At 41.6% G+C, this 144,179-nt stretch overlaps 1 protein-coding gene and 2 pseudogenes across 10 annotated transcripts; 2 read left to right on the forward strand and 1 right to left on the reverse strand.

Annotated features, from left to right (window-relative positions):
* Nucleotides 1-1,083: 1,083 nt before the first annotated feature.
* On the reverse strand, nucleotides 1,084-93,453 carry Mga (MAX dimerization protein MGA). 10 transcript variants are annotated; one of them, XM_060371620.1, is made up of 24 exons: nucleotides 93,320-93,453; nucleotides 61,371-62,498; nucleotides 47,976-48,918; nucleotides 45,747-45,825; nucleotides 45,550-45,645; nucleotides 44,352-44,483; nucleotides 43,990-44,094; nucleotides 41,919-42,577; nucleotides 39,738-40,080; nucleotides 34,266-34,492; nucleotides 33,361-33,543; nucleotides 32,769-32,838; nucleotides 30,737-31,254; nucleotides 27,861-28,155; nucleotides 25,610-26,212; nucleotides 18,019-18,309; nucleotides 16,373-17,844; nucleotides 13,456-13,583; nucleotides 11,541-11,592; nucleotides 9,246-9,452; nucleotides 7,815-7,926; nucleotides 7,337-7,570; nucleotides 6,194-6,370; nucleotides 1,084-4,568 (listed from the first exon to the last, which is right to left on the reverse strand). In XM_060371620.1, the coding sequence occupies exons 2-24, from the start codon at nucleotides 62,429-62,431 to the stop codon at nucleotides 3,295-3,297; spliced, it is 9,261 nt and encodes a 3,086-aa protein (XP_060227603.1). In that variant the 5' UTR covers nucleotides 62,432-62,498; nucleotides 93,320-93,453; the 3' UTR covers nucleotides 1,084-3,294. The 10 variants fall into 10 exon arrangements, with proteins under 10 accessions (XP_060227603.1, XP_060227602.1, XP_060227601.1 ...); XM_060371619.1 differs by lacking the exon at nucleotides 93,320-93,453 and adding an exon at nucleotides 93,022-93,096; XM_060371618.1 differs by lacking the exon at nucleotides 93,320-93,453 and adding an exon at nucleotides 68,285-68,401.
* LOC110554767 (large ribosomal subunit protein eL22-like) lies at nucleotides 68,080-73,860 on the forward strand (annotated as a pseudogene).
* LOC110554763 (small ribosomal subunit protein eS27-like) lies at nucleotides 74,550-74,803 on the forward strand (annotated as a pseudogene).
* Nucleotides 93,454-144,179: the final 50,726 nt, after the last annotated feature.

A 144,179-nucleotide genomic window follows, 5' to 3' on the forward strand; every position in this document is an offset into this window, starting at 1 on the left:
GAGAAACTCTGTATTGGTATGTGTTCGGGGCAGTGGGAGGGAGGAGGGATGTCAGGATGGCTCAGTGAATTAAAGTGTTTCTTGGGAATGCTAGACATGAGTTCAATTACTGCTTGGAGCGAAGTGACTCCACAAAGTTGTTTTTGATTTCCACATGCACACCATGGCACACACGCCCAATACACACAGAAAAATTTCAAAAACACCTACTGACCCTAACCAATAGATTGTTTATGTCCTGTTGTTCTTCAAAGTAACAGATAAGCTGCCTTGCACACCGTGGTACTATGAAACCATTTTCACTATAGAATAGCAAATATTTGTCACCAAGGTCTTCCCAAATGGCACACTGATAGCTTGAAGGACAAGAAGCTTCTCTAAAAGGTCACTTCAACAGCACCGTTTCTCAAAAAAATCTGAGGGTATTACGAATTCTCAATCAGGCACAAACATCCCAACACCAAGTTCTGTTTTAATTAGTTTAACTGGTTTATTTCAGGTTCACATGTCTTGCCTTTCAACTGCCAAACTTCTGTTATTTCTAAAAAAATAATCACTTTCAAAAGCAGAAATGAAAGATATATATTTAATATATAAAAGAAAATGCTAAATCTGACATAATTATATTCTTAAAAACATTCCATTTATTTACAGGTATATAAAAAGGCGAGTTATTGGTCTACTGAGATCATGCTTCTTAGTTAGGGTGGGAGCTTTTTTCCAGGTTCCTCCAATGTTTTCACTTAACTTCACCTTTCATAATCATACACGTAATTTTCATAGATCAACAGTTTCTCCTAATGTAAGGTTAAAGGGTAGAAGTTTGGGGAGATTTTGGATTTCTGTCAAGACTACAAAATTGTTCTGAAGACTAAGCCCTCCTCAAATTAGCCCTGATGGCTCCTAAATCTGTCTTAAGAACAATGTATCTTGGGAGTTTGTAATGACATCTGCAGCTTTCCCTGAACACCTAGAACCAAACCTCATTTCTATCTTTGTACATCTTTCATAAACACAGCCGAGTATCTTCAAATTAAGAATAAACCCTGACCTGTTTTGCGTATGTTTTTTTTTCAAGAAAGAAAGAAAGAAAGAAAGAAAGAAAGAAAGAAAGAAAGAAAGAAAGAATTCAGAAGCTAAAATGGTCCTTCTTTTCCTGAGGATTTTTCACTCCTTTGTCTGTTTCTTGTCTGACTCTCAAAAGCTAGAAGGGCCTTGGGAAGCCAGAAGGAAACACGGCAAAGAAACAGGCAATAAAACCACCGGAAACTGCTATACCCGGGCTAAAGAACTAGTGTCTCCAAGGACAGCTGTTAGCAAGGGCGACAGGTGCTGCACTCCTTGGCTAAGGCATTGGATAAAGTCAGTTGGGTAGAGGGCAGAAAGGACAAAGGAGAAGCTGAGGAATAATGTCTTTACTACATCAGGCTTTTGTAGTAAACAGGGAAGGCGAAGTGCTGATGACCTGTCCAGGAAGACAAGCAGCACAAAACCAAGAATTTACTACCACTGTACTTTGCAGTGGAAGTTTTTTCATTATTTCACCGTGATGATGATCAGAGTTAATCTAAAAAGGGAACCAAACAAGGAAATAATAATTCGCTGGCTAGATTCATTCCAAAGTTGGTCTCACAACCTAGGTCTGAAGGTACACTGAATGGGACTTGGGATAAAGAAGGCAGGGATGTAAAAGAAATAGAATTACCCAGGCACAGCCCAGGCACCGGAAGCACTTGTGTTAAAGTGTTTTACAACACAAGCAAATCCTGTCATTGAAGACAGAACAGATTACATTCCAAAATATAATTATTTAAGAAAGGCAAAATGCAGCAGCTAAATCTCAGTCTATACATTTTCAGAACAGTGATTCTTGCCCCAGGAGTTTCCAAATGCACCATGATTATTTACAAACTAGATAGGAAACATTTCTATACTCAATACAAATCTCTTCTAGGTTGAAAACTTTATCCTTTGAGAAATCTATGAAAACAACTATACAAAAATATAAATATCTTCATCTTTACAGGTTGTCAGTCCTTCATATCCTGACAGTTAATGAGTGAAAAAGCTCTATAGATCATTGATGCCATGGTAGCAGATAAAAAATATATTTTGTGACTCAAATACTGCCTTAATTCCCTGGTAAAGAATGCCTACTGTGACTCGCCTTTTCTTGATATCCTGTGCAGGTAACTGTGAACAAAACCTTCAAGCACCCAGAGGCTGGTTTCATTTGGGATATCCAGCCCCACATATTTTATTTTGGCTATGGTCTCTGGTCAGGGGAGAAACTGCTTTTCATTTTAGCTGTTTCTTGAGTGACATGATTTGGGAAAGGGTAGGGCTACCTCTATGTCTACCTCTAAAAAAACAAAAACAAAAACAAAACAAATAGAGGGTAGAAATCCCTGGCATTATAATCTTTTCAGTACCCAAAAAGACAGTAAGGGAGAACTCTCTCTTTTTTAGCCTCTCAAAATAAGGACATTAATAGTAAAAGTTAAAGTATATTCCCACTTTACCAGAAAACTTAAATTTATGACTGAAAGGCTAAGGAAACAGCTATTCAGGATATGAAAGAACAGTCTGCCGACTGACAAAAAAGCCTCCACTTTGGTATTCCATAGTATCCATCCTATCTACCATAACATTCTTCCCTCCTTTGCCCTCCCACCCCAATTAGGTGTGTGTGTGTGTGTGTGTGTGTGTGTGTGTGTGTGTGTGTGTGTGTGTGTGTGGTGGTACATGTGGTGTGCCCTTTATAGCCCAGGACAGACACAAACTTGCAACCCTCTTGCTGTAGTCATTCTAAGTGCTGGAATTACAAGTGTGCACTACCATGTCCAGCTCTATGATGTCCTACTGTTGAAATAACAACTGAAAATTCTTTCTAGGTCCCTTGACACAACTGTATCACAATTCTTAGATTTTAGAGCTAACAACTATCGCCTACAGTTTAGTCCATAGTAATCCCAAGTCTCAAGCATTTTCTCAGGGAAAAAAAAATATAGTATCAGATGGAACCAGAGTCTTGTTATGAATTCCTTGGGCAAGAGGGATCACACCTTCTCAGAGAAGATGAGGGGACCCAGCACCACAAGTGAGGTAACACATTTTGAACATGATCAAAATTTCAAACACCAGGACCAGCACCCTACCCCCTTTCTCTATTAATATCCACACATAATCAAAATCTAGGATTATAGTTCCATAAGACAAACAGATGCCTACAGAGAAAGGAGGTGAAAGTCAACTTTCCCTCATAGCCTGGCTTTTGCATGAGGATGAACAAGTTCATTTCCCTGAAAAGTTTGATGGAACCCCAGAGTTGCCCAATTTAGCCACAACGGGTGCCAATGTAGGCATCACCTTGCTCTCCCGGCCTTCCTGATCACTCCCTGTTAAGTTCATTTTGTGTCCAACTGACCCAACTTTGGCAGCTATAGGTGCCAAGGAAGGCATCACCTTGAGACTCTGACCATCGCTATCACTAGGGGGATTAGCTACTTTTAAACCTAAAGGGGCCAACTTTGGCATAGGCCTCCACAAAGTATCTGTGTTGCTGTTCTCTGGGCTGGTCTTCATGTGTAAGATGGGAGGTGAAGATACATTTTCAGTCCGTGCACGGAGTCCAGAAGTACTGTGCCCTCCATCACCAGATTTCCTATGGGAAACAAGAGAATCCTTTATCTCAGAGTCAATAACAATCTTAAGGACATCTGGCTCAGAGGCTGTGTCCCCAAGTTGTTTTTCATTCTCAGAAAAGTCATCATCTTCCAAATGCAAGAGGAGGGGGCTGATTGATTCATTCTCCTCTTGGACATCAGGCAACTCTTTCACACCTGTTCCCAAGTGTCCAACTTGGAAAGCTGATCTGTTCCCAGGAGCAAGTTTACTGATAAAAGCTTGCTGAGAATTCCCTGGGAATTCTGTATCCATAGAGCCAGGCATTTCAGCCAGGCCAGAGTCATCATTTAGTTGCTGATTAAGAAAGGCGATTTCATTGAGCAGTGAAGTCAGTGTCTCGTCAGTGTCATCCTCATCTTCCATGTTAGTCATCAGCTCGCTGGGATCAAGGGCTGCTTCCTCAATAGCTGAGGCTACTTTTCTTAGTTCCATCTCTATGCTTGAGTCCTTGAGATCCTTCATTTTTAATTTATGAAACGGAGATTCCTTTGACTTCAGTCTCTCTCCTCTCAATTCACATTCTTTCCACTTATACCGACGCCCTCTCATATCCCTAGAAATCTTTTTAGGTATAAACTCCTGTGCTGCCTTCATACTGGACATGTCAACTACATGTGGAAACCCAGAATCTTTATTTGCCAAAAATACTTGTGTTGTACCCAGTGCTATTCTGCCATCTCTATGGTTTCCTCTGGAAGAGATTCGATCTGCATCTTTCAAGGAGCTACAATCATTTCCAACAATGTCTCTCAGGTGGTCAAGTGACTTGCCATCAGGAACTTCATGAGCATATTTGCTACCACCCATATCTCCCAAATCTTCCTCTGCAGCCAGTGATGTCACATTAACAATTCGTGGCATCATAAATAAGTCATCATTCTCTGAAAATTAAAAATTAAAGAGAATTCATTAGATTTACAGTAATGACAATCTTTTTCTTTCTCTCTCTCTCTCCTTCCCCAGTCATTCTACCTATCTTAGTCCACTTTTGTCAGAATGATGGCAATAGTCAGTAAAATCTAGCCAAGACACTTAGACATTTTGTTATTAGTTAATAATAGTTTCACTTGCTTTTATTATTTTTTGAAACATCTCCACAAGACAATTATTTTCTTTTCTGGATTGGAAGGGCAGTGGTAGAGATCAAACCTTGCCTATACCAGGCAAGTATTCCATCACTAAGACAGTCCCAGCACAAGGTCTAGACAGAATGTGGATTTTCCTATGAAGTCCAGGGCTGGCTTCAAACTCACAAAAATCTTGCCTTACTTTTCCTGAGTGGGATTATGGTACAGGCCACCAACAAAAAAGTCCAGCTTACCAAGATAATTCTTGTCCTGAGGCAGAAATAAATTTTGATTTTGTTCACCCAATTACCTGCTAGTTAGAAGGGAAAACAGAACTCTAGGATCAGCACAGTGAGGAAAAAAAAGAGAGGGGAGGTTGCTCCAGAGTGAAGGATGTGGGGAGAGCACTCCAGAGTGGACTTGGCAGCAGAAGCAGAAGCAGAAACAAGAACCGTTGCTGCAATGGCTACAATTTTAAAACTGGTGAGAAGACCCTTCCCACTGTAACAGATACCTGGATGCACAGAACCCAAACCACCAATATAATACTTTAGACTGTCCTGTAACAAGGAGTGGTGCTCACAACAATGCACTGGACTGGTAACATGGGAGTACAGCCCTTCAGAGTGTAACACAGCAATGAATGGTCCACACCGAGAACTTAAACAGTGACCCTTCTACATCATTTCACTTTGACATTCTTTTAATTCTTCCCCTGCTTAGAAATTCCACTAGAGTTCAAAAATCAGTTTCTAATCTCAGGTAAACCACAAATAAAGCTAGGAGGGCCATTTCCTAACAAAGCAAATGCCAACAGAACAGCTCTGAATCACTACAGATCAGATTTTTTTTTAAAGTATGGAATTCTTTTTATTTTTATTAATTACAGTTTATTCACTTCGTAGCTCTGTCCCTCCACCCTTCCCAATCCCACCTTCTCTCCCTCTTCTCCACCTTTGTCCCTCCCCCACCTTTGTCCTCCCCTTCTCACTGATCCTAGTCTATCAGGTCTCATCAGGACTGGCTGTATTGCCTTCCTCTGTGCCCTGGTAAGGCTGCTCCCCCTCAGAGGGAGGTGATCAAAGAGCAGGCCAATCAGTTCCTGTCAGAGACAGTCCCTGTTCCCATTACTATGAAATCCATTTGGACACTGAACTGCCATGGCCTACATCTGTGCAGGGGTTCTAGGTTATCTCCACGAATGGTCCTTAGTTGGAGTATCAGTCTCAGAAATCCCCCGTGCCCAGATTTTTTGGTTCAGTTGTTCTCCTTATGGAGCTCCTGTCCTCTCCAGGTCTTACTATCTCCCCCTTCTTTCATAAGATTCCCTGCACTCTGCCTAAAGTTTAGCTATAAGTCTTAGCATTACAGATCAGATTTAAATGCTTGCTCCATCACTGGACCCTTCTTTACTAACCATGGAAGATAACACCACATACCTGACTGAGCCATAGTACTGCTTGTAACTTGAGGCTTTAGATCAGCTTCTAAGAGAGCAGGAGAAACAGCTACCACTGGTCCTGAGAATAAGGGGCCTTTTAGGGTAAGCAACTGCCCCTGTGGAGTCATCACTAGGTTGGCAGAAGAGTGTGGAGTGTTAGAAGGTGAGGCATTTTCTACAAAGAAAATGAAAAATTAGTAAAACCAATGTCCAATTAATGTTAGTGTACTCCAAAGAGAGGCAGCCCTAAGCCTGACTTGAAAGGTATAATGTAAGTTTAGATGAAGGCATACACAAGTCTATTCATAGGCTTCCTGTCCCATATACTTATAACAAAGTCCTTCAAGTTTCTAGGCCGTAGTTTCTTTCCATTTATAAATTCAGGTAAATGGTCTTTCAATTCTTTTCTTAAAATTCTGTTCTATTACTTTGTAATGTTAAAACTAATTCTTATTTTAGAATTCATCTGGATTGATATAAGTTAGATTTTTCTGATCCATACATTGAGCTGTCTGAAAAATAAAAAAGAACGCATCGTTCTCTAAGATACAAGCCAAGTAACATTAAATCAGTGTAGCTACTTCAGAAATCAAGGTAAGAAAGAACTTCAGTTTACTTTGTTCCTTAATAAAGACAATGAATAATGTCTTTGGACTAGTTCAAAGAAATTAAAACTATTTCTTTTTAAAAGAAACAACAGTCTCACTGTGTTACCTAGGCTGACCTCAATTCTGAGCCTTAAGCAATCTGCCTGTGTTAGCTTCCCAAGTAGCTGAGACTATAGACACATACCTCCATGCCCAACTTAATTTTTAAAAGATCTTAGAAGTTCCAATTTATTTCTCAATCCATAATAAATTCACAAAAATCAAGAGTTCACATAGGCATTTATGTACTTATTTAAAACATGTAACTGTAGACTGCAATCAGAAATAGGTCTTACACATTAGAATACTAAGCTCTTAGGCGTTATTTGTATGTGTAATGCCAAAAATCAAAAGTTAGAACTTAAGTTCTCTGTTTTTTCTTAAAACTCACCCCAATTTATTTAGTGAGAACTCCAGCCAAGGGAAAACGTTCTGTCCACTAAAATAAACTGATGTTTATTTACATTAATAAAAGCAAAGGATGTCCCTCCTACCTGTAGCCTGGTCTCTTTTCCTGGAAAGGATCAAAGGTTTCCCCCTCCTGTTATTTATGAACATCTGTCCAAGATCTACAGATGACGTAGAAGATCCTTCCAACTGTTTGCTAATTCTGGGAGACACACCAAACTCATCTGATCCCATCTTCTTTTTCCTTTTTTGTGCCTCTAGTGCTTGTTGTTTTGCATAAATATACTCTAGCTTCTTCAGGACCACTTCTTCTGTCTTCCCTACAGGTCGATAGGGAATAAAGTATCACTTTCTGTATGACCCTACACAATAGTTAGCTGAAATCTAGTTGATTTAACTATATTCCCTGAAATCATGAAAGGAAAGAGTGATTACAATGCATTAGATATGACCCACTCAGTCAAGTTAACTCTGCTATAAACCAATGCCAATTCTTAACTTAAATAGACTCTCAAAGACCCAGTGAACATTTCTCCTTGCTAAAGCTGTATTTCCATAGCTCACCTGAAAGAGACGATACCTTCCGTATTAAAATATTTCGTTTTCGACTCAGGAGATTTTTCTGTCCTATCAGTTTATCTGCCTGATCTGTCAGTCCTTGAATTTCACTGAATGCCTGGAAGAAAAATAGTAATGGCAATGAACCACTTATTCTAAAAAAGTACAGGGAGCCCACGCAATTTCTTTAATGAAAATATTTTAAGCTAGCATTTAGAGAACATTATGAAACTACTACTACTGGTGTTTCAGGAATGGATTAATAGACTGATTCTGGCACTGGGAACAGAACCTTAAGGCACTGTGCATGCTAGGCAAGTGTTCTATGTCTGAGCTGTATCCCCAAGCCAACTGTATTTAACTTTTCTAGCTTTTATTTTTAGGGGATGTACAAAATGATTACTCCTAAAGATAATCATTGAGTTATCATCAATCATCATCCTACTACTGCAAGGAAATAAAAAAAATATTCATGTTGTGCTTAAGTTTTAATCAAATTAAAAAATGTTTATAAAATCTGTTTCATTTCAATACAGGGATATGAACCCTTGTGTATACATCCCCGATTTCTACTTCAAAGTAATGAAATGATATTAACTTAGACGGTCTATATGTAAAGTTGAAAGTTGTGCTAATTTGAGTATTTCATTTTCTTTTTAAATGACTGTCAACTATTCAGAAGTGTGTTAAAAGTTATGGATGTAATTGGTTGGTGATAAAGTGTTTGCCTCACATGCACGAAACCCTGTGTTCAATCACTACTGGGAAAAAAGTGTGCTAAATTTTTTCAAGATACATTTATTCATGCATTTTACATAATATGTATATGAGTGCTGTCTTCATGCATATCAGAAGAGGAAATCAGATTTCATTACAGATGATTTTGAGCCATCATGTGGGTGCTGAGAATTGAACTCAGGACCTCTGAAAGAGCAACCAGTGCTCTTAACCCCTGAACCATCTCTCCAGCCCACTAAATTATTCTATGCTCTGCATTTCTGCACTGTGATAAACTTTCTAATATAAAGATATATATATATATAAAAATATGTATTTTTTTTATCTATTATATAAATATACACAGACTTAGTGTAAGTTTCTGGCTTGTACCATTCCTCAGCACTGTCTGTCTTTCTCTTTTTGATGCAATCTCTCCACTGGCCTGGAGCTCACCAAGCAGGCTAAGCTGACTGGCCAGTGAGCTCCCAGCATCGAGGTACTTCCACCTACCCAAAACCGGAATTAAAATCATGCGCCTTTCAAGCACCGACATCCCAGGTTACGAGCTACCATGATCAACCACTAACTTCACTCAAAATGTTAAGTATAAGGAACTGTTTCCATCTCCCTCATGTGACAATAGATTTCCTTTCTCACAATATATGTATGATTCTCTTAATTGAACTTACGTTTGTATGTGATTTACACAATACTTACCCGAGTAAGAATGAGACTTTTAGAAACTTTGGAAGAATGAAGTAATCCCAATGTAATCTTCAATTTCTCAAAGAGATCCCTCATTTCACCACGTCGCCGCCGCTCATTGGCAGTATGTGTCCGACGGTAATATGCAAAGGCTTCTGTTTCTTTCTGTGGTTTATCACTCCAGCAATCATCTTTCAATTTTGGAGATATTAGTGGAGCCTGTCCAAAAAGAATGTTTCCTCAGCATCTTTCTCCATCCCAAATGATACTGTTCTATCTCAGATACACTTTGTCTACATTGTTATTATGGCCTCTTAAGTGCTCATCTTCGCTATCTTTCTTCCAAAATGTCATTTCAATAACACCAACAGTGGGGAGGAGCATGTGTGGAGAAAGGAGGGAAGGAAGGGGTTGGGAGGGGAGGAGGGAACTAGAGGGGGGGATACAAAGTAAATAAAGTGTAATTAATTAAAAAAATTTAAAAAACAACACCAACAGTATGAATTTTAAAATTAATATTATTTTCCATATTATTTCCCAGCTCAAGTTTTGGTGATTCTCAAATGAGGAGGAAGCATCTGGAGCTAGAGGAAGGAAAGATCTGGATAAGCTTATTTAATTTGTCATCATTAAAATTAGTTTTTAGGACATAAAAAAATATATATCCCTTTTTTCTTTTTTTTTCTTTAAAGGTCTTAATTTTACTTTTAATTTTTATTCTTTATATACATTCTCTTTCAACTGCAGTTTCCCTTACCGCCACTCCTCTACTCGCCCCCCACATCCCTTCTCCCTTAGATTCACTCCTCCTTGTATGTCTCTGTGTCTCCAGCATTGGAGACTTGTAGACAGGCAGATTTGGGGGCTTATAGGTCATCGGACAGCCTTGCTTCAACAGGGAATTCCAGGTTCAGTGCGAGACCCTATTTCAAAACATAGCAGATATCCCACCTGCGGCCTTGACATCTGCCAAGCACACCCCCCACACACACACAAAATTTTAATATGGGTAAGACAATTTGGGAAAGTATCAACTGCCACTTTCTTCTAAATAAACTTTCTCTACAACCCTTTCTTAAAAAAGAAAAAAGAGGAGCAGTAGTGGGGAGGGCGAGCACACGATACACTGAACATGTGAAAGAAGAAAAATTTCAGGAGTTTTTTTCTTGACTTTCAGCAGATCCTAAAGTCTTATTTGTCTTATTTATTCTACTTTAATTTTAAATTTGTTCATTCATTTATTTATCCACTTCTTTGTTGGTTTCAAACCCTGTTTCAAGACAGGGTTTCTCTGTGGAACGCTGGCTATTCTGGAACTCATCTGTAAAGCATGCTGGCCTCAAGCTCTGAAATCCGCCTGCCTCTGCCTCCCCAGTCTAGGATTAAAGGCATGCTCCAACCACCACCTATCTTAAATATTTTTTAAAGTTTTATTTTTTAATTATGCCCACATGTGTGTTTTTGTGGGGGTTTATACACCTGAGTGCAGGTGCCAACAGAGGTCAGAATCATCAGACCGCCATGGAGCTCAAGTTACAAATGGTTGCTGGGAACCAAACTTCAGTCTTCCAGAAGAATAGTATATGCTCGTAACTGCTGAGCCAAGTCTCCAGCCCTAAACTGTATTTCTCAAAAAGAAGTTGCTGACATATATTGAGTTATAAACACGTCAACCTTATGAACTGGAAATATGCCCGTAACCTCTAACCTCTAGCAAGGTGCTCTCTTACCTTGTCTGTGGCTCTTTTGATTCTTAAGTAATAACGTAAGAATGTTTATTTACTTGTTTGCTGTAGCCAGCGCTCTAAATCTTCTACGGCTCCTACAATGTGAATATGCTACATCTTTTCGCTTTGCTTTATAGAATAATTGTCAACATCTATAGTCTTCCTTCTTGCACAATTCTAAAAATCTGAGTAAGCTGACTGGTGGTGGTGCACTCCTTTAATCCCAGCCCTTAGGAGCCAGAGGCAGGCAAATCTCAGAGTTTGAGGCCAGCCTAGTCTACAGACTGTTACACAAAGAAGCCTGTCATGAACAACCACCCCCAAAGATACTTAAATCTGCCATATTTTATCCTGTTTTCATAAACTATATCATTTTAACTCCATCAAATTTCCTCATCTTCTGAGAAGAATAGAATTAGGAAAGAAAAAAAAGTATATTTGTAAAGAGGAGGCCATTTAATTTTAATGAATTTAAAATAGTCCTGGAAAAAAAAAAGGTAATAAATCTTAGGTTTCAAGCATAAAAGAAATGTTACCAATTTTATTAAATGATTACATTAAAGAAATACTTTCTGAATACCTTTCGGCTCTTTTCAGAAGCTTTTTCATCTGCAGAGATATGGCTATGACACCTAGATAAAGAAAGGAGTTTTAATGTTTTACTGAAATTCAATAATATTAGATCTATTTCACACCTGTTATGAAACTATACCATCCAAACTTCCTAAATTATAACCAGTTTCCTTTCTACAAGGTATAACAAATGGCCAAAATTTATTCACCAGTACTCTTTAGTGTCCAAATAGTTACTAAAATTACAAATTTCTTTCTCATTCATTCATTCATTCATACATACATACATACATAGGCAGGGCTTCATTGTGAAGCCCTGGCTGTTCTGAACTTGTTATATAGCTCAACCTAGCCTCAAACTCAGAGATCAGTCTCCTCCTTCTGCTTTTAAATTTGATTTCTGTTCTTTTATAGTCTGTGCTCTTTGTATATTGTGGTTATTCTTGGCTCTTTATTAGTATCTACTTAGTAAATTCTTAAGTGTCTCTCAATATAATTTTCTTCAAGCTTTGCACAGCTTGTTAACTACATTACATGAGAAATACATACATGGTTGCACATTTCAAAAGTATTACTATGCAGCCCTGGCTGGCCTGGAACTAGGAATGACCTTCTTGCCTTAGCCTTTCCAGTCCTGGGATTACAGTTTACAGTTGTGAGCCACCAAGGCAGCCCCAAACTACTTTTAGATATAAGAACTTTGAAGCACATCAAAATTCACCTCCGGGGGAGATACAAGGTAAATAAAGTGTAATTAATAAAAATTAAAATAAAAAATATTTTTAAAAAAGACAAAAGACTAAAATAAACCAAAAAAAATCACTTCATGAATTACAAAGCCAGAATGTATATGCACTGTCAAATGATTTTTTTAAGCATTTATAGCCTACACAAGGCATAATATACTATTTCCAGAAAGCTTTAATTCTTACTGTTGAAAATGGTTATTTTTTAAAGAAAAGAAAATACTTCTTTTTTAAACTACATTTTTGTTTGTTGCTGTTTAATTTACAGATTGTTGGATTTAATTTACAGAATGTTCCTATCCACCTGTCCACAATACTACTGAACTTAGTAAATCTAACTAAGTTTTAAGGAATTTAAACTCTCTCACATTAATTAATAGGCAACTGAAAGAGCCTGCACACAGGTCTGGTGTGAACAATCACACAGGAGACGGTCTCAAAAGAAACAACATGAAAGTTGCATCTTCCTTCCTGTCTCTCTAGCATGCCAATTCCCATTCTTCCAGAGCTTCCTAATACAGGGGTGAAATGACACACCACCGAAGAACATGCCTGTGCCTATCAGTGGAATAGGTACAAAGAATTTCATACCTGAGTATCATCTATTCAGCTACTACGAGAACTAAATTCATCATTTTAATGAAACAGAAAGGAACTAACTTTTGTTGAGTAACCAACTCTTATTAGCTATTATGGACAATGTGTACACTACTTTACCCTATACTCTAAATGGGGATTCAAAATATTGGTTCAAAAAATTATAAACCTGTCCAAGGTTAAGTATCTATAAACTATCAAAACTAGCATTTCATTTTTCTTATTAGAGAGCATCTCACTATATAGCTCTGGTTGGCCTAGAACTTGCTATATAGACCAGTCTGGCCTCAAACTCGCTTTTGCCATACCAAAACTAGCATCTTAACAGGTGTTACCAGTCTCTAAAAGCATATTACTCATATTTATATACTACTTGTTAGCAAAGGCCAAAGCAAGTAAATTCTTTCCTTATTTCAGTCTAGCCTCACCTAGAATACATAGGAGAAAAGAAAAACAGAAAACAAACCAACAGACCCTAAAAAAATAACTGGAGTGAGTCTATAGCCCGGAGTTTTTAGACAGTGTTTGGTCTGGTTTCTATTTCCGAACAACAACTCAAAGGCAGTTACTATGACTTACGGCTGTTTGAAGGATTGGGTGTGAGGTGGTGTGTTCTTCTTATAGGGAATGTTAATTTCTTCTGAGAGCTCTTCTATAGTCTCAACATCCACCTGCTCATCATCCTCAATATAGTCTACATAGTTATTCTGAAATACATTATTAGGACAGTAAATAACGCATACCTAAACTTTTCAAATGCATGCTCCCTTAATTAAATCAACTAGTTCCAAATAATGATCTATCATGAGAACTAATAATGCTAAGCTTGCTAATCACAAAAAGAAATTAACAGAAAGAGAACGCAACTACAGTTAATATCAGTTAGTCACAGATGTATATTAAACAGGTACCATTAACCTTAGGCTTGGCAGAGGTTCTAGAAGGCTCTATGTTGATGCTTTGATTTTACTTCTAGGAGACAGCATTCAAGTATGATGCCTTAAGGCTTTAAAAAAAAAATCTTAAGATCATACATATTGAGGCCCTGGGTTTAATACCTACCAACTCCTCATCCCCCAAAACCCCTAAAAAAATTCTGTTTTAACGGGACTTCCTAATATCTGATCAAATGCCCATAAATCAATACATATTAATCTAAGGCAGACATGGAAATGGGAGACAACTCCAAAAAGTAGCAGCGTTTTAAGAATTTCAGTTTTCCAAAGTAATCCCAGGTGCAGTTCCTTAAAATACAAAAACAGAGGCAGCACGAAGCACTTGTCCCAGAAAACCCACTGACTACTTTCACAAAGTTATTTGCATGCAGGTATTTCCAAGTCCATTTTGAAACCATGTTCATTATGCCAGGAACTAAAACAATGTTTTATATATATATATTTTTTTTTCAATGTACTTAGAAAGGGAATTAAAAATGAGGCATAATTAAAACTCCCATGTTTATAATTTTGGAAAAATCACTCCCAAATTAAAGGTTTCGTAAGGCCAACAGACACTTAAATACAAACTATCATTTATGGTGCCCACTTTAACTTAAACATAATTTAAGCAATATATGTTAAATTTAGACAAGGTATATTATAATTATCCCTAAGAAACAAAAATGAATAGAACCTAAAATGACTAATATAGGTTTGATTTATAATTCTTGAAAGGAAGGGTGTATGCCTACTTCACAGATTTATGACACGTCATGTATTCCAGCAAAGCCTCAAACCTGCAATCCTCCTGCCTTACCTCCTCACTGATAAGATTATAGGCCTGCACCCCACACCCACCCATTTCAGGATTTTTAACTGTAGGCTTTGTAGATAGCATCCAATAATCTCAACAGAACACAAAGTAGTCACAGATTTCCTCATGTAATTCAAAAACAAGCCTAGTAATAAATAAAGATCATTTTGGCATAGGACATGCATGTAAGTATGATAAAAGAGTTTATATTTTAGAGATTATTCACATGCTTTACATATTTTTAGAAGTCAATGTAAATTTTTCTGTCAGATTACTAGTACATCCAAGCAAGAGCCCCATCCAAGCAAGATTAAGGCATTCCATAGCCTCTGCAAAGTCAGTTTCACTGGTAGCTATAGTTCTTACTAGTTTTAAAGTTGAACTCTTTCGTTTGTTGATGTAAAGTTTACTCAGACTAACTACAAGAGACTATAAAAATGCAGTAAGATGTGTAGTAAAACCTTACAAACTCCATCTTCTTGGATTTACGTCTTTGAAAAGAACTAGCCTACGGAGAAAGTATAAGGCAAACACCTATATAAATAACCCATTGTTAGAGCTGTATCCTTATTTATAAGTCAAACTGGTTTGACTTATTTATTGCAGTATAGGTATAATACAAGATTAGAATGTTGTAGAGTGTTTTTCTGAGGCAACTGTTTTTGGGGCAGGGTCTCAATGTTGACCAGGCCAGCCTCAAATTCAAGAGATCTGACCATCTCTGGCTCAGAGATACAGGGATTACAGCTGTGCACCACCATGCTGAGCTATTTTAAACTACTCTTTTTGTTGTAATTGATAAAGCATGTAGGTATTAATAAGAAAAAAGCAGTAGACAAAGGAGCTAAATATATCTCAAGGAAGAGATTCTGAAATATAACTGATACAAAGGTTTCTATTATTTGTTTCTGAAGAGAGTTGGACAATTTAATTTCTGGGATCCCTGAAGCAGCTAGCTACGATCTAATGTTTTATATCTGACCCTCTGACTAGTGGTCACAAAAACACAGCCCACCACCTATTTTGTGGTTTTACTAGAATACAACCACATTTGTTCACGCACATTTCTGTGGTTGCTTCCATACTACCACAGGAATGGAGTCATTTAGCCTGTAAAGTGTAAAATGTTTACCATCTGGCCCCTTTATGTAGAAAAAAATGTTATCTAATTTTTGCCCTACATCATGCCTGACCCTCAGTTACTTAATTCACTTAATACACTCATAGACTCATAAAGGGGACCTATAAAAAGTTCAAGCAAATTAAAATATAAAAGATCATATTGTAAAGGACAATGATCAAAGTCTAGAATATGTAAGTTATAGCTATAACATCCTTAATACTAAAGTATTTGGTAGTACTCTGTAGTTTTTATCCAAGAAAATATTCCCTCTAAATGCAGGCAAACTCCTTCTCCTCCATTTTTAAAGTCACCCTTTCATTGTTTCTTATCTGTGTCAGGTAAGTGTCAATAACATCACAAACAATGTGACAGGACCTACTAGTATCAAATGATTGTAGGGCATTCAAGGTATCCCTATGTAGCATCTATACTCCAAAAATTCAAGCTACCTTTAAACAGTAATAAGCAAAACACAGAGTGTTGCCTTAAAACACTGGTCATTTAATAACAATCTAAACCTAGTTACCCAGATGAATATAAAGTATTAGTGATACTCTAGAAAACTACTATCTCTAATCATTTAAATCCATGAGGTTTCAGTCACAACAAAAATGGGCTCACCACCTTTTCTACATCAACCTCCTCACTCTGGTAGCCAGAAACAACATCCACAATCTCATCAATAGAATCATCGGTTTTCTCATTCTCATCTTCCTCATCCTCCTCTTCCAAATCCAAAACAGTGAAGTCAGCACTGCTTCTCCCTCCCTTTGTCTCTTGCTTTGGTTTTATCTGTTCTCTTGGGAGCAGTGAATGGCCCTGAAAATGTCTGCTCCCTCTTCTTCCTTTTGCAGCTCTCCTAGGAATAATAGAGAAGGCTGCCGAACTAGAAATGCCACTCCAACAACTATCCTCGGTTTTTAAAACGCCATCACTCTCAATAGTTCCACTTTTTGAAAGTAAGATGTCCTGTTCAGAATTTTCTTGACATGGCTTCCTTTCTGTAAAGAACTGCATGTTTGCCTCCTTCTTATATTCCTGTGTAATTCCAATGTACTTCTTAGTTAAAGGGCCCTTCAGATGTTTTCTCCATCTCTCAGTACAACTGTCCTTCCCCAGAGGGTCTCCATATTCCTTCTTGGCCTCTGCCTGTGAGTTAGACTGTTGTTCCTTAAGTTGGCTCCCTGCTATTTCAAATTTACTTTCTTCCTTAGAGATGACTAGAAATTCATCTGGGTCCTCTGGATTGTCTGATCCCTGCTCCTGTTCCATCTTCACCTCAGCACATTTTTGAGGCCGTACTTTACTAACACTGTGGGCTGTCATAATATTGACCTTTTCAGAAACAGCCCTAACTTCTAGAACAGTCTGTTTTTCCTTTGGACTGTTCTGACTCCCATTCCCAGATCCTTCATCACCATCTTTGTCTTCATCTGTGTGTGACCCAGTGCTACAGGAGTGTTCGTAAGTTCTAGCATCTTCTGCAAGGGTTTCTTCATCGAAAAGATCACCCCCATCATCCAATGAATCATTCAAGGTATCTTCTGAGGCAAGAATTCCTGAGTTTTGTTTGATTATATTCACCTCAGAGTCTACAGCTTCTTCTTTTGATGGTAGAGCTTTCTTAGTTTCTTCCTCTCTTTTGATAAAGTTTGTTTCACCTTTTTGGTCTGCATTCTGAGATTCCTTTTTTATCTGAAGGGAAGCAACATGTTGAAGAATAGAGTTAGGAACAGGCTTTTGCCCTGGGAGCTGCAACAAGGCAAAGCTACCTGACTGCAGAGGAATGAGACTAGCGGTGCCAACAGGCTGCCCTCCAGTGCTGGGTGTGATTTTGCTTTCAGAGCTTGTTTTACTTGCAAGGTTTTGAGTTTCAGGAGGAGAAATTCTCAGAGTCAGTGTACCAGCCTGAGAGACAAAACTAGATCCAGAGGAAAGCAATGAAGGTGCCTGAGTAACAACATTTACTGTCGGAGAAGACCCAACAGCCTGAATTACAGGACTCATGACAGAGAAGGTGGAGGATGAAGTAGATGATGATGGAGTCTCAGAAGGTTTGGAAGGAGCTGGTAGTCGGATTCCCACCACAGATCCTAGTAAGAAAAAAAAAAAAAAAGAACTTAAATCATATCATCAAGTCTTTCAAGGTATGTTTCCCAGTTTAGGAGACTGAGAAAGAAACATTTTGGTATACCAAAGACATGATACGGTCAAATGAGTCAACAACAAAACTCACTATAAAGTTAGAAAGACTTCTAACTTTATACCTGGGTTCCGAAACACCACCGGCTGTAAGCTGGGCTGGGTATTAGAGCCTCGAATTTGATGTAAAGGTAGGAGTTGGACAATCTGCCCATTGGGATGTCTAAATAGGTTCATTCCACTTGGACTCCTAACAGGCTGCAAGACCATCCGCTGCCCCTGAAGCTGTGGGTTTGAGATGGGTCTGAGCGTAGGAGAACCCTGCTGTACAGGAATCAACAACAATCGAGGTCCAGTGCGTTTCACGGTGTTAGGAGAGATCTGTGAAGTAGTCACTGGGATTTGAGAAGCATTTTCTAAAAAACAAAAAAAAAATGAGAAGCTACTATCAGAATTTATCTTTAAAATTACATGGGTAAAAATAATACAACATAAGAGATAAAAATGCTGTTAAGTAATGTCTAACTTGAATTACTGAGTTAATAAAATTCTGTCTATCTATAGTATACTATGTATAGCTAAGAATAATTTATAATTCATTTTGTTTTTATTTTTTGAAACAGGGTCTCTCTATGTAGCCCTGATTGTCCCGGAACTCACCATGGAGAAAACAGGTTGGCCTCAAGCTCAAAAGGAAATGGTGGCTTTCAATGCCAGAATATGGAAGGTAGAGGCAGGGGGATCTGAGTTTAGAGGTCAGCCTGGTCTATGTAATGAGTTCTAGTCCAGTCAGAGCTATATAGAGAAACCCTGTTTCAACAAACAACTCCTATATGTTTGTGTTTAGAAATCACAGAACAACTTTTGGGATGCAGTTCTCTCCTTCCACTATGTGAGTCCTAGGAACAGAACTCAGGTCATCAGGCTTGAAGGCAAGTGCCGTTACCTACGAAGTTATCTTGCCTGCCAAAGAATAATTTATAACAATAACCTGAGTTATTGTCCAAAATTGTAGAGCTTTACATTCAGAAGTTTAAAAGAAAAAGCATCAATTCTCAAGAAGTCTATTTCAGAACATGCTTCTATCTAGTGAAAATCAGAGGCAGACTTCTAAGGCTGGGTTCACACTAAAGTACAAGAGATTACGATCTAATTCTCTTCTTTCCAATTAGTTTTATGATTTTGTTTCACAGCTTATACTTCAGAAAGATGGTGTGAAGGATTAAAGAGTAAATATGATGAATTGTATGCTGGGGTGCTTGGTTTTTAAATTTAACAAATAAGAGAAGTTTCACTTGAGGCTGGAAAGATGTTTCTGTTGTAAAAGGGACTGGCCATTCTTCCAGAGAACCCAGGTCCAATTCTTAGTGCCTTGTAACTGTGTGTAACTCTAGTTCCAGGGAATGATGCCTTCTTCTGGCCTCTGTATGCTAAATTTTTAAAATTAAAATAAAAGTTGGGGGCTGGAGAAATGGCTCAGCGGTTAAGAGCACCAGCTGCTTTTTTAAACAACCTGGGTTCAAAGCACCTACAAAGTAGCTCACAACTATCTGTAATTCCAGTTGCAGGGCATCTGACACCCTCACACAGACATACATGCAGGCATAACACTAATGTACATAAAATAAAAATAAATTAAAAAATAAAAATTACAATGAGAAGTTGAAGCAAAGCAAGCAAGCAAACAAAACTCCTTCTACTTCAATGATATGGAAATAAAGCCTGGTTAGAAAGAAGCAAAAAATAAAAAATAAAAAATAAAATCATTTGAAGCCTGGAGATGGTTGGGAGGCAGAGGACAAAAGAATCTCTGTGAGTTTGAGGCCAACCTGGTCTACAGAACAAGTTCCAAGACAGCCAGAACCACAAAGAACCCTGTCTCAAAAGAGAAAAACAACAAAAAAGACATTTCAAATCATTAAAAGTAATAAATGACAGTCACTGTTTAGAAGAGCTATTTGGAAACACAAGACAAGAAAAGATAGTATTTTTAGGGTTCTAGGGTAAAGAAATGGATATAGTGCTAAACCGTGAGCACCAACAAAATTGATCAAATATTAGTTCAAATTAGCACATTTATCTGATATTGGTAATAAAATACCTTAAGTTTGCCCTTTTATTACCTGTGAAATTAAATACTATGTAATTTTAATACTATTTAATGCAATTTGAACAAATACATGCATCTGAGGGATGGAGAGATGGCTCAGAAATTGCAGCTTTTGTGGAAGACAGGAGTTCACTTCTTGGCAGCCATGTTGGGAAGCTTTAAAACTGCCTGTAACTACAATTCCAGAGAATTTAAAATTTCTCCTACCATCCAAGGATAAAGAATAAAGGTAGAATACACACACACACACACACACACACACACACACACACACACACACACACTTTTTAAAAACATATGCGTAGAGGCTAAAGAGATGGCTCATGTTAAAAGCACAGGCTCTTCTTAGGGAACCCAGGTTCAATTCTCAGAACCCACATGGTAGCTCACAACTATCTATATCTCCAGTCCCAGAGAATCTGATGTTCTTTTCTGGCCTCCATGGGCACTGTACCTATGTGGTGAGCACGCACACACACACAGGCAAAACACCCATACACATAAAATAATTTAAGAAAAATGCACGTGGTTGGACATGGTAACACACATCTTTAACTCTAGCATTTGGAAGGCAGAAGCAGACAAATTTCTTTATGAGTTCAAGGCCAGCCAGAGCTACACAGTAAGACCCTGTCTACAAGGGAAAAAGGGGTGGGGGGCTTCTGATATGATTTAAGAAATACATTAACTTTTCAAACTGATAGTTCAAAGCCTAATTTACTCCATTCAGACAAAGAAACCTTTATTATCAACTCTGAATATGTGCTCACTCACTTAAATGTGCCAAGGAAGAGGGAAGAAAACTGGGAGGAAACAAATGAAGTCAGCCACAAAGTGTCCATGTTGAGATTCCCTCTATGAGCTGAGAACAAACCCATGGTACTTCCTTAGAACTAGCAGTTCTCTAGGTTAGTTCGCTTCATAAAAATTTATGTTAGGTAGTATGTGGATATAAAATTATGTTCCATTTATGAAAAAAATTCCCATTTCATTAATCTTTTGATTACATAAAGAAAAAAGGACCTCCCCCTTTTTTTCTTTTTTCTACAGTATTAAAATTTGAACCTAGAGCTTCATACATGCTGGGGAAATGATGCACTGCTGAGTAGTATGTGACTTTTTTTCTTTTTTTGTGTGAAGCAAGGCTAGTATGTGCTTCAATATCTAGCACTAAGTTACCAGTTTGTGTTAGTTTTGGTGTATGTTTTGAAACAGTTTCATGTAGTATACACAGACTGGCCTCAAACTTACTACATAGTCAAGGGTGAGTTTCCGCTTCTGAATCTCCTGTTTCCCATGTGCTGGGATTACAAGGCATGAGCCTTCATACCTGGTTTTATATGGTGCTGAGGACTCAACCCAGGGCTCCCTGAATCCTAGGAAGTCAAGTACTCTACCAACTGAGCCACATCCCTAGCAAAAAAAGTTATTTGTGTATGTGAGACAGACAGATTCTGTATCTGCAGGGAACCTGCACAGACCATAAGAGGCACTGAAACTCCTGGAGCTCAAGCTATACAATTGTGAGCTGCCTGATGTAGGTACTGTGATTTATACTCTGGTCCTCTACAAGAACAAGCATTTTTATTTTTAACTTTTCAGCTTTATGAGTGTTTTGCCTGCATGTATGTATGTGCACTCCTTTGCATGCCTGATACCCTCAGAGGATAGAAGAGAGTGTTGGATCCCCTGAAACTGGAGTTACAGATGATTGTGAGCTACCATGTGAGTGCTGGGAATCAAAACGGGAGCATCTGCAAGAGCAACAGGAGTTTTTAACTGCAAAGCCATCTTTGCAGCCCCTTCTACAGTATTTTCTAACTTTAGCAACAAAAACAGAACTATAAGCTCAGATCATAAACTAGGTAGCTAACAGGGTTCACCTCTGCTTTCACAAGTAATGTTGGCATCTAATTATTGTTTCTTCTTTTAAAAATACATTTTGAAAAGTAGCTATATGACTGCAAAGTTGGCTCCGCATTAAGACCACTTACTCCCCTTGCAGAGGACCTGGGTTCAATCTCAGCACTTACATGTCGACTTGTATCATCTGTAACTCCAGTCCCAAAGGATCTGAAGCCTTTTTTGATCTTCTCTGGCACCAGGCTCATACATACGTATGTACGTACATACATACATACATACATACATACATATGTGCATGCATACATACGTACACACATTCACACATACGTGCAGGCAAAACACTGATAATTATTCTTAAAATTTAAGTGGATAAAAATAGCAATATTAAGTAGGTAAATGACAGTGAGAGTAATATGGATTATTATGAAGAACCGAAGTCTGTAAAACAACCTAACTAAAACAAACTAGAGTTTTGTGACAAAATTGAAAGTGTAGAGGTTAGCAGAGGGTAGAGCTCAGTGATAGAAAGTTTACTTCTATGTGGAGCTGTATTCAATCCCAAGTACTGCAAAATAAACTGTGCAGTACGGTTGGAATTTACAGCTTGGAAGTCATTTCCTGTTAAGATGTGACAGAGAGATGAGATGGATAAATGGATCAGCAGTTAAAGTTCTTCCTAAACAAACAAGAAGAATGGAGCATGAATCCCCAGGATACATATAAATGCCGCTGGGAGAGGCAGCCTTTCTCTGAGCAAGCTGGCTAGTACTACTAGCCAGTGAACTCGGTTTCACTGAGAAACCTGCCTCAGTGAATACAGTGGAAAAGAGAAACATATACATATAAACATATGCATATGAAAAATGGGGAAAGAGGGCAAGAGAGCTGAGTCATCAGTTAAGAGCACTGGCTGCTCTTCTAGAAGACGCAGGCTCAATACCCAGCACTCACAACATAGTTTTCAACCATTTTTAACTCCAGTCCCAGGGGATCTGATGCTCTTTCCTGACATGCAGACAAAACATTCATACACATAAAATAATAAAAAAAATTAAATATAGAAATATTTTAAGTGGAATAAAAAAGAAGAAAAATAAAATTATAGAAATGAACCTTGAGATTCAAAAGAAAATCAAAAAGCTTCACCTACAATGACCTCACCTCCAAAATTATACAGTATTTTAAACTTAATGTGTTTCACATACATACAGAAGCAGAAAACAAATTTTATACTACAATTCATTTTCCTTTCAACAGACCTTTCACTTACAAACTAACTTCCTATAACTTAAAAGTCTAAGAGGGACTTGGATCATGTCACCAAATGTAAAAATATTTAATAGGAAATATATCAGTAACTACAACAGAACTGAACTATTTGTTTCCCCTTTTATCTTTTCCCCACCTTGGTTCGTTAGCAGTACTTGTGTGTTTATGGTGTGTATGGGCTTGTATACAGAGGTCAGAGGATGCCAGCAACTGGACTCAGGCTGCCAGGAGTGGACAGTAAGTGCTTTGCCCCCTGAGCTATTCCCTTAGCCTCCCCACATTAACTCTTCAGGAGAACTAAAAGAGTCATTTATTTACTTACTTTAGAATCACAGTTTTAGATAGTTGCATTTAAATATAAAAAATTAGGAGCTGGAGAAACAGCTCTGCACTTGTTGCTCTTGCAGAAGACATGGATTCAGAGGATCCCATGCCCCCTTTTGGCTTCTGTGGGCACTGCTGTATGTGGTCCACAGACATACATAGATAAATAAAATATATACATAAAATAAAAATATTAAAAATCACCAAAATAAATGTTATCTTAAATTCATTTAACCTAATCCAACTTCAGTTTGGAGCTGGTAAGATGGCTCAGTGGTCAAGAGAACTGGCTTCCCTTCCAGAGGACACAGGTTCAATTCTCAGCACCTACAAGGTTTAAGCAGTTGTTTGTACTCTAGTTCTCAGGCTCTGATACCTTCTTCTGGCCCCTGTGGATACTGCAGACACATGGTGTACTTGCTTACATAAAGGCAAACACTCATAGGAAATGGATTTTTTTTTTCTAATTTTTGTTTTATTAAGACAGGGTTTCTCTGTGTAGCCCTCGCCACCACGGAACTCACTGTAGACAAGGCTGGCCTCAAACTCAGAGATCCACCTGCCTCTACCTCCTGAGTGTTACGATTAAAGGCGTGCGCCACCACTGTCAGACTAAAATAATTTTTTAAAAAAATTTTTTTTAAAAGTTAATGAATACGCAGAAATGTTTGTCCTCATCCCTTATTAAGTTACATCTGTGTCAGTTCATCTTGACAGGATTTAGAAACACCTGGGATTAACAGCTTCTAAGCATATCTGTGAAAAAGTACCTAGAGAGCTTTAATCAAGGAGAAAAAACACATTTCATGGGTTCGGGTCCCAGACAGATGAAAAGCAAAAGAGCCAGGCACACAGTGACACACTGACTCTTGCTCACACTCTTTGTCGTTCCTTGACCATGATGGACTGGAGCCTAAAACTATGAGCCCAAATACACCTTTCTATTACTTAATTTTTTTGGTCAGGTTATTTTTGTCAACTAAGTATAATAATGAGAACCTAGAATGAAGATGAGACATTGTTTTAGGGAAGGAAGGAAGGCAGACAGGCCTGCCTGTGAGCAATGCATGTATGTATGTGGTCCACAAACATATAAGCAGGTAAAACACACATTAAAAATTTGTAAAAAAAAAAAAAAAAAAAAAAAATTATCAAAATAAATCAGTGAAGTATTTTAAAAAGTGCTGCTGCTGTATACTTTCTTATAAATGCAGTAACATTTCCTTAGAGAGGGAAAGAGGAAGAGAGGGAGGAAAAAAGAAAAAAGTAATGCTCATGAAATTTCCTTAGAGATGTACTACCCTAGCTCTCCTCATATACCATTTTGCATTTGCTCCCATGTCACTTCAACAGCTGTTCTAATGGCTCAGAATTCTGGTCCTATTTACTAAAGGTCCTATCATTTAGTGTCCTTTGTCTATCATTTCCACTCTGTTTTAGTTTTTAGTATTCCTTGGTTTATCCCCCATAGGTTTAGTTTTTTTATCTAATTTTATTTTATGTGTTTTAGTATAAAGGTGTCAGATCCCTTGGAGCTGGGGTTACATACAGTTGTGAGCTGCCATGTGGAAACTGGGAATTGAACCCAGGTCCTTTGGAAGGACAGACAGTGCTCTTAACCACTGAGCCATCTCTCTAGCCCACAGGTTTAGTTTTTATTCAATGTTAAATGTTACAGAGTTCTTACACACTGTTGAGCCATGCTTAAGAACCCCAAGAAAGAAATGGTGCAATGGAGTACTTTAGTCCTAATTAACCTATCAATCAGATAATCTCCTGAAGACAACTGATTCCTATAATCAGGAACCTGGTTACAAAACTGTAAGATATTCAGTGGTCATTCTTAATCCTACAACGATAAGCTGTTTTTTTTTTTGTTGTTGTTTTTTGTTTTTTTTTTTTTTTCCTAGGGCTCAGTTTTGCAGCATTTTAAGGTTTTAAGGAATATTAACATGTCATATTACAGCTGAAATGACAAAATCTATTCAGGCATGACTAAACTGGCCTGCATCTCAAAATAGCTATGAATGTAGCCCAACAGATTTATAGATGACAATGTCAAAACTGGAAACACCTAATTTTATTACAACTGGAAAATTCTATTAAGTAGCTTTATAATAAAGCAGTGAAAAAGAATTAGTCCTTACCTGGTCTCTGGCTTACTGGCGAGAGTATAATAGGTACAGAACTCAGTGATGAGGTTGGTGTGGTCACCACAGAGGAAGATGCAGCTGTGGTCACCATGACTATGGAGGTGGAAGCAGTGGAAGCAACAGGAAGAGTTATGGTTGGAGATGCTATCACTGATTTAGGGAATGAAACTGAAGCCATGGGGCTAGTAGTTATCCCGGTAGTTTTGATAAGGTTCACAGTAGCTGTAGACTGTGTAGATGTTACAGGGGTAGTGTTATTAGTTTCAGAGATCTCAACCCCAGCAGCAGAGGCACCAGAAGAACAAGAAGCTTCTTTAGCTCCCATATCAGAAATAGCAGTCATTGATGTCACAGCAGTAATATTTTCTAAAAACACTGGAGAGGAAGTAGTGGCAGCAGTGGTTACAGCACTGCACACCTGAACTGGCTCAGAAGAAGCCACAGGTGTGACGACCATTACTGGAGAAGGCCTGACACTGAACTTCTGTGGCCCTGTCAGGGGTTGGGGTGTGCGAACTCCAGGTATCTTCTGCTGTAAGGCGCCAACTTTGCTCATCACAAATTGTGTAAACACACCACCAGGAGAGGGCCGAGCCACTGCAAATAAAAATCTGCAGGTCAAAATCTTCAGTTCTCTTACTGTGCTCTCCTACTAAGTAATTGTCCTTATCAACATTAGTTGTGCCCAATGGGTCAATTTCTTAAAGGTAAAACCCACCTACAACTACCAATTTCTATACCCACAAAAAAAAAAAAAAAAAAAAAATTCAAACACTTTTCTCAACCCAAAGCAAAACTTTAAAGGTATAATTAAAAAAAAATAAATAAATGAAAATTGAGTGTTTTGACTAAACTTATTTAGCTACACAATATATCTAAATTCTTAGGGTACTAAAAAAAGTAAGTGTGAGCTGGGCATACATAGTGAAACATGCATTTAATCCTAGAACTAGGAAGGCAGAGGCAGGTAGATCTCTGTGAGTTTGAGGTCAGCCTGGACTACAATATAAGTTCCAGGACAGCCAGGTCCACAAAAAGACCCTGTTTCAAAAACCAAAACCAAACAAACAAGAACAGTCACTAACCTTATCACCTAAAACAGATGAAAAAGGGAAGGACAAGATTCCCCAACACATACTCTTAATTTCCCCATTCAAAATTTAAAGCATGTTTCTGCCATTTTCCTCCTGCCTCATCAACTCCAACTCTATAGCTGTCTTTTACAAGATAGTTAAATATATATATATACATATATACACACACATATATGTATATATATATATATATGTTTGTTTGTTTTTGCTTTTTTTTTTGAGACAGAATTTCTCCATGTAACTCTGGCTGTCCTAGACTCGCTCTGTAGACCATACTGGCCTCAAACTCAGAGATTCCCCCTGCCTCTGCCTCCTCAAGTGTTGGGATTAAAGGCTTGTGCCACCACGCCCAGCCAGTACTACATATTTTTAAACTATAAGCACATTTTTAAAGAGGAGAGTAGGACTGTCTTTTACTGTTGTTTAAATTCTAATTAAAACTGCATTCTAAAGAGGCAAAACAGGTTTTCTTTAAAGCATTAATTGCCCATCCTCTATCTTCACTCCAGCCTTCAGCCAGATATTTCAATTTCCTGTTAGAGGAATAAAAATGAAGACAAATTGACACCTTTACTGAACATTCCTAAAGGTATCTGAAACAACAAAAAAGGAATTCCATAAACCATCTGTAGAACTTTCAGCTAAAACAATGTTTCAAGAAAGCAATTTAGTACAGACCGTAACATTAAAATGTTAGGCAAAAGATGTTTTCACACACAAGACAGAAATATACAGAACACTGTATTATTTTGAAAATTATCTTTTATAAAAGCTTTCTATTTTTAGCCTATGCTAACCTATCCCACTAGCCCTTGCTAGCTTCTTAGTTAATAAGTACAAGAAATACGATTGTGATTAAAAACCTCAACCCTCACAGGAAAAATAAAAAAACAAAACAAAAAAAAATTTTAAAGAAAAACTTTACGTTTTTTTTTCTACATTAGTATACAGTCTCAAAGTCTTTAAGTGTAAAACTAGAATTCAATTTGTCAACTACCAAGGGTCATCAGAAGAATTACTTTAAAAATATTTAAGCAAGGGCATCAATAATGTCAAATTCTGTATTTTTCTACTTCTACAACTTTCATATTGCATTCACTGGCCAACACTAATTGCAGACCTTTCCAAACCATACGCATTCTCTAACTTACCAATTGGCCTTTTTGCTGGAACAAATGCCTTCGGATTCTTCCCAGAGTGGTTTGTTGCTGGGCCAGAGGATGCCATTTTGGAATTAGATGTTGAAGGCAACAGGGTGCGTGGTTTCCTGGATGCAGCCACCTTGGCATTGGATGCTACCTTGGAGATGACAGTACTGAGGGTTGAGAGGTCCAGGACTGAGGGTCGCAACCTGCCTGTGATATAAGCAGCTAGCCTATTGGCTGGATGCAATGCCCCCATCTGTCCCAATAGCAACTTAGCCTGCGGGTAACTCTTACCATTAACCTGAAACAAGTGGCAAAGAGAAATTCTGTAAAGATAAAATTCTCTTGCTAACTCCTCTCCCTTGACAGGGGTTCCATTTTTATAAGGTGTTTTAAAGCCTATGATTAAGATCTAAAAGGGAAAATGAAGTGAAGTTTTTCTATTCAAGATAATCTGAGTAATTGGACAGTATCATCCGATATCTGAACTAACCTCATCTTCATTTATAGTTTGGAAAACAGGGAAATCTTTAGAAACTAAACTCATTTCTGCATTATAGATGTGAAAGATATAACTATGTCTAACATTTCATCTGTTTCACTTTAATAAGCAATTGTGGTTATTAATCAATTATCAGCAAAAAGAGTAACTGTGACCCACACAATCTCCCTGAGAGGCATAAAAGCCTTCACACAGGGTCTTTTCAAGTATCTTTCATATCATAAATAAAAAAAAAAAAAAACCACACACACACAACAATCTACCTTTACAGTTACTGGACACTCACTGCTACAATAATAACCTAAGCTATTAACTCACCCCAGTTTTTGCTTTCCTTCTAATATTTTCAGATTTTATTTATTTTTATTTTATGTGTATGAGTGTTTGCTTATGCACCATGTACAGGCCTGGTGCCCAGAGGCCAGAAGAGGATATCCGATCCCCTGGAACTGGAATTACAGACCATTGTGAGGCACCATCCAAGTGCTGGGAACTAAACCAGGGTCCTCTGGAAGAGGAGCTAGTACTTATAAATGCTAATCATATCCCTAGGCCCAGGTTTTGGTTTTCAAAAGGGGCAATCCTAAAGATACATACTGTAAACAGAACATGCTCAAAATAAAATGTTGGCATAAACTCAGTATAATTCTAGATGCAGTCACTAAATGGTCAGAATAAAGTGAAGTATCAAATGAGGTATTCCTTTTTTGTGCTATCTGCACTGATGACTGCCTATTTTAGGCAGCAACATGGGGTTCAAAAGAATATGAAACCCTCATGATTTCTAGGTCATACTACTGGGTGACATCTAGAAAACATAACCTTTTCTGTTTCATCATTTACAAGTAGCAGATAAAAAATAGAGCCATCTATTCTTCAAATTACTAGGGAAACAGTAGAGAAACTATCTATAGCAACCCATTCCATAAAACAAAATTACTCTTTGCTACTTTCATTATTCTCAGCAAGATTATTCTCAATCTTTCAAATATGATATAAAAAAAGATTTTTCCATCCAAAAGTAAATCATACTAATTTTTTTAGCTGTATAGTCTAGATCACTACTACCTGCTATCGAAGATTACCTTCCCTAAAGTCTATACAGGTTGAGCATTCCTTATCCCAAATTCCTGGGATAAGAAAGAGCATTTCAGATTTGCAGATATACATAATAACCTATCTTGGAAACAAGACCCAAATATAAGCAAAAATTTTATTTAGGTCTTATACACCTCACATATACATACGGACCATAGATAATTTTACATAATAGTATTTAGTGTGCTAGCATTCTGACTGTTACCCATCACATAAGGTCAGTTGTGGAATTTTCTATTTGCTGAGGATAATTTCTAACTTTAGATATGGGAATTAAGAATGCTCAATTTATATTACAAACTGATTGACCATGCAAGTTATATATATGACTTTCTTTCCTTTGGTTTTTCAAGAAAGTCTCTGTGTAGCTGCAACTGTCCTGGAACTTGCTCTCTAGACCAGGCTGGCCCTGACCTTAGAAATACACGTTTCTGCCTCCTGAATGCTGGGCTTAAAGGCATGTGCCACCATGCCGGCTTATAGCTCACATTTAATGCAGAACTTCTCTCTAGAGACTATAGTAACAAGCCATTTTACTGCTTAATTTACTAAAAGCAAGGGGGTATTTTTATCCTATAACAGTTCTATCCACAAAATTTCAAATTGGGGAAAAAGGAACCACAGTTCACTAAAAAAAAAAAAAAAAAAAAAAAAAAAAAAAAAATTAAAAGAAAAAACAAACTGTATGTATGTGCTTGAATAACACCTTACTAGATTAAATTTTTTTCCTGAGCTATCAATGCAGGTTGGTGGTAAAGTACCTAGGTTCAACCCATATTAATGTAAAGTAAGCAAATGAAAATAAATAACTCCCCTCCCTGTTACTACACATACCTATCTTTGTTTTGTCTTTTTCAAGACAAGGTTTCCCACTGTAGCCCTGGCTGTCCTGAACTTAGATATTCCCCTGCCTCTGCTAGGATTAAAGGATTCCTATCTTAAAGTCAATTGATCTCTTATGCCAATAAGATCTTCTAAGAACCAAAGTAAATGCCTATTTCTGCTTAGTTATCAAAGGATCACTAGGGCCCAAGCAGTAAAGCTTTCATAAAGAAACTTTCTGAAAATAGAGAAAAAAAAAAAAAAAAGCTATTGTGAAGCTCCACATTTCTGTTGATGTAACAGCACTTCACCTTATGTATTCATAATAAGGAATGATGATACCCAGTTCCCAGAAATTTTGAGGAAATATGGCCTAAGGTCAACAAAGGGCTTTGAGTATAAAAAAAGATGTTAGCTAAGTATAAAAAGGCACTATAGCCAGATTAAAGGTAATTCTCACCTGGATAAGCCCAGATGTAGTTGAACTGGGTTTACGTTTATAGGCCACAAGCTTCCCCGCAGGAGAAAGCCCTGCATAAAAAGGCAAACCTTTGCCTCCATGCAATCTCTCCCTCACTGATTCCAGGGCATCTGTCTGCACAGGAGAGATATCATCCATTTTCCCAGGGGACAATGGACCATCAGGAGTCTCTGATCCAGATTTCTCAGCCATATCATCTTGGTCTTGACTTGATGGCATAGAGATTTTCACCCGAGAAGAATAAACAGGAGGGTTCTTCTCACCCCGACACTTCCGCTGAGAAGCCAACTCAATGATGAAGCTGCCCACCTTAAGTGACTGTGGCATGTTGCTATTGATGTGCTGAGATAAAATGCTCAAGATCTTGCTCCGATCTTCTTCCCAGTTGCAGTCTGAGATGATCTCTATCAGTTTGGTGGGACCACCAGGTGACTTCTGATGTACATAAGAGGTAGAAGAAGACTCTCCTTCATTGCAGGAAGACTTCCAGATCTTTTCTGTTTAAAAAATATAAATAGAAATATTCTCTACATCACAGCCATTCTATACTGAACTTTGATTGGTTTGTTTTTTGTTTTTCAAGACAGGGTTTCTCTATGTAGCCCTGGCTGGACTCAAATGTCTCTGCCTTGAGTACTGGGATTAAAGGCATGCAGTGAACTTTGAAGGAAATTCAATTTTCTCACTGTCCCATTTCCTAACACTTTCAGTGTGTTAAATTCTGGAGTTTTTCCAGAGGGGTGGAGGTGGGGATCTCACAAAACTAAACGGCTTTTTACTTCACATAGACTAAATTTTCTCATAAAAAGGAAATTTCCTCAGAACTGCTCTAAAGGCCATAAACATACAAAGTACTACCTTGTAGAGAATGACTTATAACTAAGGAAAAGTACTTGACAGAGGTTATTGTTCTGATGTCCAAACAGCCCAAACAGATACTTGGTGAGCCTGCTTTGAAACAGTAAAGGCAAAAACCAATGCTAAGCAGCAAAAGAGCTATGTTTTTGTTTATAAAAAAACAAACAAGAGGTTGGTGATAGCACTTGTAACTAAACCTGCTGACCTGAGTTCAATCCTTGGGCCTATATGATAGAAGAGAACCCAGTCCTACAAGTTGTCCTCTGATAAATGTGCCATGGCAATCATGTGTCTCCCCAACCTCCTCATACATATAAATACACATATATAAAATTTAAAACAAACAAACAAAAAAACAAGTTTTAAAGCACATTTCTACCACTGCTTTCTACTACAAACTCTTGCTATGCCTCGAGATATGGTTGCCCCATGTCTACATTATATACAGATGACTCAGCTTCCCAGTGTGTCCCCATGGTGACACACTGACAAGATAGGTATTGTATAAGGCACCAGATTTCTGCAGTGGAGCTTCTGAACCAAGGTGCTAAGAGTTGTGTCAAGGATACAGGACCAGCACCATCATCCCCAGGGTGCACATGGTCACGAGCAGGCTCCCTCTACCCCAGTAGCCTCCTCTACTTTCTTAAATGTACAACGAATACTTTTTGACTGCATTCTGTGTCACCGTAAGAAGAGTGCTGCTGCTTTAGTGCTGCATAACCAAAACCAAAAAGCTAACTTCCTATTTGTTGAGGCTGTAGTCTCCTCATAAAAATTAGGGCAGCAGAGACTTCTAGATCAGTGATAGTTATTCTTCCATTCTCCCTTTACAAATGCCCAGTGATGGTGGCTATGGAAGACCTAAGGCAAATTTTAATAGCTAATGATACCCATGTCCTTGAGGCTTGAAAAGAGAATACTTATTTTTCACTGAGATGATTCTTATATGTCCTCTGAAATAAAATACCTTATCAACATAAGCAGACCTTTTAGTGATATTATGCCAAATATTGGGAAAGCCTTCTGGTTGTTCTATTTTTAACAGGTTAGAAAAAGCGCTAGATTATTGGTTTAAGAATTTTTGCCACTAAATAATTTAGAATTACATAATAACTACTATCAACTATTAACATTTAATTTTTATTCTGACCTTGTGATTTATCAGAATCATCCTCCAAGTCACAAATGAGTTGCTTTAAGGTCTGTTCTGAATCAGGTTCCTAAAGAAGAAGGAAGCAATACAGAAATACTTTAATTCAAAATTTATTATCTAGAGAGGACATAAATTAGTAAAATAATTCATAACTTCACAGCTGCCCTGTTATGTTACCATTATATACAATCCAAGAAAAAAAAAGTAGATGTCTTAATTCTCAATGTTCTAAATAATGACTGGGTCACTTAGAAAATAATTTACATTATGCACTATCATGTATTCTAAAGGGAGAATACTGGATATCTAACAAAATGAGTTTCACTCTTTAGAAAATTCGTCAGTGTGAAAAGCAGCAAATCACACTGACTGGTTAAGTATTCTGACTTTTTAAAAACCAAAAGTACTTAACTGCTACAGGATTTCAGTAACAAACACCGAGAGACAGATTACTAAAATAGATATAAGGAGAAATGGGTTTATTTACACATTACAGGAAACACAAAATTTATGATGATAGTAATAAAAATTCTAATACCAGCAAAAGGGAATTGGAAATTAAAAGGTTATTATGAAACAAGCGATTCACCTTTGTAACATGGTTCTCAGGACTGGAATAGCATGAGCCCTGCTGCTGAAATAATGAAGATGGGGACAGGGGTGGAGATGGTTGCCTCTGTTCCTCTTTCTTCCGTTCATACACTCGAACTCGGGCACAAGTCATCATATTTTCAAAGTACAAATAGACTGGATCTTTGTCCTCTTCTCGTATCTATACGTTTCAAGTAACAAAACACACCATTATAATGATGGAGAGAGAAAAAACTTATCCTAGAATCCAAAGGAAGAATTTAATCTTGTTTCCATTACAAAAGTTGTTTTTTGGTTTGGTTTGTTTGTTTTTGATATAGGATCTTTCTTTGTAGATCTCCTCATGTACAGGCTGGATCTCTTGAACTCAGAAATCCACCTGTCTCTGCCTTCCCCACTGCATCTAATTCTAGTTCCAGAGGATTCTACACCCACACCTAGGCTCTGAGGGTACCCACACACTTATGGCATATATACGGCATACACACATATACGAAAATAAAAAATAAATTATGAAAAAGTTCATCTTTCTATGAACTTAAAGAAGAACTTGGCTATCTTTAATTATTACTACTCATCTCCAATTCTATCATTTTTTGGTTTGGTTTGGTTTTTGGAGACAGGCTATGTAGCCTTGGCTGTCCTGAAACTCACTCTGAAGACTCGGCTGGCCTCGAACTTATATTCACCTGCCTCTCCAAAGTACACCACCAGAATCCAGCTTTTTATCACATTTCTAAAGTGAGAGCAAATAAACTGACTGAGTCAGGGGGAAAGGGCCTTATAGACACATTGCCTAAATTCTGACACAATATTAAAAACTCTACTTGAAATCTATTACCTCTTCAAATGGCTTGTGGAACTTACAATAACAACAACCACAAAAAACAACTCCAGGCTTACCACAGGATTGGGCTTGGGAGTATATGCTCGAGCTGGTTTAATTCCAGTGAGTACTTTGCTCTTCACGGTAGTGGAAGATACATCCGTCTGAGGTAATGCCAATGGTTTCACAGGTTCAATGACAGAAGGTGTCGGGATGTAAACAGGCTCTGGATCTACTTCACCTTCCACTTTCACCCACAGTGGGTAATGTCGAACAGGCTGCTCAGGTTCTGCTTCACACACAGCTTAACAAAAGAGAAGGACATGATTTCAAGGCACTTTTGGCAAAATGTAAGTTCAGCATTGAAGCAATGCCAAAACAAGATATGCTCCCTCACAAAAGATAGTAACTTGTAACAATCAAATGGTCTGGAAGACCTCTAGTTGTATTCTTACGCATTAACGTATTCATCTATTAATCAAATGCACGAGAATAGCTAAGAATAAATCAAAGTACATGTCTATGTACACACACACACACAGACACACACACCTTTGGTCTCTTTTGTTAAATTTATCTTATCTCAACACTTTAGCTGTGACTTTAGAATTGGGGTTGGTGGATACCGCTGTGTGAAATAGCATGTTGTAGAAGTCAGAGGACAACTTTCTGGAGTAGGCTTTCTCTTTCTACCATGTGGATTCCAGGGATCACACCCAGGTCAGCAGGCTTGGCAGCAAGCACCTTTACCAGCAAAGCCATCCTACCAACCCTCAGTTGTTATTTTATTTATTATTATTTTTTTATTAACAATTTAATCACTTTGTATCCCAGCTGTAGCCCTTTCCTTCCTCTCCTCCTGGTCCCACCCTCCCTTCCTCTTCTCCCACTAGCCCTCTCCCCTAGGCAATCTTATACTAAGTAGATGCACTATCCTTCAAATACATAGTTACATTTATTCTGCTGAATTCTATTTAAAAATTTTAAATCTATATTTATAAGAGATATTGGTGTACAGTTTCCTTGTAAGGTCACTGTGTCAGTTAAACAAGAGTGTGGCCTCCTAGAATGAGACAATTTTATTCTTGGTTGTGAGTGTAGCCTTTAACAGCAAAGCCATCTTTCCAACCCAAATAAGACAATTTTATGGAACAGTTATAGACATGAGTGTTATTTATTCCCTATGTATATTACAGGATTTAACAGTAAAGTCCTATAAACCTGATGATTATTACAAGTGTTTTTATTATCTGCCTAATTCTTCAACAAGATGAGATTGTATTTTTTCTGAGACGGGTCTCACTATGTAACGCACACTGGCCTGATCTCTAGATAGTCAACCTTAGCCTACTGAGTACCACAATTACTGGCATACACAACCATTCCCAGCAGCTATTCTACTTCTGTGAGTTTCATGTCTCTCAAATAATTTGACTGTTGTCATCTGAAATGTTCAATTCATCGGCACAGAATTGTTCATAACATTAAATCTGTTGCCATGCTTTTGATGTCTATATAGTTTAGTCACCTCTGTTCCTCATCAGAATGATTATAAAAATCAACTATTTAATCTTCACTGCAGATTGTTAGTTGACTATGTCTTCTAGCTCCAAGAAAATTTTAGGAGGGCTTAGGAAACAAGGAAACAAGGTTTTAGCTGATTCCACTTGATATTGCCCACAGCAAATACCTACAATACCTTTACACAGCCAGCCATATTTTTAATAAGCTAAAGGATAAACAGAATAAAAAGGATAGAGTGAAAGCCAAAAGGTAATATAAAAAGGTAGAAATAAAATTCAAGAAGCTCTAATTTAGATATTACACTAGAAAAAACATGAAGTCAGAAAAATTGTATTAAACATGGATAATAAATTAAACTGAGACTAAGCATCCATTTGCAAAATGGAGAATAAAGCATCCTCAGCATAAGATTACAAAATTTATAAGGTATCCTTACAAGGTGTCCAATGATGTTAGTTTTCCTTCATACTACAGGATTAATGAATTTTTAACTATATAAATCCTTTAAATCTATCATAATTACAAAAAAATTAATCATAAAGATCTAGATTTCATGCAATGAGAATAGAATGTTTTAATTTACATTCTAGCTATAACATAAAAACATGTAAAAATTAAAATCCTACAAAGAAATATGCAAAGAAAAAACAAGTTATCCATCACAGATCCACTGTCACAGCTCCTACAAGTAACTAATTTTTGTTTGTTTTTCAGGACAGAGTAGCCCTGGCTGTCTTGGAACTCACTCTGTAAGCCAGGCTGACCTTGAACTGGGCTCCGATAACTAATTTTAACTATTTGTAATTTTAGTAATGAATGATATGATTTAGTGGAAGCTAAGGAATCATTGAGATGGAAGGAGGAGGGCACCTTAACCTTTTCCATTTCTGCCTTGTCAGCTCACATTTTCATACAGCCATTAGGTTTGTTACTGATTCCTGTTCTATAATCATGTTTGTCTTCACTGGTTTGTATATAAGTCATTCTATTTTAAAAATCACAAAGCCTATCAACTAATTATCAAAATCATGCTTATAGATTAATCCTTACAGAATGAATACAAATACTACTTTAAAGAGGAAATATAATAATGAATCACTAAATTTATTCTAACTGTTCACATGGATTCTCTTTACTTATACTAATTGCTCACATTTTTAACAAATGCTTACTGACTCAGTTACTGTACTTCCTTGTATCAAGATTTCTGCCTTCTCAATCTTCTTGGTCTTTACTGATGGTGGCATACACCACCTACTCATGAACATCACCCAGGTTCTCAAACATGGTTGGTCTTTTTAAAATAAATCTAATACCTTTTAAACATTCTCTTTGTAATTATTTTACTTTATGTGAATTAGTGTGCAGGTGTCAGATCCCTTGGAATTGGCATTACAGACAGTTGTGAGCTGCCATGTGAGTGCTGGGAATTGAACCCGGGTCCTTTGGAAGAGCAGACAATGCTCTTAACCATCTCTCCAGCTCTTTTTTTGTTTGTTTGTTTGTTTGTTTTTATCAGTTACATTTTATTAACTCTGTATCCCAGCCGTGTCCCGATCCCTCATTCCCTCCCAGTCCCTCCCTCCCTCCCTCCCTCATCTCCACCATGCCCCTCTCCAGCTCTTAAAACATATTATCAGTAACTTGTAATTTTCTACTTTAAAGACACTGTTTTCTAGTCTACCAATGTAGCTAACACCCAGAGAAGTTGTTCTACCTTCTTGGGTAAAGTCCACTTTTTTTTCTAATTAATTATTTATTCACTTACTTTACATCCTGAACACAGGCCCCTCATTCTTCTCCTTCCAGTCCCACCTCCCACCTTCTTCCCCCTTTTCTCCCTCCCATTCTCCTTAGAAAAGGGGTGCCCCACCACCACCAACCTGACCCAGCACATCAAGTCTTACCAGGACTAAGCACATTCTCTTCCACTGGGACCAGACAGGGCAGCCCAGCTAGGGAAAGTGATCCAAAAGCAGGCAACAAAGTCCTGAGACAGCCCCAAGTCCAACTGCTAGGGTATCCTCATGAAGACCAAGCTGTCCATCAGCCACATAGGTATAGGGGGCCTAGGTCCAGTCCATGCATGCTCTTTGGTTGGTGGTTCAGTCTCTGAGAGCCCCCATGGGCCTACGTTAGTTGGCTCTGTTGGTCTTCTTGTGGAGTTCCAGGTCCTTCTATCCTTCCCCCATATCTTCCACAAAACTCTCAGAGCTCCACCTAATGCTTGGCCGTAGGCCTCTGCTTCTATTTCAATCCATTGCTGGGTGAAGCCTCTCAAAAGACAATTATGCTAGGCTCCTGTCTGGTCCTCCTGGTGGCTGAGGTCTCTCTAAAGTTTACTTTTCTTTTCTTCTTCTTCTTCTTCTTTTTTTTTTTTTTTTTTGGTGAATGGTGGGGTCATTTTTTTTTCACATTCACTAGTTTATTTTAATTTTATTTTTTTCTTATCAGTTACATTTTATTAACTCTGTATCCCAGCCATATCCCACTCCCTCATTCCCTCCCAATCCCACCCTCCCTCCCTCATCTCCACCGTGCCCCTTTCCAAGTCCACCGATAGGGGGGGACCTCCTCCCCATTCATCAGATCCTATTTTATCAGGTATCTTCAGGATTGGCTGCAAAGCCCTCCTCTGTGGCCTAACAGGACTGCTCCACCCTTGGGGGGTGGGGAGGTCAAAGAGCCTTTTATGTGCTATTTTATGCTTTTCTTTGGGTGGTGAGGCAATTCAGACAGAGTATTTCTATAAATTAGGCTAGCTGAGCTAGCCTTGAATTCAGCTATCTTTCCTCAGCCTCCTCAAGACTGAGATTACTGGTATGAGCCAATGTTTGAAGAGATTTATAGCAAATCCACAAGACTAGGGAGTTGACTCAGTGGATAACGTGCTCCCATTTAAGCATTTAAGACCAAAGTTTGGATCCTCAGAACCTACATAAAAGTGGGTAGGCAAGGCAGCCATCTGTAATCCTAGTACTTGAAATGGTAAAATAAGGATCCCTGGGGCCAGCTGCATAGGTAAACTAGCTTATTTCAAAAAGAGACCCTACCTTCAAAAATAAACCAAACCTGGTTCAGTTCCCAAAACCAACATGGTGGCTCAACCATTTGTAACTCCAGTTCAAGAAAATCCAAAGTCTCTTCTGAGCTCTACATGCAGGTGATACATACATTCAGGCACACAAACATATACATGTTAAATAAATGGAAAAAAATAGAGGGGATTAAGGATTTAGTTCAATTGTCGAGTGATTACTGGACAAGCATAAGGTCTTGGGTTCAGTCCTTAGTACTAAGAAAAGAGGACACATACACACAGACATACACAGAGGATCTGGGAAAAAGACTAGTCATGAAAGTGTTTCCTACATGCAAATGAGAACCCAAAGTACAGATCCCTAGCACCAACATTAAAAAAAAAACTAAACAAGTGTGGCAGCCCCACATTCGGAGAATTGGAAACAAGACCCCTGGGGATTTGCTGGCCAGCCAGTCTAGCCACATCAATGAGCTCCAGCTTCAGTGAGATATCGTGAAAAATGTAAAGGCCAGTAAGATGGCTCAGTGCATTAGCATCTTGCCATCAAATCTCACAACCCAAGTTTAGTCTCGAGGACCTATTCCTTCAAGTTGTCCTCTGACCTATACACACACACACACACACACACACACACACACACACAGTATAAATGTGCTGAGTACAGTGGTGTACAACAGTAATTCCAGCATTTGGGAAGGCAGAGGCAAGTGGATCTCTGTTAACTTGAGGCCATCTACAAAGTGAGTCCAGGACAGCTAAGGCTACAAAGAGAAACCCTGTCTCAAAAGATAGATAAATAGACAGACAGACGGACGGATGTAATTTTTTTTTAATTATTTTAATCTAATGTAAAGTAATTTAGGAAAACGCATGACTTCAATCACTGCCCCTTCTACATACATTCACAAGAACAGGTACACACATATATAAAAAGTATACTTTTATAAAAAATAAGCTGAGTTTGAAGTCAATTAATACTCACTGTATTCCAGCTTCTTTCTCTTCTTTTTCTCCTTCAATTGTTCCTCATCTTCTCTGACTCCTCCTCCTTCCCTTGCTTCCTCTCCCGGTGTATCAGAAAATAATGGATCTCGACGAGCAGCCTTCTTATGAAAATGCTTTGTTTTAGATCCCCCTTTAACCAACACAACTTTTCTTTTCAAACAAGTGCAACCAAACATGCAGTCTGGTCGACGGCAATGAGCAGGTTGGCGCTTCTCCAAAGCTAGACTGGAGCATATACAACCCAGGCGACAGAAGTCATTGTTGCATGGAGGAGCCCTTTTCTTTATGATTGTGTGGATAGGTTTAGTTTTGAGGGATGCCTAAAATTAAAAAAGAAAGTTAAAATTTTACTAAATCATCCCAATACTACCACCAACTGAAGTCACATATTGATCTACAATTAGTATTGTGAGTACTAATAACCAAGACTAACACAGATTCAAAGGTCAGACTACACATATTATTAGGGCTCTGAGTAAACAAGCTCACTCTCTGATGTATTAGCACATATTAGCAAAAGAAACTTCTCATTGATTAAGAGCAAAAATATCAAATATAGGTTATTAACTCACTAGAAACCACATGAAATGTTGTTCTGCAGGGACTGACAAAGCTATAGGTCAAAGTTAATGTTTCATAAGGTTTTCCTGGAGCACAAGCAGGCTCATATTGTCTAGAGTACAACAGAGTGAATAACTCTTCAGTATCATATATGTTCTGCAAAATCCTAAATAATTACTATCTATTATTTTATATAAAATATACTAAATAAACAATAAAAAGAAAATCATACACAGTTGAATCTTTATGAATGACTAGTAAATACAGAACACAGGTTAGGGAATTGACTCAGTGGATAAAGTGCTCCCATTCAAGTGTTTAAGAGCAGAATTTGGATCCCTAGAATCTACATAAAAGCTGTGTAGGCAAGGAAGCCATCTGTAATCCTAGTACTTTGGAGCCAGAGATGGGCATCCCTGGGGTCAGCTGACTACCTAAACTAGCTTCAGAGATCCTGTCTCTATAAACAAAAAGAGGGACTAAACACATATAACATCAACTTTCACCTACAAACACATATACATACACAAGTGTGCATACAGAGGGTGCGTGTGCCACAGCACACATAAGGACGTCACAAGACAAAACTGCAGCTGGGCCTCTTTCTCCACCTTCACATTGTCTCTGGAGACTGAACTCAGGGTACCAGGCTTATGCAGAAGGCATCTTTACTCATTAAGCCAGACTGCTAGCTCCAGAAATTTAATTTTTTTTATTTATTGTGGTAAGTACAACATATGCATGTACAACTGTGTGGCTATGCCACCCCATGGATACACATGTGAAGGCCAGAGATCAGTGTCAGGCACCTTTATCATTTTCCATCATTTTTGTCTGCCTAAGACAGGGTCTCACCATGTAGCTTGGCTGGCCTAGTACTAACACCATGTAGATCAGTCTGGTGTCAAACTCACAAAGATCCTCCTGCCTCTGTCTACTGAGTACTGGGATTACACACATAAACCAAGCCAGGTATTGCATATGATACTCCTAATCCCAACACTCAGGAGAAAGAGGATGGCAAATACCTCTGAGTTTGAGGACAGCCTGCTCTACAGAGTGAGTTCCAGGACACATAACAGAGTTGTTTTATCCAGGATAAAAACAACATAGTGAGACTATTTAAAAAAATAATAACAACAACAACAAAAATAAAAATAAAGGCATGTGCCACCATTCCTGGATCACCTTTTTTTTTTTTAAGAGTCTCTCATTGAAACTGAACCTCAACATTTTGGCTAGGCTGGCTAGCCAATAAAATTCACCTATCTCTGACCCCAAACCCCAAGTGTTGGAGTTACAGGCATGACACTTGGCTTTTATGTCAGTGCTAGGAATCTAAACTCAGGTTTATGCTTAGACAGCAAGCAACTCAGTACAGAATTTAATATTCATTCATCCATCCACTCATCCATCCATCCATCCTTCATTTATACTGTCTCCTCTACTGGCAGAAGAAATCTATACTCAAAAGATTAGTTCAAAGAAAGTAGGTGAAGACATCCTTTTAATTGTCTCCTAGGTAACTAAAATACTAAAACCCAGCTTACCTATTTGCCAAAAGCACCAATGTTTACAGAAAATAGCAAATACTTACTTGAGCAGTAAGCAGAGTTGTTAAGGAGACATCTGCTCTCTCTTCGGTAATATAGGTCCTCGGTTTTCCTTCCCAGAGCGCACAATCTTCCAGGTCCATAAGCTTTACTTGAGATTTTGACAAGCCTGGAGGGCGAGTTCCCTGCTGCTGTAGGTGCTGCTGTTGTGCCTGCCGCAAACTAATCTGCTTTGGAAATACACTTTCATCTACAGATGGCACAACCAAGTTGGTCACCTGATTATCTGAAGTTGTACTTACTGAATTCTTGGTAATTTTATCTCCTGGAATCACATGTGAGTTTTTCTGCTTTGGTGAAACAGGGTATGGTAAAATAGACTTAAAAGATGATTTAGTTCGGCCACTCAGTGCTGTCTGTTTGTTTTGAGACTTTGTTTTCCGAAAGGCAGTGGTCACAATGTGAGGCTTCACAGAGTAAGAGGTGGAAGGGGAAACGGTAGCTTGCTTCTTAAGTACACTATCAAGAGTTCGAACGTAGCTGGTACTCTTGGTGGGGAGCTGGTACACTACAGGAGATGTGGGAGCACTGGAGGAGAAACCCATGCTTGTTTCCATCAGCTTGCCTTCGTTTTCCAAGTACTCATCTAGCTTATCACTACAGAAAGCAGAACGGTTTTTCAGTGAGGCCTCTGAATTTCCACCTAGAAATAAAAAGATAGAAAACATTTAAACCTCAGAGTTTTAGATCTCTAAGAACATTTAGAGGGTCAGGAGTACTGAGCTACACATGATCGAGACTTCTCTAAACTGTTCCTACTCAGAAGAAAAAATAGAAAATTAAGCAAAATGAGACAGTGTCTAGATATAAGCCATCAACCTTCTCACCTAACTATAGTAACCAGTGATAAGTAAAAACAACAGCAGGGGAATAAAAGAAATTAAATAAAAGTAGACTTCAACAGAATGTTAAGAGGTTATTTAAGAGACTTGAGTCCCTAGAATCTGAAGCATAGTACAAGGGAACAGGGAAAAACCATAAAAAGAAGAGCATATCCTTTAAGTGTTTTCATTTTTTGGTTTTATTTTGAAACAAGTTCTCACTAAGTAGCCCTGGATGCGACTATATAGGAACTAAGCAAGACTTCTTACAGTCCTCCTTTATTTGCCTCCCAAGTGACTGAACTACAATGGTCTATCACCATACCTATCAATATCCCGCTTTCCGGAAAGAAAAATATTACATTCAAACATATTACCATTGTTGTAAGATTTTACAAACTCAAAGATAGAGAAGACTCTTTTGGACAAATGGCAAACTAAGCAGGTTAGGGTCTAAAAACAAACATGTGTAGTAACGAAGGAAACCAAACAAACAGATTCATATTGCTAACCAAAACCTCTGAATTACAAGTTTACTTTGATACATGAGACTATAAGAACTTCTGACAGCTCTGAAGGTATATAATCCTGAAATAATACTTTTTATATCTAAGATAACAAAAGGAAAAACAGTTTGAAAGCTGCAAGGATTATTAGGTTTGACATGGATAGGAGTGGAACCCCAGGGTATGGCTAGGGAGAAAAAAACAATACCAGCAAGACACTGTTTCAATTCAGTTTAAAGGAGAGATGGAAAGGATAAGAATCGGACCAATAAAACTGACTTGATTTGAAACAGGGTCTCAACTACGTAACCTTGGCTGACCTAGAACTGGCTATGTAGGCAGAATGAACTCAAACTCACAGAAATCTACTTGCCTCTGCCTCTCAAGGGTTGAGATTCATGGCAAGTGCCATTATCCCAGGTCAATACTGTATTCTTCAGAACATATATAGAGTTTAAAACTATAACAAAGACTAATGACCAACCAAGCTTGGTGGCATAAGACTGTAATTCTAACACTTGGGAGACTGATAAGCAGGAAGACTGGGAGCTTAAAGCCAGCATTCCGTGGTCAATGAGACTGCATTTCAAAAAAACACAGAAAAAGAGTTGGGCTTGAGCTGAGCAGGAAAGTACCTGAGAAGCTGTTAGGCCCCTATATTTAATCTCTGTAGTAGCAAAACAAAACCAAACAAATAAAAAGATACTAAAAATTGAAAAGCTAATTACCTTCATTCCTAGATGCAGAAGCACCATGAAATTTTCCTCTCCATCCCTTGATCTTGGTGAAGTCATTGGTCTTCCCTGTCCTAGAAACAAAAGGAAACCCAGCATCTATAAAAGAAAAAGCAAAAGATATGACCAGAGTTCTAGCCAGCCAATATATGTCAAACTACTGTTTCTCTACTATGAAATACATCCTATGTATTAATTCTATGCCAAGAAATGATTTACTTTCTAAAATATCCTACATGGATATCTAAGTATCCTAAATTGGAGAATAAACGTAATGTTTTAAAATTTATACTACAAATAACCTAAACTTTAGAGAAGAAAAACAGTACTCAATTACACAAATGCTACATACTCACCAGGTGAGGCAGGGTTGGTTCCTGTCACATTCCATAAGGGAAAGCTAGTGGCTGGAGCCAAAGGCAGCTGTACCCCCAAGTATTTAAGATCAATGCTCATTGTTGGATCCACTGAATTCAGTTTTAAGCCCACTACAAGAAAAATAAACCATAGCCCATATTATCTCCCTTCTTAAAAAAAAAAAAAAGCCTCAAAGAGTTAATAAAGGAAATGGTAAAAAGCAAAAATTATTAAACAGTATCAGCTTCACTTAAATCCTTACATTATGGTATTACATATTGCCTACCCTTGAACAAGGGCAAAATCCTAAAGCTGCAAGGAAATAAATTCTGTCAATAAGCTAAAAGAGAATGGGAATAAAATCCTCTCCAGCAAACAAAGAAAAAAGCATGCCCTGCCAACTGCTTCATCAAAATCTTGATTACCTAAGGTTCTAAGCAAAGGACACAAGAAAGCCATGCTCAGGCTGCAAACGCACAGAAAACACAAATGTACATTGTGTTTTCTTGTTTGGTTGGGTTTTTTGGTTGGTTTGTTTGTTTTGTGTAGCCTTGGTGGTCCTGGACTTGCTTTGTGACCAGGCTAACCTAGAACTCACAGTGATCTACCTGCCTCTGCCTCCCTCAGTGCTGGGATTACAGGCGTGCACCACTGCGCCCAGCTCTGTATTTTGTTTTAGATTATCAAATTTCTAAGTAATTCTTTAAGCAACATAAATAAAGCAAAATCCCAATCTTTTATTTTTTAGCCCGAAGTTCAGAAACCTTCTAGAGTCTCTAATAAAAATTTGCCATGGATGGAGTTTCTGGCTTAATTATAGGCACTAATTCTCCAGTTATTATCAATGGGCCTAAACCAAAAATTACTTATAAATTAAGTGACCATATTTTGGAAAACTATTTAACTGATTTAAAAAAATAATAATAATAACCACCATGCCCACCTATAATACATTTTCTTTGTATACAAACTACTAGATTATTTTCTTTGTATACAAACTACTAGACATATTTTTTAATTGAAAATAACTTTAGAAGTAGAGAAAAAAATTGCTAATTGACAGGTATTGAAATAAAAATCAAGGATGGAAGGAAAAGAGAAAATAAACAGAAAAATAAGCAAAAGGAGGTAGGAAGGAAAAAGAAAAAGAAAACAGACAAAAGACAAATTGGCTTATCTACATTCTGAAACTAGTACCTTCTTGAAGAGCAGGATGTATCACCTGCTTATGCCGCAAAGTCTTCAAATCTTCTATTAATTCCTTTTCCAACTGGGAAATTCTTGTTCTGCAAGCTACTCACAAAATAATGATGAAATAAAATAATGTACATCAGAGACACTTCATTACTATAGCCAACAGCAAATATATATTAATTTATACTGTAAAATAATACCTGGATCATTTGTGGCTGTGGTCTGAAGACTAGAAGGTTCTTCTGTTGTCCCATCAACTGCATGAATATCTAGAGCCTCCTATAAAATTAAAAGCCAGTTAGTTGCTTCTAAAATGTTTAAAGAAAATTAAAAAAAAAACCAAAAAAAAAACCAATGACAATAGGCAGAGGCAGGGAAGTGTTCAGCAGACAAACGCTTGCCATGTAACCATGAAAATCTGCTTTATCCACAGCACCCATGAAAAAGCTGGGTATGGTGGCACTTTTCTGTAATCCCTGGTAACATCTGAGGTAAAAGGAACAGAAGAATCACTGGAGCTCATTGGCCAGCTAGCCTAGCCAATCAGTGAGCTTCAGGTTCAGGGAAGATACCCCATCTCAAAGAATAAGACTGAGAACAATGAAGACGGTGCCAACTTCTGGCCTCTGTACATAGTCACACAGGCATACGAACTAAGACCCAACTACATGTATATTCCATTCATATACGATGGAGTTTTAAAATAATACTAATACTAATAATAAAGGGCTAAGAGTATAAAAACAGCATGTTTTAGCAATAGCTCCAATAGGAGTAACTGTTCTCATACTCTTTGGGGTTTCTTGTCTTTTTATTTTCTTTTGCTGGCAGTGTTTCATGTAACCCCTGCTTGCCTCAAACTTATTAAAAAGCTGAGAGTGGTGGTCATTTCCTGAGCACGCTGCCTCCCAAGAGCCAGGACTGCAGGCATCCATCACCACATCTAGCATACTGTATGATTTACTATTTTCTACAGTATTAGCATTCAGTTGTTTTAATCATCAGAGGCTATGAAAAGTAGCCTAGTAGAACACTTGCCTTATTACGCATAAGGCCCTGGATTTGACCTCTAGTACTGTTCTCCCCATTCCTGCTACAAACACAGGGGAGGGTGGCAGGGAGTTAGAAGCAGAGGGGGAAGAAGATGAAGAGGAAAGAGAAGGAGGAAGGTGGGAACAGGAGGAAGGAGAGAGGAAGAGGGCAAACACCGCTACCACCAGGAAAAAGACAAAAGCAAAAGCCAAATCAATCATGGTAACACACACCTGTTATCTCAACACTTGGCAAGCTGAGGCAAGATTCAAAATTCAAGGCCATTCTAGGCACATAATAACAAAAACAAACAAAAAAGCCTAAACACAAATAATAATCTCATACTCAAACAACATCAAACTATATTTATATACAATCTGCATGCTCATTTCTCAGAGTGTACCTAAAGAAGCTTTCTCAGTAGCAGAAAGACACCCAACACCTATAGCAACTTAGAATTACTAGATTCATTTTTTAAAAATCTGTGTAAAAAATAATATGCATAGAGTTAGAGGAGCACAAACCAAAAAATATCTGTGCATGAGACAATCATAAATAAGGGCTGTTAGTACTGAGCTGGGTATGGTGGCATATGCCTTTAGTCCCAGCTCTCAGAGGAAGAAGCAGATAGAGCTCTGAGTTCAAAGGGAGCCTAATACAGAGCATGTATAGCCAACACTATGTAAAGATACTATCTCAAAAAAAAAAAAGGGGGGGCGGGGCTGGTAACTGGTTCTCCAATACTCTATTATTACTGACAGGTACAGGAGAACGAAACTATCTCAGAGGAAAAAAAAAGTCAGTGAACTTTTCATATATTGTTAGGTTTTGAGTCTGGGACAATAAAAATTACAAGTTAAATTTCCAGCACCAACGTTGTAGCTCACAACTGCCTGTAACTCTAGCTCCAGGGCAACGCAACACCTCTGGCCTCCACAACAGACAAAGAAAAATCTTTTTTTTTTTTTTTAAATCAGATAAACACATCACACAAATTACAGAATGAAATCTAAGCAAAGGTTCATTTTTACAGTCTATTTCAAAGCAAGTATCCTAAGAGGTGATTACTGGTCTGGAGAGATGGCTCAGAGATTAAGAAGTTAAGAGCACTGGCTGCTCTTCCAGAGCAGAGTTCAATTCCCAGCAACCACATAGCTTAAAATGGATCTGGTATGTAGGCAGAACATGTACTATATACATATAGTAAATAAATAAATCCTAAAAAAAAAAAAACAAAAAAAAGCTGTTACTAAAGCAAAAGAAGATATCAATTTTCCCAAACATACTCACAAATGGATACATTAACAAAAGCAGATCTTGATTTTTAAGCCAATATTCAGTTTCAATCCAGGAATAGTTAACAGGCCTTAGAAAGAAGCTGACCATCGCAATCATACCTTTGACTCAAAGGAGACAAAGAGCACGCCATCCACGTCTTCTAGGTCAGGCTTCACATCAGGGAAGGTAGTTCCAGGGCCTACAGGAAGACTCTTTGCAGCAGATAAAGACTTCCCTGTGTTTTTAGGTGGTCGCCCTGCTTTGGAGGGTCTCAACTTTCTTGGTCTTCCTCTTTTTCCAGGAGTATTTGGGGAGGCACTCTGACTAGCATTCACAGACTTCATGGTTGTTGTCATTTTAAGCATAGGTGTTCGCTTTTTGCCTAAGTCCTCTTTTCCTGAAAATGAGTCTCCAACTGATCCCTTTGAACTGTCATGTATTCTTTCTGTGTTACTGTTGTCAGACAGGTCAGGATATTTCCAATGAGGCTCTTTAAGTAAAGTATACTTTTGCACCATTCTGAGATCTGATGAATGTTTTCTGAGACTATTTTCTGAATCGTTGCTTAAGCAAAAGCCAGTCCCACCGGAATTTTCAATATATGCAGGCAAATATTCTAATTCCTCCAACAGAGCTTTATCTTTTCGAGATATGGAAAGCATACTATCAGGAAGTTCAGAAACTTTCACTGTGTTTTTTGTAACAGCACATGGCTCCAGGTAAACTACTGGCATTTTTCCAGTATCTACTTTAAGCGTTTTAGTTTTGACAACACCTGGGCTACTTGGTAGCCATTTACAAGATGGATGGTCAGCTTCCAAGTTATCAACTTTATTGTGCCTCTTTAGTTGTTTCTCTAATATAGGATCATCATCACTGTTTGAGTATACATCCGTTTCCTCGTCTGTCTCTTCTTGTTTCACAGCAATCCCTTCTGGGCATTCACCAAGTTCATAATCATAATCATCTAGAGGCTCCTCTTTAATGACGACATTAAAGTTTCCATTTGGGTCTAATGGTGAGGCAATCTGGGAATCATCTTCAAAACTGTTCGAAATAAGACTAGAGAGATAGAAGAAGATAAAAAGTACAGAACTATCCATAAACAAGACACAAGGAGGGAAAAACAGTTCCTGAATCCAATTAATCCATCAGATTTCATGAGGCATTCTTTAAAAAAATCTCAGTAACTTAACAAAAGTACCCCAAAGCAATTCATCAATGTAACACATTTATCAGTGTTTCACACACACAAAAGAAATTATACATACACACACACACTTAAAGAGCAAAGTGTGAGGCTGGAAATATAGCTCAGCTGGTAAAGTGCTTGCCTAGAACACAAAAGTCCTGAGTTCATTCCCCACCACTTTATAAACTGACCCGACTTATAGAAATAAAGCATGGGAAAAAAATAGTTTACCCTTATAATTAAATCAAAATGCAGAGTACCTTATAAAATATATTTACCTTTAGATATTGATCACATATACAGAACTCCATAATGAAAGTCAGGTAGAACCAACCAAAAAACACATTTTTAAAAATTCACACATTATCAACTGCCAATAAAAAACAGAAAAAAAAATGGCTATTATAGCTGGGCAATGGTGGCATACACCTTTTATCCCAGCAGGGAGGCAGATGCAAGCAGATCTCTGATTTTGAGGCCAGTCTGGTCTGCAGAGGGAGTTCCATGTCAGCTAGGGTTACACAGAAAAACCAGTCTCAAGATACCAAAAAAAAAAAAAAAAAGTACCACAACTAGAAATAACAATAAATTAATGTGCTTTCAAATTGCTAGTTCACTTCTGTTCTTCAGATAAATAACACAAAACTTAACATCTTAACCAATTCATTATAGTGACCTTCTCAGTACACTCACTTTAATTTTTCAAATTAAAAAACTCACTTTCAGGATTAAGTGTGTGGCTCAGTAAGTAGAATGCCTGCCTAACAAGTGCAAAGTCCTAGGTTCAATTCCAGCACCTTCCCTACCCCAAAAAAGACTTGCTTTCAATGTAAAGAATTTGCCGCAGCAGTTGGGCATGGCATTCATGGGGGAATGGTGGGTGGCACATGTCTTTTAATCCCAGCACTCAGAGGCAAGTGAACCTGAGGTGAGGCCAGCCTGGACTACAATAAAAACTTCCATGCCAGCCAGGGCTATATAGTGAGACTCTGAATTTAAAAACAAACAAACAACAACAAACAACAAACAACAACCAAAAAAAGGGGAGAAGGAAGGAAGGAATTTGTCACAAACTTCAAAAATAAAAGGCTAGGTTACAGCTGGGGATGCTCCTTACTCTGTAAAAATAGTTGCGCAGCATGTACAAAGCCCTAGGTCAATCAGCACCACATAAATCAAACAAAATGGCGTATATGGGTAATCTCAGCACTTAGAGCGCTTAGAAAGTGAAGACAAAAAGAGTAAGAAAGTCAAGGCCTTTGAGTTGGCCCAATGGCAAAGGCAACTGCTATTAAAATCTGATAGCCTGGATTTGATTCCTAGAACCAATATAATGGAAGAAAATCCAATACCCCCTAGTCCTTCCTCCCTCCCTCTCTTTCTCTCTCTCTCTCTCTCTGCCTAAATAACCCATTCAAAAATGGTGCGGTGCCAAGGAAAATTGGATATCTACACACACAAAACTATGAAGAAAACCACTGTGATGGTTAATTTTCATTGTCAATTTAATAACATTTTGAATCACCATAAACACATTTCTGATGTTTATGAGAATTATTTTCCAGAAAGGTTTGAGGAGGTAGTGAACACTCATCCCAAATATGATGACATTCACAATCCCAAGGGTTAGGGTACCAGTCTGGATAAAAATCGAAAAAGAGAAAGCCAGTGCAGCACCAGTATTCATCTTCCTGTACCTTTTGACAGTAGAGACAATATGACTAGTTAACTCACACTATTGCCACCATGATAGACTATCTCAATATGTGACCCAAAAATAGACCCTCCCTTTCTTAAATTGCTTCTGCCAGCAACAAGTAACTATTACACTAACCCTACATAAAAATCTACTCAAAACCAATCAAAGCCCTTACTTGTCAGCCCTGAAGCTCATACAGCTACAGCAGTATTCCTCAGCTTTCCTAATGCTGACCTTTAATACAGTTCCTCATGTGTGGTGACCCCAGCCATACAATTATTTCATTGCTACTTCACAACTGTAATTTTGCTACTGTTATAAATCATAATGTAAATATCTGATATGCAGGATATCTGATATGCGATATCCCCAAAGGAGTTGTGATCCACAGGTTGAGAACCACTAAGCTAGAAGAAAACACAGGCATAAGCAAATTTTGTAAAGAACTTTTAGAGATTGAGAAATAGCAAGAAATGACAAACAGACTGAATTAAGTTAAAAAGACCCTGTACCACAAAAAGGAACAAAATAAGGAAAATAGCCTAAAACAGCTGGGACTGAAGCTCTTTGGTAAAGTATTTCACCTGGTAATACCCAGTCAAAAGAAAAAGCCTATAGACTGGAAGGAAAGTAATTACCAAGAAAAGAAGAAATGGACTGACTCCATGAATTCAAAAACAGCCTAAATAAAAATTTATCCCGTATTTTTTTAAAAATGGGGGGTGGGGGGATGACCAGAAAGATGACTCCGTTCTTAAAAGCACTGGCTATTCTGCCAGAGGACCCCATGTGTGATTCCTAGCACCTACATAACAGCTTGCAATCTTCTGCAACTCCTATTCCAGGGGATCCAACGCTCTCTTCTGGCCTCTGTGGTACCAGTCATGCATACAGTATACAGACAACAGACATATGTATGAGCAAAATACCCATACACATAAAATACTTTTTTAATTAAAAAAAAATCATCCTAGAGTCAATTTTTAAGAGAGGATGAGACACAGAACCCAAGTGTACATAAATGGTAGCAGATGCCTTTACATCTCAACACTCAGAGAACAGAGAATCTCTCAGAGTTTGAGGCAAGCCTACTACTCCACACAGCAAGTTCCAGGACAGCCAGGACTACAAAGATCCTGTCTCAAGCAAACAAAAGGAGTAATAAAGACAACAAAAATCCAAAAGCATTGTGAAGATTTTCAACTCACTTTTCTCAGCTATAGTCTGCTGGAGGATATATACCCTAATGTATACATTAGCTGTTGACTTGCCAAACACGTGGGAGGACCAAAACTCAATCTCCACTACTACAATCACCACCCTACCCAATATTAGTTAAGGAAGCAGCGTGGTGCTGTGCACCTTTAATCTCAGCACGAAGGAGGCAAAAGGAGGCAGATCTCTGAGTTCAAGGCCAGTCTGGTCTACAGATCCATTTCCAGGACAGACAAGGGCTACCCAGAAAAACCCTACCTCAAAAAAAAAAAAAAAAAAAAAAAGCAAATTCAAAATGTAGAGAATGCAAACTGTATTTGCATTCAGAGGCAAATTAAATATATATGTTAAAGAAAGAAAAAGGTCTAAAATTCTCTTTGAAAGGAATTTATTTTCTGTAAAGGACTAAAGAATAGTATAAGACATTTAAACTATGCATTCTCTGCCACTAAAACAAAAGAATCCATAAAAAACACACACACAGCTATGATCCAACAAATGGCCACTGAAATTTCAATTTCACATAATTTTCAGAGATCATGATATATCCTTCCTTCTTTTTCTCCTAACCATTTAGATATGTAAAAACTACTGCTTGCAAGTCACACAAAAACAGGTAACGAATGAGGTATGGACCTCAAAGAATTTGCTAATCCCAGATACAAAAATCAATTAAAGCAAAAGCAAACAGAATTAACAGGACCCAAATGTAGGAAAAAAAAAAAAGGTCTCTGTCACATGCAGGTACTAGGCCATTAATATAAACACAAATACACACACGTGCACAGAAATACAAGTCTACAGAGCCAAAAACTTAGAAAGGAGACCAAGAGATAGTAACATTAGGTGAAAAGAATGGAATATAGGCAAAAGGACAGTACCCATGAATACGAGTAGAAAGCTAGTATTTTGCTACTTTCAACCCTATCTGTGAATATGTGAATTCAACTTTCTGTGTGTTGAAATAGTAAAACTCGGAGGCTGGAGAGTTGGCTCAGTGGTTAAGAGCACTGTCTGATCTTCCAAAGGACCTGGGTTCAATTCCCAGCACCCACATGGCAGCTCACAACCGTCTGTAACACAAATTCCAAAGGATCTGATACCTTCACGCTAATGCACATAAAAATAAAAATTAAATAAATTAAAAAAAAGAAATAGTAAAAATCATTTTGCAGTGGTGGCACATGCCTTTAATCTTAGCACTTGAGAGGCAGAGGTAGACAGATCTCTGTGAGTTCTAGACCAGCCTGGTCAATAGAAAGTGTTGCAGGACAGCCAAGGCTACACAGGGAAACCCTATTCCAGAAAAAGGCAAAATAAAACAAAACAAAAATTGCATTCCAAAAAAAAAAAAGTCTGGGCTTGCTTCCTAGTTCCACTGACCGTTAGTACAACAGATATTAAACATGACTAGTCACTAGTACAACCATCATTCTAATCCACTTAGAAAAATGTGGCTTTTAAAATTTGTTCTGAAGTGAAGAGTTTTATTAAGAGTTTTGTTACCATTTTGAAATGTTTCCTTTTGTTGTTGTTGTTTTTCTTCTTCAAAACAGGGTTTCTCCTAGAATTTACTTTGTAGACCAGCCTGGCCTCAACTCAAAGATCTGATGGCCTCTACCTCTCTTGAATGCTGGGATTAAAGGCTTATGCCATAATGTCCAGCAAAGTATGGTTTCTTAAAGTAACAAAAATTTAAAACAAGATAAAGATGAAGTAAAAATCAAAACAACAGAAAATAACACAAGTTGAATTTATTATTTGAAACCTGGGCAATGTCAATACAATGAAAACTACCAATCTTGCACAAACTTGCAAAGTACAAGATGAACTTGTTTCTGACGAAATTTGCAACCCTGGTACCAACCCATCAGAAATAAAACTAAAAATAGCTATCTCTCATGAATTTAGGCACAAATTTTCCAGAAACTCAGCCCAGCAATATTAAAAAGATTATTACAGACAGGTATGGTGGACACCTTTAATCTCAACACTTGGGAAGCAGAAGCAGAAGGATCTCTTTGAGTTCAAGGCCACCTCAGTTTACAGAGCAAGTTCTAGGACAGTCAGACCTTGTCTCAAAAACCAAAAGCAACAACAAACCAATATTATGACAAGGTTTAGTCTAACAATGTAAGGCTTGAAACATAATCCGAGCTCTCAGGGAGGCAGAGACAGCAGGATCTCTGTGGGTTTGAGGACAGCCTGGTATACAAAGCTGATCTATAACAGCAAAGGCTACACAGAGAAACCTTGTCTCAAATAAAAAAACAAAACAAAACAAAAAAATGAAAAACAAAAAACAACTCATATTAACAAAATGGGGAGGGAACACATGACATCTCAACAACAACAAAAAAGTTTATGAACTTTGCTTATTGTTAACAACAAAGTGGAGAATGGGAAGGAAATGTTTCCAAGTGATAAGGATACATAAAAGTGCTAACTGAAGAGAGGACTGGAAGGTTGGAGCCTGCTCTTGCAGAAGAGTCCTCAGCGCCTTGCTCTGGGCTGCTCACAACCACTTCTAACTACTGCTCTATGAAATCCAATATCCTCTTCTGGCTTCTGCAGGCATCTGTACTCAAAGACATAGCCCCACAGACATCAAAATAAAATAAATCCTTTTATTTTGATTTTAATTATAGTGGAAGGGCCACATGCAGCCACATGTGTTCAATCCCTAGATCCACATGATGGAAGAACCAACTCCTTCAAGTTGTCTTCTGACCTCCACACCCATACCATGATACAAGGACATACACACACAAAAATGCAAAAAAAAGAAAAAAAAAAGCTTTAAAAAGATAGCTAAGTGAAAATTTTAAGAGGCAAACTTATAGTTTTCATACTTGAGTCTATGAGCACTTCTTAACTAACTACTGTGTATAGTGTGAAGGAGAAGGCTTATGTTTTCAGTAGTCTACTACTGTTTACCAAAAACTGGCCAACTACACAGAGAAGATAAAGGAAAAAAACAAAAAGCATGAGGCTCAACGTTGTATGTAGTAGTTCAAATGCATCCCTCAAAAGTGTGTGTTTTAGAAACTCAGCCCCAAAGTGATGTTGTACCATTAAAAGACAGAGCCTTTCTAAGGCAAAGATTAGATGCGTGCCTCTGTAAAGCGTTCATAGCATTTTAAGAATAAAGGAAGGCAGCAGGGCGGCGGTGTACGCCTTTAATCCCAGGACTCAGGAGGGGGATCTCCGTGAGTTCAAGGTAGCCTGGTCTACAAAGCAAGTCCAGGACAGCCAAGGCTACAGAGAAATCCTGTCTCAAAACCAACCAACACAAACACAAACACAAACACAAACACAAACACAAACACACACACACACACACACACACACACACAAAAGGGAAAAAAAAAAGCTGCCTCACAATGTGACAGGCACCTTCTACCATATGATGTAGTGAGAAGACTTTCAGATGCCAAACAGATACCAAGCTCTTAAAATTGCCAGCCTTCAAAAGAAAAAACAAATACTTTACCTCGTCTCTGGTATTTTGTTCTACCAAAATAAAATGAGCTAAGATGTTGTATTGGAAAGTAATTTAAGTGATAAAGGGCGGGGATGTAGCTCAGTGATAAAATCTGCCTAGTATGTCCTAAACACACCAAGTCCTGGTGCCAGAAATTTGTAATCTCAGCAATTCAGGAGGTTAAAGCAGGATCGCAAATTCAGTCTACCTGAGCTACAATTCAGAGCACAGACAACTCACTGTTAATACTCTCTCAAAAATAAATAAATAAATAAACCAGAGGGGAGGTCTTGAGGTTAGCCCATTGGTGGAACACTTTCCTAACACACACGAGTCTCTGGGGCAGTCCCCAATATAACCAAAAATATAACAGGCAGTACATGAGCTAGAATATAGTTCAGAGATAGAACTGACTTCTTCAATCCCCACAATTGAAGAGAGGGAAAGGAAAGATAACATGTAAAATTGATTGCTGGGGTCTGGGAAGATGGCTCACTCAGTGAAGTGTGACTGTGCAAGTATGAAGACCAAAGTTTGGAACCTCAGAATCCATGAAAATGCCAATGGGAATAAAAGCTAGCCTGTAATTCTACCCTAAGAAGGCAAGGATAGGATCCCCAAAGCCAGCTGGCTAGCAAGACTAGCCACATTGACAAGCTCTGCATTTGCCTAGATGAACAGAGTCAGAGTGTTCAACCATCATCCAGTCTCCACAGGCAAACTTGCTTGTTCATGGCCCCATACCCACACATTCATAAGCACACACAAACAAACACAAACACACACAAAATGGGGGAAGGAAACTAGTAGTCAGCAGTTGTCTCAGATGATTTAGACAGAGGCAAAACCAAGAAACAGCTAAGAGAAACACAAGTTCTTTTAGAAAGTAAAGCAAGCAACTACTATTTTTCATTATTGGTGATTAAACAAAAGCTCTAATTAGCTGGGCATGGCGGCCTACGCTTTAGTCCAGGTACCATGGGAAGCAGAGGCAGGCTATTTTCTGAGTTCAAGGCCAGCCTGGTGTTCAGATTTCTAGGACAGCCCGGGCTACACCAAGAAACTCTGTCTGGGGCAGAAGTAGAGGTTATAATTTAGCCAGGCGCGGTGGCACGTGCCTCTAATCTTAGCACTCAGGAAAGAGGTAGGTAGATATATCTATGAGTTCCAGGTCAGCCAAAGCTACAGAACAAAATACAAAAACAAAAACAAACAAAAACGCTGTAAAATTATAGTGAGAGTTAGGCATGACAGTGCAACACCTACAATCACAGCTCTTGAAGACAGAAGCAAGAGGACCAGAATCAGAAGGTCCAAACCAGCCTCCAATTGAGCTAATGAAATTCTATCTCAATAAAAACAGGCCTGGTGTGGGGTGCATGCATGGCTTTTATCCCAATCAGGTGGACCTACTGAGTTCCAAGCTAGGACTAAATATTAAGACTCTTGTCTTTGAAAAACAAAAACAGGGGCTAGAGAAATTGCTCAGTGGTTAAGAGCACTGGCTGCTTCTCTAGAGGACCTGGGTTCAATGCCCAGCATCCACACAGTAGCTCACACCTGTCTATAACCCCAGTTCCAGGAAATCCATGCCACTAGGCATACATGTGGTGCGCGCGCGCGCACACACACACACACACACACACACGCAGGCAAAATACCCATACACATAAAATAGAATAAATCTTTTAAAAACAGAAAGAAAAAGAAAAATGTGTGTATGTTGTGGTTATAAAGAATTTTATCTTTAAGGTTTATGGCACAGGCTTCTAATATTTGAATTTTTTTTAATATTTGAAATTTTTAATGTATCTTCCTTACTCATAAGCATAATGCTCACACTTAAGTTTATGCTAGTAAGTTTACCTCATAGGGGAACCCCACCCACAAGTAGCTTCAATATCAGCTGGGCTGTTTAGAAAATCAGCACTCTGAGTCAGTTCAGCCTCTGGAGAGAGCAAAGTAGACAGGAGATCTGGTAGAACATTTCCTGAGTTCTGTAAATGAGTTTAGCAAATTAATGACTCTAAGGGAGATTAGAATCTCCTGAATGCTGATCAAAAAAAGTTTCTGAAATAGATGCAACCTTTTTAAAACAAGATCAAACCTGTAGTTTGTTGTTAGTGTCCAAAGTACAGGACAGCCAAGGCTACACAAAGCAACCTCGTCTCAACGCCCCCCCAAATTGTTGTGTCAAAACAAACTGTATCATATATAGCTGAAACAAGATATACTAAGACCCTCTTGTCCTCAATTTTATTTTCCTTATTTTTAGTTGCCTGGTGGCTAACCAAGGCACAGAAATACGTTAATGATTAAGTTTAAGATTATCACTGTTGTATTTTGTTACTACTGTTAACCTTTTAATGTGATGGTTAACATGTACACAAAAAGAAAGTAACACAGTAGACATGCAGGCTTCAGCACCATCTGTAGTCTCAGGCATCCCTAGGTCTTGGAATTTATCCTCTACTGAAAATCAGGGGCCAGTATAGAACTATTTTGACTTTGATTTTAATTTTTAATGGAATGTATATGTACATACCCTTGAAAAACTAAATGGATTACAAACAGTTATCAGCCTTCCATCTAAAAACTAAAAGCCTAGAGCCAGTAAGACAGCAGCTTAGCAGGTAAAGGCACTTAGTGTGAAGCCTGATAATCCCTAGGACCCACATGGTAGAAGGAAAGAACCAATTAATGTAAGTTGTCATCTGATTTCCACACATAAGCTGTGTGTACACAAATTAAATAAGCAAGTATTAAGAGCCTGACATGGAGCCAGGCATATTGAAACAGCAACACTCAGTATGCTAAGGCAGAATGGTGAATTAAAGGGCAGAAACTAACTAGGTCTCAAAACGAAGCAAAAAATGACTACGTGAAATCACAGCAAAACTGGAAAACTGGATGGTGCAACAATCGGAGGTATAAACTGCAATGAAGAAAAAAAGCAAAGCCAGGCTAGCACAGTGGTGCATACCTTAAATCCCAGCACTTGGGTGGAAGCGGTAGGAGTAGCTCCGAGTTTGAGGCCAGCTTAGTCTACACAGTGAGCTCCAAAGCAGCCAAGACTACAGAGAAACCCTGTCTTGGGGGGCAGGGGGGGGGGGACGACAATAAAAAAAAATACACCATACTAGTTGGGAACCAACAATGACTAATTTAGAAAAATGCCCTGACTACATAATAGGACCATAGCCATAGTCAGGCAGCTGGGACTATAAAGATGTAATATTAATAAAACAGTATACTTTTGACCTTATAGGTAACAAAGTGAATATGGGAAGAAAACAATAACCAAGAAAGTTCTCACAGTCATCAGAAAAATAAAAACTGAAATCATAATGCTCCTATCTTTAACAGTCCTACAAAATACAACAAGGGAAGTTCCAGCTAGAGCAAACAGCCAAGGAGAGGGAGAGCTTAGAACAACTTTCTTAAAGACAAGGTCTCATTTCTTTCAGGCTGACCTCAAATTTGATATATAGGTGAAAATTACCTTGAATTTCCGATCTTTTTTTCTTTCCTTCCCTTCTCAAGTGCTAGGATTACAAACATGTGCCACAGTGAGCAGTTTTTATATGGTGTTGGAAATAAAAATCTATGGCATGGCCTATGGTAGGCAGGTACTCTTATAAAGAGGCACATCTAAAGCCCTAAAATACAGTTAAATTATCCACAAAAAAATGTGTGCAATCCCTATTTGTTCTTTCCATACACAGGTAATAAAGATAAATTTCAATTCGTAAATTAGGCATGATAAAAGATTAAAAACAAATTATGCAATAGAGTAATAGTAATATACTATAATAAAGGTAAATGAGGTCTCCCATTCTCTAAAAGTATTTTATTACACTGAGCTCAACTTTCTTGTGGTGAAGTAACAACAAAATGCCTATGTGATGAGACACACAGGTGAATAACATAGGCACTGTGCCAATAGCAAATAAACCAAATGCAACAACTACAATACTTCCACAATTCCCTCTTCCAGAGGGCTACTAACTGACTAATGGACAGCTATCATATACAACAGGGATATCCTGGACACGGGCATCCAATCCCATGCAGGAAAAAGCAGGACAACACAGATTTTCATCATGCTACTCCAAGCGTACATCCTAAAATTTTACATAACTTTTGGCAAAGAAAAGCTATTACTCAGAACTTTAAACATGCTAAGTAGGCATTCTACCACTGAACTACATCCTTGACCAGAGAATATTTCTAATAAATTCTTAAAGCCTTTTTTTTTCTTCAATGCTTAAACAAAGGGATGGTAAGAAACAAATGTGTTTTTAAGAAACAAATCTGGGCAGTGGTGCTGCACACCCTTAATCCCAGCATTAGGGAGGCAGAGGCAGACAGATCTGTGAGTTTGATCTCACAGCCTGATCCACGGAGTAAATTCCAGGAGAGCCAGGGCTACATAGAGAAACCCTGCCTCGAAAGGAAACAAAAAGAATCATCTGGGTGGCTGGAGAGAACCCACATCATTTAGTTTAAAAATACCTCTAACTCCAGCTCACTGGGACTGACCCTCTCTCCTGACCTCCACAGGTACCCACACACATGAATAGCAAAATACACATACATATTAAAAAATAAAAATCTTTTAGTCAGGCTCAGTGGTGCACATCTTCAATAACCACACTCTAGAAATAGAGGCAGTCAGGCACAGTGGCTCACACCTGTAATCACAGCACTCAAGGAGGCAGAGGCAGGGGATCTCTGGATTTGAGGCCAGCCTGGTCTACAAAGCGAGTCCAAGACAGCCAAGGCTACACAGAGAACCCAGTCTCCCAGTCTAGAAAAACAAAAGAAAAAGGAGTAGATCTCTGTCAGTTCAAAGCCAGCCTTGTCTACATAGCAAGTTCCAGGGCTACATAGTAAGTTCTTCTCCCTCAAAAAAATAAGTATTTTTCCCCAGAATAAAAAGCAAAAAAGTTAAAAAATAAGAGCCAACCATAGATGCACATCTGTAATCCCAGTAGCTTGGAGGAGGAAACAGAAGGACCCTGAGTTTGGGGTCAAGCTGGGCTAAATATGGCAAGCTCCAAGCAGGCTACACTATACACTGAAACCTTGACTAAAAAATAAACAAACGTAAAATATGGAAGTATATGTACGAATGCACACACACATATAGTGGATATTACTCAGCAGCACATATCTGTACATACAAAGTACTGAAATGAAGTATCAGCATATAATATAAAATACACAGAAGTTGAGTACTTCTTACCTGAATTGTTTGGTATTAGAATTATTCCAGATTTTGGAGTTGTGTGTTTTTCTACACAGAGGTTCAATTATATAAAATGAATTTATTTTTAGAAAATACATTAGGATATTTTCATAGGTAATAATTTTCAAATTCTATTTTATTTGGGCAACTTATGGGTTAGGATGACCGTACAGCAGTAAATTCAGCTTTTAATGAGTACATGCCTTAATTGGATAAACTGTTTCAGTTATAATTAAGTTTTTCCCTCTTTTCCACAATTAATCATGGATGGTCTACATGCGTAAACAAGGAACAAGCCACAAATAAAAGTGTTCTATTTTGATAAATTATCCAATCTGCCTGTAATTCTAGATCCTGAACCCAGTGTATATTCACAGAAAAATAAGCTCTCATATCAAAAAATTAAAAGCAGGTGTGGCTTTACTTATAGCAACTGATACTAGCCAACGTCTACAGTGTCCCACAGAACCAGTGAATTAATCCCAAAATCTGACCCATCTCCATCTTTTTATTTTTAAGCACAGAAACAACAACCAGAGGTATGATCAGTGTGGGTAAAGGTACCGAACTGGATGTCCCAGACCCACATGGACAGCAATTCAATAAAGTTGTCCTTTGACCCACACATGCACTACATAAATGTAAGTTTTTAAGAAGAAAAATTATTACTTACTTTTCAGAAATCTCATGTTTCAACTGAGGAACTTCAAGTGCTGAATCAGTACTCATAAATCCAAGGTCTTGTTTTACATTATGGGAAGGCTTCTCCAAACCTAGGTTTGATGTTTCATGACCCCTTACCACTGGATCAAAATCACATGAATGTATCTCTGATCCCTCGCCTTCTGTAAGGCGAACACGGTGACCAGGAGAACTAGAAACACTATTATTGCCTTCTTGATCAGAGCTATTCTTTTGTTTTCCATCTCTCTGGGGCTTACTGCTCAACCCATCATCCCGAAAGCCTTTGGCAAATGGATTGTAATCTATTTTCAACTGGGTAATCTGAATGTTCTGATAAGCTGTTACTGCAAAGAATTCAGTCTGGGGGAAAGTAAAAGTATGAACACCAGGGGCATTTAATTGTATCACTTCTGTAGCCTTTTCTGCAGGCACCAAATGAAGCCTTGGCAGGTAACGATGCATAGAGTGCAAAATAATATGCCCTTCCTGGTCCAGTGTATTGTTGGTAAGTTTGAGTTTATAGAAAGATACTGGTTGATGCATCCAATAATGACCTGTGGAAGGAGATTCTGGATGAATGAAAACTCTCCCCAAAATATGGGGTTCAGCCTTCCCACTGGGTTCCCACCAACGGCCATTCCACTTATAACGATGATTATCCACAGGAGATATGTCCATTACAAGGATATACTTTAAATTTGAATCTAAGCCTGTTATCCAATAGCGACAATAAGGAAACATTCGTCTTCCCTGCTTGGTCAGAATCATCTCTGTGCTTCTGTGATGAAACTCATTCCACATACTGTTGTTATCCAGGGTGACGGTGATTCTTCCCACAGTACAGTTAGCTGGAAGGCAAATCTTGCCTTTAGATTTTTCTGGTGATGACACCCTACTTGACAAAGCACAGGCATCTCGATTAGCAACCAAAATTCCTTGATCAGTTTTGCCATTTCCTGGCTGTTTTAGGATGACAAAGAAGGTAGGTGCTGCTCCTGTCACTTTCCCACCATCTTGATTGGCCAATATAATTTGCTGTTTCTCTTCCATGATTCCAGTAAGAAATTCAGTAGTAAGAAAATTGAAGTCAATACATAGTCACAAATGCCTTCTCATCCTAAAAACGAAAAACAGAACAAAAACCTTTATAAACAACTCAGAATTTTGCAAACAAATCTACAAAGGTTAGGGCTAGAACAGCAGCTCATTTGGTAGAGATATGCCTAGCACACGTGAAGCCCTGGGTTCAATTTCTAGCCCTGCAGAAACCAGGAGTAGTGGAGTAGGCCTGTACTCTCAGCAGTTGGGTGATGGAGTTCAAAGTCATCAGTGGTATAGCCACAAAAAAACTTAACCACGGTCCAGTAAATAGTCACAAGTAAACTTAACCATGCTCATGCAAGCAACCTTCCTTAAAACCCTGTGGAGGCCAAGGAGATGGCTCAGCAATAAAAGGCACTGGCCAGGCAAGCCTGTTGATCGGAGTTCAGTTCCTGAACCTTACAAAAAAGTGAATAAAAAGAACTGATTCCAAACTTTTCCTTTGACGTCCATACTCATCATGTGGCACACAGACACACACAAGCACACAATAATAATGTTTTTAAAAACTTTATAAACTCACTGAGACGCACACACAAAGCATCAATGTAAGAGGATGACTTGAGATAACAGGTTTCAACTGGAGAGGGAGAGAGGAAAAAGGGTAATAAGGAGGGAGGAAATGACTAATTGATTCTATACAAGCATGAAATTACCAAAAAAATAATTAAAAAGAATTTCAAGGGAATTCAAGATCACCCTGGGATACATAAGATTCTATCTTAAAAAAAGAAAAATACAACTGATCATATTATCTAAAAAATATTCCTAATTCTTTTAAGACACAGCTTACAGTCTTTTTCAAGCATCGTAAAGGTATTTGTTCTGGAATGCTAATCATTCTCTAAATAATAATAATAATAATAATAATAATAATAATAATAATAATAATAAATTCAGGGTGGGGGTGAGGAGAGGGTTTCTTAAGACAGAGTCAGAGTCTCAATATGTAGACCAACCTAGCCTCAAACTTAAAGCAATCCTCCTATGTCTGCCTCTCAAGTACTGGTATTATGATCATGGGCCACTATACCCAATTATCCCAATCATTTCCATCACCTTTTAAATAATTTTAATCTACTGTAACTAGTTAAAAATTACTCATATCCTACTTCTCAAAAAAAAAATAATAACAAAAATCCTGTAATCTTACACAAACTAAAACTTTGTATTTCATTTAAGAAAAACTATATAAACTGGGGGTGGGTCTCATGACATAACCCTAGTGATTAGAAGGCTAAAGCAGGAAGATTACTTAAAGGTTAAAGGGCAGTTTAGGCTACAGTCAGGGAAGCTCTTGAGTACTGGAGACAAAAACTCCGGTCCTAACATTTAAGTGCTCTATCCACGGAATCATCCTCTCTCCAGGCCCTGGTGCACTTAAAACTACAAATTTTGTGTTAGGTGAAGTAGAGCTCAAAAATTATAAATAGCAGGGTGCGGTAGCATACACCTTTAATCTCAGAATTTGGGAGGCAGAGGCAGGAGGATCTCTTTGAGTGCAAGGCCATCCTGATCTACACCCAAATCACCCAAGACTAAATAGAACACATGGTGAGGCCTGACTGGTCACACCCATTAAGCCATCGGAAGGGCTGGTAAGACAAGAGGATTGCCAAGAGTTGAGGCTGAGATTAAAGGGGTGGTGGCGGGGTGGTACAAATGTTACAGCTCTGAAGGGAAAGGTTTCCTGGCAGCAGAAAGCCAAGGAAAACCACAAAGTCACACCACACACGAACCTCACACATAAGAGATTGGGAAAAACAGAAAGGTAGCTGTGCCAGGTTGAGTGAGAACAGCAAAACACTTCAAGGTGACTTTATAAAGGGTTTCTTGGGGGCAGAGCTTTCCAGAGTGCCCTCATCTTGTGAAGTTTTACTCTGCAGAGTAGAGCTTGGCGGCCCACACCTTGAGGGGCTGGGTCCAGTGTGGGCAGAGCCTGGCGGTGGGAGGTCCTCAGGATCAGGTCTAGCCCCTCTTGTCTTGAGGGGCTTACAGGGAGAGAATCTAGTACTTAACGCTAAAGCACTAACATCCATGAGCAGAGATAAGTTCCTCTGGGTTACAGTAGTTTTTGTTTAATCTTGATGTTTGTTTGTTTGTTTGTTTTGAGACAATGTTTCACTATTAGCTAGGCTGACCTTGGATGCATTCTTCAGAAATACACTGGGCTCTGGAGTCCTGGGATTCAAATTACTAAAGTATGTGGATGTGTGTTTTGCAGTGCTGGGAATTAAGCAGAGGGACTAAGGTAGGTAAAATTTAAAATAATTATCTTCTAATGGTGCCTTAGAATTTTATCCATAAAAATAACTGCTTTTCTAAAACTAATGTTTAGTTAGTTTTGTCATCACACATTGAGAAAACAAAGTTTGACAAGTTACCTGGTAAGTCTGTAATATGTTCAAACTTAGAGAACTCACAAAAAGTTACACACCATAGTAGAGGTATACAAAATCTAGTTTTCCCTTTGCCTGAACAAAATCAAGAGCTGAAAACTCACATTGGGGAGGAGATATACTCAAGTCACCAGACTGCTTGTGTCTACACAAAGCACTACATTTAAGGGAAAAAAAAATTTTTTTTAGACAAGGTGGTGCATGCCTATAACCCCCAAGCACTGAGGCAGAAAAATCAAGTTCAAGGTCAGCTTGGGCTAAATGAGACCCTGCCTGGCCCATCACTTCCAGGTGGGAGAAAATGCTTTATTTCAACTTTGTACACTGGCAACTAATAAAAATGTGAAAATATGCATGAAAAACAGGAAAAGTCAGAACTTGCAGACTTGCAGTATTTTAAAAAAAACTAAACCAATCAGTATTCCACCAGTTAACCAAAATGCATAAAACCAAAGAGCCAACTTGTGACCCCAAACTATCATGATACAACTAAAAACAATAACAACAGCCCCATACTCAGTAGTACTGATAACTGAACCAGTCAGGGACCCTCACATGAATTCAAGTGGGTTACCACTAAACCATATCCCCAGCCCTAGGTTTATTTTTCTCATCTACCCCGTCAATTGGCGAACACAGTTTCACACGCACAAAGACCACTCTGAAGTCTAAGATAACCAAAATGTCTACTGCAAAAGTCAAACGTACTTTAGAAGTGCTGGGTTACTCCAGGAAAGAAAAAGTCTTTTCCAGCAATATTCTAAAGTACTCTGTAGTTTGCTCTCTTAAAGTTTTAACACAGGCCAGTGGTGCAAACCTTCAATCCCAGCACTAGGGAGGCTAACACAGGAGGATCTCTGTGAGTTCCAGGCCAGCCTAATCTACTTACATTTTAAAATTCAAAAGGTTTTGGTTCAGCCTTTCTTCATCAAGCATTTGCCTACATTAAAGTTAAGAGTAGGAAAGGGCCTTCCTACAGAGGTAGGAAGAGGGGGGCAGAGTTTCATGAACAACCAAGGCTACACTGAGAAACTGTCTTAAAAAAAAAAAAAAAGGAAAAGAGAAGAGGGTGAAGGGAGCAGAGCAGGAGGGAGGGAGAAGGAGAGAGGGAGAGAGAGAGAGAGAGAGAGAGAGAGAAAGAGAGAAGGGGAGGGAGTGAGCTCATTGGTTAAGAGCACTCGCTGCTCCTCTAAAGGTCCTGAGTTCAATTTCTGCAACCACCTGGTGGCTCACAACCATCTATAATGAGAACTGGTGCCCTCTTCTGGCATTGAGGTGTACATACAGGCAGAACACTGTATACATAAATCTTTCAAAAAGGTTTAGTTGTAAAGAGAAAAATTCTCCAAGTCCCCTCACTACACATACAATCACTAATGGATATCGTTTAAAACAGTGTAGCAAGTTGCATGAACTGTAACAAAAAAATTTTTTTCACCAAGTGGTCTTTGGGAAATTTTTACTGTAATGGTGACCCTAATACAACCCACAAATCATACTAGGTAGCAACCCAGTTTAATGATTTACATACTGTGCCAAAAAATAATAATAATAATAATTACACCAAGTAAAAATTCCAAGTGAATACATTACTTTTAAAACACAACTTTCCAAAGATGGTCAACACATTCTGAATATTCTGAATATCCATGCTAACCATACCCTTTCAAACAATAAATAAATTATTGTATAGCTGGCTCATTACGATGCTTGTCCCTCGGTTAAATTAAACAGTATTTTAAAAATCAAATTTTATTAAGTATTTCCATTCCTAGCTAAGAATCTGAAACTATTCAAGCTAACACGCTTTCAGGTGCCTACGAGTTACTAGGTAGAATTTGAAAAACTAATCTTTACACCAGAAATGAACAGCAATTTTGAAATAAATATGTAAATATGCCAAAGCACCCAGGGAACTAAATTTTGTCAAGTCTTCCACTTGTACAGCAGTTAAGTGGAGCAAACTCACTACCTATGTATCTAAAAAAATAAAAAAAAGGCCTCCAGTTAGTCGGCTTTTCAACTACAGAAGACAGCTAGCCAGAAACAACGTGGAAAAAATGTCTCAAAGAAAACTTCCAGGGTAGAGTCCTAAGGATCACGTGCAGCCAGGCGGAACCCTGCAATCCTAGGGCTGTTCAGCCGCTTTCAGTTACCTAGGAGACTACCAAAAGCGCCTCCCCGCCAGCCCATTTCCCAGCAGCCGTCAGGACACTGGCCTGCATCTTAACTGCAGCAGCGTCGTGCCCAAAAAGCAAGCAGGCCAAGCAGGGTTTTCTAGGCACTTGGCCACTCAAGGTTGGCAAGCTCAACAACACGCACAGGCTGAACAGAAGTGGGCCCTAACTTCTCAAGATCCACGTGTCTGCTCCGCCAACGAGAACAACATGGGTCTCCCTCAGACGGGGATTTTCCTGTTGTCAATCAAGGCACTCTTCTTTTCACACACTCTCCACCCATCCCTGCTTCCATCCTTTTGCCAGAGAAAAAAAGATTCCCAGGGAAGGAAAGTGAGGGCAAAAAACTTCACAGCAATATACTCGGCCACCAATTTCACCAGTTTGAAAGACTCCCAACTTCTCTATAATCTTCGATCAGATTCTTAGTGGTAGTAAGCTTACCAATGGCCCTGCACACCTTACACTCAAGCCAAAAGCCTACTCAAAAATTGAACAGAAAGGGGAAGTCCTATGAACAGAAAACCAGTCATGGCTAACCCACAAAGAGAACCGGAAAACACCACCTGTTCCCCACCTGTTTACTCCGCCTTCGATTTTGCACTTACAACTCACATCCCCTTTGTTTACTAAGTTCTCGTTCCCATTCAACTCACTAATCGACCCTCTATTGATTAAATTCGAGACCTTGCCTACATTTTGACCAGTTTAGTATAGGTGTCAAACCACTGCACCCCTGCTCCTTGGAGAAATAGACGCTGGCTGTTTCCCTCGGAGAGTTGAAACACCGCGAGCTGAACTAAAACCTGCCCTGTCAGCGCAGGTTTCGACCTACAGCCAGGCTAGGACTCGTCACGCGGAAGGTGCCATGCTGTTCAACACCCCACGCACGCGAGGGCAGAGGCGTGCCAATGGGCACTTCTCACCCCGCCCGCCTCGTGGTCACGGTCTCCGGCGTCGATGTTCCTAGCTAGTTCTCGGAGCGACACGGAAGTGAGGTCGGGAAGACGCGCGAGAAGACATGCGCAACTCGCTCAAGGGACTGAAGGCTGCACTGCGCAAGGCCCAGCCAGGCCCAGGCGTGCGAAGCTCTCTGTGGAACGCCAGTCAAGCCGTTCAAGTACACAAGTGGTTTAAACTCTCAAAAAACTCCAGTCGGGCCTCTACTGGAGCGACGCCCTCCACCCAGGCCCGAGAGTTACCGTGCGGGGCGTGGTCGGCCTTACCCCGAGTCCTTCATATCCCTCTAGGGGCGGGTTATTCTGATGGGTTCGCACACCGTGTGTCCGCTTCAGCTGAAGAGCCTGCGCACGCACCGGACGTCCACGTCACCGCGCACGCGCTGCTAGCCGCCTGGAGCCCGCCGCGCAGGCGCACAGGGAGGCGCGAGCAGCACCTCTTTGCCCCTCCCCCAACACCCGGAGGCCAAACGGCCCCGAGCAGCGTCAAGACCCTTGGGATCCGCCCCCGGAGCCGAAGCCACAGCCTTTTCGCGTCTTAGCAAGCCAGAAAGAACTACTGAAGCTTCCAGAATCAAGAAAGGCGAGGCAGGAGAGAGGTACCCAATTCCCTCAACCTTGTACTCGAAGCCTTCGTGAAAATTCTGATAATTACTGCCCAAAGGGCCTTTCTCAACGAGACTTTTCAGCCATTCCCAGGGACTCCTCACCGGCCCCGCCCCTGCGGTACCCAACCCCACCCACACGAGGCTCCGTAGACACCCCCTGGCTTTACAGGTCCATCAAGAGAATCTGAGGATCTCCTGTACAAAATGCTGTGGGGTTGGAAAGCTCCAGAGCATTCAAGGAAAACCTTGAAGCAAACACCATGAAAGAAGAATATGCAATTTTCTAATATTCACCAACAAGAACACTAGGAAATGGGAGAAAGCCTTGCTGAGAGCAGAGAATGGAAATTATGTCTGTATTCCCAACACTGAGGTTGAAGAAATGCTGCAAGTTCAAGGCTAACCTGCATTCCATCAGGGCAGCCGAGGCTACCTAGACACTGTGGAAATGAAAGCAAAGGCTCGCTGAAGTTAGAAGAGCTGCCAATAAACTGCCTGATAACAACATGAAAAGATGTCCTAAATACATGTGGCTAAGAAATTTGCCTCAGTTTTATCTGAAATGTAGTGCCTTGATCCTGTTTATTTTCTGTTGTTGTTTCTTCAAAAAACTGAAGTTTTAAGATGTAAAGAAAACATTAACCAACAAGTATGTCAAGCAGTTACCAAACTACATCAAAGATTTTAGTTTTCTTTCTCTACCACTTACGACTTTAATGCTGCCAATCCAGGAGTAAGTAGTGTTTAAAGTGAAAAGGGATACAAAGAAATAATTGAGTAGAAAAACTGCAGTCCGTATTCCTAAACTTTTCACTCTTCAGAAGAACTGGGAGATAATAGGAAAACTTATTCTGTTCTAGGTGATAATACAAACACTTTGAAGGAAAACAAGATTGAAAGGTTGGAGCCAAGAGGAAGGGCAGTAATAACTATCAAGATTGATCTGACTTGCTTCTTTTTACTTAGCTCTTTCTGAGGAGATATGCAACACAGAGGCAGTAAATGCCTATTCTAATCAAACCCAGAACTAAAGCTTAGACTTCTGAAATCATTCTGAAACCCATGATTTGAGGATAGCATTGAAGATCTTAGGCAAAACTAAAAACAACTGTTTCTTTAACATGTTCCTCTTCTCAGACTACAGAAACCTTTTCTACTAAACCAAGTTGCCTTCTCAAGGGTTGTAATGCTTTCTCAAAAATCCTATTTTCTGAGACTAAACTTTGAGTTTATTTAGTATTAAAATGTCTGCTCCTAAGGGACTGGAGAGATGATTTAGTGGTTAAGAGCACTGAAAGCTCTTCCTAGAGGACCTGGGTTCAGTTCCCAGCACCCACATGGTAGCTCACAACTGTCTGTAACTCCAAGATCTGACATACATGCAGGCAAAACACCAATACACATAAAAAAGAACAAGTTAAAATTTTTAAATGTCTGCCCCTAAAATATGAATGACTCAGTAGCACCTCAAAAAAGACAACCCAAATAGCATTTCTAATTGAAAAATCTGTGAGAAGAACTTGCATGGAAAAGAGCAATAGAAATGATCTTTGGTGCTCTTTCCCTATTCCAGGCAAACATACCAGAATTTAACAATTTTCACCAACTGTTTACTGAATTTTCAGTGACAAGACTAGCTGGTTTTGTAAACAACTTCTCTCTTTGCTGAAATCCTAAGTTTGTTGCCCTGACATTCTGGGCTTTCTCATTGTTTTCTCTAAAGATGTCTCCCCACTCTTTCTAAAGCTTCTTGCAAGACCTCCAGTGCTGACACTGACTCAAATGGCATGACTTTCTTACAACTCCAGCTCCTTCCAGCTGACAAGATGTACAGCTTACCCGCTCTGCTGCTTTTCTCTCAACTTCTTTTGAAATGATCCTCCAGGTTAATTTTTTTAATTAAACAAATTTTCAAGATGCACCACTAGAACACCTAATAGGTACACTACCCACGTGTGTTCAGAGTGGAGTCTACTTAACATGTAAATGTTGGAAGTTAGAGTCTGAGAGTCCTTTGAGAATTTGTATTTTTATATGCTAATCTACACTTAATAATACAGCCATACCTATTTCAGCGATTTAGTTTGGGTTTACCAAGTAACCATTTTTGCTTAAAACAGGGTTTCATGTATCCCTTGCTGGCTTCAAACTTATATAGCAAAGGGTGACTTTGAACTTCTGATCCTCCTGGCTCCACCTTCAAGTGCAAATAGATGCTGTAGCTAAACTTGGTTTATGCATGCTAAGCAAGCACTCTACGAATTGTGCTACGTCCACAGGGACCAAGTGACTGGGTTTTGTTTTGTTTTTAATTGCTTTTTCAAGTAATTGCATAAATGGTTGCGTTCTACTTTCAATGCAGTGTTCTTCAAATTGTACTCAGTTGTATTCTGTTTTCCTTTAAAGTTCATCCTTAGCTGGCTGTGATGGTACATACTTTAATCCTGCACTCAGAAGCAAAGGCAAGTGGATCTCTGTCAGTTTGAGGCCAGCCTGGTCTACATATTGACAGCCAGAACTAAATAGACCTTGTCTCAAAAAACCAAGGGGGAGGGGAGCAGAGCCATCCGTAGCCAGAAATGATGATAAATGCCTATAATCTAGCACTTAGGAAAATTGTAAGTTCCCAAACAAGACAAAGCTATTAAGTAAGTTCAAGGTGAGTGTAAACTACCTATCTCCAGAAGAAAGAAAGGAGAAAAGAGATACAGACCAGAGGAGAGTACTTGCAAAAGTATATGCACAAGACCCTGAGTTCAACCTTCAGCATTTAAAATCTAAAAACTAGCCAGGTGTGATGACACAACCTTTAATCCCAGCACTCTGAGGCAGAGGCAGGTGGATATCAGTGAAGTTAAGACCAGCCTGGTCTACAGAGTAGTTCACAGAAAAACCTGTCTTGGAAAAAATAAATAAATAAATCCTTTCTACTGCCCCTATTTCACTCACAAAGACCATGTTTCTCACATTTTACCCAAGCAGATCTTCCCTAATTGTTCATACTTAAAAGAAACTTGTTAAAGAAAGTTTGTTAAAGAAACTTCCTACTACCATAGAGAACTAGATGGAATATAACAAGTATTCTGCGTGGCTGGACTAAAGGAAAAACCCAAAACCTATGGCAGAAGAAAAACACTGAAAAATTATGCGAATACATAAAAAAGCCATGCTTATTTTACATGAAGAGCACCACTGTCTCCAAAAAATAGATTACGGTAATCAACATAGTTTTTGCCATCAACCCTGATGACCTGAGTTCAATCCCTGAGAACCCACATAAACTACCTACCACAAGTTGCCTTCTCACCTCCACATGCATTGTGGCACATGCACATGCACACAAACACACGCACCATCTATTAACATTTTAAAAGGGGCATTTTAAGATTAGATACTAAAGAGGACATGCCTTACAGTAAACAACCATTTTTATAAAGCTAACGTTTATTCAGATTTCCTTAGGTTATTCTTTCTACACTGTAAAAATTTACATTTATTTCTTAATTGTGTGTATGTGTATGGGCACAGGTACTATGGAGACTTTGCAGAACTCAGAAAAAAATTGTGGGTGTCAATTCTCTACTGCGTGGGTCCCAGGGGTTAAACTCAGATCTTAAAGCTTGGCATCAAGTGCCTTTCCCACATGTGCTTTTTCTGTGTAGACTTAGCTGTCCTGGAACAACTACTATAGACCAGGCTGAACTTGAATTTACAGATATGCCTATCGAATGATGGGATTAAAGGCAGGCACAACCACCACCTGGCTGAATAATCTTTTAAATACATTTATATAAATGGAAAATTTATATACCACTGAAAATGTCTTTGCAGACAGTTATTCAGAAATTATGATCAGCCGCAAAGCACGCTCCCCGAATGGCTACCATTTGGTCTTCTGAGAAAAAAATAGCATACATGGCTATTTTAATGGCCGTTCACAACTGCCTGTAACTTTAGTTCCAGGTGTTCCTGTTGGAGGTTGGTCTGATGCTAATTACTGGCCCTCTGTATAAACCTGCCTAAGTCATTATACCTGATTGGCTAATTAAACAGCCTATATCTGGGCAGGGCAGAATGGGACAGGCATGGCTGAAGTTCCCAGGCTTTGGGGAAGTCTCACTAGGGATCACAGGAAGAGATGGATGGAAAGAGAGAGGAAGGAGGATGCCACCAATGGGATGGGTTAGCCTGGAGAAGAAACCATGTGGAGCTTAGAGAAAAGACCCCAATAATGGCATGAAAAGGCCCAGAATAAATAATGAAGAATAAAAGCAAGTATTTGTAAGATTATGGATGGAAGATAGAATGGCTACGAAGGATGGCATTGGAAATTGGCTGGGAGATGGATGGTGAGGTGATTTAGAATAGATAGGAATATCTGCCTGGCCCAAGGTAAATAAGGCAATTATAAAACTGAACAGGTGTCTGTGTCTTATTATTTGTGATAACAGGTTAGATAATACAGCTATGATAATCTTAGGGATAATGATAAACATTAGAAGGCCCAACACTCATTTTTATTTACTACAACATGAGCCATTGTCCCCTTCTGACCTTGAGGGTACCAGGGTATACACATTTGTAATACATGTACTCATGTATGGACAAAGCATTCATACACAAAAAGTAGCACAAGTATACAAACAACAAAAAAAAGGTGGTGGAGAGAAAAAAAAAATAGCAGCACATGCTGGATATACCTGTAATCCTAGCACTTGGGAGGCCAAGGCAAGACAAGCCACAAATTCAAGGTTATCTAGACTACAAAGCCAGCCTGGCCTACTGTTGTATAACAGTTTTCTCTGAGAATTGACACATTTTATCCTTCAAGAACCTTAAGCTCCCTTTCTGCCTCCTCTGCCGCCATTGTGCCCGTGAAAAAGCTTATGGCAAAGGGGGAGGGGGAAGAGGCAGGTTTTGAGGTTCACCCTTGACTGCACCCATTCTGTAGAAAACAAAATCATGGATGCTGCCAATCATGAGCAGTTCCTCTAGGAGAGAATCAAGGTGAATGGGAAAGCTGGGAATCTTGGTGGAGGGGTTGTGACCATCTAACGGAGCAAGAGCAAGATCACTGTCACCTCTGAGGTGTTTTTCTCTAACAGGTATTTGAAATATCTCATCAAAAAATACTTGAGGAACAATCTTCAAGACTGGCTGCATGTTACCAACAGCAAAGAGAGGTATGAACTGCATTACTTCCAGATTAACCAAGAGGAGGACGATGAGGATTAAGACACATTGGTCTAGAATGTTTTGTCTTAATTCATAAATAAAATTTAGGAGCAAACAAACAAAAAAAGAACCCCCTTAAGTAGAAAACTCACTGCAGCTTCAGGAAGTCCCTGAAACTGACCAGATTCACAAGGTACTGCCCTGCCAGCATAAGCAATAAAAGTGGAAGAGTCCAGCTGAGATGCAGGGTAGCTGAGCAGTAAATGAGACTCTAGGCCAGACCAGCTGCCTGGAAGAAGGAGAAACCAGATGAGCTGCCTGAAGAGGTTTAGACCAACTGAGGCACTTGGAAAAGACACACTCTTTAACAGTGTGCTCCACGTTCACAGCTCTGTGAGCCGTCATCCATGCTGCGGCAGGCTTTCGTGATGCAGATGTCTGAATCATTTCTGCTCCTGTAAGTAACCCCTCACCCCTATTTCTATAAATAACCCCAGTAAACGGCAGTGGTCATCAAACTGAGCTTTGGCGGTACCTGTGCTTAGGTCTGTCGTGGGCCCCTGTCTAGGAGTCTAGACGTGTGTGCTGCACCCCCTCAAGAGAAGTTTTGTCACACAGCAGCTACACAACAGGGTTCTTTTTCAACAACAGACCAATTAAAATTATATGATTATAGCTGCATTGTTACAAGAGTTATATATTAAGATATCTTCTTGCCTTTCCGGTGGTGGCAACCTCCCTAGGAGAACATGCCTCTTACAAAGGATCTCCTTCATCCCTCTCCAGAAGAGGAGAAGAGGAAACACAAGAAAAAGCACCTGGTGCAGAGCCCCAATTCCTACTTTATGGATGTGAAATGCCCAGGATGACATAAATCACCACAGTCTTTAGCCATGCACAAACAGTAGTATTGTGTGTTGGCTGCTCCACTGTTCTCTGTCGGCCTGCTGGCAGAAAAGCAAGGCTGACAGAAGGATGTTCTTTCAAGAGGAAGCAGCATTGAAGGCACCTGATTCAACATGAGTGGGAGCCATCCCAATAAACACACTCTGAATATATTTAATTTTTTTTTTCTTTCAGCCAGGCGGTGGTAGCCCACACCTTTAATCCTAGCACTCAGGAGGCAGAGACAGGGGGATCTCTGAGTTTGAGGCCAGCCTGGTCTACAGAGTGAGTTCCAGGATAGCTAGGATTATACAGTAAAACCCTGTCTCGGGAATTTTTTTTCACCCAAAATTTTAGGGAAATGTCTTAATTTTTTTTTTCTACCTTTAAGAGAAACTAAATCAGTATCATAGGTCCTAAAACTATTATGGGCCTATAGAAAACAAAACAACAACAACAACACTGTTTTCTAAGACTAACCTCTCAACAATACTTGTTTTGTGATGTTTTATTTATGTTGTTTTTTTTTCACACTGTAGCTGGCTGGAACTCATGGCAATCCTGCTCAGCCTCCAGATCCAGCATGGATCATAGGCATGAGCCATAATGCCCAATTTAACAGCACTTCAACAGTAACATTCATACATAAAGAAGGTAAAATTAAATTTTTCCGGTTATTTTTCTAGGTATGAGAATGAAAACAAAAAACCAGCTTATCTTTTCTCAGCTTATTAGGTAAAACACCACTAAGCTAAATAGCTGAAGTTTTGGGGCAAGATCTCCTGTGATCTTAAGCTTTTGTTTTTGTTTTAAAAAAGGCACCTGCTATGTATGACAAAACTTTTTTTCATGGGGAGACACAACACACATCTACTCACCCTAGACAGAGAGCCCATGACAACTAAAGTACAGACACTACCAAAGTCCAATTTGTTGAACCAATGAGTTTTATTGGGGTTAGTTACAGGGATATGCAAGAGGGGTTACAGGAGCAGGTTCATCAGAAACAAAACCAGGGCTGAGGATGTAACCCGTTGGTAAGAGTACGTGTCTAATACACAAGAAGCCCTGGATTCAATCTCAAGCACCACAAAATTCATTTGACAGACATTTAAACAAATGACATTTTTGTAATTATTCACAACTTCCTTAAAGAAAAAATAAAAAGCCAAGTGTAGTGACCCATACCTTTAATCTTGGGAGGCAGAGACAGGTGGATCTCTGAATTTGTGGTCAGCCTGGTCTACATAAAGAGTTGTAGGATAGCCAGGACCCTGTCCTAAGGGGAAGTGGGGGGAAGGCTGACAGGAAAGGTCTGTCTCTATCCAAATCTTCAGTATAAGCATTATACTCAGTAGAAGAGGAGGAGGAATTATTAATAATGAGAACATGAGGAAATTTAATATGCTTCTACATAAATACAATCTGAAAAACTTTGCTCTTTTCAAATATATCTCCAACGGCACAAAAACCTAATTACCTTAAATTCTTAGTGGTAATACATATTGCTGGTTATAGGAATGCACTATTTAAAAAGACAGTTTAAAAGGAACTGAAAAAAAATAACCTGCAGTGTTGAAAAGCTTTTATTTTCAAAATAGAAATACAGTTAATAGCTTGGAAAAGCCTAACTGACAGATGCATACTCTTGCTAAAGCCTAGCTGGGAGAAAGAAGGCACATCTGTCATCTAGCACTCCTTCCAAGCTCAGTAAATTTAATTGGGAACCAAATTCCTGTTAATACAAACCTCCATTTTACAGTTACAAGGTCCCATTTCCACTCCTTAATCCTAAAGCCCTCTAGAACTGTCCGTGTTTAGGTGACACAACTCCACCCTGCCTCCTTTAGCACCCTGAGGAGTTTCCCTAGACTTTTTAAGGGCCTTGGCTCAGACTAAACCAAATTATTCATGCCTTTGACACCTAAAGGGATTTACTTACTGCTTTACTTACTGCTTGAGCTTTAAAGACAGGGTTTCTCTGTGTAGCCCTGGCTGTCCTGAACTCACTTTGTAGACCAGGCTGGCCTCGAACTCACAGCAATCTCTGCCTCTGCCTCCCAGAGTGCTGGAATTAAAGGTGTGTGCCACCAGTTTAAAAGAATTTCAAGACTAGCCAGTATAATAAAGCAGAGGTAGAGTTTTTTTTTAAGATATTTTAGTGATGTTTTACTAATTCTTTCAAGATTCCATAATTTTGATTATACTCATCTTCTCCCCCACTAAAGATATTTTAATATAAATATTTTTTTATGGTATTAAATCCAATTCCAGGGACCCAGTGCCCTCCTCTGGCCTGTAACAACATGGTAGACATAAACTCAGACATACTCAGACTCATCCAAGGAGTCACCAGTGTTACAATAGTCTAGAGCACCTCCTTTCCTTACAAGTGGACTTGTGAGAGTCCTGGAAAACTGCAGGCTTGTGGCTGGGAATACAGCAGTTGTTATTTGTGCTGGAATTCTTGCTCTGCTGCTGGCAAAGGCTTCAACCAGATTCCAGGGAATGGGATTTCTTCCCACTTCTCATGCCTCCAAGATTTCCCTTGCCTTTTTATCCTGACTCAGAATCACTTCAAACTTCTCAAAATTTTGTTTCTGAAATCAAGATTTCATACTATAAAATGCTATACTTCCAAGATATGGTCATGAGCTGTGAACTCTCATTAAAGGCATTTAAATAAGATGGGTCAGAAAAATGCAGATTTCTCTGCAGCTACTAGGGACAGCTACTTACTACAATAGTAAAGCACTGCACTGTTCTTAGCCCGTCTTATTTTTTACCTCACTAATCCTTTTGTTTTGTTTTGAGATAGCATCTTGCTATGTAGCCCAAGCTCTGGCCTCAAGTTCACAACCATCTTGACTTGCCTCAGCCTCCAGGGAGCTAGAATGATAGTTGTGATCCAACATACTCAGCTTGATATTAAAAACTGATGACAAGGAAGAAAGGAAGGTAGGTAGGTAGGTTGGTTTAATACCGGCACTCAACAGTGAGACACAGGCAGATCTCTGTGAGTTTGAGATGAAACAAGGCCACATATTAAGACACTGTCTCAAAAATAAATATAATCCAAGCTGGGCTGTAATTCCAGCACTGTTAAGGCTGAAGTAGGAGGCTTGCCATGCACACACGCGCACACACACACGCGCGCACACATACACTGTAAAAGAAAAATTAGTATTTTTAAATAGATAAATGCCTTTATCTATACCAGTCTGTTATATTGACAAACATTTATTGGAGAATGGAAATTAGTGTAATGGGATAGCAAAACTGTGGGAGCTAGGAAAATGGCTCAGTAAAGTACTTGTCACAAGAACAGAAGGACCTGAATTTGATTCTTAGCACCCATTTAAAAAAAGCCAGGTAAGATGTTCAATGCCTGTAATCCCAGCACTGGGGAAGCAGAAATAGGAACATCCCTGAAGCTTGCAGGCTGAATCAGTGAGCTTCAGATTCAACCAGAGTAAAGTGCAATCATGAACAACTGAGTTTGAATCCCGTATCTGTAATCCTAGAGCAGGCAAGGCAAACATGGGTGGGTCCCTAGAGCTCATAGCCAGCAAGCCTACCCTAATCTGTGAGCTTCTAGATTGAGAGACACCCTTTCTCAAAAATAATGAGGAGAGTAACCCAGGAAGAAGCTTAACATTAACTTAACCTGGCTTCCAAATGCACATGCACACATCTACACAAACACAGATCTTACACAGATCTTACACAGATCTTACACAGATGCGCACACACATACAATGTATCCCATCATTTGAAAAGCTATGAAACAAACTGCCTTCCATGAATGCCATGACAATGGTACAGCCATTCTACAGAAAGAAGTAGCAGGGGCAGAGCTGTACAAGTGTGGCCGTGTAAAGAATAGTAAACTACAACTCCACACACCATGTCCTGCATACTTTCATAAAGCCCACAAACTAACACACATATATGCACTTTTGGTTTTTGCCTTGAGGCAGGGTCTTAATCTGCAGCCATGGTGGTGGCATAGAACACATACTATGGGCCAGGCTGGCCTGTGATGTAGAGCAGTCTCCCTGCTTTCATGTTCCATATGCTGGATTACAGTCATGAACCAATCCTCTGGGTCTCATATCTTCCCTTTTTTTGTGGATTTTTATATTTTGGTGGTAATCGCTATTGGATCCACAGCCTTATGCATCCTAGTAAGCACTGAGCTATATTTCCAAACTATATTTTTAGTAGTTAGGAAAAAAAATTTTTTTCTTTTTTAGTGCTGGGGATGAACCAAGGGCTTTCTTTGTCTATGTTAGACTTCTGAGTAATATCCATAGCCCTTCAAAATACTAACACTATCTTACATGTAAAAGTTTTATAAATATATATTCCAATTTCAGGGAGCATAAACAGCTGGAACTTCATAAACAGCTGGAACATAGCCATGTGTGCACTGTCTATACATGCATTTGTGCTGGCAGAAACAGTGGGACCTACATCGCACAAAATATCTATTCAAAATATTTAACAACAACTCTTGGTATGCTAGCCTGAAAATCTAACACATATAATATGGATAAGACAAAGATGTATAAGAGGAAATGATTTGAAATCAATCTATGAGATATAGAGAGTTAGTTTGTGTGTGAAGCTAGTTTGTCACAACTTTGAAAATCCACCAAGTCCCAGCACTTGTGAAACAGAAGAAATGAAAATTCATGGTCATCCTTCGCCATAAGGATGTTTTTGCTTATATAGAACATGTAAGCAAGAATGGGCTACATGAGACCCTGTCTCACAAAAATAAAACAGGAAAATGAATGTAACTTTAGCCAGGCAGACTCACATCTATAAGCCAGCACATGGGAAGAAAGAGGATCATCAACATACTACCTCAAAAAAACAATGTCAGGCATAGTGACTCAAGCCTTTAATCCCAGCAGTGGAGAGGCAGAGGCAGGCGGATCTCTGTGAGTTTGAGACTGGCCTGGTCTACACAGTGAGTTCCAGGACAGCCAGGGCTATGTAGAGAAACCCTATCTCAAAAAGTCAAACAAAAAGTAAACAGAGATGGACAAGTCAGGTGGCAAGTTCCTATAATCTACATTTGGGAAGCAGAAACAGGGAGAGCTCTGTGAATCAATGGCCAACCTGTCTATATATCTAAGTTGAAGGCCAAGCCATCCAGATCTACATACCTGTCTCAAAAGATAAAAAGGAATAGCAGAGAAAATGAAGAGCGAGATACCTTTGTACACCTGCTGAACTCAGCACTCAGGCGGCTAACACAGAAGGATCAAGACTTTGAAGTAATGTAAGTGATAACACTATCTCAAAAAGAGAATAAAAAAGCTCAGCTGGTAAAGGTGCTTGCTACCAAGCCTGAGGACATATTGGATGACTGGACCTACATGATAGGAGGCAAAAACTCCTGCTAGTAGTCAGTTAATCCTTGCAGGCTACACATCCGTAACACACAAATACAGATTTTTTTTTTTTAATTTTTAAAGAGAATGAATGAGGCCAAGAATGTTGACCAGTTCTTGAAGTATTTACAAGCATGAAGACTGAGTTCAGATCCTCAGCACTCATGGCAGTAGTTAAGAGCACTGGATGCTCTTCCAGAAGACATGAGTTCAATTCCCAGTACCCACAGGTGGTTCATAACAACTCTAGTTCCAGAGAATTGAAAACCCTCTTCTGGCCTCTGTGGGCACCAGGTACACTAGAGGTACACAGTCATACATGCAAGCAAAATACCCAAACACATAAAATAAAAATAAATGCGGACAATTTTGGTTTATGATATGTAAACATGTTTTTGTTATAATCCCAAGTGAAGGACTTTAGTTTGTCCACACCTGATAATTGTCTCACATGCAGCATGGTCTTTGCCAGCTGGAATTAGTTGAATTCTGAGGACTTTGAGGGGTATAAATATGATAGCCCAAAGGAAAAAAAGGGTGGCCACTTGGAGGAGATGGAGGAAGACTGCTTGCTGCTCTTGCTAGCTTGCTGGTTTCCTGGTTCCCTGGGCTTCTGGATTTCCTGACGACAGACATTGGTATTGCCCCCAAAGGAATCCTACGACCCTGCCCAGCAGGAAGAAGGCTTCGTCCCCTTTCCCTTACAACCTTCTTTTTCCCCTACCTGGGGTTGGGGGGTCTGAAGAGAAGTATAAGCTTTAAGGAACCCAAATAAAGTAGCATTTGAAAAACTAGTGCCAACAAATAAATCTTAAAAAAAAAAAAAAAAAAAAAGCCAAGAATAGTGGTGCATGACTTTAAACACAGCAGTCAGGAGGCAGAGGAATGTATATTTCTGTGAGTTCAAGGACAGCCTGATCTACACTCCAAGCCATCCAAAGCTACACATTGGGACTGTGCTTCAAAAACACAAAACAAAACTGGTCACATCTGTAGTCCCATTTCTGGAAAGACAGAGACAAACAGAACCTAGATCTTGTCTGCCATCCAGCCTAGCTGGATCAATGAGCTCCAGGTTCACTGGGAAACTGCCTCGGAACAGTAAGGTACAAGTGTAGTGAGAATTCTGGTGTTCTGTTTTCTTTAAAAACACTGAAATAAGCTGGGTGTGGTGGTGAACACCTGTAAGCCCAGTACTCACAGAGGCAGAGGCAGGCAGATCTCTGTGAGTTCAAGGCCAGCCTGGTCTACAAAGTGAGTCCAGGACAGCCAAGGCTACACAGAGAAACCTGTCTCAAAACGAAACCACACAGAAATATTGTAAGAATATGTTATTTTAACTCAGGTGTGGGGATGTGGGACTGCTTCGCAGCAGCTGACTATGAATTGCCTCATGCTCTAGCAGAGGCATGATTTTGCCAGCTGCAGATAGTTTCTGCGACCGAGTGATGTTTGGAACTCTGAGGACTTTTCAGAAAGAATATAAATGGTAGAGCCCCAATTGGAGGTAGTTGGTTGTTGGTTGCCGTCTGTTAAGTAGTCATATGCAAAGAAAAACCAAAAAGAAGAAATTAGATATTCTGATGTCAAAGATCAAACTTGCCCCAAAGAGCTCAATACCCCTAATCAGGAAGTAATCTAACAATAACATTGCTCCCTTTCCCCTCTCTCATTTTTTTCTCTCCTATCTAGTGTTAGGAGGTTGAATGGGTGAACAAAAAGTGGTGGAAAAGGAGAGTCCACAAAGTATTTTTTCAATTACATATAGAAGCTAAGGAGACTGCTCAGTGATCAAGTGTCTGCCACAAAACCACAAGGACTTGAATGTAGATCCCTGGAAACCATGTAACAAAAAAACAAAACAAAACAAAGTGATTCAATAAACACATTACTGGGAAGTAGGGTAAGGAGCCAGGCAGATTCCTGAAACTCACTGGCTGGCCATTCTAGCTTCAGTGAGAAACCTTATCTCAAAAAATGAAGGGGAAGAAAAAGTAAAAAAAATAAAGATGGAAAGTGACCAAGGAATTAGCTCCAACATGGATGTTGGACCTTCATAGCTATGCAGGCTTCTGGATGTACACATTCACACAGACATCTGCACACATTCACACAACTACACATACAAAAGAAGTACGGTGGAAAATGATTGAAAAAGACATTAGATGTCAACCTCTGCACCCACGCCCACAGACACATATCAAAATGAAAATACAGATGCATCAGAGACAAAGACAGGGAAAGAGAGAAATTGTATGCATGCAGAATTTGAAAGCCAAGTTCAAATAATGAAAATTAGCTGAGTGTAGTAGTTCACACCAGCAAGCTCAACACTCGCAATGCTGGGACAAAGCATTGTAGCGTCAACTTTCATTTCGGGAAGAAGGAAAAAGGCCGAAAAGTGACACAAGACTGCATGTAACTCCTGGAACATAATTATGAATTTTAAGAAGTTCAAGTCCTTGATCTGTGTACCATATCACTCTGCTTTTGCTGGTATATTGCTTGTTAACATCAAACTACTTTTATTGTTATATTTAATTTCCTCAACAATTTACCAAGATCTCATATACTGGAAATTGTCTTTTATGTCTTTAAGTCCCCCAGGGACACTTCACATATGGCCCATAGATGGTAAGTGCTCAATATGTGCCGAATGACAAAATAATCAGGTCTATAGTGGGTTCACAGACGGAAACTCCAACATCTACAATTCACACCATTAATCCTCCTTCTATGCAACAATTGAAAGGACATTCCTGGGGCGAAGACTGCTGAGTCTACTGGATTTATTACATTAAGTTCCTGTTCTAGCAAAGAGCTCAAAGTACATATGTAATGTTAAAATAGAATTCTTGACTACTGAGAAGGTAGGTGGAAAAGTGGGCAAGAGAAGGAAGAATCAATTATAATAGCTTGCCTCCGTCAAAAGAATAAGCATTATTCAGTCCTAGAGACTAAAAACACTCCTGCCTTTGAACTGACTACATTATTTCTTCAAACTTTGTACTGGCTAACTTGTATCACAATGAATATCAGTGAAACTAAAACTTGCCATAAGAATAAGATTCTAAACATCTCAGCAAGCAGTCCATGATTATATGTTATAGGAAAACTGTTTTTGTGTTTTTGAGACTTTGAGACAGGGTCTCAAATAGCCCAGGCTGGCCTCCAACTCACTATATAGGCAAGGATCACCTGAACTCCTGATCCTTCTGCCTTACCTCCCAAGTGGTCGAATTACAGGTACATGTCACCATGCTCAGTTTATGGTGGTGCTAGGGATTGAACCTAACACTTTGTGCATTCTAGGCAAACACGCTAGCAACTGAGCTACATCCTCAGATGTAATTTTAATTTATTTTTTTGTCAAAGTTATAAACTAACATTATCATTAAGCATCTACTACATGTCAAGCACAAATAAATAAGGCAATGAATACACCAAGTGATTTTTTTTATTGTGCTATAAGCAAAGGTACAAACAGCTCTGGGAAAAGAAGTACAGTAAGAAAGCAACTTCTACCCATTCAAATTTGGAGAAATTATATTGCTAACTAATTTTAATATTTTTTTAAAGCACAAGTACAATTTCATTAGAATTTAGGAGAAAAAATATAGGATGGGTTAGGTGAAAATATCAGCAGCTATCAGGAGATAAGTTTTGCCTTTCAAGTTACCCATGAATAGAAATAAGCTTCTAGAGAAAGGAAACTGGACTGGTGAGATGCCTAAGTAGGTAAAGGTGCTTGCCTTCAAGCCTGAAGACCTTCATTAATCCCCGGAATGCACATGGTAAAGAAAAAAATAGACTCCTGAAAATTATCCTCTAACTTCCTATCCACACAAGTGTGAGTATATGAAAACACACACCACACACACATGGAAACCACAGGCATCAAATACCCTGACCTTGGAGTTACAGGCCATTGTGAGCCCTCTGACATGGGTGTTAGTTAACTTTTAACTTAAAATTTAACTTAGGTGAAAGGACAATAAGACAGAGAGAGAGAGAGCACAAGCAACTGAAACTAACTTGGTGACCTTATGGTTTAAAATAATCCTACCTGAACCTGAGTTCAGGTAGCTCCAGCCTACTGTGTGGTATCTCAGAGGGGAGAGATGCTATACTGTGCCTCCTGGCTTCATCCAGATGTAAATAATGGCTACTTGTTTGAAGATCAATGTCAATGAGTCAACCTAAATTTTAAATGAAGTTTTCACACAGAAACTGCCATAAAAGAAAGCTGTCTGTTGCTGAGTTGATCCTAGGTCCCAGACTGTGGCTCAGTGTTGGGGTGACTTTACAACTTCTGGAAGTGGTGTGAAATGGCTCTGACCTAAGTCCTAAGACTTTAGTCCATCCTACAGTCCCAAGAGTTTGAAGATGTTGGTTAGGTTTCTTTGCCTTTGTGTGCACAAGATCTCCAAGCCAGTGACAAGAAATTGTGCAATGATTGTTTCCCTCTAAACAAATAGCCACAGCTGCTCTCTGTTTGATTCAATAGCTTGGTGTGCTCTGGCTGCTTGTTTGCATGTGTGGTCTGGGCAGATGGGTGCAGAGCCTCACACATGCCTGACAAACACACTATCCCTGATATATATCCGAAATGCTCTGGCCACACTCTTCATAGGTTCCCACTATCTCATCTCCTAGGCACAGGAAAGAAACTTGAGTCCCTGGGAGTCCAGGGGAAGAGAAATATCCATTCTTCCTTAAAATTTTTTGCATGCTGTTCACTCTCCTAAAAAAACTATCTGCTTTTATTTTTACCTTAGAAACCACACCACTCAGACTGGTACAATGGCCACCAGACCTGGCAATCTGAGTCCAATCCCTGGGACCAACATGGTGGAAGGAGAAAACTGACTTCACAAGCTGTCCCCTAACCTCAACCTATATACCATAAAAACAAAAAATTACTACACCAAATCACTAGTTGAATGGCTTCCCTACAGCAGCTGACTATTCACTCAGATGCCAGCATTCCTCCAGGCAGAGGCTGAGTGGGTCCTGTGATCCCAAGGGACTAGCAGAGCAGAGTCCACTCACTTACCACATCAACAGACTTGAAAATAGAAAGACTCACTGTAGGTGGTCAAGGCGTGGCTAGGTGGGGGGTAAGGGGCTGCAGCAAGACAAACTTGTTTTCCCATGATAGCATCTCTGTCTCCAAGAAGCCCAGTTTGGGCAAGAATCCTGAGTCTCCTCTGGACACACATGTACCTCTGTCATGATTGGCCATTTCTGGATGATTCCTATGCAATGTTTTTGGTCAGAGGGACACTTTGTTTCCTTTGATCTTACATGGGGCCTCACAGTCGCAAGTGCGGACACCCCTAAAGAGACACCTTAATGCTGAATAAAAAAAATCTAGATAGCCATGCTTTTTTTTAGACAAGGTTTCTCTGTGTAGCCTTGGCTATCTTGGACTCACTTTGCTGACCAGGCTGGCCTCTAACTCACAGAGATCTGCCTGCCTCTGCCTCTCTGAATGCTGAGATGACAGGTGTGAACCACTGTGCCTGACAGCAGCCAAGCTCTTCCATGAGAGCTCCTTTTGCGTCAGTGGGGATTCTCCAGGGTTTAGCTGAACTACAGCCTTGTTTTGAAACTATCCAGATGCAGGTTAAAAACATTAAACAATTTTTAATTTTAATTGTATGTGGCATATGTGTGTATGTGTATATGTGTGTGTGTAGGTACATGAGTGTATTGCTGGTGAATGTTCCAGCATACATAACACATACCACACACTATAAATAACATACCACATATATAAACATACTACACATACATCATACAATTCATGTATAACACACAGCAAAAATACCACACACATACGTTTTATACATAACACACACACACACATATATACACAATGCTCAGAAAAGCCCTTAGGCCTGCATCCCTGTGACTCTGCCCTGTGTATCCCACATCTATTTCCAATTAGCAAGTCTGTACTAAAATACTGGTTGGTTTTCTGGTTTTGTTTTGTTTTTGTCAACCTGCCACAGGAATCCCTGGAAATGCCTATAAATCACAATGACTAGCATAGCATGCTACCCTAAGGACACACGAGTGGCAAGCATACTGTGGTGGTGACCAACAGCTCTCTGACTGGACTGGAGACCTGTTCAACAAGCTGAGCATGGTAGCACATGCCTGTAATCTCAGCACTAGGGAGGCAGAGGCAGGAGGATCTCTCGGAGTCCGAGGCCAGCCTGGTCTACAGAGTGAGTCCAGGACAGCCAGAGCTTTGTTATACAGAGAAACCTTGTTGGGGAGAAAAAAAAAGAAAAAAGAAAAAAAGACACCAACAACAAAAAGACCTGCTCAACAAAGGAAAATCATGCCTAGTTCTGGCATGATTAGCCACCTACCCAGTGCTATTGTGAAGACATGAACCCTGGAGAACCTACAACCACCATTTAACTAAACCAGCATAATTCCCAACTATATTCTAAATGTTTGTCCTTAGAGCCACAGCTAAGTGTAGTCCTCAGCCCTCATCAAGAAAACAAAAACAAAAAAACTCTTTGCAATAGACAGACCATTTCAGAAAATCACACCAATCAAAATGAAATGTTGTAAAGCCCAGTCCCAACTGATACATCTACAATACAACTCCTGCACCTAAGGCTAAGGGATCTTGCAGAAGAGATTAGAAAGACTGCAATCACCAGAACAGAAATTTTGCTGTGAGTGTGTGTCTCTTGAAATTACGTAGGCTACCTAAACAAGACGTGAACAAGAACACCACCAACACACATGTAAACATAGATGGGGGAAAGTTCATGAGGCCTCAAACCTATACAAATAACTACAGGCAACTAAGGAATGCTGAGAGAGGAGAAAAGCACTCCGGGGAAGAGCACACAATTGGTTATCCACCACTAAATGGTCAGCCCTAAAAGTACAGACATACAAGTAACATATGGACTGAGCAGGTTATTTTTACATACTTAGGAATATACATATGTATATGCACACACAGATATATATATACACACTCAGATAGGTATACATCTATATATGTAACAATAATTAAAGGAAAAGAGGCCATAAATTTGAAAGAAAGCAAATGGAAAGAGCTTGAGGAAGGGATTGGAAGGATGAAAAGGAACTGGGGAAATGATATAACCGCAAAAGAATTTTTAAAATACCTTTTTTGTGATGGATAAGAGTGTTCGTCTGCATAAATATAAGTGTATCATGTTCATGCAGTGCCTGAGGAGTCCAGCAGGCGCATGGGATCCCCTTAAACTCGAATTACAGGAAGTGGAACTATAGATAGTTGTGAGTTACCATGTAGCTGGTGGAAGCTAACCACTGGTCCTACGGAAGAACATTAAGTGCTCTTAGCTGCTAAATCTTCTCTTCAGCCCCGTAGATGGTCTTTTACTGACTTTTTCCTTCTTGCTTCTATAGCAAAGTGGTTTCTTGTTTGTTTGAGATAGTCTCCTAGGCTGGCCTACAATCTGCTATGTGGCTCAAACTTGCCAGAACACATGCTCTGCTTCCTGAGTGCTAGGGTTACCACATCTAGCTCAGCAAAGTGCTATTTTTAAACCATAAACTAGATGACACCTTTTATTATAGGAAACAGTCCAATGGAAAAAACAGAAACCCATTAGAAAAAAATTCTAAAATGCTTATGATTTACCAGGCTCTATACAATCTCAACCTGCCAACATCCTAAACATACCGGATAATCCCTGTCACTTAAACCACAGCACTTCATTTAAAATTTGGAGCTAGAAATATAGTGCTAAGGGCAGTGGTGGGGCACGCCTTTAATCCTAGCACTTCGGAGGCAGAGGCAGGCGGATCTCTGATTTTGAGGACAGCCTGGTCTGTACAGAATGAGTTCCCGAATAGCCAAGGATAAAACAGAGAAACCCTGTCTCAAAAAACCAAAAAGAGAAAGAAAAACAGTGCTCAGAGTATAAAAGCACTGGCCCCTCTTCCAGAAGACCTGGGTACGATTCCCAGCCCCTACACAGCAGCTCACAACTGCATGTACCTCCAGTTCCAGGGAAGCCAATACCATGTTTGGCCTCCACTGGCACCAAGAATGAAAGTGGCACACAGACATACATATAGGCAAAAACACCAATACATATAAGCAAAATAAAATACATAGTTTTCAGTCTTAAACTAAAGCCAAGCACAGATCAGTGGCACATGTCCTTAATATCAGCACCTGGGAGACAGAGGCAGACAGATCTCTCTCTGTGAATTCAAGGCCAGCTTGATATACATAGTTTCAGGCCAGCCAGAGTTTACATAGTGGGACCCTATCTCAAAAAGCAAAACAACACAAAATCCCAACTGAACCAAGCATGGTGGCTCACACCTTTAATTCCAATGCTCAGAAAACTTAAGGCAGAGAATTGCCACAAATTTTTCCGGGCAATTTGATCTAATCAGCAAGTTAAAGGCCAGCTAAGGCTATGAGATCCTGTCTCAACAAACCAAAAAATGAACAGGGCATGGCAGTGTATGCCTGTAATCCCAACATTAGAAAGGCATAAGCAAGAGAATAATGAACTCAAGGCCAGCCTCAACCAGATGAGACACAATATCTGGCATATAGTAGGGCTTATTAATTATTATTAATTTACCAAATAAGCCTAAATTATTATATTTGCATTTCATTCTATTATTCATAATTAAGTAATATAACTTGGTATTTAGATCTTACTCTCTTGTAATTGTTTGTTGAAACAAGATCTCACTTTGAAGCCCCGAATGGCCTAGAACATGATATGTAGATCAGGCTGGCCTCAAACTCAAGGGATCCCCTCGATTTGCCTCCTGGATGGTGGAATTAAAGGTACTTGCAACTATACCTGGATTATATCTTTTTTTTTTAAAGCAGCTACTTTGTAGTTACTATGAAAGGCTTAGATCTACTTCTTGATTACCAGAATGTTCTCTGCAGTATCTTAACTTTGAGTGCCTCTTTCTCTTAATTCTTGCTTATAGCTGACATTAAAATATCTTTATTAGAGAGATGACTCAGCAATTAAGAACACTAGCTGCTCTTCCAGAGGACCTGGGTTAGTTCCCAGCATATCGTGGCTCCAGTCCTCTAACTCCAGTTCCAGGGGGATCTGACAAGTAAGGTGGCATGGGCCTGAAATTGCAGTACTTAGAAGGCTAGGGCAGGAAGGGTAGGAGTTGAAGACCAGGTAAAATGAAATAAAAATGGAGCTGGGCATTTTGGTGCATAGCTTTAATCCCAGCGATCTGGGAGGCAGAGGCAGGCAGACCTCCAGGAGTTCGAGGCCAGCCTGATTTACAAAGCAAGTCCAGAACAGCCAAGGCTACACAAGGCTACCCTGTCTTGAAAAAAAAACCAAAACAATAATAATAATAAATAAAATGGGAATGGGAAAACACAGTTAAGAGATGATAATTACAAAAAGTATTATTATGTTCCAGGTACAACTGCTCCATCCCAGGAGCTTGAGACAACAGGTAAATTCCAGGCCAATCTGGGCAACAGAGCAAAACTCTTAATATCAAACAAGTTTTTAAGACAGACACAGTGGTACTCGCCTGTAGTCCCAGCACTTGGTAGGCAAAGGCAGGTGTATCACTGTGAGTTCAAAGCCAGCCTGGTCTACAAAGCGAGCCCAGGACAGCCAGGTCTACACAGAGAAACCCTGTCTCGAAAAACCAAAGAGAAAGAAAGAAAGAAAGAAAGAAAGAAAGAAAGAAAGAAAGAAAGAAGGAAGGAAGGAAGGAACTTAAAAGGCAAGATTTTTTTTTCCTTTCACAAATCTGAATGTTTATTGTTATGACTTTTTTTATATTTATTTATCTATTGTATGTGTCAATATATTCACATGGAGTCAGAAGACAATTTGAGGGAGCTGTTCCTCTCCTTCTAACATGTGCACTGCAGGGACGGAACTCAGATTGTCAGGCTTGGGGAAAACATCTCTACCCACTGAGCCATCAAAATTGTTGAAGTGGAGTATCAACTGTAGCTCAGTCTGGCCTTTGACCTGTGGCCTCTGCTTCCCAAGTGCTGAGATTATTGGCATGTGCCACCACACCTGCTGTCTATTCAACTTTCTTCAAAACAGTAATCTTGTTTTTTCATCTCATTTCAGACTCATTATACCCCACATGCTGGGCTCTTTGCCCCCCATAACACACACACATACTGGGATTACAAGCATATACACCACTCATTTGGCCTCAGAGTAGTAATTTTCTAATATTCAAATAATTCACCTGAGTTTGATTCAAATGTTAAGGCAAGGGTTTTTGGTTTGGTTTGGTTTTTCCCAAATGATTAGCTAAATGGTCCAACGTGATTCTGGAACATTTCCCACAAGATATGAATGCCACCTTTGTAATACTAAATTACATTATGTGTACATTTATTATTTTGTCCCACTGCCCTGTCTACTTCAAAGTTACTACTTAACTTTGGGGTTTTGTTGTTGTTTTGTTTTTATTTTGATACAGGGTGGCAGGATGTAACTTAGACTAGCCTGTCCTTCTAAAGTGCTGAGATTACAGACTAGCCATTTTGATTAAAAAAGGTTTTTTTTGTAGTTTCACTAATACAAAACACCCATGCTCGGGTTTTCTTTTCCAAAAATAGTCCTAAAAGCCGGAGAAATGGTTCAGTGCTAAGAGCATTTACTGCTCTTGCACAGGACCTGAGTTTATAGTTCTGAACTTCCCAATGCCCACATCAGGGAGCTCACAACTCTAGCTCCAGGCCTCTGGCCTCTAAAGAAGGCAGGCAGGCAGACACACACACACATAATTTAAAATAAATTTTAATTTAAAAATTCTACTCTATAGCTGTACTTTCCCAGTGAATTTGAGGAGACTTGAGATGTAGGTTAGCTGGTAGAATGCTTGCCTTACAATACAGGAAGCCCTGGGTTCCACCCCCAGTACTGAATAGGCCAGATTGGGTATTGTGACACACACCTGTAATCCAGGAACATGAAAATGTTCCTGAAAAGAAACAGGAAAATCAGAAGCTAAGATCATAATGAGTTAAAGATCCACCTGGCCTAAATGGGACCGTCTCTGAAATAGATAAAATGAAAATAAAAAGAGCATACATACTACTTAGAACATTGTTATAAAAAATGTTAGCTATTTGCATAATTATTCAAAAGTGACAGCTATTGATTGCTCAAGGAATGTTTTCCAAATTCTGTTCCTACAAAATCCCAAAGCACATTAAGTATTACATCAAAATATACTATAAAATATAAACGGTGGTACATAGGGGTGAGGTTCAGGGGTTCAGCCATCGTCCAGCATGCTTGAGACCCACGGTTTCATCCCTGGCTCCCTTAAAAGTTAAAATACGCGCTGGAGCGATGGCTCAGTGGTTAAGAGCAATTGGATGCTTTTCCGAAGGACCCAGGTTCAATTCCCATCACCCACGTGGCAGCTCCCATCTGTCTCTGACTCCAGCCACAGAGTATCTGACACGCCCATACAGATATGTGCAGGCAAAAAAACCGATAAACATAGAAAATAAAGGTAAAAGTTAAAACGTTACAAGTGCGTTATTCACCAGGCATGGTATGGTGCACACCTTTGATCCAGCGCTGGAGAGGCAGAGGGATACACAGAACCATCTCTCCAGCCCACAGTGTTAGTTTATTGGCAGTGTATAATTTATAGGTTTTTCTTTTTCTTTTTTTTTTTTTTTATAAATTACATTTTATTAACTCTGTATCCCAGCCGTGTCCCGATCCCTCATTCCCTCCCAGTCCCTCCCTCAGGTTTTTCTTTTTCTACAAGGCTGGACGTTCGTAGAAAGCTTCAAAAATTTCACAAGAGTTACCTCTGGGCCCTTCCAGACAGCTTTATGAAACAAATATACAGCAGAAATAGAACTGATCAAGACAGCTATGGCCACCGGGCATGGTGGTACATGCCTTTAATTCCAGCACTTGAACAAAATCTCTGTGAATTCGAAGCCAGCCTGGTCTACACAGTCTCAAAAACAGAGAGTAGGTGGAGTGCTTGAGGAACGCCTTTGGGAGGAAAGCTTGACCGGTAATTTGCTCACTGTTTGATACGGCATCAAGGGCCTACCCTAAGTCCTTCTAAGCGAGCACCGTGTCACTGACCTACACTGCCCGTCACCACTTGCTATTTCAGTTAGCGACGTGTAACCGAAGCCCAGGAAACCAGGGACCTTAAAAAAGCAATCGCCTCCACCTTGCTAAAATATAAATAGCAAGATGACAAGACCGGACCAAGGCGGGGGACCCCGTATCCAGACTCCCCGGTCAGGGTTCATTCCACCGCGGCCAACAGCAGTGGCCTAGCCTCCGGCCTAGCCTCGAGAAGGGAGGGGGGCCAAAGGCGAACCACCGGGCCTCAGCCAAGCCGCCGCTCGAAATCCCAGGCTCGCGGGCCGCGGGCACGTGACTCGCCCCGCCCCGCGCCTCCCCCTGCTCCGCGCCAGCAGCACGCGCTGCCAACCTCGTCATGTGACCTTCACGCGGCCCCGGCGTTGCCCCTGCTAGGCGACTCTCCCCAGCAGCCATTTTGCCCACAACTGGTCGCCCGCGCTCCCGCGGGGGCCGGGCTCCCGCCACGTCGCGGCCAGACCCCCCGGGCCTCACCCGCGCTTCGAAAGAGCGCTCGGACGAGGGAGGGCCCGCCCGGGCCTCACGGAACACGTCGCACCCCGGGGAGCCTGGAGGGCCGCGGCTGCGCCTCGGCCTGCCATAGGCCGGGCCGCGCACGTGACGCCGCGGCGGCGGGCCCCCCCCACCTCCAAACCTCGCCGTCCTCCCCCCCTCCCCGAGCCCCCCGGCCCGCGGAAACACCCACGCCGGGCCCTCTCGGAGCCTCGCGCCGACGACACGCGGCCGGGCGCGCGGGGACGGACGGGGCGCGCGACGAGCGAGGCGCCGGCGCGTACCTGCCGGCTGGACGGGAGTCGACCCACGCCGAGCCGCCGCTCCCGGGTCCCGGGGATCGTCGCGCTGCCGGGCCGCCCGGACGCTCATTGGCCGCCGGGCCCGGTCACGTGCCCGCTCGCCCGGGCCCGCCCACGGCCGCTAATCACCTGGCACGGTGCTCGAAGCGGCACCGAAAGTGGCCCGCACGCGCGACGGGAGCGGGGCCCCCCGCGCCTCCCTCTGCCCTCCGACCGTGCGGCGTCCGCCAAGGGGGGCCGCGAAAGCGGGGTCCCCCAAACGGAGGGGGCTCACACCTACCGGCTCAACTTCGTCTGCCCCTCCAGGAGCCGTGAACCATCGCCCTTGGGCGCTCCCCGTTGCACGCCGGGATGCGTCTGGCGCCCCTCAGTGTGCTGCAGAGCATGCCGGGAAAGCCACCTCTCCCGTTTTCCTGGCTGTCACCTCGCCCCGGCTTTGCCTCTGGAGTCCCTTGGAAAGCCGGTCCCGGGACGAGACGGCTTGAGTGACGACCGGAATGTGACAGTCCACCGGGCACTCTCGGTCCCGCCTCCCCTACTTGTTTGATCTGTGAGTTCCGGGGAAAACGGCTCAGCCTTGCTTCGTGGAGCACACTGCCTGCCGACTCGGTGGACGGTGGAGAAAAATCACAAGGGTGTTTACCTACAAGAACCACCAGCCTTTCGTGGTCAGTGGACCAGAACGCTAACTTGAATATGGTTCACCACAATCTCCACTTAAGAATGGTTGTAATTCTTAGAATTCGCTAGGAGTAGGTAACCTCTCTCAATAGGCTTATTGTTGGGGAAACAGGAGTAGGGTTGTTTGGTTTTGTGTTGCCTTTTTTTTTTTTTTTTTTTTTTAAGAGCGACAGGGTGTCCCTAGCATAGGCCCTGGTTTGCCCAAACCATTTATAACACATTGGAACTTCGGGGGAGGAAAAAAAAAAAGTGCTAACACCAAGGTGGGTTTGTGTTAGAACTAGTTGATTTTGTAAACACATTACAGATTTACCGCTGAGCCAAACCTGATACTCTACCCATACCGAAGACCCTGCTTAAAATTATTCACACCTCATCCTCTTTGAACTACGCTTAACCAGCTCTGAGGATGTAAACTTTTATAAGTCTCAAAGGATGATCAGCTTGAGAAAGTTCACTAGTACTCCTCTGACTTTCTTTCACGAGGTCATATTTGTAGACTAGAAGTTAGTTAAGTGTATAATATTAAAAGCCAAAGCCTAAAGTACAGGGCACACTCCTGGTTGCAAAGTACTTCATCACTGTAATTAAATGTCACAGAATTAATTTCTGACTAAGAAACCAAAGCATTAAATAAACATGTATAACATCATACCTGTTAAATGAGGTTTATAAAAAACTCTAGTCTTCCTTCTATCCAGCCCTAGCAAGAACTCTGACAGATAGCTACGATAGATTTATTACATCCCCATGTTTTGGGGGAATCGGAGAAAATACATTTCCCTATGTTCTCTAGGAAAATTGATGTACTGGTAAGATCTGCTGTCTAGCGCTAGAGATGTAGTTCCATTGGAGTGATTATCTAGCATGGACAAAGCCTTCTGCACCCCGGATAAACCATGCAGAGTGGCACATACCTGTAATCCTAGCACTAGGGGAGGCAAAAGCAGGACAGTTGGAAGTTCTAGGTCACCCTTCACCACAGCCATTTGGAGACCACTCAAGAACATACAACAGTTCATCTCAAAAATATAATCTATGGGTTATAACAGAAAGAGCATTACAGTCTGATAGGTATGGACAGCTTGTGATTCCCTTCCTGGGCCGTGACTGTGAAAATATTTTGGAACTTTCTTTATATCCATTCCTTTAACAAAACAAAACAACCAGGGACACTTTTACCTAGTATTTGGATTATCATAATGATTTTAAAAGAAAATTAAAATACCTGTCATAGTTCATGATTACAAAACCTTGTAAAATGTCAGTAGTAGTTGTTGGGGATGGTTGCATTTGAACTACAGCATATTCTTTGTTGTTGTTGTTGTTGTTTTTAAGATATTTTTGGTTGGTTGGTTTTTGCTGGGCATGGTGGCACACACCTTTAGTCCCAGCTCTCAGGAGGCAGAGGCGGGCTGATCTCTGAGCCTTAAAAGCGAAGCTAATCTACCAAGCGAGTTCCAGGACAGCCAAGAGTTGTTATAGACAAACGCTGTCTCAAAAGAACAAAAATAAAAACATTCTTTTTACCTGTATGAGTGTTTTGCCTACATGCATGTATGAATACCACATGAGTGCCTGGTGCCCACAGAGAGGCCAGAAGAGGGCATCAGATTTCCTGGAACCAGAGTTAACAGTTGTGAGCTTCCATGTGAATGCCGGAAACTTCCAGAAAAGTATTAAGCGCTGTAAACACTATGCCATCTCTTCAGTCCTATTCGCTTGATTCGTTTGTTTTTTTTTTTAATTCAGTTATTTTATTTTATGTTCATTGGTATTTTGCCTGCTGGATTTACAGACAGTTTTGAGCTACCATGTGGGTGCTGGGAACCCAGGTTCTCTGGAAGAGAAGCCAGTACTCTTAACCACTTAGCCATCTCCCCAACCCCCTGTTTGTTCTTTAAAACAGGGTCTCACTACATAGGCTTGGCTGGCTTGGGTATTTCTATGGAAACCAGGCTGTCCTCAAACTCACCAAGATCTTATTTACCCCTAGAGTGCTGGAATTAAAGGTGTACAATACCCTATCTGTCCAGTGTAATATATTATTTTTCTTTTTTTGTGGATGTTTTCTTTTGAGAGGGGGGTCTGTCCTTGTACCTGGCTGTCCTAGAACTATGTCGATCCTGTGTGCCTTGAACTCACAGAGCTCTACCTGCCACACCTAGCCTAGTACAACATATTCTTGAAATGTTTTTGTATACTTTCCTGCTCTTCCCCTAAAAGAGCTAGAGGAACCATTAACAGATGTTTTGCTTGTTTGGCTCAGTTTTTCAAGACACGGTTTCTCTGTGTGGCCCTGGAACTCCCTTGTAGACCAGGCTGGCCTACCTCCGTCTGGGACTAAATGCATCACCATGCCCAGCTAAGAACACAAACAGATTCTTATACTGCAGATGTGTCTGAGACTTCTTGGTGATACTGCGCATCTGTGAGAAATATAACATTGCATTACCTCTTGCCTTCAAGTGTTTTTTTTTTCTCTTATTTATTTTTAATTGTGTTTGTTTGTTTGTTTGTTTGTTTGAAACAGGGTCTCACTGTGTAGCTCTGGATGTCCTGGAACCCACATAGACCAGACTGGCCTCAAGCTTACAGAGAGCCATCCACCAAGGCCTCCGTCCCCCAGCACTGAGATCAAGGGCGTGTGCCCCCACACCCAGCACAAATACTAATAGTTAAAAAATGAAGAAGTTTCTTTGTTTTTTATTGTTCTGGTTTTTGTTTTTTGGGGGGTAGGGGAGACTGTGGGCAGGGTTGGGTTTTGAGATAGGGGCTGGCCTGGTACTCACTATGTAGCCCAGACTGACTCAAATTCATGGCAATCCTCCTGCCTCAGCTTCCTGAATGCTGAAATTAATTTTCATGCTCTTCTCAAATATTTTCTTTATCACAGCCTCAAAGAATATATGATTATTTCATAATACCTTTGAAGTAGAGAGTGACTATATGATTTTTTTTACCAATAAAATATGAATGGAAGTATTATGAATCACTTGTGGGAAGACGCTTTGACTACCAGTATAGACTTCAGCCATTCTGTCTTCCTCTCAGCCACAGCTATGAGCAATGCTCCACCTGGTGGTTATTCCATCAGCTTTGGTCTCTTATGAGGATGACACAGAGCAGATTACCCCAATCAGTCTGCAATGAGTGTGTAGTGTGAGCAAGTCAGAACTTGGGGTAAGACTCTCAGATTTGCACTTTTCTGTTACAACACAGAACACATTCCATGACACAAACACAGGAGGACTTGCTGGAGCACAAAAATCCAGTCTGGTAAAGGTGCCAAGTGCCAGTGTCCAAGTTGTGACACAAACTTAGATGGAAACTCTTGGTGTGGTGGCACACTTGGAATCCCAGCTCTTGGGGGGCTGAGGCAGGAGGAGCAAGAGTTTGAAGACAGTCTGGGCTACATAGCAAGAAAGTAAGGACTGGCATGCAGGGTAATACTAGAGCACTTGTCTGATACTCCCAAACCCCAGGTCTGACCCTTAGCACTGCCAAGGAAGGAGCAGCCAGCAACAAGGACACAGCTCCTCCTCAGGGTGCTCATGGAGCATGTTCAGAGCCATGGGTCCCTAGCACAGCAAAGGAAGAGGAAGAAGGCAGGGAGGGGAGCATGGGGAGAAACAGAGGCGACAAGAGACTAACAGCATCAAGAGACAACCTGTCTGAGGATAAAACAAGCCCAGAGAAAACATTCACTGGAATCTGAGAGTATTTTATTTTGGGAAGGCGCATGTTTAATGTATTTTGGCTTTACTCTTAATCACATTTGTTTGTTTGTTATTATGTTTGCCAGCGTGTGTGCCATGGCACAGGTTCCAAGTGTGAGGTCAGAGGGCAACTTTCAGAGTTGGTTCTCTCACCATGTGGGTCTGGGAGATCAAACTCAGCTGGTCAGCCGTGATATCAGGCACTCACTGAACCATTTGCCAGCCCCATTATTTGGTTTGGTTTTTTTTTTTTTAAACCATCTTACTATTGAGTCCAGGCTGGCCTCCAATTGCTGAGCCTCCTGCCTCTACCTCCCAAGTGCTAAAATTGTGCCTCTGTGCCTAGCCAGTCAGTTCCATATTATGACCTTGCTTTATTTTCTTTATTTTTTCATAGACTACAAATAAAAGTTTATTGTACAAAATTAAGGCCTTTGTATCTCATAGTTTACTAAAACTAAAGAAATACTAGATTTTTTTTAAGTTCTCCGAAATTTTGTCTTCACATCACCAGCCACTGAAATGACCTGACAAAATGCCCCTATAAAACACAACCTACCCATGGGGTGTGTGTGTGTGGTTTTTTTGAGATAGGGTCTCACTATGTAGCTCTGGCTGTCCTGGAACTCACTATGAAGACTAGGCTAGCCTCGAATGCATAGATCCACCTGCCTCTGCCCCAATCCTACCCTGAGTGTTGGGATTAAAGCATGTACCACCACATCTGGCTCTTACCTATCATTTTCAAATTCAACCAAACCAATCTGATGCCTGCTAGATACCAAAAGAACAAGGATTATACAGCATACATGAAGTCATCTCATTAGTCTCTTGCTAGAATAAAAGTTGGTTTTGCTAATAATCTGGGACCTGAAAATTTCATTTCTAATTTCCTTGAGGTTTGGCTGAATTTGGAATTTCCCTGATCAGCCCTTTTTGTTTGCAGTTATCAAAGTTATTTCCACATTTTAACTTTCTTCTATCTTTCTCTTCTTCCTCCTCATCCTCTTCTTCTTTTGATAGTGGCTCAATGTTTAGTTCTGCCTGGCCTGGAAGTCATTATGTAGACCAGGCTAATCCTGAATTCACACAGATCTGTCTCTGCCTCTCAGGTGCCAGGATTAAAAATGTACGCCATCAGGCTAGGGCCCTTAGCTTTTTTTTCTCCCTTCCTTCCTGCTCTTTCCTTCTCTTGTCAACAAAAGTACCATGTGGAGGTCAGAAGATGGTATCAGAATCCCTTAGAACTGGAGACATAGATGGCATCATGTGGTTGCTGGGAACTGGACACTGGTCCTCTGTAAGAGCAGAGAGTGCTCTTAAATGCTGAACTATCTCTCCAGCCCCCAGATTCTGTCTTTATGGCATAAAAACACAAACAGACGCGTAAATAAATCATGTTGTTTTAAGAAAAGTGATGTTTGTAGTGGCACATACCTGAAGTACCAGCAGTTGGCAAGAGGATGAGGAATTTGAGGCCAGCTCCAGCTGTATGAGTTGACACCAGCCTAGACTGAATGAGCCCTATGTTGTGGGTATAAATATGGTTCTGTTTTGATCCCAGGTGTGGGATGTGGGACTGATTCAGATGGTCCACAGCAGCAAACTATTTGCCTCCTGCGGGCTCTGAGAGGGGCTCTTGGCTAGCTGCAGACACCCTGACACCCCTAACCAGCAGGAAGCAGCTAAGGAAAACTGTGCTCTTTCTTCCCACTAACCTTTCTTTTGTACCTGATATTGGGGTATTGGAAAGGAAAAAGAGGCCTAAGAAACGTAAATAAAATAGATATAAAAAAGTGTAACAGCAAGCCCTTCCTCAAAATTAATATTAATAATAATAATAAAGGCCTGGAGGAATGGCTCCTCCAGAGCTCCAATAAAGTGGCTAAGAGCTCTGACTGCTCTTTCAGAGGACACAGGTTTGATTCCTGGGACCCACATGGCAGCACACAACTATAACTCTAGGTCCAGAAGATCCAATGGCACCTTCTGGCCTCTGAGGGTACCAAGCATCCAGCAGTACACAGACCTTTCGGCAAAACTCTCATCTGCATAAGAAATGAAAATTTAAAATAGGGTAGGCAAAACAGCTCATCTGGTCAAAGCACAGGCCATCAAGCCTGACAACCCACCAAACCCTAGGTCCCGCAAAGGCAGAAGGAAAGAACTCCCCCAAGTATCTCCCAACCTCCACATTGTGCTGTGGCACATAGTACCCATATATACACACAAATAAATAAATGTAATGCTTTAAAAAGAGCCAAACTTGGTGACTCACTCAGGAGGCAAGCAGAAGGATCACTACAAGTTCAAGTGAGTTCCAGGTTAAAACCCTATCTTAAGGGGAACTGGGCAGAGGGGGATAGCACACACCTTTAGTCTTAGCACTTCAGAGCCAGAGACTGAGGGGAGAGGGGATCTCTGTCACTCTACACAGTGAGTTCCAGGCCAGCCAGGGCTACATAGACCATATTTAAAGAAAAAAAAAAGTTGGATTATAACTCCATGGTAGACTACTCTGAAATGACAAATAGGCACTGAAGAGATGGCTCAGCAGTTAAGAGCAGATACTCTTCAGAGGACCAGAATTTGGATCCCAACGGCCTGCACCTCCAGCTCCACTGCATCCAGCACCCTCTTCTGGCTGCCACAGGCAATCACAGTCATGTGCATAGCCCAACAAATACCAAACATACACACCATTGATTATAATTCTTTTTAAATGAATAAAGTTAACAACCAATGGTGTCAAGGATGTGGAGAAATTGGAACCCTTGAGCATTGCTGGTGCGAGTGTAAAATGGTGCAGCTGCTGTGGAAAGCAGTTTACCAGTTCCTCAAAAAAGCAAAAATAAAATGCCATGTGGTCCAGCAATCCACTTCCAGTATACACCCAAAAGAATTTTGTAAGCAGGGTCTTGGTTTTGATTTTGATTTTTGAGACAGATTAAAAACTGTGTAGCTCTAGCTGGCCTGGAACTCGATATGTAGACCAAGCTGGCCACAGACTCACATAAATCCACCTGCCTCTATCTCCCAAATGATGGGATTAAAGTCATGGGTCACAGCAGACAGAGTCTTAAGGAGATTATTTGTACACCAACAATCACAGCAATATTACCGACAGTATTTGAAAAGTGAAAAAACAGCAAATACCCTTCAACAAATGAATTAATACATAAAAATGCATTATAGTCGTAGAATAAGATACCAGCATCTTGTTTTTGTTGTTGTTTTACTAGACTGTGTTTCTCTGTGTAGCCTGGCTGTCCTGGAACTCACCCGGTACATCAAGCTGGCCTTGAACTCACAGAGATCCACCTGCTTCTGCCTCCCAAGTGCTAGAATTAAAGGTGTATGCCACCAACACCTGACCAGATTTTTTAATTTATTTTTTTATTTTTTTAAATTTATTCACTTTGTATCCCAGCTGTAGCCCCCTTCCTCAGCCCCTCCCCCCATCCCACTCTCCCTCCCTCTTCTCCTCCTATGCCCCTCCCCTAGCTCACTGATACAGGAGGCCCTCCTCCTCTTCCATCTGACCCTAGCCTATCAGGTCTCATCAGGACGGGTTGCATTGTCTTCCTCTGTGGCCTGGTAAGGCTTCCCCTCCCCCATTAAAATAGAAAAAAATATATATATATATATATATACATACTAGTATCTTGCATGTCAGGATGTTTGTGTACCACCTGCATGCAGTATCCAAAGAGGCCAGAAGAAGGCGACCAATTCCCTTGGACTGAAGTTACAGATTCTTCTGTGCTGTCTTGTGGGTGCTGAGAATCAAACCTATGTCTTCTAGAGGAACCTCCAGTGCTCTTAACTGCTAAGCCATCTCTCCAGACTCCATGATTCACCTTTAAAAGGAAGTAGATTTACAAGGAATGGTGGTACGTGTCTTTAATTCCCAGACTCTGGGGGCCGAGATAGGAGAGGTTTGAGGTTAGCTTGGAGTATAAAGCGAATACACCTTGACTACACAGAAAGACTATCAGAACAAAAAACTCTGGGGATTGCAAATCAACAGTAAAGGAGTGATGTGCCAGCATGCAAGAAGTTCTAAGTTTACTCCTTAATAGCAACAATAATTTTTTAAATTCACCAAGTATCATGTTGAGGGTACATTAGCAATAATTTATGGGCTGGAAGATAAAGGCCCTTGCTTCCAAGTCTGAAGACCTAAATTCAATCTGTGGGACTCACAGGCTAGAAGAAGAGAACCAACTCCTTCAAGTTGTCTTCAGACCACTTGTGCACCAAGTATGTGGGTACACACACACACACACACACAAATAATAAATAAACAAATATTTCTTAAAGGTTTGGCCATGGAAATGTGTGTAAGAGTACTTGCTGGAGAAACTCCACCCTCTGGATTTGGATTCCCAGAACCTGTGTAACAGCTAGATGTAGTCCCAGCACCTTCAAAACAGGATGAAAAACGTGATGGGAGAACCCTAAGGACATTAGGCTGGAGTACTCAGCACAGTGGTAAATAGTGAGATTTTGCTTCAAAAGCAAGCAAGGAAGATGACAAGGACCAACACCTGAGACTGACCTGCCCATGTACACATGACACACACATGCTCTCACATACAAGCACACAGACACACACACTGTACAGGTATACATACACAAAAAAAAAATTCTGTGGCCAAGCATAGGGGTGCCCGCCTTCAACACCAGCACATCAGAGGCAGAGGCAAGGCAGATCTCTGAGTTTGAGGCTAGTCTGGTCTACAGATGAGTTCCAGGACAGCTAAGGCTACACAGAGAAACCCTGTGTCAAACTAACAAAAAGTAAATACTTATTTTTTTAGAGAGTTTCTAAAACAGGATGGTGATGATTATGGCACATTACAAGTGTATTTTTATTTATTGTTTAATTTTTCTTTTAAACAGAGTGCATGTGGATTTATGAGGACAAGAAGTGAGAATTCCAGGAGTACCAGAGGCTCCAGGGAAGAATGATCACATTATGTATGTATTGAATCCCACCAAACTATACTGAAAGTGGTGAGATAGTAATTTTACATGTATTTTATCGCAGCATTTATTAACAAATAAATCCATGAGATACCATTACACCCCCATTAGAATGTCTAAAATCTAAAACACTAACACCCCAACAGCTAGTGAGGATGTGGAGAAACAGGAACTCTCTGATTTGTTACTGATGGGAATGTAAAATGTGCAGTTGATTTGGAAGTCCTGCAGTTTAGAAAGGTAAACATTTCCTCCTATGTAGCCCAGCAATGATATCCCCAGGTAACTACTCAAATAAGCTGAAAACTTGTGTCCACATCAAAACCCACTTACAGAAATTTGTGAAAGCTTTATTTATAATTGCTAAAAAGTGAAAGCAACCAACGTCTCTCAATAGGTGAGCAAATAAACAATAGTGCATCTATATAAAGGAAACATTTAGTGACAAAAAGAAATGAGTCAAGGGGCTAGAGATGAAGCTCATTGGTTAAGAATGCTTGCTGTTCTTCCAGAGGGCCAGAGTTTGGTTCCCAGCAACCACATCAGACAGTTGGCAACCACTCCAGCTCCGGAAAAAATCTGATGCCCTCTTCTGGCCTCTGCAGACTCTGCACTCAAGTTCACAGACACACACACACAAACTATGGATAGATAGGTAGGTAGATTAAGTCTTTATTTTTGAGAAAGAAGGAAAGAGGGAGCTCAGAGGGAGGAAAGAGAGAGAGAGAAATGCGATACAAGTCAGGCATAGTGACACATACCTTTAATTCTGACTCTTGGGCGGCAGAGGCAGATCATTCTATATAAGTTTGAGACTAGCCTGATCTACATGAGTTCTAGACCAACTGGGACTACACAGGAGACCCTGTCTCAATAGCAAAAGCCAACAAAATAAAATTCGCCTTTACAAAGATTCTAGACCCAGCAATGTGGCTCAGTAGGTAAAAGTGCTTGCTGCACAAGCCTGATGGCCTGAGTTCATCCCAGGAACCCAAGGTAGGAGAAAATGACTCCCAAAAGTTTTCTTCTGACCTTCATGAGAACATGTACACATACACACACATTTTTTAATTTACCCATACACTTGGTCATGATGGAATACATCTCTAACCCTAGTACTCAGAAAGCCAAAGTAGGGGAGAGGCCACCACATGCCAGCTAGGACTATAGGGGAAAACCCTATCTCAAACAAACAAACAAACAAACCAACAAAAAAGTCAAACATTGACTAGGGCTGGAGAAACACTTCAAGGTTAAGAGCACTTGCTACTCTCAATAAGGACCCGGGTTTGGTTCCCAGCACCCACATCAAGCAGCTCACCACCTGCAACTCTGGTTATAGGGGATTCAATGCCCTCGCCTATCCTCCTGCAGGAATATAAGCACATATATACACTTGGGTACACACATATACACATAAAATAAATACATATTCAAAAACATTGATTTTTGTTAAGTTTTTTTTTAATTGTTTTGTTTGAGACAGACTTTCTCTGCGTAGCCCTGGCTGTATTGTCCTGGAACTCACTCTGTAGACTAGGCTGGCCTCAAACTCACAGAGATCCACTTGCCTCTGCCTCCCAAGTATTGGGATTAAGGTGTGTGCCACCACTACCTGGCCAAAGAAATTGATTAATTTGAGGGTATCCTGGTGTGATGGTTTGAAGGAAAATGACCCCCATATGTTCATATATTTAAATATTAAGCTCCTAACTGGTGGCTGTTTAGGAATGATTATCCAGAGTAGGGTTGTTGGAAGAGGTGTGTCTTTGTAGGTAGGATTCAGGTTTCAAAAACCTTCCACCATCCCTAGGGACCGCTCTCTTCCTCCTTGTGGTACTCTGAATGAAAATGACCCCATAAGCCCTTAGGGAGTGGCACTATCAGAAGATGTTTGTAGTAGGAATAGCCTTGTTGGAGGAAATGTGCCACTGGGGATGAGCTTTGAGGTTTCAAGCCCTCAAGCCACGCCCAGTCTCTCTGGCAGGCAGATTTCTGTGCATTCAAGACCAGCCTGCTCTAGAAATCTAGTTCCAGGATAGCCAGAGCTACACAGAGAAGCCCTATTTCAAAAACAAACAAACAAAAGAAACAAACAAAAAAAAATCCAAAGGTTTATTAAGTCCAACTTAACAACTTTGGTTTTTTTTTTTTTTTTCAAACAAGACATCATTGTATACTCAAACTTGTTGTGTAGTCCAGGCTGACCTTAGACTCCTGATCCTCCTACCTGAACCTCATTAAGCACTGGGAATTACAGCGTGCACCACCAATCCTACTTTCCTTGCACTTTCACTTAAACTGTAGAATTGGCTTGTTAAATTCTATAAAAAAACTGTTAGGGCTATTATTGGAATTTCACTGAATTTACAGATCAAATGATGAATAATTATTATCTCAATAAGACTGAAAACTGGGCATAGTATTACAGTCCCAGCATTTAGGAGGCTAAGGATTTCTGTAAGTCTGTTGCTGATTATTAATATTTATTATTGATTTATCTTTTAGTTAAACAGCAGTTAGGCCTAAACCGGCTGTATACCCAAATCACCACACAGAGACTAACATTTATTTAATTAAGCTAGAACACAATGCTGGGCAATAATTACTCCATCCTAAGTCTCCAAGCCCACATGGCTTCCTCCCATTCAGATTTCCCACATTACACTTGCTTTTTAGTCATATCTTAGCTCCGATTCATCTCTCCTGGTGTTTCCGGGTCCTCTCCTCTCAGATCTCTCCTCTCCAAACCCTCCTCCCATTCTCTTCTTTCTCCTCCCCTCTGGACTAGGATGTCCCACCCTAGTCTCTCCATTGCTCAGCATTGGCTGGTTGTTTTATTGGCAATACAGAGAAAAAATGGAAGCATGTTTACACAAACTTGAGACAGGTGATTCTTAGAATAAGCACCACAATTCAATATCTGGATTGAAACCAGATAGTGGGGTAGAGAAATCAGCATGTAAATGAACAAGATAAATTGTATACATTCCACAATAATATTATACCAACGTAAGTCTGAGGTTAGTGAGTCTAGCCTGGGCTGTAGTGTGAAACCCTATCTCATAAGACAAAAATTAATAGATAAAATAATAATACAAATAATAATTAAACTTCTGGTCCATTAATATGAATTCACAGTACATATGTCGATCAAAAGAAAAAATTCCCAAAATATTTTTTAAAAACCCTATGACTCAATAATAGCAAATCAAATCCCCTTTTTTAAAAAAATTTTTTTTGAAGGAACAATAAAGTCTTGTGTAGTCTGGGTTGGCCTGAAATTTAATATGTAGTTTAGGATGACAGTGAACTTCTCATTCCCCTACTCCCATCTCCTGAGTGCTGGGATTATGCTATTACACCTGGTTGCCAGGGGTCCAGCCCAGGACTTCCTGTGTGCTAGGCAAGCACTCTACCAACCAAGCCACGCTTCCAGCTCCAAAGCTTTTCCATAAGCAAAAGACTTGAATGGACACCTCTTTTGAAAGTCATACAGATGGCCAGCAATCACACCAAAGCATTCATAATGCTGCTGATTGTCAGGGAAAACAAAACCATGATGCAACATCACTTCACATCCTCCAGAACGTCTAAAATTAACAGAGACTGACAAGCGCTGACTAGGATTTGGGACAAATGAAGCTGCCATGCTTGGCTTGTAAAGGTATAGAACGCTCCAGAAAACAGCGGGTAAGTTCTTCTGAAGCTTAAGGTCTACAGACTAGTGAAACAGGCTGTCGCCATCAGTAAGTCTACCTTGTTTTCTCCTGTCCCCTTTGTCACTCTCAGGGCGTCGGTCCACATTCCAAAGGAAGAGACCATCACCAAGACAGCCTGCCCTCTGGTCCTCATCCAAACACGGAAAAGGTGACTGCAGCTCGAAGCAATGTAGTCGCTGCATGGGTGAACAGGGAAGACCCTTGGTTCGATCCAGAGCACTGAAAAAAACAAAAGGACACCGAACTGTCGGTCTCAACCCCAGCCTTCTCCTTCCCCCTGCCTAGTTCTCGGGTAAACTTGCCCTACTGACTCAGATTTCAAAGGGCCGGAAAGCTGGATCAGCCATGAAGAGCAGTTGTTACTCTCACAGAGGACCAGGCTCAGGGAGCAGCACCCATGTGATGGCGCACAGGAATCCATAACTTCAGTTCCAGAGGATCTGACACCCTCTCCTGACCTCCAAATGCACCGTGCATACATACGGTGCCTATACATATTCACTATGCATAAAATAAATAAGTCTAAGAAATGTAAAATGAAATTAAAATGTTGTGAAGTTTAAAAGGGGAAATTTGAGTTATTAGTCCAACTCTCTTTCCATGCTAACATTCTTAATAGAGGCTACTACTCTTCCTCCTCCTTCTTGTAGTTTAGGCCGAGGCTGGCTACATAGCCCCACTGGCCTGGAATTTATGATCCTCCCGTCTCAGCTTCCTGAGTACTGGGATTACAGAAGAAGAGAGGGAAGATGGGGAAAGCGACGGGAAAGGAATACGCATGGGAGATGGAAAGAACCTACAGACTGTCATGAGCCCTCTGTGGCACTGTGGCATGTTCCTGTGTACGCACGCACGCATGCACGCTAACACACACATCACATGCACACAGATAAAGTACCAAAAAAAAAAAATTTTAAGTGACTAGGAAGGCAATGGCAGGAGGATCGCCAAAAGCTCCAGGGCAGTGTGGTCTACACAGAGATTTCCAGACCAGCCAGGGTTCTATGGCGAGACCCTGTCTCAAACATTTAAGAAGTCCCGTGGGGCCAGCAACAGGACTCAGCTGATAAAATCACTTTGGAAGGAGAGAACAGACTCTAAAACGTTACCCTCTGATCTCCACACAGGCGCCACTGTGGCTGCATGCACGCACATTCATGCACAAACACACAAAAATTAATTAATTAACTAATTAATTAATTTTAATAATTGTTTATTAGGAGAGGACTAGAAAGATGGCTCAGCCACTAAGAGTACATACTCTTGGAGACAACTGGGGTTCAGTCCCCAACAACCACTTGTCTGCTCACAACCTGATACCTCTAGACTCTGAGCACACCAGGCCTCACAAGCACATACCCTCCCACACATATATACACATGATTCAGAACAAAACAAGTGTTGTTGTTGTTTGCTTGTTTTAAGACGGGTTCTCTGTGTAGCCTTGGCGGTCCTGGACTCACTCTGTAGACCAGGCTGGCCTTGAACTCACAGAGATCCACCGGCCGCTGTCTCCCCTAGTGCTGGGATTACAGGCATGCACCTCCTTACCTGGCCATTTTTAAGTAGTTTTTTAAAGGGCTAGGGGATGGAGAGGCAAGCTCTACAGTTAACAGTGCTGACTGCCCTCTCAAAGACTCAAGTTCAGTTCACAGCACCAGCATTGGGCAGCTCACACGGCCTTCAATTTTAGCTCAGATGGAACCAGACACTTCTGGTCTCAGAGGGCATCCACACTCCTGTGCAAACACCAACCCCACACTCATAATTAAAAACACAATAAGTACTTTAAAAGAAGCGATCTGGGTATGCAGCCTAGTTCTTAAATACCTGCTGTGAACTGTGCCCTGGGTTTGATCTCCAACACGATATAAACTAGGCATGGTGACACACACCCAGTACCCAGAAGGTAGAGGCAGAAAGATCAGAAGTTCAGAGTCCCCTTCAATTACATAACAATTCAAGTGTGTGTGACAAAACTTTTCCTAGGGAGACGGATGCGGCACTAGTGAACCAATGCCTCTGGCCTCCACGGGCATCTGCATTCCTGTACACACCCCCTCATGATAAAGGCATAGTGGCGTACGCCTTTAATCCCAGAACTTGGAAAGCAGAGACAGGAGGATCTCTGTGAGTTCAAGACCAGCCTGGTCAACATGGTGAGTTCCAGGAGAGCCAGGGATGTGTAGCGAGACCAGGTCTCAAAAACTGGATGGATGGATGGATGGATTGAAGACAGTTTTGCCTTAGGGCATAAACCCCAAACCAGTTCAGGCTAGATCAGCCCTTCTAGTCTTCAGTGCAGACACCTGGGAACACGCTTTGATAGAATTCTCTAGATTTGATTGTTACCAGGGGTGGAGGAATTTACACTATTGTGCAGAGATTACACAACTACACAACGTGCAGGCCAGTGAAGATGGGCATTCCGGTGGGTTCTGGGGCTGCTAGGTGGATTATTTGGAGTGTGTGCACATACTGAGGTCAGGGAAACAGGCTGACAAGTGCGTTACTACAAGTGTGTTGGGGGTGGGGCAGAGTATATACAGCCAAAACCAGATAGGGTCCCAGAATAATGCTTACCTGATTTATTAGGACCTGAATTCTGATTCTCAGCACTCATGTGAAAGTCGGGCATGTTCCTATAACCCCAGTGCAAAACACACAGATCCCAGGGGCTGACTAACCAGCTAGTCTAGCCAGGGCTAGCACGCTCTAGGCCCACTCAGAAACCTTGTCTCAAACACTAAGATGGACAGCCAGGCATGGTGGCACACGACTGTAATTCGAAGCACTCTGGGAGGCAGAAGCAAGAGGATCTCTGTGAGTTCAAGGCCAGCCTGGTCTACAAAGTGAGTCCAGGACAGCCAAGGCTGTACAGAGAAACCCTGTCTCAAAAAAGGAAACAAACAAAAAAATTAAGATGGTGGGCCAGGCATGGCAAAGCACACCTTTAGTCCCAGCACTTGGGAGGCAGAGGCAAGTGAAATATGTGAGTTTAAGGGCAGTCTGGTCTACAGAGGGAGTTCCAGTCCGGCTGGGACTACTTAGTGAGACCTTGTCACAAACAAACAAACAAACAAAAGTTAAAAGAAACCCTCATGTCCTCCACAGGCATGCACGCACCTATTCCCCGAACACCCTCATCCCCAAACACACACACAATACTTCACCATTCAGCTAAAACTCTAGCCTGCCAACCCTTTGAGTTTTTAGTAGGTTGGTTATGGCTTTGACCAAAAGAATACAACAGAAATTGCTCGGTACAGCGGCAAAACCTGTGATACTTGAAAGGCTGAGGCAGACAGACTGGAAGTTGGAGCTATATAGTAAGAACTTTTCTTAAATAAACAAAGAAAACAAAACAAAAACAGCCCCCAGAAGCAGTGCTGTATCAGTCTTAGGTGTGTATGTGTGTATGTGTGTGTGTGTGTGTGTGTGTGTGTGTGTGTGTGTATGTGAGAGAAAGAGAGAGAGAGAGAGAGAGAGAGAGAGATCATCCTGCTTCTACTTTCCAACTGCTGAGATTACAGTAATGAGCCACCTTGTCTGATTTATTCAGCCCTGAGGATTGAATCCAGGGCTTCAAGCATTCTAGGCAAGTACTCTGACAACTGGGGCTTTTACATCTTTTACATATCAATAAATTACCTACCATGATGAGGTACTGGCAGTGGCCTTGAAAAAAAGGCCAGATCAATCCTAGAAAGGCACGAGGGGACTTTCAGAGGGGCTCAAATGGTCAATTTTTTGATCAGGGTAGCAGTTATTAGAATGTCTACCATATCAAAACTATGAACTGAAGACTTAAATTTATACTTTTATTATTTTTTTGAACTTTTGGGTAGCTGGAGCTTGGAGCGCTTATCAGCAAGGTCAGTGTGGGTATTCCACTCCTAGGTTTGGCTCCTGCCAGCATTTGCCTTCAGCTCCACGGTGGGTGTGGCCTAGTGGTTGTCATATATGTTCTGGGTCTTGTCCCTCCTCCTCAGGAGAGGCAGAGGGTCCCTTCCTCTCTATTCTGCAGCAACATGACATGGGTGGTGTCTAGCTCCTTCCATTCTGGGAAGTCCTTCTCTGAAGCAAAATGGAATAGCTTATAGCTGCAGTTTGTCTTCCTGCATCATTTTCATTTCTTGCCCAGGAAGAGAAACTATCAGCTTGAACTGTGGGTTATGGTTGGACTTCTGTGCCTCCTCAGTGGAGAGAGAGATCGTGGTCCTCATGACCACGCTGGCTAGACTGGGTCAGGGATCACCAGGTCTACTATCATCATCTAGCTACTCATAGATCCTATGTTTAAATAATTTAAATAATGAAATAAAATTTAAAAACCTTGATGACAGCCTATTAGGTAGTAAGTAAAGTCTAGGCTACTTAACTGTGTGTGAAACTCTTTACAAAACATCTCACCAGTCTGCATTCCCAAGCTATTCCCCACTTCACGTTAAATCGAAGGAAAATGATCTATTTCACAAAGGCCCAGGCTCCATGAGGCTGTGCTGTCTTCCTGGCACATCACCCATCTCAGGCTGTTAAAGTCGCAGTCATGGTGACGCCCACCTTTCCCACCTCTGTGCCGAGTCTTAGTCACCATCTCCTCTGGCTCCAAGAACACTTTGTGAATACTTATTATAATACTTACCACACATTGTTTTGTGAGTTTTTGTTTACATGCTTCTCCCTTTCACTGACTTCCTTCAGGAAAGAAACAACTTCTGATTCATCTTCCTATCACTACCAAGCGAAGGGCAGGGAGTAGATTCTCAGTAAACAGAAGATGGGTTGTGGTGAATTAATCAGGCTCTCTTTGGCTTTTCTCGCTTCTCTGTGGGTAAGTATTCTCCTGTATCCTGGAATGGGGCATTTGCACTCCTGTCTTCTGCCCTCTGATTCTCTCCTGTTTTCAATCTTCCATTCCTTTGGTAGGCTCTGAAAGTTTACAAACGCAAGGCTGTAACCACTTCCCCTTCTGCAGACATCTGCAAAAATTAGACATTATCAGAAACAAGTTGTGGACCTTAGGATGTAGCTCAGTGGTACTTGCCTAGCACGCCCAAGGCCTGGTTTCAATCCTAACACTGACCCGTCTTGGTCACTGCTCTGTTGCTGTGAAGACACCATGACCTGGGAAACTCTTACGAAAGAAAGCATTCTGTCTGGAGGCTTGCCAACAGCTTCAGAGTCCACTTCATCACGGCAGGGAGCAAGGCAACATGTAGGCAGGTGCTGGAGTGGGAGCCAAGAACTGCACCCTGATCCACAGAGAACCTGGGCCTCCAACTGGCTTCTGAAATCTCAAGGCCCGCCCCCAGTGACACACTTCCTCCAACAAGGCCATACCTCCTAATCCTTCTAATACTTTCAAATAGTGCCAATTTCTGATTCAAGTAATGAGCCTTATAGGAGCCATTCTTATTTCAAACCACTACATTCTACTCCCTGAGCCCCATAGCCATATCATAATGTAAAAACAAAAGAAAAAATGCATTTAGTTCAACTTCAAAAGTCCCCTTGGTCTTCCACAGTTTCAACACTGTTTAAAAGTCTAAAGTTCAGAGTCTCTTCTGAGACCCAAGACAACCTCTTAACTGTAAAGTCTATAAAATCAAAATCAAAAAGCATACCACATACTTCCAACAAACAATGTGACAAAATACACATTACCATCCCCAAAGGGAAAGTATTTCCATAGTGAAGAAATATTGGACTGAAAAAAAAAAAACAACCAAAACCAGAAAGGTGAACTCCAAATTCTGCATCTCCATGTCTGATGCCAAAGTGCTCTTCAGATCACCAAATCCTTTCAGCTCTGTTGGCTACAACACCGTTTTCTCTCTTGTTTGGTCCACTCCCTCTTAGCAGCTTTCCTTGGCAGGTGTCCCACAACCCTGCCATCTCTGACATCTTGAGGTCTCTAAGACAACTCAGGCTTCAGCTCCACAGCTTCACACAGTGGCCCCTGTAGGCCTCCTGCAGGGACACCCTTGACACACTCTGAGCCCCAGCAGCTTTTCTTAGCCAGAGGAGAGATTGCACAAGCCCTTTCTTGTGTCCTTGACCCTAAAGCCAGAACCAGGTGAAAACTGAGAAGGTCCCTGGCTTGGTGGGGCTGTAACTTGGCCCTCTTTTTCAATTACAATTGCATCTGCTTCCTGATGTTTGATGGTTTCCTTCACTGCTTAAGCTTTTCTTTAATTGCTTTTTATGAGTTGGAAGCTTAGCTGGGTGGAGTCACGCCCCAAAGTCACCCTTCCCTTTATCCCACCTAGCATCTGGCTTTTCTTTAAATTGTTTCTCTCCCTAAGCACTGAATTTAGCTCCATTACACTTCCTGGTGCTCCTTCTCTCCCGATGTTGGACATTTTGTGCTTTTTCTTGCTCAGTTTCCTCTTTTTCATTGTAAATCTGCATAAGAATGACCACTAAAAAACCGCAAGACACAGGTTGGAGAGATGGCTCAGAGATTAAGAGCACTGGCTGTTCTTCCAAAAGTCCTGAGTTCAATTCCCAGCAACCACATGGTGGCTCACAACCATCAGATAATGAGATCTGGTGCCCTCTTCTGGCCTTCTGCCTTGCATGCAAGCAGAATACTACATAAATAAATAATAAATAAAACCACATGACACAGTTACTATTAGGCTTGAGAGACCAAAAGAAAAGCAGCGATTGTTATGTAGAGTAGGCGCGGTATAGCAGTAAGTTCCCTGAGGGGATAGCTACCTCGCTGCATTCTTTCCCGCCTTCCCGGTTCCGGGTGGGTACGCGACTCGGCTCACAATCTGCCTTCCCTCCTTCCCTGTTCTGGGTACGTGACTTAACTACGGCTTTGTTCAAACCACCCAATCAGAACCCTGTAACTATGCTTCTCGCTTCTGTAACCGCGCCTCCTGCTCCCGAGCCCTATAAAAACCCGTCACCCCAACCAAGAGGCGCGCAAGTCCTCCGATAGGCTTGGTCGCCCCGGGTACCCGTGTATCAAAATAAACCTCTTGCGGCTTGCATCCAAAGGCTGGTCTCGCTGTTCCTTGGGAAGCGGGGTCTCCCCGTCTAGATAGGCTCCTGGGAGTCTTTCAGGCTGACTTGCAATCTCCTCTGCAAAGCCATTAATCCAAAACTCTTCAATTTAGCTTCAGGCAGGCTTTTAGAACAAAGGCAAGAAGCAGCCACATTCCTTGCCAAAATTTCACATGCCACAAATATCTAGACCACTTACTAATATTTTCTAATATTTATTTTTTCGAGGCAGGGTTTCTCTGTGTAATGGCCCTGGCTGTCCAGGACTCATGGTAGAGTAGCCCTGGCTTCGAACTCACAGAGATCCACCTGCCTCTGCCTCCAGAGTACTGGAATTAACAGCTTATGCCGTCACTCCAAGCTCCCTCTGAAAGTTAAGCTGGGGCCATATTGCTCTCAAGACTACTATCCTTGCTTCTACCACGTTGGCCCAGTAAAAGCATTTGACCATTTTTTTAGTGCAAAGTCCCAAAGTCTTCCATATTCTTCCACCAAACAGTCATGGTCAGGCCTCTCACAGCAATACCCCATCCCTGCTACCAAATTCTGTCCTGGTCACTGTTCTATTGCTGTAAAGAGACACCGTGATCAAGGCAGTTCTTGTGAAAGAAAGTATTTAGTTGGGGACCTACGTACAGTTTCAGAGGTTTGGTCCTATCATCGTGGTGGAGAACATGACATCAGGCGGGTGCGAGAGCAGCAGCTTTGAGCTGCACCCTGATCTGTAGGCAGAGAGACACTGAGCCTGGGCCCCACAAGGGCTTTTGAAACCTCACAGCCCACCCCCAATTACATACTTCCTCCAACCAGGCCACACCTCCTAATCCCTCTAATAGGTCCAAATAGTGACACTCCTTTGTAACAAGCATTCAAATAATGAGATCTTGGGAGCCATTCTTATTCAGACCACATAACCCTGAAAGTTTTATAATATTAGCAAGTGTTCATTGAGTGTTAAAGGCACAGTACTAAAGTCTGAACACAAGAACCAGAAGGACTTGGGAATCTGAAGAATACTGAATACAGGATTTAGGAGAGTGGAGTAGGCCCGAGAGAACAAAGATGCATCAGTAAATGGTGAAGGAGAAAAACAATGAGTTTTGTCTTAGCCACGTAAGGGATGGGGTGTGGAGTGCTTGCTTAACATGCACAAAGGCCAAACTCAATCCCTAACATTCAGGATGGAAAGAAATAAAACTACAGTTTATAGTAATTGCTATAAAGAAATACACATTCCAGGCTGGAGAGACGGCTCAGTGCTTAAAAATGCTGGCTGTGTTAAAGCATAGAGACAGAGCAAAAAGTTGTCCGTCAACCTTCCTCCATACCACACGAGAGAGTGGGAAGAAAGCAGTGGAGCCTGGGAATGCACTAGGCAAAGGAATTCTCAACCTGTCAGGGTAGCACTCAAGGAGGCAGAGGCAGGCAGATCTCTGTGAGTTCGAGGCCAGCCTGGTTGACAAAGCAGGACAGTCAAAGCTACACAGAGAAACCCTGCCTTGAAAAACCAAACAACAACAAAACGAAAAAAACAAACAAACAAACAAACAAAAAAAACCCACAATTCATAGTAGAAGATAAGCCACAACACTGACTACCAGGAGGTAAGTGAAGAGATCAAAAACCAGCCAGTTGTTATGGCACAGACATTTAATCCCAACACCCAAGAGGTAGAGGTAAGCTGATCTCTGTGAATCCTGGAATATCCTGGTCTATATAGTGAAAACCTACCTTGAAGAAAAAAAAATCAGAAATCAAGAAAAGATCTTTGTGGGCTGGAGAGATGGCTCAGAGTTTAAGAGCACTGGCTGCTCCTCCAGAGGGCATGAGTTCAATTCCCAGCAACTGCATGGTGGCTGACAACTATCTAAAATGAAATCTGGCACCCTCTTCTGGCGTGCAGGTGTACATGCAGACATATATTGTATACATAATAAATAAATAAATCTTTAAAAAAGAAAAGAAAAGGTGTTCGGACAGGTCTGATGATAAGCATCTGTAATTCCAGCGTTCAGAAGGCAGAGACTAAAGGATATTGAGATGTTGTCTCAGAAAAGCAGGGCTGGCGTGCATACTGCTGTTGCAGAGGACCAGAAACAGATTCCCAGAACCTTCATCAGATGCTGTGTAACATATCAGAGATTCCTCAGAGACTGAAGCATTCCATCCTGCAGGGAAGCTCCTTGCGCCGACTGATTTTATGTCAATTTGACACAATCTATAGTCATCAGAGAGGAGGGAGTCTCATTTGAGAAAGGAGCCTCTGTTGAGGAAATGCCTCCGTCAGAGCCACCCGTGGGACATTTTCTTAGCGGTCCATGTAGAAGAGCCCAGCCCGCTGTAGGTGGTACTATCCCTGGGCTGGTGGTCCTGGGTTCTAAAAGAAAGCAGACTGAACACTTGGGGAGGCAGAAGCAGGCAGATCTCTGTGAGTTCAAGGCCAGCCTGTTCTATAATGCAAGTCCAGAACAGCCAAGGCTACCCACAGAAACCCTGTCTCTAAAAAGACCAAATAAATCTATAAATAAATAAGGCTGAGCAAGCCACGAGGAACTAGTACCTCTCCGTGGCCTCTGCTAATGCAATAAAAGCCAAGAGGCCCCTCAGACAAGTGGAAGAAACAGAGTTCCAAAGAAGACTCCCATACCAGACCAGCTACCTGGAAGAGGGTTAGACCAACTGGAAAAGACGCTCTGTGACCTGGTGAGCTGCTTGTGGACTGTGCAGTTGCTCCAGGTCCCCAGCTTTTGTGAGCTGTCACCCGTGCTGGGGTAGGCTTTGAGTCAGCTGACTTTGGCTCCTGTGAGTCACCCTTCACCTATATTCCTGTAAGTAACCACAATAAAGCTCACTGTTGGCCTTGAGCGTTCTGTGCTTTGGCCTGTTCTGGGTTCCCTGTCCAGGATGAGGACACACGTGTGTTGTATCTCCCCAGGAAAAGTTTTGTCACACAACATCAGGAGGCTCACAACTGCCTGAAACGCCAGTTCCGCAGAATCCAGTGCCCTCTTCTTGCCTCCAATGCCCTCCTTCTTGCATCTGTACTTTTGTGCCCATACCTAAAAGCTTCTTTTTTTTCCCATTTTTTTATTAATTAAATAAATTTACAACTCAGTCATAGGCCCCTCCCTCCTCTCCACCCAGTCCCACCCTCCCCTAAAGAGCTTCTTTTTAAGAAAAAGAAAGTCCTCCCTTAACCAATTCTTTATTTTAAATATGTATTTATTTTATTTTATGTGTTTGAGTGTTTTGCTAATATGTATGTCTGTACAATCACATGAGTTCTTGGTGCCTGAGGAGTTTAGAAGAGGGTAACAGACCCCCTGACACTGGAGTTCTGGGTGGTTGTGAGTCACGGTGTGAGACTAGAACCTGGGCCCTCTTCAAGTGCTCTCAACTGCTGGGCCAGCTCTCCAGTACCACACACTCATCACCTGAAATAAAATAAACCTGTTTTTAAAATGGGAGTGCTGGGTCCTGGGAGGTGGCTCAGTGGGTAAAGGGCTTGCTTCTCAAACATGAGCACCTAAGTTTGGATTGCCTAGCCCTCGTCAAAAAAGAAAAGAAAAGGGGGGAAAAAAAAAGCCAGGTGTAGCTTTCATGTCAGGAGGCAAGCCAACCTTACCCTAGAAAAACAAAAAACAGATCTGCAGATCTGGAGATAGATGACCACAAACACAGCCTTGGGAGTGGGGGGTGGGGAAGAGCCAGATGGCAGAGGAAGAACCCGAGAGTGAGTCACGGATACACAGAAGCACACAGTATTTGGCAAGAAAGGGAAGGAAAAATGGGACAGTAGCTTAAAGAGGGTTAGGCCATGTCACACAGGGGCCTTTTCCAAACAGGCAAGTAAGTACTGGGAGTGAGAAGAGTCAGAGCAAAGGAACCCATGGAAAATGTGAAGGCCAAACAAACCATAAGACAGATTTCCTGGGGAGATGAACCGGGAAAGGACAAGATGCAGGTGGACCACAGAGACTCAGAAATAAGAGTCTTTCCCTCAGAGTAGCAGAGAGGTGGCAAGCCAGGAGGAAGGAATCTTTTTAGGTGACGATTTCGGAGACTGGAGTTCAAGTCCAGGTTGGCCCATGTCCTCCCAGTAAGAGTAAGAAGCTGAACATTTAATAAGCAGCATGGTGCCAACCTATTTTCATTTCGCCTTCTTTTCTTTTGAGACAGGGTTTTGCAGTGTAGCTCTGGCTGGCCTGGAGCTCACTGTGAAGACCATGCTGGGGAGTCCGAGGCCAGCCTCTGTCTCTCAAGTGCTAGGATTAAACGCATGTGCCACCACACTGGGCCCCAGGTGCTTGTTTTATAATGACCTTAGAATGGAGCCTTGGCCAGGCATGGTCGAGCATGCCTGTAATCCAAAGGACTTGGGAGCTGCAGGCAGGGTGGTGATGATTTTAAGCTGATGCTGGGCCACAGATTGAGTTCAGGCCAACTCTGGGCTACAGGAGATTTTGTCATCATACATAATATAGAGCTGGATCTCAACCTCAGGGCTGGGGAGGTGGCTCAGTGGATAAAGGGCCTGCGTTTGGGTCCCTAGGACACTAGTCAAAACACACACCTGTAAGCCGAGCATTGGTGGCACACACCTGTAATCCCAGCACTCAGGAGGCAGAGGCAGGTGGAGCTCTATGAATCTGGGTCCAGCCTGGTTGACAAAGTGAGTCCCAGGCCATCTAGGGCTACCTGAGACCTGTAAATGAATAATGGATAAGATAGATAGTAGATAGATAGATAGACAGACAGACAGACAGATAGATAGATAGATAAATAGAGGGTCCAGAGAGATGGTTGAGCACAGAAAGGTGCTAGCTACAAATGCCTAATCTGAGTTCTGGCCCAGGAACCCACATAGAAAAGCCAGTGCCATGGTGTGACTCTGCGATCTCATTACTCCTACAGATGAGAGGCAGAGAACTGGCCAGAAGCACGTGGGCCAGCTAGCCTAGAGGACTCAGTACAGCAGCACAAGTGAAAACCTCAACAAGGTGGAAGATGAAGACGGACTTCTGAGAGTTGTCCTCTGACCTTCACTTGTGCACCTGCGCAACACACACACACACATGCATGCATGCATGCATGCACGCACGCACGTGGGCTCAGGCACTCACACACACGAAGGAAAGGAGAGAAGTAAATGGTTCTCCACTAGAAAAAAACAAACGAATAGTTTCTAAGGAAATAATAGTAATACAATACAAATTGAGAGCCAGTTTCAAAAAACAAAATTAGTACATTTAAGTAACGTGAGTCAAAAAGGAACAGCCCTGGAGCTATAGCTCAGCAGTTAGGAGCACTGGCTGCTCTTCCTGAGGCGTGGAAGTGGGTCTTCATTCCCAGCACCCACGTGGGAGTTAACAACCATTTATAACTACAGATTCAGGGGCTCTGATGCCCTCTTCGGGCTCCCACGGACACCATACAAAAGTGGTGCACAGGCGCACAAGCAGGCAAAAAAAACCCACACATAAAATAACAGAAGAAAAAAAAAGAATATTTCACATACATACCAGAGTGGATTTTTTTCTCAGGTTGTTCTTGTAGCTCCGTCCAGAGGTAACAGACCCATCTTTTCTTTTTTTTTTTTTTTTTTTTTTTTGAGACAGGGTTTCTCTATGTAGTCCTGGCTGTCCTATGACTGGCTTTGTAGACCAGGCTAGCCTCGAACTCACAGAGATTCACCTGCCTCTGCCTTCCAAATGCTGGGAATAAAGCCGTGCACCACCACACCCAGCTCAAACCTATCTTTTCAAAATCAGATCTCACCTTCATGTTTAGGTACACACCTGTAATACCAGAACTTCAGAGACTGAGGCAGGACAGGTCAACTCCCGGGCTAGCCTGCGCTACAAAGCACGACCCTGTCTCAAAAACAAACAGACCCAAAGCGGCTAAAGAAGACTTTTGATATATTCCATAATTATTTATGTCACTAAGGAAACAGAAGGCTTTACAGGAAGCCAAACTGCTCTATTCTCTTTCTCAAATGTCAGTGGTATGTTGGCAGAGATTCTGAGAGGAGTGAGAACAGAAGTGACACTAAAGAGTCAGAATGCTCCTCTTATAGACGCATCAATTAAAAAAAAAAAAAAAAAAAGCCGGAAAAGAAAGGTTGCATTCAGGATAGTTTGCAGGCAAATTTGCATCTTTGCACCGTTGCTAAACTTCCTCCAGTAACACATATTAACATTTTTCACATTAAAATATGGTGACAAACAACCAACTGAACAGTAGCTCTGCTGAGGTATTCGGCTTCACTTGGACCGGTGAGGTTTTATGACTCAAAAGGGTAAACTCTGTCGTCGGAGACCACGCTGGGCAGCCTGGATGTTGATCTGAGACAACCAATCGGGAATCAAACTTAGATACGTAACAATCCATTGTTGCTGAGATGTTAACGAGGAACAAACAGCACAGAATGGCGTCAGTTTAAGGATGCGTCATGTGAATCCGCCCACAGACAACTCTGGGAGCTGTTCCTGGATTGGGAGGAGGCTCTGCACAGGCACCCGTGTGCTGCAGAACTCATTTTCTTTTGGAAGTGTAGTCGATACGCCGCCCCTGCCCCTCGCCCCTCCTCACACTAACCTCAGGTGAGGGCGATTCCCCGCCAGAGGAGGGAAGCGGGCGACATCTTACAAACACCTGTGAAGCTAGGGGCTGCAGCACTGCTCAGCCATCTCCTAAGTGTCCCTGTGGTTGTGGAAGGCAGCCAGCATCCCCACAGGGAAAGGAAGACCCAGACTGAGGCCCCCACAGGAGTCCATCAAGACTGATGGTTGTTCTTCTCTGCAGCAAGCTGCAGCGGAATGACAACTGGTGGTATCGGGTCCTTTTCTAGAAAGAGAAGTCTATAGTTTTTCTCGTGTAACCGAACAAAGGCTCAGAACCGAGAGTGCCTGCTGCTGAGGAATTTAGGGCCACAGAGCTGGCTTGGTGGGTAAATCTCTTGCTGCCGAACCTGATGACCTGAGTTCGACCCTGTGACCCATGTGATCAGAGAAAAACAACTGACCTCTGACCGTCACACATGCTCTCACATCACATGCATGCCCTCACCCAATATGCAAACACATACAAAATTATTTAAGTGTAATAAAATTTTAAATAAAAAAAAAATTTAAATTCAATTTAAGCTGTGAAAAATCGTTGCATCAAAGGCTCTGTGCTTTTACCAGCTCCAAGCCCTGCGGCTTCTCACCATCGTTATACAATCTCTTTTAGCCACAGGTAGACACCACATAACCATGTATGCAAGTAGACCATAAAGTGAAGATTTATCGGACTGTCTGACCTAACGCTGTCTGCAATTCTTTCCAAGAAGGATCTATGGAACCCTGAAGCCCCACCCACCGTCTGAAGACACTGTCTTAATTTCCTGGCACCGGACTAAACTAAGACCTTCACCTCTTGAGTTTTAGACCAAATTTCCTATCCTCTTCATCACTATAGGCTAGTTTGAAACTCTCTAAAATAGCCTCCAATTTATGCCAGTCCTCCTAAATATGCCAATCTCCCAATATCCAGAGTCAATGAGGCCAAAGGAGACACAGTGGAATAAAGAAGTCCCAAGAGAGCAATACACTGAACTGCCCTCAAAGAAACTGTTGACTCTCAGCCTCAACAATGTATGACCCTCTGCCAGTATTGGGAAGAGGAGGAAACAGAAGCCACTGAATTCTACTAACCTCCCAATTCGGACAATGGGCCATGAAGCAGAGACAAGGGAAACTTGGAAGGGCAGCCGGAAGCTCTCCCTGGAGCTGGAGAACATTGGAAATGCTAGGCTTCATCATTAATTAAAGCTGTAAGTTTGCTAGCTTATTTTCTCCTGCATGTCTGACAGGTCACTATAAAATGTTAACTAGGAACTCAGGGAAATATTGCGTGGGGCAGAACCCCACCTTTCTGCCTCCCTCCCACCCTCCCACTCCCATTGCCATCAATTGCTGTGTGGTTGCCATTTGCCGTTTCCTCCTCCCTCAGCATCACTCATTTCCTTTCCCTTTTCTGCATCAGGCTTTCTCTCCTCACTCCTCCTCACTGTTTTCTTCCTGTGCTCCTGAAGGAACCAAACAGCTCCATTTAAGGATCCAAGTCGGTGTGAAGCAATGGAACAGGCTAGGACTGGTGGCTGACTCTGAGTGAAGGGCATCACAGGAAACCACACTCCTATCCTAAGGCTGGTCAACACGGCCTGGTCCGGAGTTTCCCTGCTGTCCTGTTGGCTGAGACTCCAGGGAGTCCAGATGGTCCTGGAAAAAGATGAGTCTCTGGCCCAGAGATACTGAGACAGACTTGATTCTTCAGATTGCTGTTTATGTCCTCTAGTATGCAGTTGAATCTGTAAACCCCCTAATAGGTAACCTATGACCTCACTATACAGGGGTCCACGGTGGCTTCAGGAAGGAGTCATTTTAAGATGCTGTATCAACCCCCAGGAGAATGCCAGGGGAAGGATATCCATTCTGGGTCTGAAGACTAAGAGGCATACAGGCTACTTCTGGGTGTCGAGAAAGGGACAGCCCAGAAGCTTCTTGCCAAAAGGAAGAATGTGCTTCACGGATCTGCTCTGCTCCCCAGCCATGCACACCATCTGTTCATTTCTACTTCTGCACAGTACCAGAATGCTATACTGAGCCTAGTTCACACAGGCATCTCCTTGTGGAGCCCCTTCTGTGGATAGGAACTGATTGTATTCTGCTTCAATGCTTCCTTGGAAATATTCTAAAGGATGAGGCCAGGCATACTGTCACACTGTAATCTCAGCACCCCGCCACAGTTTGACTATCGGAAGGACTGGAGATTCAACCGTCACTGGAAAGTGTGCACATCGTCGTTGAGTTAATCCTGTTCAGCAAGTTTGAGGCCATCCTGGGCTACATGAGAACCTGTCTAAAAAAAAAAAAAAATATATATATATATATATATATATATATATATATATATATATATATATAAAAGAAAGAAAGAAAAGAAAAAGAAAATACAGGGTCAACAAGATGGCTCAGTGGGTGAAAGTACTACCACCTTTACCTGGAAGCTTGAGTTTAATCCCAGAAGCCATGTAAAGGTAGAAGGAGAGGATCAGCTCCTGCAAGATTCCTCTGACCTACACACACACACACACAGATAGACAGGGACAGAAAGATAAATAGATATGTATGAAGTATTACAAAGGAGACAGTGTGACATCATGGAGCCCATTTTCCTCATTCTTAACCCTAGTCTAAGAAAAAGGACATTTACAGCCAAGGTGGAGAGCTGCTTGTTTGTCAGGCTGCTTTGTTATTGAGTTCTCGGTAAGAAAGATGTTTTCACCCTGGCCTTCACCTGGATACAGAGATAAGCCAGATGTTTTGCCAAGTTACTTCCCTTTTGTTTCTGTGAGAATCACACAGACAGGTGGTCGAGGTAAACAAGTTTGACTTCTTGATGAACCCCTGAATTGTATTGAGGTGCTTTGCTCTAACTAAAGAAAAGGTGTTGTGGAATAAACCAGTGCAACAGTTTCTACTGGCAGCCTTCTGGAACTGAATCCTGCGCACTGTGTTGTTGTTGTTGTTTTTCTTCCAATACTCACTCCCCACTCAGGAACTCTTCAACTCTGCCGGCGGGCTCCGGCACTAAGGAAAAGGACAGCAGCTCAAAATGCAGAGAACAGCTCACAAGCCATCCCTGAGCCAAGTGACTCACCAGCCTCAGGGTTGCAGCAAAGAACTGCCCCATGCTAAAAGGAAGAGAATGTGAATGGCAGTTTCTTATCCAACTTAGAGTAAAGACAGAAGCCTCTGGGACCCCTGAAGCCAGCCATAAGCTCAGGATGTATGCAAAACAGTTAACCTGGTACGGCAGTACAGGCTTGTGACCCCAGAATTTGGGAAATAGAGGCAGAAAGACCAGGAGCTGAAGTTTAACCTCAGCTACTTAGTGAGTTAAAGACAAGCCTAGGCTAGATCAGATCCTGCCTCAAAAATCTAAAACAGGGATGGCAAGATGATGGCTCAGTGGGTTAGGGTATTTGCCACCAAGCCTGACAACCTGAGTTCGATCCCGGAAACCACAAGGCAGAAGGCAGAAGGAGAGTGCTGATGTCACAAAATTGTTCTCTGAATTTTATGTGTGTACCCACATACAAATTCACACAGAGTAAATAAATGTAAAAAAAAAAAAAAAGTACCCCCCCACACACACACCATACAAAAATGGCTAGTCTGTGGACAGCAGGAACTCCTAGAGAAAAAGTGTGGGCTAAGCTAGAACAATTAAGCAGGGAAATTTGATGTCTTTGTCAAAGAACTGCCTCTGAGCTTTGGGCTAGGGATCATAGGAAGAAGAACTGTCTACGAATCAGAGCAAAGAAGACATTTGGATTCTCCATCCAGCTGGGTGCAGCAGCTCACGTCTGTGGTCCCAGCACTTGGGGAGGCAGAGGCAGACAGATCTCTGTGAGTTCAAGGCCAGTCTGGTCTACAAACAGGACAGCCAAGGCTACACAGAGAAACCCTGTATGGGGGCAGGGGAATCCTTCACCAAGAAAAGGGGCCCTCAGTTCCACCATGCTCCAACTGTAGTCTTTTATTTACTTATTACATTTTACTTGGTTTTTAGGAACAGGGTTTCTCTGTGTAGCCCCGGCTTGGCTGGCCTGGAACTCACAGAGATCCATCTGCCTCTGCCTCCTGAGTGCTGAGATTAATAGCATAGCCATGTAGTACCACTCCTGGTTCTTTTTTTTTTTTAAAAGCAGGACTAGTATGCACTGGATAGAGGTCTATCAATGGGTGTTTCCAGCCAGTGAGATGACATACAGAAAAAAAAAGAAAAAAAAAATTATAGTAATTAGACCCTGATAATCCCAACAAAGGGGAAAAGAAGTTTTTGGCTTCTATGGCTCAGCCTGGAACTAGCCTGGTATCATGGCACCTTCCTGTAAGTCTAGCACTCAGCAGGATGGGGCAGGAGGATCTTGAGTTCAAAGCTAGTCCAGGTTGCATAGTGAGATCCATTTTCAGAAAAAAATAAAAATTAAAAAAAAAAAAGACCTGGATAAGATATAGCATGAGATGCTCAGAACCCTTTCCAAAGCCAAGTGAAAACAACATGGGTGCCAAGGAGACAGAGGGACTCTCCAGCACCCAGGAAGAAAGCTAACAAAAGAAGCATGCTCTTCCCATAACTGAAGGTAACACAGGAAAGATAAGACACAAAGACACTCATAGCTGATGTCAGTTTGCCTGAGGTTGGTAAATGCACTGTCCACGAATGGTCAATAAGTTGAACATAGTCATAAGATAAGATGACAGCTGTGGATGACTCAGTAGTTAGGAGCACTCTGTGTAACTAGGAAGACATGAGTTAGCTTCCCTGTACCCGTGGACCAAGCCGTCATGATCCGGTCCAAACCTGTGATTCCAGAGCTGTTGGAAATGGAGGCAGGAGGATCCCTGGGGTTTACTGGTTCCCAGCCTAGACAAAATGAATGAATGAATGAATGAATGAATGAATGAATGAATAGAAAACACCAGCTCCAGATTTAAGGAGAGGCTCTGCCTCAAAGAAATAAGGCAAAAAGTAATAGAAGACTTTCAGGGATGGAGACATGGCTCAGCAGTTAAGAGCATCGGTTCCTCTTCCAGAGGACCCCAGGTTAAATTCCTAACATCCACATGGCAGCTCACAACTGTCTATAACTCCAGTTTCAGGAGATCTGAGAGCCTCACAGAGGCAAACATGCAGGCAAAACACCAATGAATAAGTCACTAAAAAAGAAGAGGAAGAGAAAGGCTCTCAACAACCACCTCTGGCCTCAGAGACTGTACCCACACATACATGCAAGTATACTGTATAAACCACAGAGAGAGAGAGAGAGAGAGAGAGAGAGAGACAGAGACAGAGAATAAAGCTAAAAATAAAAATAAAAAAGTGTTTGAAAAATACAAGCTGAGCACAGTGGCTCACACCCTTAATCCCAGCACTAGGGAGGCAGAGGAAGGTAATTTCTGAGAATTCAAGGCTAGCCTGGTCTACTTAGGGAGTACCAGACCAGCCAGGGCTACACAGAGAGACCTCGTCTCAAAAAAAAACAAAAAGAAGGAAAGAAAAAGAAAGGAAGGAAGGAAGGGAGAGAGGCAGAATGATCTCTCTTTTGAAACTTTCTTTCATTCCTTTATTTTAGTTTATTTTATGTGAGGTAGACTCTCATGTAGCCCAGGCTGGCCACAACCTTGCTATGTAGCTGTACCAGTTGGAGTTTCCATTGCTGTGTGATAAACACTGTGACTGAAAGCAATTTGGAGAGAAATTAATTTGTTTAGTCTTACAGTTCAGTCCCTTGTGAAGGGAAGTCAAGGCAGGAACTGGAGGCAGGAAACAGGAGGCAGGAACTGACGCAGGGGCCGCAGAAGAGTGCTGCTTACTAGCTAGTTCTTCACGACTTGCTCAGCCTGCTATAGCTTTCTATAACTCAGGATCAACTGCCCAAAGGGTGGCACTGCTCACCGTGGGCTGGGCCCTCCCACGTCAGCCGTTAATCAAGGAAATTCCCCACAGACTTGCCCACAGGCCAATCTGATGGAGCCATTCTCTCAGCTGCGGTCCCTTCTTCCCAGATGACCCGAGCTGGGTCAGGTTGACAGAAAGGTAATGGGCACAGTAGCCTAAACTGACTTGATGTCTGATTGCAGAGTGCTGGGATTGCAGGCACGCATAACCATACCCAGTTATTCAGTGCTAAAGATCAAACCCCACACTTTGTTCGTGCCAAGAGTGAGTTCTGCCAACTGAGCCAGAACTCTGAAAACTGTTTTCTTTTTAATTCAAAGATACTCTCACAAGAGCTCATATATCATGATCCCTCTCCTTCCCCCTTTTCTCTCTCTTTGTTCGTGTGTTCCTTTGTGGGAGGCCAAGATTATTATTTTTCTAGCAGCCCCTATTTTGGGTGGTTTATGAGATAGCATCTCATGCAGCCCAGGCACCTCTGGAACAGGCTATGTTGCTGAGGCTGACTTTGAACTCCTGACACTCTTGCTTCCATCTCCCAAGGGCTAGGATTACAGGGTTGTGCTACCATATGCAGTCTGACCTTTTCATTTATTATTTAGTTTTTTTCTGGGTTGCTGGGGGTTAGGCCTCAAGCCTTTGTGCATGTTAGATAAGCCCTGAGCCCATGAACTCACTTGGGATCTTTCATTTCTGAGTTACGGAATGACAAGTATGCACCATTATGCCTAGGATAGCAAACATTTGGACTCAAGGATAGCAGGAGTTCAAAGCCAGCCTGGTCTACAGAGAAAGTTCAGGACAGCCAGGGCTACACAGAGAAAACTTGTCTCAAAAACCAAAAACAAGAAAGAAAGAAAGAAAGAAAGAAAGAAAGAAAGAAAGAAAGAGAGAGAGAGAGAGAGAGAGAGAGAGAGAGAGAGAGAGAAAGAGAGAAAGAGAGAAAGAGAGAAAGAGAGAAAGAAAAGAGATTCATGTGTGTGTATACAAGCACATTCATGTGTGTGTGAACAAGCGTACATGGAGGCCAGAGGATAATATTGAGTGTCATTCCTCAAGCACTGTCTATTTTTTTTAATTTTTAAAATTTTATTTGTCTGTTTGTTTCGGTTTTTCAAGACAGGTCTTCTCTATGTAGCCTTGGCTGTCCTGGACTCGCTTTGTAGACCAGGCTGACCTCAAACTCACAGAGATCCTCCTGCCTCTGCCTCCCTGAGTGCTGAGGTTACAGGTGTGTGCCACCACACCCAGCTGGGAAAACAATTCTAACACTAGTGTGGAAAGCTTACTATGCATCAGGTTAAAATTACATGTATTTAGTGTGCGTGTGTGTAAAGGTGTACATGTGAACTCATATGTATGCACCACAGAGTACCTGTTGAAGTCAAAGGACAAGTTTCAGGAAATGGTTTTCTCCTTCTACTGTGTGGGTCTCTGGGGTTAAACTGTTATTTTTATTTTTTAATTTAAGTATCTGAGAAATGGCCTCTAGTCTGAAACTTGCCGAATAAACTAGGCTGGCTACCTAGCTAGCCTATCTCTGCTTCCCCAACACGGGGATTACAAGTGTCTCTAACTGGCCACAACCAGTGAACTCGGGGAGGGGGGGAAATAACCAGGTCCTCATAATTGCAAGACACTGGAACCACCTTCTCTCCAAAAACAGTTATTGCCAGGCTTGATGGGGGAGGCCTCTAATCCAGCATGTGAGAAATGGAGGCAGAAAGATCAGAAGTTCAAGGCCAGCTTTTGTTTATTTTTTTATTCCATTTGTTTTTGTTTGTTTGTTTTGTTTTTAAGCCAGGGTCTCACTATGTATACTGGGCTGGTCTTGAACTCACAGGGAGCCACTTGAATGCTGGGCAAAGTCTACCTTGACTCCATGTGAAGTAAGTATGACGGAACACAGCTGTTATGCCAGTAGTTGGGGGGCAGAGGCAGGAAGATCTCAGGTCCCAAGTCTGAGGTCACATGGAAGGAAGTACACAGTAAAACTGATGGGGCATAAAAAGGACAGATGGGGCACTTTTATATTCTCTATTGCAAAGACATGCTTGTGTTCCTGGAGAAGTGGCTGGTTGATACCAGCAAAAATTTACTGTAATCAGGGTTTCAGGAAATACCCAAGCCCCGGTATTTAGAGGAAAAGGGACTGACAACATGAGAGGCGGGCACACAAATGTGGCAGAGCCCCTGACTGCCAGGCTGAGGCTGAGCTCTGTGACGCTGACTACCTGTCTTTCCCTGTCTTCTCTGTGTATGATCTGCTGTCTGGGAACAAAAGGACGGCAGGGTTTTGTTTTGTTTTGTTTTGTTTCTTTTCTTTTCTTTTCTTTTCTTTTCTTTTCTTTTTTCAAGTCAGAGTTTCTCTGTGCATAGCCCTGATTATCTGGAACTCACTTTGTAGACCAGACTAGCCTCAAACTCACAGATCTGGAGAGATGGCTCAGAAGGTAAGAGCACTTCTTGTTCTTGCAGAATTCGATTCCTAGGATTCACAGAGAGGCTCACAACTGCCCATAAATCCAGTTCCAAGTGATTCAATGCCTTCTCTGTCCCTCCTTGGGTACCAGTCATACATGTGGTCTATAAACATACAAGCAAGCAAAATACTCATACACGTAAAGAGAGAGGAAGAGAAAGTTACAGCAAGTTAAATTCCGTTCATTCACTTGTTTATCTTTGAGACTGGACATCATTGTGGAGCCTTGGCTGGCCTGGAACTCTCCCTATGGAGACCTGGTCAAGATTCACAGAGCTCTGCCTGTTTCTACCTCTTGGGTGCTGGAATTAAAGGCGTGTACCACCATTCCCTGCTCTCCGTTTATTTATTTTGTGGTGGTGGTGGTGTTTGTGTGTATGAATGAGTGTGCCACAGGGTAAATGTAGAGTTTAGAGGACAGTATTCAGAAGCGTGGCCATGTGCTCTCTCCACAACACACATGTGGAGATCAGAGGATAATTTTCTGGAGCTGGTTCTTTCCTTCCACCATATGTGTCCTGGGGATGAAACTCAAGTCCTCAGTCTTGGCCCCAGCATCTATACCCACTGAGTGATCCTACCAGCCCACTCTAAGTTTACACATTTGGGGGATTTTTTTTTAAATTTATTTTATGTGCCTGTACATTGGTTTACCACATGCAGATTTGGTGCCCAGGGAAGCCAGAAGAGGGTGTCAGATTCCGTGGAACTGGAGTTACAGAGCCATCTCTCCAGACTGGAAGAGCAGCCAGTGTTCCTGATCACTGAGATGCTTTGCTAGCCCTTGTTGTTTGGGTTGTGGGTGTTTTGTTTTGTTTTGTTTTGTTTTGTTTTGTTTTGTTTTGAGGGAAGGCAGTTGGTTGTTCTATGAGATTTTTTTTTCTTCTTAAAAAAGATTTATTATGGGGGCTCTAATTAGGGAGAGAGTAAATATAGAAGGAAAAGAGGGGATGGTAAAAACAACAACAACAACAAAAAAAACACAGTAAGGATGTCTGAAAAAAGTTCTAAGGAGTCATACTATTAACTATCTACTGAAAGTACCTGTAAGCCATGTAAGCCAGTGTATAAATATACACATGTATTTTAAATTAAATGTGCCCCTCTGGGCTGACAAAGCTCCCCACAAGAGCCATAAATCAGCTAACAGAATCCCAGCACTAGGCATGAGAAGAGTTGTTGGTCAGGGTTGTCCAGACACTGGCAAAACACTACAGGCTACTGCCCTCGGTTGCTGCCACCCCATGCCCCAGAAGTGAAAGGGCCCAGAGGCTCCTGGATGTTTCATGTTTCCTCCCTGAAAGTAGCTTTCATGGCACTTTTTGGTACCATGAAAGCTTCCAAAAGAGTCCTATCCAGACATGATGCCTATGGACCACAATAATGACCATCAATCAAAATGCCGAGTAGTGGACTAGTACATCTATAATACTGCTTCTCTACCTAAGGCTCAGGGGTCGTTTTGGTAGAGGGAGCAGAAAGATTGGCAGAGCCAGAGAATAGGGGGTCGGCTGTGAGTCTGTGTCTCTTCGGAGTGCCAGAAGCCACACCTATAAAGTCTCACCAGATGACTGCTTAACCATGAGCTGAAGAAGGATGACACCAAAAGACAAGCTAACATGGACAGGAAACAATCGCTAGGGCTCAAACCTACACAGATGACCAGAGGCAACTAAGGAATGCTGAGAGTGGGAGAAACACTTTTCCCCAGGAAGAACACATCAACCTGTCATCCAATTCCAAGCGTTTAGTCCTGAAAACATGCATACAGGTAACATCCTGCAGACTAAGCAGGTGATATTTGTATTTAGGAACACACACACACACACGTAATAACAATGAAAAAAGAGAGCCGGGCGGTGGTGGCACTTGCCTTTAATCACAGACAGAGAAACACCCTTCAAGACAGGGCTTCTCTGTGTAGCCCTGACTCCCTTTGTAGACCAGGCTGGATCCGCCTGCCTCTGCATCCCTGAGGGCGGGGATCACCACGCCAGGCTCCCAAGAAGAACTCTTATGCCTGGAGTGGTGGTGCACGCCAGTTTAGAGGATGACGTTTTAAGTATTCACACTGTTTGAAAACAGGCATTTGGGGAATCTGGCTTGTTCTTTCCTGATTATTTGACAGGTATGACAAAGAGTTTTCCTTTCAGCCAGGCTTGGTCAAACTGCCTATAATCCCAGAATTCCAAAGACTGAGGCAGGAAAACTGCCTCAGGACAGCCTGGGCTACAAGTAAAACTTGATTCAAAACAAACTGATAGAGCAGCCTCCCTCCACCTTAGACTTGAACGCCATTTTACAGTAAAAACAAACTAGGTTCTGTTTCTGTTTATCATTAAATTTCTGTTTCTAGACGATTGGGTTATTCCCCACCTATAACCTTAATTACAAATGGTTTTTGTACTACCTATTCCAGGAACTGGCAACCAAGCCTTTGTTTCAAAAAACTGTTATGACCATGCTGTTACTTACTACCACCTTGTAACACATCTTCATTTCAGGAGGTTGTTATGACCACTTTGCTATGCTTATGTTCTGTTTCTAAATCCTGCCTCTTTGCCTGCCAAATCCCCCATTTGGAAACCTCCTATCCCTGAGTTTAAAAATACTTATCTTCCCCATGTCCAATGCTGACCTCTTGAACCCAGTACATAAGGGAGACAGCCCATGTGCACAAATAAAAAAAAGTTTGCTCCAATTTGGCCATGATTTGGGTTGGTGACCTTTCTCTCTGAGTCTGTGGGATTAACAACACAAAAGTAGGGCTGAAAAATGTAGCTCAGTTGGTAGCATATGTGGCTACCATGCCCTATCTTCCATCTCCAGCACCATAAAAACTTGGTGTGATACCATGATCCCATGATCCCATGATCCCATGATCTCAGGAGGTGGAGGCATCCCTAGCTATATAGTAGAAAATAAAGAAGTTAGTTTGAGCTTAGTGGCACAGAATTGTCATGAGTAAGTCCATTTTGATTGACTCCCTTAATCCAGCATAAGAGGACAGTCCAAATGAATCCTTTTTAGAAACCTTATTTCTAGGCTCCCCGTATTTTTTGGCTCAGGGGCTCTCTGTCTCTCATGCTGTGTCCAGAAATGTGAAGGACGTCAGCTCCCTCTCTCTGGTGTCCCCCTTTTACATCACTCTTCTCATAAGGTCTCTGGCATTCCACCAGGCCTACTAGCTGGCAGAGGATAATCTTCCCATTGCGGGGTCACCAGATTTGTACCCTTAATTCCAGCCACAACCTTGAGTCCCCTTTTGACAGAGCCTAAGATAACTATAGGTTCCCAAGTTTAGGAAGCACAGCCAGGGGATGGTGGTGTACCCCTTTAATCTCAGCACTCAGGACGCAGAGGCACAAGTCCAGGACAGCTAGGACTGTTATACAGAGAAACCCTGTCTCAAAAACCAAACCAAAACAAAAAATAGTTTAGGAAGCAGACATGTTGGGTTTGCTCTGTGGTGATGGGAGCTGAACCCAGGAAGCTGTACATGCTAAGCTCATGCTCTCTACCGTTGAGCTACCACCTTCCCCCCAGGAAAGAGATTGCCGAGGGGCCACCACCATTCTGCTTCATAAAGGCTCTCGGAGTGAGTCTTTGTGGTTTCCCAGGAGCTTGCCAGGAGGAAGAAGTAGAACCAGGAGGTCAGTCAAAAAACGTTCTAGGTTGTTATTACATATAACTTGTACCCCAAGAACGCTTTTAAAAGGTTGACAGCTTGACAACCAAGGCCCTCTGTAACAGTAGTAATAGTTACTACCATTGTCTGTTTCTCAATACATTTATTTCATTTTATGTGTGTAGCTATTGTCGGCATGTGTGTCTGTTCACCACGTGCCGAGTCCGCAGAGTCTGCAGAAGATGACTTTGGATCTCCTGGGACTAGTTTGTGATTGGTTGTGAGCTGTTGTTTGTGTGAGTACGAATAGAACCTGGGTCTTCCGGAAAAGCATCAGCTGTCCTGAGCCGGCTCCCAGACCCTAGTTGCTTTTGTGTGTGTGCAGGCGTGTGTTTGGGTACACTCACGTGCAAGTGGAGGCCAGAGGCCAGCCCTGGGCATCTTCCTCAGGAAAGCCATATACCTCCTTTGCATTTCCTCATTAGCTTTTCAACTAGATGGCCACGCCCTGGCACGCCTGGCATTTCTATCTGGGTTCTGGGACTCGAACTCAGGACCTCATGTTCATGAGGCAAAGTTTCTACTGACTGAGCTACACCCCTGGTCCAAGCTGCCATTCATCTGAGAGGCTGCCATGACTTTACCTGCTTCATTTAAGTACCTTACCCTCACGACCTTAAGAGACTAACGATACCGTATTTCTCCTATAAATGAAACTGAGGCTCAGAGAGAAAATACGAATTGCCCTGGTTCACGCCTCTGGAGTGACAGGACCAAGATCGGAATTAGGTCCAAGAGAACCCCACAGACTGTATGCTAAACTCCAGCCCCCTGGTCCTTCAGAATATTCCTTACCCCTCTCCCGAGGAGCCACAAGGCTCCAGGTTAGGGGGTGTTCTCCCCAACCTCAACGTCCATTCTCACCAAGTCTATAAAATTGGTTTCAGGGCCGCTTCATCAGAGAAGAGTTTCTCAGCCCCTCACCAGGAAGTCCTTATTTTCTCCTGTGGGCCCAAGTGGGCCTTAACTACTTCTAGTAAGGAATCCGGCTCTAAATAAAGCAGTGGTATTTGAAGGGACACCTTTCCCCAAACTCTATTCCCTTTCAGATCAGCAGCCACACCTTCCTTGGGTTTGCCCCTGTGTCTTATTCGTTGACTGTGCATTCCCAGATATTCAGTGTGACACCCTGCATCAAGCAGCTCCCAGGGTTCATTTCACTCTTTGGGTGCCCTCGCCACTGCTCCCCACTCTAATTGCATAGCAACTGCAGATAAAACAAGACACCAAAATGATAGTGTTGAGTTCGAAAAACAAGGTTATTATCTCTGGGACCTTCAAGTAAATGGAAACACAAAGTCATGGCCGGACCTGAAGCTCCAGGCTCCTAGTCCTGGCAAAGATGGAGACAGCCGGGTACAGAGGACAGAAAGTCCTCCAGGTAAGCTAAAGCCTCCTGGTGTGCTCGTTTTTAAACTGTGTTATTCCTTGAAGCCTTTCCCTTCCTACCCCCCAACCCTAGGAGGAAGGAGATTAGTGGGGAGACGGGGCGCAGACCCCTTTCCTTCTCCCAGCTGTTTAGGGTCGATGGGTTCTTTGGGGGTTATACAATTCTCCGTCAACAGCAAACGCAGTCTCCTCCATCCCTCTCCTCCAGGCCGCTGTGCTAGGCAGCATCTCTGGTCTCTCCAAACTGCCACTGGCCACACACCGCACTTTCTCTCTCAGGGCCCTCCTGTTTCTAGCCCTGAGTCCTAGACCACGCCCCTCTTTCTGCAGCAGGAGGCAGGCCCTTGTCAGCTGGCAAAGACCATGACCTCCAGGAGGCAGTTATCAGCTGTGGACAAACTGAAGTTAAAATCCCACACTTGGGATTAAAACAAAAATATGTTTACATAACAGTTTTTAAAGAAACCAAAACTTCTATTATAGCCGCACTCGGTGCTCAAGGACTGGGGTGACAGTCTTCGCAACCAAATAAACCCGGAGGAATAAGACTTGCTGACAGCTGCGCATGGTGATTTTCCAGACTAAGGAGAGCTTTAGAACGGAAGAGGTTGCTCAGAAGGCCGAGTGCTTGCCTAGCGCTCACGTAGCCCTGGGTTCGGTCCCCAGCACTGCATAAACCCGGGCAGGTACACACACCTGTAATCCTAGAGCTCAGGAATTCAAAGTCATCCTCCCTTGGTTACACAGGGGCCGAGAGCCAGGCGTGGTGGCGCCCACTTTTGATACCAGCAGTTGGGAGGCAGAGGCAGGTAGAAGATCTCTGTGAGATCAAGGCCAGTCCGGTCTACACAGCAAGTTCCAGGACAGCCAGAGCTCCGTAGAGAAACCTTGTCTCCAGAAAAAATGAGGAGGGAGAAGAGACGGCTCAGCTGGGAAGGCACTTGCCTCGCGAGAGCGTGAAAACCTGAGTGTTGCGGCATGGTCAGGAGCTACTACGTTAACCGCTTGTCCCCGGAGATCTTTACAATTCCGAACGCAAAAGTTCCCGTGTACCGAGGAATGCTGTGTGGCCTTGTCCCCAAACTAGCCCTGATTGGCCAATAAAAAAACGCCTACACCTCGGTTGGGCAGAGGAGAGGTAGGCGGAGCTAAGGTTCTTGGGCATGGAGGATAGACGGGAGGGGAGGGGAGGGGAGGGGAGGGGAGGGGAGGGGAGGGGAGGGGAGGGGAGGGGAGGGGAGGGGAGGGGAGGGGAGGGGAGGGGAGGGGAGGGGAGGGGAGGGGAGGGGAGGGGAGGGGAGGGGAGGGGAGGGGTGGTAGTCTAGCCTACTTCTCTACTTCCAGGCCAACAAGATACCCTGTCTCAAAACGAAGGTGGAAGCAGGCACCTGAGGATTGATATACTAGGTTGTTTCCTGACTTTAGCGCACACATGCACATATATGACTTGATGTACACAAGATATAGTGTCTAGCACCACACATTAAAATAATAATAATAATAGCAATAATAATAAAATAGTAAACTGGATGAGCATGAGCAGCTGAGCACGGTGGCTCCGTGATCCCAGCACTCAGGGAGGCAGAGGCAGGCAGATCTCTGTAAGTTCGAAGCCAGCCTGGTCTACAAAGTGAGTCTAGGACAGCCAAGGCTACACAGAGAAACCCTGTCTCCAAAACAAAACAAAACAAAACATGGGGCTTAGAGAAATGGCTCAGAGGTTAAGAGCACTGACTGCTCTTCCAAAGGACCTGGGTTCAATTCCCAGCACCCACATGATGGCTCCCAACCATCTATAATGAGATCTGGTGTCCTCTTCTGTCGTGCAGGTGTACATGCAGGCAGAACACTGTATATACAATAAATAAATCTTTAAAAAAACAACCCTGAATGATAATAACCTATGTCCTAATTAGTACTGAACAGGGCCTATAATCCCAGCTACTCTGGAGACTGAGGCAGAAAGACTAGAAGTTCAAGGTCTTCCAGCAATTTACAGAGAGGCCTTGTCTCAAAATAAAAGGTAATAAGGAGCTGGGGGTATAGTTCAGAGGATAGAGACCTTTCCTAGCACACGTGGAGTTCTATGTTCAATCTCTATTACTTCTAAACAAACATAAGTAAATAAATGAAATCAATGAAGACAGACTATAAATAACAGCAAAGTGTGGCTGGCTAGCAAACCCATCTCCGGTAAAGTAGTCGTTAAAATATGTGCTCCTTCAAGCTGCTAGGGTAGTGCGTCCAAGTTGATGAGGGGACAGAACTTTGTTCTCTGACAACCCTGAAACTAGCAAGAGTGCCCCGCCCTCAGTCACCAGCTGTCCACAGAAGCCTGAAGTCTAACGACTGCCATGGCACCTCAGACGCTTGCGCTAGAGCCAGCAAGAGAAGAGGGCTCTGCGGATGAGGGTGCTTGCTACCTCACCTGACACTGACGATCTGAAGCCCATTCTTGAGGGCCACACGGCAGGAAAGAACTGATCCCTGAAAATGACCTCGCTAACCACGGCATCCTACACAACAGCTGTAATAAAAGAGAAAAGAAAAGAAAAGAGAAAAATCCCATGGTACTGAGTGTGGGGGTGTGCTCACCTACAGTCCCCACACTAGGACAACAGCATTTGGGAAACAGGAAGATGGCAACTTCCAGCCTAGGCTACAAAGTCACACCATGTCTTCTTTCCTATAGTTCTTAACTTTATATATATATATCATTTAAAATAATGGGTTTTTTTGTGACGTTTTCATACACATACATCATTATACTTTGTTTCTTCCCCACTGATCTCTAATCTTCCTTCTTCTGATTGCTGGTCCATTTCCTCCAAAATACTCCCTCTTTCTGTTTTCCATGAACCTCTCTTATTACTATCCCATCACAAGACCCTGGAAACCCAGCCCCAAAAGACATTTTGGGTTTTGGGGTTTGTTTTCTAAGGAGGGATGGACCAGGCCTTCTAAACCTTCAGAATCATAAACCCCTTCCAAGGAGCCCTGAAAGTAGAAAGTGGCAGAAATAAAATCCCCGGCAGAGGGACGAATAGGATGAAAGCCCACAAAAACGGAGAACTGGTGCAAGCTGTAACCACAGACATTGAGACATGGCTACAGGGAGGTCAGAAGTTCAAAACCAGCCTCCGAAGCTCAGCGCATTCAAGGCCAGACTGAGCACATGAGACCCTGTCTCAACTGTACCCCTCCCCCAAGCTAAGTAACTAAGTAAATAATAAAGTAAAAGTGAGGAGGGGTGGGAGAAGAGGCAGATCCCAGAAGGTACGAGGCTGTATTTTGTAAGTCGCTGTGAAAATACAAGTATAGGACATGAGACTCCAAATTGAAAGGGCATGAACGTGTCAGGAAAAAGTGATTCACGAACAGTCAATCCACTACAGTATCATGTTCAAAACACTCAAGGGCCTGGAGAGATGCCTCAGGAGTTAAGAGCACTGGCTGCTCTTTCATAGGGCCTGGGTTCGAGTCTCAGCACCCTCCATGTTGGCTACAACTGTCTGTAACTGCAGTTCCAGAGGACTCAGTGCCCTTCTCTGGCCCTCTCAGGTACCAGACACAAACTGTAGTACCCAGACACACAACGAAAGAGAGAGAGAGAGAAAGGAAGGAAGGAAGGAAGGAAGGAAGGAAGGAAGAAAGAAAGAAAGAAAGAAAGAAAGAAAGAAAGAAAGAAAACATTACAAAAAAAAATGGAGCCAGTTGTGCTGTGCATATCTGTAATTCTAGTGTTGTTGAAAGCAAGAAACAGATGGTCGAGTTCAAGGCTGTTCCTTCTCAGGAGGAGATATAAACCGTGTCTACCCCTTCTTCAAAGGTCCCAGTTACAAGCCAAGGCATGATTCCACCAGACTTCACTCTGGAGAACCTGTGGGTTTACTGAGGCCTCACCTACAGAGGTGTTGGTATTCTCACCACACCCAAAAAGCCACACTGGAAAATCTTTATCCAGCACGGATGAGGGCTTTCCAGTAGCTGGAGGCCTTTTATAGTCTTCCTTGCCCCGTATTTGCTAACCTCTCCTCCAGGCCTGGGGACACTGTTGCAAGAGGTAGTAAGGAGCAGCTGGATACTTAAGGGAGGGTCTCCTGGAGGGGAAAGGTTGGAAGAGATAGCCCTGTTCCTGAGGGTGTTCTTAGAGCTGAGAGATTCCTGCCTCAGGCATCAGACTTCAGGGAACACTATGCTTTTCCCATGTGCATTCTTTGGATGTCTATAAATGCCTAGCACCAGAATGCTCTACAGTCAGGGACTCTCGGGCAAGAAGACCCTATAGTAGTTGATACAAGACTGCCTTCTGTAGAGTTTACTAAATCCTGCTCTGAACCCCAGGATTAAACATGGCCAGGAAAGCTCTCTGTCTGAGCCCAGAAAGGTTCTGTTTGGGTTCTAATTAACCACTGTTTCCCTGAAGGACTCTCTCCAGCTCTGTATTCTCACCTATTTCAGCCAATAGTGAATGATTTGTTTGTAATTTTTGTTTTGGTTTGTTGAGGCAGGGTTTCTCTGTGAAGTTCTGGCTGTGCTGAAACTTACCCTGTAGACAAGGCTGGCCACAAACTCAGAGATCCACCTGCCTCTGGCTCCTGAGTTCTGGGATTAAAGGTGTGTGCCACTGAGACCTAGCTGTTTGCAATTTTTTCTGCCTGCGTGTGTATTCTCCTATCTACAAAAGAGCATGAGCACATTTGTAAGTGTATGACGACCAGGAACTCTGTCTACCTCCTTTGAGACAGGGTCTCTCATTGATCTAAAGTTCATCAATTATACTAGCATGATGGCCAGCAAGCTCCATAGATCTGCTTCTCTCTGTCTCCCCAGTGCTGGGATTACAAACATGGGCCAAAATGCTCCAGAATGTTTGCTGGGTTCTAGAAACTGAAGTCCAATGTTTGTGACTATAATGCAAGTATTCAGCTGCCAACTCCAGCCTTTAGAGTTGTTTTTATGGAAGTGGCATTGTCTGGTTAGAAAATAATGTCGCAATAAGAAAACATAAACATCGGAGAAATTTTGTTGTTTTGTTTTGTTTGAGACAGTCTCACTCTGTAGTCTAGGCTAGCCATTAACTCACAGCAGCTCTCCTGCCTCAGCACCCAAATGCTGTGATTACACTTGAGAACCACTTACAAGTAATGGAATTTCCTCCTACCATACCCAAATATAACTTAAGATAAAAATTTTGACCTGAGGAAGCTTGAAAGATGGCTCAGCTGGTTAAGGCACTTACTACAAATCTTGACGACCTGAGTTCTGAGTTCAGTCTCTGGGACCCACAAGCAGAAAGAGAGAACACACACACACACACACACACACACACACACACACGCAGGCATGTGGCGCCCGTGCCCTCGTGTGTGTGTGTGTGTGTGTGTGTGTGTGTGTACACGTATTTTCATATACATGCAATAAGTGTGGGCTGGAGAGACAGCTCAGCAGTTAAGAGAACTGACTGAACCTGGGTTCAATTCCCAGTACCCACATGGCAGCTCACAACAATCTGTAACTTCATTCCCAGAAGATCTGATGTCCTCCTCTGACCTCTGCAGGCATCAGGCATGGACACGGTACACTTACGTACTTGTAGACAAAACTCTCATATACATAAAATAAAAAAAGAATGTTTTAATCAGACTCTCAAAATTTTATTTTCAAAAAAGCAGTTCAAAGATCATCCTTGGCTACATAGCAAGTTTAAGACTAGCCTGGGCTACCTGACACCCTGTTTGTAGTTTGGCTACATTGTAATTGAAAACTTCTGTATTAAAAAAGACTACATAGCCCAGGTGTGGTGGTGTACTCCTGTAATCCCAGCACTCAGGGAGGCAGAGGCAGGCAGATCTCTGTGAGTTCAAGGCTAGCCTGGTCTACAAAGCGAGTCCAGGACAGCCAAGGCTACACAGAGAAACCCTGTCTCGAAAAACCAAAAGGAAAATAAAATAAAAATAAATAAAATAAAATAAAAATAAATAAAATAAAATAAAATAAAATGACGACGTTGGCGCTAGGTTGCTTGTTCAGGGTGCACAAGTTCTCGGGTTTGAGCCCGTGTACCACATGCACCTGATGTGATGCCACAAGCCTGTCCTCAGCTAGTAGCTGTAGAAGCAGGGAGATTGGAAGCTCAGGGCCATCTTGGACTACGCAGCAAGTCTGAGGCCAGCCCGGGAGGGATAGGTAATGTCCTGTCTAAAAATCAAGGACAAGAGAATCTGGTGTGATGGTTCATGCCTGTCATCCCAGCACTCGGCAGGCAGGGGGCGTCAGCCATGCGCTACACAGAGAGTCCCAGAAGAGCCCGGGGTACAGAGCGAGATCACGTCTCAACAATCACGGATCCTGCACGGGCCTGTGCTAGGTCCTCTACTAGATGCTGTGGTTGCGTAGCTCGGTGTCCCCGCGGGACTACAAACAGCGGGAGTGGGGCGGCCCTGACACTCTGCTGCTCTGGGGACCCTTTCCCTCCTGCTGGGTTACCTCATCCAGCCTTGCCGTGAGGGCTGGCGCCTAGTCTTCTTGTAACTCGTGATGCGTGATCTGGGGAGGGGGGAGGGGGTGTGGACTGGGAGGAGTGGGAGAGGGAGAACTGTGGTCGGGATGTAATGTTCGAGAGAATTTTAAAAAAATCCACCAGGTGGTGGTGGTAGCACATGTTTTTTTGATCCTAGCACTCAGGAGGCAGAGGCAGGAAGATCTGTGAGTTAAAGACCAACCGGTCTATAAAGTTCCAGGACAGACCAGGGCTACACAGAAAACCCTGTCTTGAAACAAACACACACACACACACAAACAATAACAACAACAAAATGATATCTCAAAAACAGAACAAAAAAATAGCAACAGAGAGAAAGCAAAAAAAAAAAAAAAAACACAAGTCACAATTTTTCTCACATAATACTGACAGACAACTGGCTCAAATATTTAACGAATCCCTAAGGTCAATATAAAATTAGCAAAAGCCGTAGAAAATCAAAGCAAGACCTAGGCTCCCATAAACATCACCAGTAACTGAGGATGTCATTCACGCACGCACAGCGGATTGTTAAAATCTAAAATATCTGAAAACATGACCTTGGGTTGAGAATGTGGAGCAACCGGGACTCACCAGGACAGACACTTGCTTGGCAGTGTCCAGTAAGGGAGGCTACAGCCCGAGGTCCAGCTTGAGAATCTGTGTGTGAGACCTTAGCTACGATGTTGAGGGTGGCTGCTGTGGTGCTAGGTTGTGGGGAGGGTGCTGTGGGGCTAGGTTGTGGGGAGGGTGCTGTGGGGCTAGGTTGTGGGGAGGGTGCTGTGGTGCTAGGTTGTGGGGAGAGTACTGTGGGGCTAGGTTGTGGGGAGGGTGCTGTGGGGCTAGGTTGTGGGGAGGGTGCTGGGGGCTAGGTTGTGGGGAGGGTGCTGTGGGGCTAGGTTGTGGGGAGGGTGCTGTGGGGCTAGGTTGTGGGGAGAGTACTGTGGGGCTAGGTTGTGGGGAGGGTGCTGTGGGGCTAGGTTGTGGGGAGGGTGCTGTGGGGCTAGGTTGTGGCGTGGGTGTGATAGTGTTAGGGTGCTATAGTCCATGCCTAGAGCCCACACTGCCTGGCTGAACAGCCGGTTGAGGGGAGGAGTTTGCCACCAGCCTGAGCAACATGGCGACACTAACATTGTTGTCTTCTTTCTTCCCCTCTCTCGTTTTCAAAATTTTATTTCTTCTCCTGAGACAGCCTAGATACCCAGGCTGACCTTGACCTCATTTTGTAGACCGGGAAGACCTTGGATTTTGCCTCTAAATATGTAGCTGATCCCACAAGCCCCGTCTCATTTGGGGTTGGTTGATTCGTTTTGAGGCCGGGTCTCAAGTAATCCAGACTGGCCTTGAATTTACTCTGAGTCCGTGGGAGACCCTGACACCTGACCCGCGGTGTCCAGCGGCCACCAACCCTCGCCCCAGTCCTCCGTCTCCCCTGCCCTCAGGTGCCCGAGCGTGAGCCTTTGGCCATAAACACGGGAGCACCGGGCTCATTTGTATTCAAGTCGGTACTTAGGGGATGAATTTAGCCACCAGGCAAACTCAGACAGCTTTGACAGAGGAATGGCTGGTCTTCAGGGGTTGCAAAGCTTAACGGAGGTGACTGGGAAATCCGGGGTGGGGGGCAGGGAGGCTCCCGCAGGGGGCACACTGGCAGCCTCCGCCGAGGCCTGCAGGGCTGCTCAGTCTCCTGAGCGCCTGCTCTGGCAGCTTGGAGGGCTGCCACCCCCAGACAAAGGCGATGGTGTCCCCTCCAACCCGGCAGAGCCTTTCCCTGCCAAGGACGGGGGAAAGAGAAGCCGCATGTGACCCCGCGTGTGACCCAGCTCCTGAACAGGCTCCAACTCACCCTCTCAGGCCTGGCACGGAGGCTTCCAGGCCCAGCAGGCTGGAGGCTAGGCCCAGGGTCACTGCGGGGCCTTCCCGGCACTTTGACCATGTCTGTGTACCACGGGTATGCCCGGGGCCCGCAGAGGCCAAAGAGGGCGGTGGATCCTCCGGAACTGGAGCTAAGGATTTGTTTGCCCACTGCCAAGTGCATGCTGGGAATTGAACCCTGGTCCTCTGGAAGAACAGTCGGTGTTCTTAACCACATAACAGCTTTTGTTTTGTTTTGTTTTCCATAACAGGGTTTCTGTATAGCCTTGGCTGGCCTAGGCATGCTGGCCTCGAACTCACAGCCATCCACCTGCCTCTGCCTCCATGAGGACTGGGATTAAAGGCGGCTACGTATCTTTTTTTATTGCGTGTATTTGTGTGTGTGTGTGTGTGTCTCGCTGTGGGTTTGTGCATGTGAGCGCAACTGCCCTAGAAGGCCAGAGGCATAAAATCTCCCTAGAGCTATGGTTAGGTTATAAGCTCTTGGGAGACAGCTTGCATGGGTGCTGGGAATCAGACTTAAGTCTTTAGCAATTATGTAAATAATAAATAAATGTAAAAATAATATTAAAAAATGAAACTTTAATACAGAGATTAAATTTGTTAACATCTCTTCCATTTGTATTACATTATTAAATGATTATATAAAGTCTTTTTTTAAAACTTGTTGCACATTTTGGATTTATCTGTTTGTTGTTGTTTCTGTTTGTTGGTTTCTCTGTTTTAGCTCTGGCTGTCCTGAAACTCACTGTGTGGACCCGGCTGGCCTTGAACTCAGAGATCTGCCTGCCTCTGACATTTGGAAATTATTAATAGAGCTTAGCCCTTATTGTGGTTCTTCCTAGCAGCAGCAGCTACAGTAAGTGGTGAGTATGTTAGAAACAGACTATACAGCCAGGGAGGTCCTGCAGACCAATAACCCCAACACGTGGGAGGTGGAGTCAGGAAGACTTTGTTTGAGACCAGCCTGTGAGAACTTAGTGAGATCTTGTTTATTGTAACAGGGAATTGTTATGTACTAATGCTGCAGTTTTATGTATCACTACTGCAGTTTTCAATAAAGATTGACTTGTGTTGCAAAAAACAAAAACAAAAACAACAACAACAAAACAGCCAGGCATGGTGGCACACACCTGTAATTCTAGCACTCAGGGAGGCAGAGGCAGGCAGATTGCTGTGAGTTTGAGGCCAGTCTGGTGTACAAGTGAGTCCAGGACAGTCAAGGCTACACAGAGAAACCTGTCTCTCTCTCTCTCTCTCTCTCTATATATATATATACATATATATATATATATATATATATATACACACAAACAAACAGAAAAAAACCCCAACCAAACAAAAAAACAAATGAACAAAAAAACAGGGCTGGAGAGATGGCTCAGCAATTAAAAATACTGGCTACTCTTCCAAAGGTCCTGAGTTCAATTCCCAGCAACCTCATGGTAGCTCACAACCATTTATAGGGAGATCTGGTGCCCTCTTCAGGCGTGCAGGTGTACATGTAGGCAGAACATTGTATGATAGATAGATATCTAGATAGATATCTAGATAGATAGATAGATAGATAGATAGATAGATAGACGGACAGATCCCTAAGAAAAAAGAATCTGGTGTGGTGAAAGAAAATAAAAAGAAACGTGTGGTGGACACACCTAGAGTCCCAGCCCTTGGGAGGCAGAGGCAGTTCAAGGCCCACCTGGTCTACAGAGTGTGTTCCAGGATAGCCAGGGCTACACAGAGAAATCCTGTTTCCAAAAGAAAAAAAAAAGAGAAAAGAAGGATTTTTAAAAAGATTTATTTTTATGTACATTGGTATTTTGACTGTATGTATGTTTGTGTGAGCATGTCAGATGCCCTGGAAAAGGGGTTACAGACAGTTGTGATCCACCATGTGGGTGCTAGAAATTGAACCTGGGTCCATATGGAAGAACAGCTGGTGCTCTTAACCACAGAGCCATCTCTCCAGCCTGAAAAGAAAGATTTTTAAAAAGCAAGGAAGCTGAGCTTGGTGGCACAGGGTTTTAATCCCTGCATTAGGAAGACAAAGGCAGGAGGATGTCTGTGTTTGCAGCCAGCCTGGTCCACAAAGTTCCAGCTAGAGCAACACAATTAAACAAACAAAACCCAAAAAAATTAGGAGAAAAAACTTAGTAACAAACTTTTTGTTGTTGTTGTTTTTGAGACAAGAGATTTTCTGTGTAGCTCTGGCTGTCCTGGAACTCACTCACCAGGCTGGCCTTGAACATAACAAACTTAAAAACAAACAAACAAACAACAACAAAAACCCCCACCATTTTAAAGACGCTTCCAGGTTCTGGGAAGAGGTGGTCGCCCAGCTAACCTCCCAGTTTATTTCACTCCTGGAGAATCCTCTACCTGTCTCCTGTCCTAGTGCATGAAAGTCAAGTTGCCATTTCTAGGAATGCTATTGGATGAGCCACAAACACCTAGCAGGAGCCAGGTTCCTGTAAGCGATTACTTTCGAGGAAGGGTCTTCTGACCTTCCTGATGTTATCTCACAGTTCACCACAGC

Source organism: Meriones unguiculatus, chromosome 18 (genome assembly GCF_030254825.1).
Source record: "Meriones unguiculatus strain TT.TT164.6M chromosome 18, Bangor_MerUng_6.1, whole genome shotgun sequence".
NCBI classification, from domain to species: Eukaryota; Metazoa; Chordata; class Mammalia; order Rodentia; family Muridae; genus Meriones; species Meriones unguiculatus.

Coding starts and splice junctions, on each gene's coding strand:
- Mga (XM_060371620.1), bottom strand. CDS start 62,431: ATGGAAGAGAAACAGCAAATTATATTGGCCAATCAAGATGGTGGGAAA. Junction 34,493..39,737: donor GAGAAAGAAGCTGGAATACA/GTGAGTATTAAT, acceptor TCTTTTGTTAAG/CTGTGTGTGAAGCAGAACCT. Junction 32,839..33,360: donor CTGAGAACCATGTTACAAAG/GTGAATCGCTTG, acceptor CTTCTTCTTTAG/GAACCTGATTCAGAACAGAC.